The following is a 144,179-nucleotide window of genomic DNA, read 5'->3' as shown; positions in this document are numbered from 1 at the left end:
TATATTCTTTTCTCTCAGAATATTTGTTGAGCTGACATATTCTTTACTTCGCTTTCTTGTATGGTAAGACAGATCTGGAAACATCTTGATCTTATTAAAAGGATCTTGTAGGGTAGCAGTTCTATGTAATTGCATTATTTTTAACTTTACTGGAAAAGCAACAAACTATGATATCTCTCGGTACAGTCTCTGGGAGATATTAAGGTCTCATCCCTCTGTGGCATCTCTCCAGTATGGGAACTTGCGGCGTTGTCTTGAGGCCCAATTTCCCAAAAAATGAAATTACAAATTCTTCCAACTTATCATTTGTTATTTGTTCAGCTATATCTCAGAGTCTTAAATTATTTCTTTTAAATTGATCCTCTAAGTCAGCAAGCCTTAGTTCTATTTCCCCAATTTTCCTTTTTGTCTCATTATGATTTTCCTGTTGTTGGTTCAGTTGCACACATATTCTGAAGATCTTTTCTTAGATCCATCACACTTGTCTGAATCTCTGCTATAATTTTCTCCAATTGGGCTTCAAAACATGTATTTAAATATTCTTGCAGTGATGGTTCAAGTTCTTCCATATGTGAGATTTTGAAGGATTTTTCATTATTTTCTATTTCTGTTCTGGTGACACCTTTAGATATATCTGTCTCAGTCTCTCTATCTTGTTCTGTTCTTGAGATATGGGGAGGCATAAAAAAGAAAATATGTTTTTCTGCTTTGTTATCACCGTTCTTTTTGGGTATTGGGGTTTTTTTCTTGACTTTTTTTTTTTACGCCATATTCTTGGTTGAGCAGCCAGATCTTGTAGTTATAGTAACCCCCTGTCTTCGTAGCCGAAGAAATTTATGGGTGCTAGCAGACCCTCTTATTTGGTATTCGTACTATTAACAGTATCGTTCATGCTGTAACAGTCACTAAATATGAGTAATATTAAACAGTAGCCTACATACTTTATCCGCCATTCAGTTTAGACAGGAGAGCTATTAAGCAGTAAGGCTGTGAGAGCCAAGCAATACATACTGGAGTAATATTAAACAATAGCCTTCAGGCTATAACAGCCAAGCAGTTTAGGCAAGAATAATATTACGCAATAGCCTTCATGCTGTATATCATCCAAACAGTTTAGACAGGAGTAATGACTACTGACTCTGCAAAGGCTTTATACTTTATTTGGGTCATAACAGAAGATTGTCTTTGCTACAAAGAGTTACTTGCTTTGGACACTCTTGCAAACAGAACATGGGGATTAGATATCTACAACAACGTTTATTATAAATGTTGTGAAGTTGACAAAATGTTGTAAATTTAGTGAGTGTATGTACAGATGGTGCGCCTTCCATGACAGGAAAACCTGAAGGGTTTATTACCCAGTTAATAAAAGTATGAACAAATCCAGATGCTCTCATTTCTTTTCATTGTATCTTGCATCAACAACATGTCTGTACTAAAGCTATTATTTGAAGTAACAATGTGCACTTTATAAGTATTGTTAACTATATTCATGCAAACGTAACATGGAATTGTAACATGCTAAAATTGAACGGCGAGATAAACAGTGTGGATTTGCTGTATCATTCTAAAGTGCATTGGCTATCGAAGGGATAGGTGTAAGCTAAAAATGTATCTCTGTGAGAACAGATCGTTACATTTTATGGAGAACAGAATCAGCAATGTGACTTTTTGAAAGAAGATTTCTATAGAAATGCTGCATTTCTGTGTGATATCAAGTTAAATAAAAATGACTTCAATATTTTTTGCAAGGTAAAACTAAAATTATATATGATAAGTGGCAAAAAAATCCATGTATTTACAAAAACTATCCTTTCGGATGAACATGTTTCCCAGCCAGCAATGGTCATTGATGAGCAGGATGATATATGCAAATCATTTGAATACACAGCTGTTTTAAGGTTCACTGACTTTGAAAATCATGACATCACATGACATCAAATTAGCATTTCAGCCTCACATTTCCCTTTGATATCACCAAGGCACCTAAAGAACTACAGATGGACTTGACTGAGCTTTCAATAGATGACAAAGTCAAAGTCAGTGTTTGATGCTAAGAAAGATCCAATTGAAATATGTGTATTTTGTTTTTAGGACAGCTGAAAACATTACCATGACACCAGCCAATGTTCTAAGTGGTGTCCATCAGGGTTAAATTCTGGGACCGCTTCTATTTAACATATTTATAAATGACCTTGAAAAAAGCATTGAAAATCATGTTTCAGTGTTTGCAGAAGATACAAAACACTGTAAAGTAATACATTGTGTGCAATATATTACTTTGCTGAAGAGGGATTTAGATAAATTAGGGGACTGGACACTCAAATGGCAGATAAAATTTAATATAGAAAAATGCAAAGTTATGCACTTTGGGGTATAGAATGCACAAGCAACTTATACTCTAAATGGTAGTGAATAAGGGATACCAACACACGAGAAGGATTTGGGAATTGTTAAAGACAACAAACTAGGCAACAATGTGCAATGTCAATCAGCAGTGGCGGGTAAGGCCAGTAAGGTATTGTCAGGCATTAAAAAGGGCATTAATTCTTGGGATGAGAATATAATTTTTGCCTCTTTATAAAGCACTGGTAAGACATCTAATATTCTGTGCAATTTTGGGAACCTGTTTTAAATAAGGAATAGAACATTTTAGCTATGAAGAAAGGTTAACAAATTTAAACCTCTTTAGTTTAGAAAAACGTCGCCTCAGAGGGGATGTGATACCATTATACAAATATATCTGGGGGCCAATACAAACCATTGTGTGGAAATATATTCACAAACAGGACACAAGGTCATGCAGTTAGACTGGAAGAAAGAAGATTTAGTCTAAGGCAAAGGAACTTTTTTTTTGCCGTAAAAACAACAAGGAAGTGGTTTTATCAGTCTGCACAGATGTTTAAACAGCAGCTAGATGCATATTTGCAAAACCATGATATTCAATGATATAATTTTTCAACTGTATAGTAATAGCATCTTGATCCAAGGATATATCTGACTGCCATTCTGGGGGTCAAGAAATAATTATTTTTCCTAGTTTGTTGCAAAATTGAAACTGCTTCAAACTGTTTTTTTTGCCTTTTTTTGAATCAACAGCAAAAACAGATGTGAGGAAGGCTGAACTTGATGGGCACATGTCTATTATTATTATTATTATTATTATTATTTATAAAGCGCCAACAAGTTCCAGAGCGCTGTACAATGGGTGGACTAACAGACAAGTATTTGTTACCAGACAGGTTGGACACACAGGAACAGAGGGATTGAGGGCCCTGCTTAATGAGCTTACATGCTAGAGCGAGTGCGGTATAGTGACACAAAGGGTAAGGGTAGGGTAGAAAAGTGTTCAGAGAAAAGGCAGTGTTTACATTACTGCCTAGGAACAGCTCTAGTGGGAGGCACTGACGTTCAACATCTCCACGCTCTGCATGAAGACTTAAACTCTTTATTATGTGTCTAACTGGGGGTGTTTGCTAGTTCTTAGGAATTCTAGATAACAATTGAGTGGCAGTAATTCAATGCATATCTATGACGAGATGCTGATTAGTGCAGTGTGGCATTTAGCCACACATGTGCAATAGCCTCCCAATGCTTTCCTGTGGGAAAGCACTGAATTGGCTTAGATCAGGGCTTGACAAATTTGTTTGGAATCTAGGAGCCACCTAGAAAAGTTAGGAGCCAGTTATTTTCAACGAGCAAATTATTCCAAATACAATTCTTAAAGGGACACTATAGTCACCAAAACAACTACAGCTTGATGTAGTTGCTCTGGTGTCTATAGCTTGTCGCTGCAGGTTTTTCAATGTAAACACTGCATTTTCAGTGAAAAGGCAGTGTTTACATTGCTGCTTAGTAACACCTCTAGTGACAGTCACTCAGACGGCCACTTGAGAGTCCTGGGTCAGGACTGCGATTGCACGCAATCCTCCCAATGCTTTCCTAAGGGAAAGAATTGGGTTAACTGAGATCATAAAGATTGATATTCTCAGCCACGGTGGTGGGTGAAACTGACATGGCGTGGAAAAAAAGGTGATCGGAACGGACAGATACCTAAACGCACACACACACATTCTGAGAGGCATACACACACTCTGACAGGCTCACTCACACACACTCTGACAACAGACTTGCACACACACAGTCTGACAGGCTCACACACACACTCTGACAGGCTCGCACAACAGGTACACACACACTCACTCTCACAGGCTTACACACACACACACACACACACTCACTTTGACAGGCTCACACACACACACACACACACACACTCACTCTGACAGGCTCACAAACACACACACACATTTTTGTTTAACTGAAACCCACTCAGCCTCCCTACCTTTGGGATTGCTGAGTGGATCTTTCCCTAGGTTCCAGTGGGGCTGCTCTCTTCCTGCGTGCAGAGTGACGTTATTTTCCGGCTCCCAGCATCATTAAACAGTGCAAGGGAGCAAAGAGGAGCTGCAGTAAGATTACTGCTCCCTTGCGCGCCACCTACAATGCTCCCGTGGGTGGTCGGCTCCATGCTGCCTCAGCCGGCCGACTGCCTCCATGCTCCCCAAGGCGGGCGGCTCTAATATTCCCTGCGGTGACAGCCTTCATAGCTCCCTTGGTGGCCACATTAACTAAAGAAGTGGCAAATCTCAGGCGCCAGGGAGAAATTTCTAGTTGCCGTGGCGACCTGGGATTTGTTGAGCCCTGGCTTAGATCATCAAATTTGATGATCTCATTTAAGGAGACAAAGCTGGGTGGAGTCAGCTGCGATGAGACCAGCGCAGCACTGGAATAAAGATTAGTAAAAACACCTTTTACTCCAGGGGGGCTGGTCACCTAAACTATTCCTTCAAAACTATAGTATCAGAAATACACATTTGTAATCCTGGCACTATAGATTCTCTTAAAATTTTTAACCCCTCCCACTTATTATAATTTTTTTAAACTTAAAGAACCACTATAGGCACCCAGACCACTTCAACCAAAAAAGTTTGAGCGCACACACACACCAAACAGGAGTGATTACCTGGGGTATAGCAAATAGGTATCTCCTCCTTAGTACACAATGATAGGGTTTGACAAATGGAAAATCCCTATATAAAAAATATAAATACAGAGAAGGACATAGTGCAACCTGTATAATATATACACTTAAAAGTGAAAATTTGAGATGGAATCACTCACACTTTTTTGAGCCGTTTAGAAGTAGGCTCAGGACTTATACAGCTTTCATGTCACTTAAATGGGACATGCACATTTACTGGAATCCTCAGGCCAGTTCCCCTTAGGTCCCAATGATCATCAAGTTTGGAGTCAGGAGTCAGGAGCCAGAAGCCAGGAGCCAGGAGTATCAGGATAGTAATTTATTTTAACAGATAGTTAAAAGATAAGTAATAAAAAGCAATATTGCACACACAACGCGTTTCAACCAACTAGATGTGGTCTTCCTCAGGTGCTCTTCCAAGTTACAATAGATATACCACAGTTTATATAGGGGAATCATTACCTGCTTAATTAAACAAATTCACAACATTTGTGTATGTAATTACCCTTATATGGTCCGGACCGGATGTGATCTGCCACCTCCAATATGGCTACACATCCGGTTCGGAAGGGCATATAAACAGATTCAATATACCATATACAAAAAACAATCACTAGAAACAGGCAATACATCCTATCCCCATCACAGTCAGCTACCATGATATGATAAAATCATGTGTGACTGTGAAGATAGGTATATCTAGGGTTCTTTCGATGTTCCGTTTCGTCACTTCCGGTGACGTATCCAAAAATGGAGTCCGCCCGTCGCGTCACTTCCGGTGACGCATATATTAGCCGAGCCCATCAATCTTGCTTCTGGTATCATAATGGGGAGGCGGAAACACTCTCTTCGTTCTCCTAGGAGTATAGGAGTGTCCATTTTTGCTTTGAAGATAAGGTGGCCATCTTAAGAGTGGGCAAACAGTCCTCTTATGAATAATTTCGCACGCAAGGCACATATTGCGTATAAATAAAAGAAAAACACAAAATATACATGTATTAATACCAACATCCGCTATACACATATAAATGCAACCCATTTTATAACTCTTTAATGCAGATAATAAATGCACTGCATTATTAAGGGGTGCATCAATGTAACAATGTTAAATAAACCATATATAAAAGTTCCTGTACTAGGAAAACTAGAATATAAAAAATAGCTGTCTATTAATAACCTGATCTCAACCAACTAGACCAGAAATGATATGGAATAAAATAATTATAAATAATTAGATAAAACATCCTTAAAAAGGACCATATTAAAAATAGAAAAAATATAAATGCTATAAAAATTCTTCGTAAATGAGTTCTCAGATACCATCAATTATAGCAGCTTATTGATCTCAAAATCAATGTTGAGACCTTTTGGGGCCAGAGAGCGTAATTCGAAAATCCACTTGGATTCTTTTAAACTAAGGGCTTTCGATATATCTCCACCTCTCCAGTGTCCCACTACTTTTTCAATGGCATAAAAGCTCAGAAACTTAGGGTCCGAATTATGATGTTGTAAAAAGTGTCTCGATACACTATGGTTCGGAAACCCTTTTAAAATATTTCTTAGATGTTCACTAAGCCTAATTTTAAGTTGGCGGGACGTTTTCCCCACGTATTGGTATCCACAACTACATTGCAAAAGATAGATGACATAAGTGGAGTGACACGTAATTAAAGTTTTAATGTGATATTCTTTTTTAGTCACTGTGGAATGGAATTTCTCTACTTTCTTGTTATTCAATCTTAGGGTGTTGCAGCAGGCTCTGCACGCCCCACAGTAGAAAAAACCTTTTTGTTCTTGTGTCCAGTCACTTAAAAAGTTTCTTGGTACTTCAGTTTTAATAAAGCTGGAAGTTACCATTTGTTTGAGGTTTCTTGCACCCCTGAATATAAATTTTGGCTTTATGCCTACAAATTGTTTAATGTCCTCCTCATGTTGTAAAATGTGCCAGTTTTTGTTAATGATTTTCTTAATGGCACCTATATTGCTAGAAAAATTAAAAATAAAGGGGATCTGTTTTTGTTCACTTAAATCCTTTTTATTTTTATATTGTAACAGGGGAGATCTGTCCATGTCCCCGACTTGATCTATTTTTTCCTGTAAATCGTCACTCTCATACCCTTTTTGTATTAGTTGGTTTTTAAGGGACATAGCCTGACTAGTGTAGTCCTCTTTTTTGGTACAGTTCCTTCGTATCCGAAGGAACTGTCCTTTGGGTATGTTGTCTAGCCAAGGACGATGGTGGCAGCTATCCAATTCGATAAAACTGTTAACATCTACCTTTTTGAAAAAAGTTTTAGTCATTAAAACTTGGTCCTGAATAAAAACATTCAGATCCAAAAAATCAACATTGTTATTGCTCACATTTTGTGTGAGGGAGATTCCCCACTCGTTATCGTTGAGGTAAGTAAAAAATTCTAAAAGGGTCTTTTCCGGCCCCTTCCAAATAATAAAGATATCGTCAATATATCTTTTATAGAGGACCAAGTTTGCGCCAAAGCCATGTCCCCCAAAGACGAAAGTACGTTCCCAAAAGGACATGAATAAATTCGCATAACTTGGCGCAAACTTGGTCCCCATAGCTGTCCCTTTGATTTGCATAAAGAACTCCTCCTCAAACCAAAAATAGTTGTTCTGAAGGATCATGCGAATTCCCTCCAAAATAAACGACCTTTGGGGGTCTCCATATGCCTCAGTAGCCTCGAGATAAAATTTGACGGCTTTACATCCTATATCATGTTGGATGATTGTATAGAGGCTAGATACATCGCACGTTGCAAGTAGATAGTCCTCTTGCCAACTAAAATTTTTTAGAATATTCAGCAGACTCATAGAGTCTTGTAGGAATGCTGGAGTCTTTTTAACCAAAGGTTGTAGGTGGTAATCAATATACTGGGATAATGCAGATAAAACCGAGTCTATTCCAGAGACGATGGGACGTCCTGGGGGGTTTGTTACGTCCTTGTGCATTTTGGGCAATATATATATGACAGGAATTCTCGGATGTTCAGGGAGTAGGAAGGAGAATTCTTTCTTATCTAAAATATTGTCCTCCAAACCTTTTTCCAAGAATATTTTTAGATTATTTCTAATTCCTTCTAAGGGATTATTCTTAAGTTTTACATATGTAGTCGTGTCATTTAATTGTCTGTATATTTCCCGTATGTACCAACTTTTATCAAGGACGACTATTCCTCCCCCCTTGTCTGCTGGTTTAACAACTATAGATATATCCTTTTTAATTGAATCTATAGCTTTTCTCTCTTGAAAAGAGATATTTTGTTCAAACTTAGTAAGGGGCTTTATGTTATGTATGTCGGCCAAACAAGAATTTTCGAAAACCTTAATATTATCTGTTTTGAGAAAGGTGGGAAAAAAATCTGACTTTTTCTTTAAATCAGTATGGATAACTCCCAAATTCCCACTCGCTGGAGCTGAATTAACCAATGAATCTGATATGGTAGGATCTTGTTTATTAAAAAATTTCTTTAAACATAACTTCCTGGTATAGCGGTTGAGATCAAGAAAAACTTCAAATTTATTGGCTGGACAGCTAGGTACAAATTTAAAACTTTTCGATAGAATCCCCTCTTCTGTTTTGGAAAGGACTCTATTAGATAAATTAAAAATTCTTATCTCACTTCCCTCTGCCTCCTTTTTCCCGGCATAATCTCTCCCTCCTCTCCCTCCTCTCTTTCCTCTTCTGATTTTCTGGTCCTTTTCCTTGGAGTTTCTTTTATCGGGGTTTTTCTCCCCATTCTGTTCCCTAAAAAAACATCCTCCCTAGTTTCAGTTCTAAGAGCCTCAAACCGATTTTTAAGGGGTATATATGGAGAGTTGCTCCTAATAGGGCTTCTTCTCCTATTATAGGAGGTCTTTCTTTCTCTGAACCTGCTCCATCTCTGAGGAAGTGGCGCAGGTCCAGGGAAATCGGATCTCAATCTTTCCATTTGAGAGGTCTTCCTAGATTTCACAGGTGTATTCTCCCGAAAATAGGGTTTGTGATTATAAGGCCTATGGGTATCCTTAATTGGAGATTGAGGAACTCCTTTCCCAACTCTATAGTTATTATAAGACCTAGAGTACTGATGAGTATCGCTATTTCGATATTGAAAGGAGGGTTTCCCCTTAGCTACTGGGGTCCTCGGTCTCTCTTTATGTCTCTGATGGTTATTCTCTTTTCTAGGCTTAGGTAACACCCTAACCTCATTATTAGCATAGTCGTCGAGATCCCTATTAAATTTCTTTTTTTTGTTAAAGATGAGACTTTTCTCAATTTTGTTTATTTTAATTGTAATCCTTTCTGAGAGACTTTCAAAATCTTTTGTCCCTACAAAGGGTTCTAGTCTGACTTTAATTCCCTTAATTAGCTCGTCAATTTCTCGTAAATTATCCCTTCTTTCGGTGATAATGATATTAATCATGGTAATTGAAAATGATTCTAAAGCAGTAGTCCAGATTTTAATAAAGCTTTCTTTTTCCCTATTGAATGTGGGGAACTTAGTAAACCTCAGCCCCCTAGGGGTGATTTCTCTCTCAAGATATTTCTCCAAAGTAAATATCTCCCATTTAATTTTCAACTCACGAATAAGTAGTTTTTCCAATTGAAACATACTTTCGTCTAGGTTGTCACTCAGAGTAATTGTAGGTTCATCAATCAGAGTGTCAACACCAAACTTTTCATGTGCCAAATTGCACCAATTTTGTCTTAACTCAAATATAGACATTTACCTAAGCAGCCTTATCTATACAGTGGTAAATAATATACAAGTAACAGAAAATAGTATAGAAGTGGCGCTAAAGGGTCAAATCGGTGGATGGTGCAGCCAAAACCAAGTATATCACCACTAAATATACTTAAAGAAACATGTACAACCAAAAAAGTTTGAGCGCACACACACACCAAACAGGAGTGATTACCTGGGGTATAGCAAATAGGTATCTCCTCCTTAGTACACAATGATAGGGTTTGACAAATGGAAAATCCCTATATAAAAAATATAAATACAGAGAAGGACATAGTGCAACCTGTATAATATATACACTTAAAAGTGAAAATTTGAGATGGAATCACTCACACTTTTTTGAGCCGTTTAGAAGTAGGCTCAGGACTTATACAGCTTTCATGTCACTTAAATGGAACATGCACATTTACTGGAATCCTCAGGCCAGTTCCCCTTAGGTCCCAATGATCATCAAGTTTGGAGTCAGGAGTCAGGAGTCAGGAGTCAGGAGCCAGAAGCCAGGAGCCAGGAGTATCAGGATAGTAATTTATTTTAACAGATAGTTAAAAGATAAGTAATAAAAAGCAATATTGCACACACAACGCGTTTCAACCAACTAGATGTGGTCTTCCTCAGGTGCTCTTCCAAGTTACAATAGATATACCACAGTTTATATAGGGGAATCATTACCTGCTTAATTAAACAAATTCACAACATTTGTGTATGTAATTACCCTTATATGGTCCGGACCGGATGTGATCTGCCACCTCCAATATGGCTACACATCCGGTTCGGAAGGGCATATAAACAGATTCAATATACCATATACAAAAAACAATCACTAGAAACAGGCAATACATCCTATCCCCATCACAGTCAGCTACCATGATATGATAAAATCATGTGTGACTGTGAAGATAGGTATATCTAGGGTTCTTTCGATGTTCCGTTTCGTCACTTCCGGTGACGTATCCAAAAATGGAGTCCGCCCGTCGCGTCACTTCCGGTGACGCATATATTAGCCGAGCCCATCAATCTTGCTTCTGGTATCATAATGGGGAGGCGGAAACACTCTCTTCGTTCTCCTAGGAGTATAGGAGTGTCCATTTTTGCTTTGAAGATAAGGTGGCCATCTTAAGAGTGGGCAAACAGTCCTCTTATGAATAATTTCGCACGCAAGGCACATATTGCGTATAAATAAAAGAAAAACACAAAATATACATGTATTAATACCAACATCCGCTATACACATATAAATGCAACCCATTTTATAACTCTTTAATGCAGATAATAAATGCACTGCATTATTAAGGGGTGCATCAATGTAACAATGTTAAATAAACCATATATAAAAGTTCCTGTACTAGGAAAACTAGAATATAAAAAATAGCTGTCTATTAATAACCTGATCTCAACCAACTAGACCAGAAATGATATGGAATAAAATAATTATAAATAATTAGATAAAACATCCTTAAAAAGGACCATATTAAAAATAGAAAAAATATAAATGCTATAAAAATTCTTCGTAAATGAGTTCTCAGATACCATCAATTATAGCAGCTTATTGATCTCAAAATCAATGTTGAGACCTTTTGGGGCCAGAGAGCGTAATTCGAAAATCCACTTGGATTCTTTTAAACTAAGGGCTTTCGATATATCTCCACCTCTCCAGTGTCCCACTACTTTTTCAATGGCATAAAAGCTCAGAAACTTAGGGTCCGAATTATGATGTTGTAAAAAGTGTCTCGATACACTATGGTTCGGAAACCCTTTTAAAATATTTCTTAGATGTTCACTAAGCCTAATTTTAAGTTGGCGGGACGTTTTCCCCACGTATTGGTATCCACAACTACATTGCAAAAGATAGATGACATAAGTGGAGTGACACGTAATTAAAGTTTTAATGTGATATTCTTTTTTAGTCACTGTGGAATGGAATTTCTCTACTTTCTTGTTATTCAATCTTAGGGTGTTGCAGCAGGCTCTGCACGCCCCACAGTAGAAAAAACCTTTTTGTTCTTGTGTCCAGTCACTTAAAAAGTTTCTTGGTACTTCAGTTTTAATAAAGCTGGAAGTTACCATTTGTTTGAGGTTTCTTGCACCCCTGAATATAAATTTTGGCTTTATGCCTACAAATTGTTTAATGTCCTCCTCATGTTGTAAAATGTGCCAGTTTTTGTTAATGATTTTCTTAATGGCACCTATATTGCTAGAAAAATTAAAAATAAAGGGGATCTGTTTTTGTTCACTTAAATCCTTTTTATTTTTATATTGTAACAGGGGAGATCTGTCCATGTCCCCGACTTGATCTATTTTTTCCTGTAAATCGTCACTCTCATACCCTTTTTGTATTAGTTGGTTTTTAAGGGACATAGCCTGACTAGTGTAGTCCTCTTTTTTGGTACAGTTCCTTCGTATCCGAAGGAACTGTCCTTTGGGTATGTTGTCTAGCCAAGGACGATGGTGGCAGCTATCCAATTCGATAAAACTGTTAACATCTACCTTTTTGAAAAAAGTTTTAGTCATTAAAACTTGGTCCTGAATAAAAACATTCAGATCCAAAAAATCAACATTGTTATTGCTCACATTTTGTGTGAGGGAGATTCCCCACTCGTTATCGTTGAGGTAAGTAAAAAATTCTAAAAGGGTCTTTTCCGGCCCCTTCCAAATAATAAAGATATCGTCAATATATCTTTTATAGAGGACCAAGTTTGCGCCAAAGCCATGTCCCCCAAAGACGAAAGTACGTTCCCAAAAGGACATGAATAAATTCGCATAACTTGGCGCAAACTTGGTGTTGACACTCTGATTGATGAACCTACAATTACTCTGAGTGACAACCTAGACGAAAGTATGTTTCAATTGGAAAAACTACTTATTCGTGAGTTGAAAATTAAATGGGAGATATTTACTTTGGAGAAATATCTTGAGAGAGAAATCACCCCTAGGGGGCTGAGGTTTACTAAGTTCCCCACATTCAATAGGGAAAAAGAAAGCTTTATTAAAATCTGGACTACTGCTTTAGAATCATTTTCAATTACCATGATTAATATCATTATCACCGAAAGAAGGGATAATTTACGAGAAATTGACGAGCTAATTAAGGGAATTAAAGTCAGACTAGAACCCTTTGTAGGGACAAAAGATTTTGAAAGTCTCTCAGAAAGGATTACAATTAAAATAAACAAAATTGAGAAAAGTCTCATCTTTAACAAAAAAAAGAAATTTAATAGGGATCTCGACGACTATGCTAATAATGAGGTTAGGGTGTTACCTAAGCCTAGAAAAGAGAATAACCATCAGAGACATAAAGAGAGACCGAGGACCCCAGTAGCTAAGGGGAAACCCTCCTTTCAATATCGAAATAGCGATACTCATCAGTACTCTAGGTCTTATAATAACTATAGAGTTGGGAAAGGAGTTCCTCAATCTCCAATTAAGGATACCCATAGGCCTTATAATCACAAACCCTATTTTCGGGAGAATACACCTGTGAAATCTAGGAAGACCTCTCAAATGGAAAGATTGAGATCCGATTTCCCTGGACCTGCGCCACTTCCTCAGAGATGGAGCAGGTTCAGAGAAAGAAAGACCTCCTATAATAGGAGAAGAAGCCCTATTAGGAGCAACTCTCCATATATACCCCTTAAAAATCGGTTTGAGGCTCTTAGAACTGAAACTAGGGAGGATGTTTTTTTAGGGAACAGAATGGGGAGAAAAACCCCGATAAAAGAAACTCCAAGGAAAAGGACCAGAAAATCAGAAGAGGAAAGAGAGGAGGGAGAGGAGGGAGAGATTATGCCGGGAAAAAGGAGGCAGAGGGAAGTGAGATAAGAATTTTTAATTTATCTAATAGAGTCCTTTCCAAAACAGAAGAGGGGATTCTATCGAAAAGTTTTAAATTTGTACCTAGCTGTCCAGCCAATAAATTTGAAGTTTTTCTTGATCTCAACCGCTATACCAGGAAGTTATGTTTAAAGAAATTTTTTAATAAACAAGATCCTACCATATCAGATTCATTGGTTAATTCAGCTCCAGCGAGTGGGAATTTGGGAGTTATCCATACTGATTTAAAGAAAAAGTCAGATTTTTTTCCCACCTTTCTCAAAACAGATAATATTAAGGTTTTCGAAAATTCTTGTTTGGCCGACATACATAACATAAAGCCCCTTACTAAGTTTGAACAAAATATCTCTTTTCAAGAGAGAAAAGCTATAGATTCAATTAAAAAGGATATATCTATAGTTGTTAAACCAGCAGACAAGGGGGGAGGAATAGTCGTCCTTGATAAAAGTTGGTACATACGGGAAATATACAGACAATTAAATGACACGACTACATATGTAAAACTTAAGAATAATCCCTTAGAAGGAATTAGAAATAATCTAAAAATATTCTTGGAAAAAGGTTTGGAGGACAATATTTTAGATAAGAAAGAATTCTCCTTCCTACTCCCTGAACATCCGAGAATTCCTGTCATATATATATTGCCCAAAATGCACAAGGACGTAACAAACCCCCCAGGACGTCCCATCGTCTCTGGAATAGACTCGGTTTTATCTGCATTATCCCAGTATATTGATTACCACCTACAACCTTTGGTTAAAAAGACTCCAGCATTCCTACAAGACTCTATGAGTCTGCTGAATATTCTAAAAAATTTTAGTTGGCAAGAGGACTATCTACTTGCAACGTGCGATGTATCTAGCCTCTATACAATCATCCAACATGATATAGGATGTAAAGCCGTCGAATTTTATCTCGAGGCTACTGAGGCATATGGAGACCCCCAAAGGTCGTTTATTTTGGAGGGAATTCGCATGATCCTTCAGAACAACTATTTTTGGTTTGAGGAGGAGTTCTTTATGCAAATCAAAGGGACAGCTATGGGGACCAAGTTTGCGCCAAGTTATGCGAATTTATTCATGTCCTTTTGGGAACGTACTTTCGTCTTTGGGGGACATGGCTTTGGCGCAAACTTGGTCCTCTATAAAAGATATATTGACGATATCTTTATTATTTGGAAGGGGCCGGAAAAGACCCTTTTAGAATTTTTTACTTACCTCAACGATAACGAGTGGGGAATCTCCCTCACACAAAATGTGAGCAATAACAATGTTGATTTTTTGGATCTGAATGTTTTTATTCAGGACCAAGTTTTAATGACTAAAACTTTTTTCAAAAAGGTAGATGTTAACAGTTTTATCGAATTGGATAGCTGCCACCATCGTCCTTGGCTAGACAACATACCCAAAGGACAGTTCCTTCGGATACGAAGGAACTGTACCAAAAAAGAGGACTACACTAGTCAGGCTATGTCCCTTAAAAACCAACTAATACAAAAAGGGTATGAGAGTGACGATTTACAGGAAAAAATAGATCAAGTCGGGGACATGGACAGATCTCCCCTGTTACAATATAAAAATAAAAAGGATTTAAGTGAACAAAAACAGATCCCCTTTATTTTTAATTTTTCTAGCAATATAGGTGCCATTAAGAAAATCATTAACAAAAACTGGCACATTTTACAACATGAGGAGGACATTAAACAATTTGTAGGCATAAAGCCAAAATTTATATTCAGGGGTGCAAGAAACCTCAAACAAATGGTAACTTCCAGCTTTATTAAAACTGAAGTACCAAGAAACTTTTTAAGTGACTGGACACAAGAACAAAAAGGTTTTTTCTACTGTGGGGCGTGCAGAGCCTGCTGCAACACCCTAAGATTGAATAACAAGAAAGTGGAGAAATTCCATTCCACAGTGACTAAAAAAGAATATCACATTAAAACTTTAATTACGTGTCACTCCACTTATGTCATCTATCTTTTGCAATGTAGTTGTGGATACCAATACGTGGGGAAAACGTCCCGCCAACTTAAAATTAGGCTTAGTGAACATCTAAGAAATATTTTAAAAGGGTTTCCGAACCATAGTGTATCGAGACACTTTTTACAACATCATAATTCGGACCCTAAGTTTCTGAGCTTTTATGCCATTGAAAAAGTAGTGGGACACTGGAGAGGTGGAGATATATCGAAAGCCCTTAGTTTAAAAGAATCCAAGTGGATTTTCGAATTACGCTCTCTGGCCCCAAAAGGTCTCAACATTGATTTTGAGATCAATAAGCTGCTATAATTGATGGTATCTGAGAACTCATTTACGAAGAATTTTTATAGCATTTATATTTTTTCTATTTTTAATATGGTCCTTTTTAAGGATGTTTTATCTAATTATTTATAATTATTTTATTCCATATCATTTCTGGTCTAGTTGGTTGAGATCAGGTTATTAATAGACAGCTATTTTTTATATTCTAGTTTTCCTAGTACAGGAACTTTTATATATGGTTTATTTAACATTGTTACATTGATGCACCCCTTAATAATGCAGTGCATTTATTATCTGCATTAAAGAGTTATAAAATGGGTTGCATTTATATGTGTATAGCGGATGTTGGTATTAATACATGTATATTTTGTGTTTTTCTTTTATTTATACGCAATATGTGCCTTGCGTGCGAAATTATTCATAAGAGGACTGTTTGCCCACTCTTAAGATGGCCACCTTATCTTCAAAGCAAAAATGGACACTCCTATACTCCTAGGAGAACGAAGAGAGTGTTTCCGCCTCCCCATTATGATACCAGAAGCAAGATTGATGGGCTCGGCTAATATATGCGTCACCGGAAGTGACGCGACGGGCGGACTCCATTTTTGGATACGTCACCGGAAGTGACGAAACGGAACATCGAAAGAACCCTAGATATACCTATCTTCACAGTCACACATGATTTTATCATATCATGGTAGCTGACTGTGATGGGGATAGGATGTATTGCCTGTTTCTAGTGATTGTTTTTTGTATATGGTATATTGAATCTGTTTATATGCCCTTCCGAACCGGATGTGTAGCCATATTGGAGGTGGCAGATCACATCCGGTCCGGACCATATAAGGGTAATTACATACACAAATGTTGTGAATTTGTTTAATTAAGCAGGTAATGATTCCCCTATATAAACTGTGGTATATCAATTGTAACTTGGAAGAGCACCTGAGGAAGACCACATCTAGTTGGTTGAAACGCGTTGTGTGTGCAATATTGCTTTTTATTACTTATCTTTTAACTATCTGTTAAAATAAATTACTATCCTGATACTCCTGGCTCCTGGCTTCTGGCTCCTGACTCCTGACTCCAAACTTGATGATCATTGGGACCTAAGGGGAACTGGCCTGAGGATTCCAGTAAATGTGCATGTCCCATTTAAGTGACATGAAAGCTGTATAAGTCCTGAGCCTACTTCTAAACGGCTCAAAAAAGTGTGAGTGATTCCATCTCAAATTTTCACTTTTAAGTGTATATATTATACAGGTTGCACTATGTCCTTCTCTGTATTTATATTTTTTATATAGGGATTTTCCATTTGTCAAACCCTATCATTGTGTACTAAGGAGGAGATACCTATTTGCTATACCCCAGGTAATCACTCCTGTTTGGTGTGTGTGTGCGCTCAAACTTTTTTGGTTGTACATGTTTCTTTAAGTATATTTAGTGGTGATATACTTGGTTTTGGCTGCACCATCCACCGATTTGACCCTTTAGCGCCACTTCTATACTATTTTCTGTTACCCAGACCACTTCAGCTTATTGAAGTGGTCTGGGTGCCAGGTCCACATAGGGTTATCCTTGCCTGCTGTAAACATAGCAGTTTCAGAGAAACTGCTATGTTTACACTAGGGTTAATCCAGCCTCTAGTGGCTGTCTCATTGACAGCCGCAAGAGGCGCTTCCGCACTTCTCACTGTGATTTTCACAGTGAAAAGACGCCAGCATCCATAGGAAAGCATTGAGAAATGCTTTCCTATGGACTGACTGAATCCGCGCGTGGCTCTTGCCGTGCATGCGCATTCAGCGGATGACGTCGGAAGATGGAGGAGAGTCCCCAGCGCCGAGGGAGCCCGGTGCTGGAGAAAGGTAAGTATTTAACCCCTTCCCCCCCTAGAGCCCGGCGGGAGGGGAACCCAGAGTGTAGGGGGGAACCAAAGACCCAATAGAGCCAGGAAAACAAGTTTGTTTTCCTGGCACTATAGTGGTCCTTTAATCTTTATTACATTTTATACCATATAAAACATTCATGACACATTTACATATTCATAAGCATAGGGAATTCACTTACAAAGCAAAAGTAATATATAATTGGCTGTACATGGGCTGTGATCAGGCAAGCAATATCAGGTAATGACACCTTAGTTAAACTAATGATCAAAAAAAAATCCCCTATAAGTGTAAAAGATAAAAACACGCACATCATAAAAATTAGACAAAGATAAAAAATAAAAAGAGAACCAACTAAAAACACATCTACCCCACATCTCTATAAAATCCCTGTGTGCCTCTGCCCAGTCTCACCCCTTCAACTCACATATTTATCTGCCCTTTTCACCCCAAGCCTGCTTACCTGCTCCAGTCTGATTTTTCATCCTCCCTCCAGCTTGGGAGGGATCTGCTATGCCAGGCTCCTATTCTTACCCTCCATCCATGCTGTGAGTGTTCCGTGTGAGAGGGGAGAAGGGGGGGTGATGTCACTTCCTGCCCATTCCCATCCTCACACAGGGCACTGTCTATTGATTGCAAAGAGAGAGCGGAAACCTGGCAGTGAAAGCAGGTAAGCTGCCAGGTCTCACGCTGAATGGGGGAATGGTACTGCAAGGTGACAGGTCACTGGGGCCCCCTGTATTATCATGGGCCCTTGCAAACTTCCTTATGACAGTGGAGATCTCTGATCTCCACAGCAGAAGCATGCAGAAGTTTATGACCGATCTTCCCGAGTGGTCAGTCCACCCCTGTATCGAGGGATCACGTATTGAGGAACAGAGGAGGTGCAAATGAGCATAGGACGGCTGAGGGAGTGTGGTTAGGGGAAAGGTTGGTAGTGAATGGAGAGAGATGAGACATCTCTTCCCTGATTGTAGAAATCTTCTCAGTGAAGTGAGTTGCAAAGTTTGTGGCGGTCAAGTTGGTAGAAGTAGGGGCATGACAGGGTGCAGAAAAGAGTTAAAAGCATGAAACAGTTGTTTGGGCTCGCGGGAGAGTGTGGTTATGAGTGTATTGTTGCCAAACGGTTTAGACATTAATGGCTGTGTGTTGAGTTATTTTTAGGGGACAGCAAATTTACACTGTAATACATGCTGTACACTTACTACTTTACATTGTAGCAGAGTGTCATTTCTTCAGTGTCGTCACATGAAAATATTTAATAAAATATTTACAAAAATGTAAGGAGTGTATTCACTTTTGTGAGATACTGTATATACTAATTCTTGTTTCAAGTTAACTATTTGAATATTACTCCACTTCTGACATTCTGGGATTTGACTCACCTGAACTATATTGACATATTGTAATAGCGTGATTTAGGTTCAGCATATCTTTCAAAAGTTCCAAACTTGCGTTAGCCAATTAGCCACTTTTATTAGACTCTATTAGCTTTCTTAAGTTGTAAAGTTAATCATTCATAAAAGCTTACTGTCATCAAGAAAATATCTTAGATGTGGAAATTTAGGGTTGGGGCAGTATTATCATATCTACATTTAAGCATCTTGTAAGCATGAGTAAACCACTGAGAGTGTCCTGTATGTATCAGTAGAATATTAACAGAGACTATTAGTTGTCATGGAAAAATATTGCTGATAGAATGGGGGTTCTGCCAACGGTGTCAATATAAATGGCTAGATCACTGTGTATTCACAATTCACACCCAGAAGACAATCACTGGCTCTCCACCTGCATACGATTACCTTCTACAGGATTGTGACAAGACACACTGCTCACATTTCTCCATTTGGCGTGTTTTTTGTTTCTCTTGGAAAATGTGTTCTGGGGGATGTGCGAAATGCCTGGGCATTGTCCTAATTCCTCTAGCCATTTTGTGCACAGTGGCTAATATCATGTTGTTTTTCCCTGGAGGCTATATTCCTTCAGACAAAGTACAAATTACAGATGAAGTCTGGTATTTTGGTGGAATATTGGGGTCTGGAGTTCTGGTAAGTTCAGTAATGCTACTTATATTCTTAATAGCACAATATGATTTTAAATAACGTCTCTAATGTTTCTATGTTTCTTTATTTGCCTGTAAACACACAAGTAAGCATAACTGTGATATTGATATTCTTTCATATTAGATTTTTGTTTTACTTCTTGGGATCAAATCTTAATAAATAAAAAACAAAAAAATGTATAAATACTTTTATGACAATAATGACCATGAATGTGTAAGACAAAATAAAACCACAGAGATTTTAGTTTGTGCACTAATTTGAGAGACTTTAGGTTTGTCCAAAACCAGAAATAGTTTAGGCCATCCAGGGCCGGTGCAAGGATTCTTGGCGCCCTAGGCAAAAATCCATTTTGCCGCACCCTCTTGAATGCAACTACACTCTCTCAGAAGTTTATTCACTAAACTATGAATTCAGTGAATTGGAAATCGAATTGCATAGTTTAAGCAAAAACAGCTGAACTGTGACAGTTGCTGAGTTGGCGAATTCTTCTAAATGGTATAAATTTTGCCATTTGGTTTTTAATTAGGTCTGATCAGCTGTCCCTTTCCTCCATAGTGCCCAATCTCTCTCATTAGCGTTTATCCCCAGCTTTCTCCTTTGTGTCTGTTTCCAAAAGTTTGCAGTCTCTATGTTCATGATTTATCTGCTCACTCTATGCCACAGATTCTCTCCAGCCTGTTTCTCTTTATTCCAATAGGGTTATTCAATAAAGTGAGAATTGTTGGGAATTCAAATTGAACTTCTAATTTATGGTCAAAACACCTGTTAACATTCTCCAGATTTGGCTACTCTGCCCTTACACTTACAATTTTTACTCTAGTGAATAACCCGGTAATTATCTTCTGTCAATTTCTCTTCTTTTCTTTTCCATGTCTATTTATTAAACAGTGGGTTGAAATATAACTTGAAACATTTAGGCCAAAACAGAAGAGTTGTATAAAGTCATCTCAACTTTTTTCAAATCACTGTTTAGTGAATAGACTCCTAAGTGTCAAAGGGAAAGCAGAGAGACCAGTGATACATTTAGGGAAAGGGAACAGACCGGGAAGGCAATTAGGAAAGGGATAGAGAGATTGTTGAGGTTTGTAGGAAACCTATACAGACTAGGAGACATTTTAGAAGAGACACAGTGAGCAGACATTTAGGGGGGGAAAAAAGAAACTGTCCAATATGAACACACACATTCAGTACACACAGTAATACATACATCCACACAAACACACTGCCAATACATACATCCATACACACACACACAGACACACACACACACACACACAGACTGCCAATACATACAACCATACACGCACGCTGCCTAATATATACATTCAACCATACACACTCACTGCCCATTATATACATACTGCCTAATACATTCATCCATGCGCACATACTGCCCAACACATACATCCATGCACACATACTGCCCAACACATACATCCATGCACACATACTGCCCAACACATACATCCATACGCACATACTGCCTAATACACACATCCATACGCACATACTGCCTAATACATATATATACATTTTACATTGAATATATTTATGGTTGTTATAAAAAAATGTATTCAATTAATTTGGTGGGATTTAACTTATACTATTGTGCATTTAGTTTATGATAATGGTGGTATTTAATGTATGCTACAGGGAACTTGTCTGAAAGGCACACTGTAAGTAAAACTTTTTTAAATATAATATATATAATTATATTAATGTATTAGAAATATAACTGCTTACACACTCACTGGCACACACATGTCACTCACACCCTCTCACCAACACACACACTCTTACTGACAAATACACACATACACACAAACACAATGTCACTTACACATTCTCACTAACACACACACACACACACACACACACACACACACACACTCTCTCTCACTGAAATACACACACACAATGTCATTCACACCAGTTTACATATAGTCAGTTTATTATACACACACCCACAAACAAACTTAACACACCAATTTTTAAACATACAAACAATAATAACCATCTCCCCTTATGCCATACCTGTGCTAGTGATGTGACTGGAGGAGAAGGGGACCATCTTTCAGCCTGTAGGTATCTGTCCTTGTCCCTGGTGGAGCAGGAGAGCCGTGCACTGTGAGCACAGGCTGCTTCCTGCTCCCTCCAGAGTGCTTCCTGTGTTCACAGGCAGGGGGCAGCCAGGATACCAGGTTACCTCCCGGCTCTCCCTGCCTGCAGCAAGCAGAGTGCTCTGCTCGGGTGCTGGGGATTCAACAGATCCCCTCTCCCTGAACAGATGATCGGCACTGCAGCAACAGGGAGGCAGAGGGAGCACAGGATATGGCTGCGCTGGGGGGTGGCTAAACAGCCACTTACCCAGCGCTCCGACCCCAGGCAGGAGAAGCCCGCTGCCCACCCACAGGAGCAGCCCACCCAGAAACCTCCCGGTGGGTGCCCCCTGCAGGTCGGCGCCCCAGGTGAATGCCTAATTCGCCTTTATGGTAGCGCCGGCCCTGAGGCCATCCATAGTTTGGCCATATATCTGTTTGGTTCAGCAGAATTTTGGTACCACAAACCCAATTCAGGACCCAAAGTGGACAAACCAATCAATTTACTGCAAAATATAAATGTTTTATTATCGGTATTTATATAGGGCCAGCTTATTCCACAGCGCTTAACCCCTTAAGGACAGAGCTTCAGAAGCTTGTCTTTCACTTAATGACAACGGCATTTTTTGCATTTTTTGCTGTTTGCATTCAACTGCAATTAGCATTTTACTAATTTATTGCACCGACGCATATTATATACCGTTTTTTAAAGGACAGAAAGGGCTTTAATTTGATGTAACATATATATACATAAATGCTTATTTATTATAAAAAAATACAGAAAAATGCAAAAAAAAAAAGAAAACATTTGAGTTTTTTTTACAGTTTTTGCAATAATAATGTGTGCACAATTAGTGCAGGTTAAGGAAAGTAATTAAAAATAAATTCATTTAGTTGTTCTGATTTACAGAATATATAATGTGTCTGGGATTTTAAGTTTTTTTGGGTAGTTACAGGTCACAAAGCACAAGGAGTAAAATAAACTTTTAATGTGGAGCGATTTTCGAATTTGGTATGTTTGTCTTGTAAGCTTAATAGCCATAAAAGAAAACAAAATTGCCACACAAAAGTATATATTTATATAAAGTAGACACCACAGGATATTTACCTAAGGTTGTTTTGAAACTTTCTACGTAGCCATTTCACCATTTCACCACCAACCTCTGCTAAATATTGGAGTAAAATTGTATTTTTGGGGGGTTTGGCACACAAACTTATAACAAAGAACTTGTCATGTGTATTTTGTAAAGTTGGTGTGTGCTATTCCTGTACAAAGTTTTATTTTGTATTCAGTTACATCTGCTGAGTAAAATGACACCCCCATTGTATGTCGTTGGCACTATTTTGTGAAGCTACAGTGCCATATAGGAGACCTGTCCTTTTCAGTATTCACAGTCGAATTTTGAGAGACGGATTTAATGAGCCTATGTTTCAATTTGGGGTATTATAGTAGTATAACTGTTCAAAAAAACACCACAAAGGCCTACCATTTGTAAAAGTAGACACTCCAGGGTATCTCATAAGGTGCATATTGTGCCTTAACATACCCCCATTATTTCACCAATATATGACAAAGTATGTGGTAAAAAATAATTTTGTGCATTTTTTACATACGGATTGCATTTTTACTGGGCATTTTGTATATTTCATATGTGCCACTAAGTTCAAACCCCCCAAATTATGCTCAGCTAAGTCTTCTGAGTAAAAGGACACCACCATTGTATGTCTTTGGCACTATTTCGTGAAGCTACAGTGCCATACAGGAGACCTGCCCTTTTCAGTATTCACAGTAGAGTTTTGAGAGACGGATTTAATGAGCCTATGCTTCCATTTGGGGTATTATAACAGTTTGACTGTTCAAATAAAACCCTCAAAGGCCTACCATTTGTAAAAGTAGACACTCCAGGGTATCTCATAAGGTGCATATTGTGCCTTAGCATGCCCCCATTTTTCCACCAATATATGCCAAAGTATGTGGAAAAAAATTATTTGGGGCATTTTTTTACATACGGATTGCATTTTTGCTGGGCATTTTGTATATTTTATATGTGCCACTAAGTTCAAAACCCCCAAATTATGCCCCCAATGAATGTCTTTGGCACTATTTCGTGAAGCTACAGTGCCATATAGGAGACCAAGCCATATCAGTTTTTACCGAACTTTGAATTTTGACGCTGAGCCTATGTGCAATTTCCAAGCATCTTCGCAGGTTTTAAATTCAAACTACCCCACAAAGGCCTACCATTTCTTAAAGTAGACACCCCAGGGTATTTCAAAAGGCATATTTTGAACCTTAGCATGGGATCATTTTTCCGCTAGCGTGTACCAAGTGTAGTGGTAATAAGCGTTTTTTTCTGCCTTTTTGACACACAAAGTGAGTTTGCACAGTATATTTTGCAAACCTTATGCGTACTACCACTGTATAATACTTCATATGTTGCTCAGCTATGTCTGCTGAGTACAAAAATACCCCCGTATGTACCTTTGCCAGGTATATGTGGACATCGGAGGGGCACATTTGGGACACAGCCATTCAATTTTTTTTCAAACTTTCAATTTTTACGCTGTGCCCATGTCCCATTTTAGAGTATTTTAGCAGGCTATATAATCCAAATACCCCATAAAGCCATACCATTTCTTAAAGAAGACATCCCAGGGTATTTCAAAAGGCATATTTTGAACCTTAGCGTGGGATCATTTTTCCGCTAGCTTGTACCAGGTGTAGTGGTAATAAGCGTTTTTTCTGCCTTTTTGACACACAAAGTGAGTTTGCACAGTATATTTTGCAAACCTTATGTGTGCTATCACTGTGTAATACTTCATATGTTGCTCAGCTATGTGGTCTGAGTACAGAAATATCCCCGTATGTACCTTTGCCAGCTATATGTGGATGTTGAACGGGCCTCATTTGAGACGCAGCCATTCAGTTTTTTTTTCTAACTTTGAAGTTTTATGCTGAGTCCATGTTCCAATTTGGAGTAGTTTAGATGGTTGGTTATTGAAACTTCCCCACAAACACATACTATTTATTAAAGAGTACACCCTGGGGTAATTCAAAAGGCATATTTTGAACCTTGGCGTGGGATCATTTTTTTCTCTAGTTTGTTCCAGGTGTAGTGGTGATGAGCGTTTTTAAATGTATTTTTGAACTTTTTAAAACTTTTTTTACTTTTTAAAACTATTTTTTAAACTTTTGTTTTGCTTATTAATTTTTTTAAAGTTTCCTAAACTTTCGTAAAACTTTTTTTTTACAGATTTAACATTTTTCTAAGCTTTTTTTTTACCTTTAACCCCTAACTAGCAGTAAGCAGCACTAACAGTAAATTCCCCATTTTCCCATAACTCCCACCCACCCCAGCTAGCAAAATATTTAATTAAATTAGTTAATTAAATAAATTTAACCCCTGAGGGTTAAAAAATAAATAAAAGTTAATGGTCAGGGGTTAAAAAAAAAATTAGTTCACAGTATAATACTGTGATCTGTATTTTGATCACTGTAGGCAGTGATCGACTGGCAGGGAAGGGGTTAATTTTTATTTGGACTGGGTAAAGGGTTTATTTTTTTAAAAATTTTTACTTAAACGTTATTAAAACTTTTTTTAACTTAATTTTTTAACTTTTTAAAGCTTATTTTAAAACTTTTTTAACGTTAACCCCTAGTTAGCCTAACACTAAATCCCCCAATTCCCCACTAATTTCCACCCTCCCCAGCTAGCTAAATTTATAATTTAAAAATATTTAAATGTACTAATAAAATAAATTCAACCCCTGAGGGTTAAGAAAAAAAAATTAACCCTCAGGGTTTAAAAAAAAAAAATCAGATCATAGTAAAATGTAATCCCTGCCAATTGATCACTGTAGTCAGTGATCAATTGGCAGGGAAGGGGTTAATGTTTTATTAAAATGGGTAAAGGGGTTGGGATTTTAATTTAACTTTATTTATTTTTTTGACAGGGGGCAGGATCACTGATTATCCGTCTCCCTGCACTTCACAGTGAACCCGGAAGTGCAGGGAGGCGGAAGGTGAGTATACAGAGCACATGTGCTCGCTCTTACATGCTGTCAGAGCGGGCACATGTGCTGGGACAGCCCGATCCAGTGCTCCCGGTCTGCCTCTAATACAGAGGCAGACCGGAGCACCATTAACCCCGCGATCGCCGCGATTGGGGTTAATATACATTAAGGGGTTAATATACATAATAAAATTTGTATATAATTTGCAGAAAGCTGATAGGAGCACTTTTCCACCATTTGGTTTACAGATTAAGTATGAAATAGTCACCAATAGAGAGAAAAGCAGCAGGAACCGTGAAAGCAAGTCTATATTTATTGATGTATGCATTTTATATTTATTAAATATATAATATATAAATATATCATTTTTTAACAGCTCCTTTTCCTCTATTGATCACTACTCACTTGATCTGTGAATATAGTCAACATTTAAAGGGACCCTCCGGGCACCCAGACCACTTCTGCCCATTGGAGTGGTCTGGGTGCCAACTCCCACTACTCTTAACCCTGCAAGTGTAATTATTGCAGTTTTTTATAAACTGCAAAAATTACCTTGCAGGGTTAACTCCACCTCTAGTGGCTGTCTACCAGACAGCCACTAGAGGGAACTTCCTGACTCATAGCAAAGATTTTCTTTGCTAGAGCATCGCTGGACGTCCTCACGCTGTGTGAGGACCTCCAGCGTCACTTAATTCCCCATAGGAAAGCATTGGAAATCTTTTTCAATGCTTTCCTATGGGGAACGCTAATGCGCATTAGGTCTCCGCGGCCTGTGGGCGTGATCAGTCTCGCCCACCGGCCAATGGAGTCAGAAGGAGGAGCGGCGCGGAGGAGGAAGGTTTTCACCCCTTCAGCAACTGGGGATTTGGGGGTGGGAGGGAGAAGGAACCTGCAGTGCCAGGAAAACGGATTGTTTTCCTGGCACTGGAGTTTTCCTTTAAAGACTGTCCCCAAGCCATCAATCATGTTTTTTTTTCCATTAATCAAAACAAAAAAGTTTTCCATTTCTCCTCTTCTCTGTATGCTCTCTCTATGCTGACTGCCAGGTGTAAAGGACAGAGTTTATAACAATAATTATCAAGGAGCTAGGTTGGAGATAACCAGTTGCAAGATAAAGTGTGGATTTCTTCATTTAATTTTGTTTTGCACACTTCTCAAATACATATTTGTTAAATATAGGAATAAGTAAACATCTTTTTATTCACGGAAAGTTACAGTTCACGTTTAAATTGTCACTCCTGCGTTTTGCTGATGTCCTGATTAACCCCTCATAGCCTGTAATAAATGGTGCTGTCAAGTTTATCTCATTTTTCTACCACTCTCCTCACTTTTTGCTTCTTTGTCGGCCTTTTAATTTTCGTAGCACTAATTGATATTTTTTATAAATCAATAGTCGTCATTTATGTGTGTGCAATGCAAGGAAAATTCAACAGCCAAGATAAAAGTAAAGCTGGAAGACAAACAAGAATCAATAAATGTTATTTATTAATAAAAAAATGCTGCTTTACACATGTAAGAATCTACACCTTTAAGTCTCACATCCAGTATGTTGCCAAATCGTGTAGATTCGACCTTAAAAACATAGCCCGCATCCGCCCCTTCCTTACGCAAGATGCTACAAAGGAGCTTGTCCATGCTCTAGTAATTTCCCGCATGGATTATTGTAAACCTCTCCTGATTGGTCTTCCCAAAAGCCACATTGCCCCACTACAGTCTGTAATGACTGCTGCCGCCAGACTTTCCTCTCTAGTCGGTTCTCTCACACCCATGGGCGTAGGAACCCAAAAAAATCTGGGGGGGATAGCATTTTTACTCGCCGGGTATATTCTTATTCCGTAAACTAGGAGTTGTTTATCCCATTGTACAGCGCTACGGAATTTGCAGTCGCTATATAAATGATTAAATAATAACATTAAAGGGTCACTACAAGGAAGGGGTTTTACTTACCCGGATACAGCGCCGGGATCCTCCTGATTAGAACCACCCCTACCCTTCCCATGAATATTAGAACCACCCCTACCCCTTCCATGCACAAAAGAACTCCACCTACCCCTTCCACGCACATTAACCCCCTACCCCTTCCATGCATATTAGTACCCCCCTAACCCCTTCCATGCATATTAGAACCCACCCTACCTCTTCCATTCATATTAGTACTCCCCTAACCCCTTCCAATAATTTTTCTACCTACCCCCTCCTCCCATCCATATTAGTAGCCCCCCTAAACCCTTCCAATTATTTTTCTACCTACCCCTCTCCCCTATCCTTATTAGTAGCCCCCCTAACCCTTTCCAATTATTTTTCTGCCATGTTAACTAACGCCAGTGCTGGAGTGCCTACATTAAAAGGCCTGCAGGGACAGGCTATAGACACCAGAACCACTACATTAAGCTGCAGTGGTTCTGGGGACTATAGTGTTTCTTTAATGTGAGGTAAATTAGAGATTAGTGCAACGAATAATATGCTAGATTGCCTACCTACAACCAGATGAGGATGATGATGGGCTCTAGCTGCAGTCTGGCTCCACTGGTCTGGTGTAGAACAGGCTCTCTGGAGGCTGTTTGTAACTGTGGTCACAAAAATCAATGTTCTGTGAGAACGGGAAGCAGCTCCATTTTTTGGGGGCCCTTTACACAGCTCAAGGTCTGGATCCCAGGGTCCACCTTCATGTTCCACCAATGAGTTTGTTCACAGGGGGTGGAGTGTGTAGGGGATGTCCTGATATGTGTGTAAGGAATGCATTGTGTGAATCTGTGTTTGTATGTGTAAGGGCTGCAAGGTGTGATTCTGTGTATGTACGGGATGCAGTGTGTGCGTCTGTAAGGGGTGCATTGAGTGTATGTACGGGGTGCATTGAGTGTGTAAGGTTGCATGATTGTGTGAGTGTGTGTGTGTGTGTGTGTGCACGGGGTGCATTGAGTGTGTGTAAGGATGAATTGTGTGTTTCTGTGTGTGTAAGGGTGGTATGATTGTGTGATTGTGTGTGTGTGTGTGGTGGATGTCAATCTCTCTCCCTCCCTTGTCACTCTTTCTCCCCCCCCCTCCCTCCCTGCTTCTTTCTCCCCCCCCCTCCCTCCCTGCTTCTTTCTCCCCCCCCTCCCTCCCTGCTTCTTTCTCCCCCCCCCTCCCTCCCTGCTTCTTTCTCCCCCCCCTCCCTCCCTGCTTCTTTCTCCCCCCCCCCTCCCTGCTTCTTTCTCCCCCCCCTCCCTCCCTGCTTCTTTCTCCCCCCCCTCCCTCCCTGCTTCTTTCTCCCCCCCTCCCTCCCTGCTTCTTTCTCCCCCCCCTCCCTCCCTGCTTCTTTCTCCCCCCCTCCCTCCTTCTTTCTCCCCCCCCTCCCTCCCTGCTTCTTTCTCCCCCCTCCCTCCCTGCTTCTTTCTCCCCCCTCCCTCCCTGCTTCTTTCTCCCCCCCCTCCCTCCCTGCTTCTTTCTCCCCCCCCTCCCTCCCTGCTTCTTTCTCCCCCCCTCCCTCCCTGCTTCTTTCTCCCCCCCCTCCCTCCCTGCTTCTTTCTCCCCCCCTCCCTGCTTCTTTCTCCCCCCCTCCCTCCCTGCTTCTTTCTCCCCCCCTCCCTCCCTGCTTCTTTCTCCCCCCCCTCCCTGCTTCTTTCTTCCCCCCTCCCTGCTTCTTTCCCCCCCCTCCCTGCTTCTTTCTCCCCCCCCTCCCTGCTTCTTTCCCCCCCCCTGCTTCTTTCCCCCCCCTCCCTGTTTCTTTATTTCCCCACCCTCCCTCCCTGTTTCTTTATTTCCCCTCCCTCCCTGTTTCTTTATTCCCCCCCCTTCCCCCCTGTTTCTTTATTTCCCCTTCCTCCCTCCCTCCCTGTTTCTTTATTTCCCCTCCCTCCCTCCCAGTTTCTTTATTCCCCCCCTCCCCCCTCCCTCCCTGTTTCTTTATTCCCCCCTCCCTGTTTCTTTATTTCCCCCCCCCCTCCCCTCTCTGTTTCTTTATTTCCCCTTCCTCCCTCCCTCCCTGTTTCTTTATTTCCCCTCCCTCCCTGTTTCTTTATTCCCCCCCCCTCCTCTTCCCCCCTTCCTCTTCCCCCCTTCCTGTTTCTTTCTCTCCCTCCCTCCCCGACCTATGATGTAGCGTGGCCGAGCGCTGTATAGTCCGCCGGTACAGGGAGCTTTTGTTTCCTGTACCCGGCGGACTAACAGGAAGTGCACACTCAGTGTGCACTTCCTGTTAGTCCGGCCGGGTACAGGAGACAGATGCTCCCTGTACCGGCGGACTATACAGCGCTCGGCTACGCTACAGTGAGGGAGTGACAGGAGGGAGCGCTGAGCGCTTCCCTCCTGTCAGCTCCTCTCTTCATACTGCGCCCGGGCGGTGCGCTCTCATGGACGCACCAGCCCGGGCAAAGCTGCAGCCGCCTGAGGCTCTCTGCAGAGCGCTCGGGCGGCTGCAGCATCAGGGGGGGCCGGCGGAGCTGGGGGGGATTTCCCCATACCTGTCCCCCCCGCATGATTTGCTGGGGGGGATGCGTCCCCCCCATCCCCCCCGGTTCCTACGCCCATGCTCACACCTCACCCCTCTGTCAGTCCTTACATTGGCTTTCCTGTATCCTAAAGGAGTCAATTCAAGGTATTAATTTACACCTATAAAGCACTGAACAATTCTCAACCCTTTTATATCTCCTCACATATTCATAGGTATGTCCCTTCTCGGTCTCTCCGCTCGGCCCATGACCTTCTCCTGTCCGTTGTTCGCACCCGTACGGCCAACTCACGCTTGCAGGTCTTCTAGCGGCCAGCCCCTTCCTATGGAATAGCCTGCCTACCGCCATCAGACTCTCCCCTAGTCTTCAATCGTTTAAGAAGTGCCTTAAAACCCATCTCTTTAGTAAAGCTTATGGCCTCCCAGAGTCACCTCTACCTAACATACCTGTCTCTTGCTCTCTCCTAAAGGGCAGCACTCTACTCTCCCCTCCATCTCTGCTTCAGTCCCACCTTATTTGATCGCTATTTCCTGTCCTATTGTGTTTTACACCCCACGTCCTATAGAATGTAAGAAAGATCTGCATTCTAAAGATCTAAAAGAAAGCATGAGTCATCAGACCAGGAAACCTTCTTCTATTACTCCATGGTCCAGGTCTGACACTCATGTCCTCATTATGGACGCTTTTGACAGTAGACAGGGGTCATCATGGGCACTCTGATCAGTCTACGGCTACGCTGCTAAGCAAACTGTGATGTACTGTGTATTCAGAACCTTTTTATCCTGGCCAGCATTAAGTTTTTCAGCAATTTGAGCTACAGTAGCTCTTCTGTGTGATCAGACCAGATGGCCTAAGCTTTGCTCCCCACTGCATCAATGAGCCTTGGGTGCCCATGATCCTGATGCCGGTTTACCGGTTTTCCATCCCTGCACCACTTTTGATAAGTATTACCCACTGGATACTGGGAACACCCCTTACGTACTGTTTTGGAGATGCTCTGACCCAGTCATCTAGGCATCACTATTTGGCCCTTGTCAAACATAACAATCTAATAGTGCTCAAAAATATCTTTATACTCACTTCCAATAGTGTACTCTTTTGTGTAAGAGAAAATAGTTTATAAATAAAATTCCACAAATTCAAAGGTTTAATGCCCAAGGACATTAAAGTTGTTTAATACTACTTCTATTCTGTGAGTGCTATTTGTGGCGAAAAGGACAAACATGCTAATACATTTGTATGCTGTTAAGAAGCTTACACTATGTGCTTTATTTTTATTTTTTGAATGCCAATGCTCACACTTTCATTAAAGATGAAGATTTTATATTTACAAAAGTGTTCAACATTATTACATACTATTATGAATGGGTATCAATATTTGTCAGATTTCCTCTTTGCACTATTAAATATGAAAGGTTATGTCACTGACCAAGAAATGGCGGAATTTCTTCAATCTGCTGAAATAATTGAGGTATATAATAATTAAGAGAAATATTATAAACATTACAACATAACAACATTATATTTGAAGTCTATACAATCATTTACTATAAATCATATATGTATAAAATTTAGCAAATAAATATTAGACAATTGTCATGGTATTTCTTTTCATATGTTTTACAGATGATTTTTCCAGCACTTGTATTTCTTGGTCTAAAAAATAATGACTGCTGTGGCTGCTGTGGCAATGAGAGTTGTGGGAAGAGATTTGCAGTAAGTATTAGATGTAATATGGAATAATCTAAAATGATTTCTTTCAGTATTGGTTAACATGTATCAGTGTATGGCAGCCCGCAAAACGTATAATAAAGATAACATATGTTATAGGGACACTATAGGCACCCAGGCCACTTAAAGGACCACTATAGTGCCAGGAAAACATACTAATTTTCCTGGCACTATAGTGCCCTGAGGGTGTCCCCACCCTCAGGGCCCCCCTCCTGCCATGCTATAGGGGGTGAAAGGGGTTAAACTTACCTCTTTCTCCAGCGTCGGGTGGGTGGCTCTCCTCCTCCTCTCCTCCTCCTCGGCTGAATGCGCATGCGCGGCACGAGCCGCGCGCGCATTCAGCCAGTCCATAGGAAAGCATTCACAATGCTTTCCTATGGACGCTGGCGTCTTCTCACTGTGAAAATCACAGTGAGAAGCGCGGAAGTGCCTCTAGTGGCTGTCAATGAGAGAGCCACTAGAGGCTGGATTAACCCTAATAAAAACATAGCAGTTTCTCTGAAACTGCTATGTTTATAGAAAAAAGGGTTAAACCTAGCTGGACCTGGCACCCAGACCACTTCATTAAGCTGAAGTGGTCTGGGTGCCTATAGTGGTCCTTTAATCTCATTGAGGTAGCCTGGGTGGAGTGAATCTGATCCCTTAACCCTCAACATAAAACATTGCCGTTTTTGAGTGTTAAGACTGCCTCCAGTGGCTGTCTTACTAGAACTACTAGATACCTTGTGTTCAGCTATTTCAATTGTAGAGGAGTTATGCAAGTAAATCCAATATTAAATAGTCATTTTTGCACTATTTTGAACAATTAAAGACATTTCGTGAAAAAAATTATATATATATTCTGTTGCCCTTTCTCTTCCTGCGAATGGGCTGCCTCTTTGAGCAGAATTGCTTGCTTTGTAAAATAGTGATTCAGGTAGAGTGCAGTAGCTAAGATAGTTTTAATCGGTCAGGGCTGTTCATTAACGTAAGCAATGAAATTCAAAGACAATTCATAATGAATTTCAAATGGTAGCTGAACTACAAGCATGGACATTTTTTCCACTTTAACTATTTTGACCTTAAATTTGAAATTCACACTGTATTCACTTTGATTTTCCAACAATTCTCACTCTAGTGAATAAACATGATAGTCTCATGGGAATCACAAACTCGGGAATCGTACAGTAGCTCGTGGGGGCACTATGTCCTCCCACGTTATTTAACAGGTCTTATCCCTGTCGGATGAGGCCTTTCTAGTGACAATGCTCCATTCAGTACATGACAATTCAGATTTTAGTGCATAACCCCATTAGACCCAACTCAAAGATGTTTCTACATACATGTTACCCAGCACTTATTCTATATTAGGGATAACATAATATAGTGCTTAATATAATCTAATGTATTTATGTTTTCTTTTCAGATGTTTTCATCTATTCTATTTGCCGCCATTGGATTTGCAGGAGCTGGTTACTGCTTTGTTATTTCAGCAGTTGCTATACATAAGGGACCTAAGTGTCCCACATTTCTAGGATGGGATTATATATTTCAGGATGGGTAAGTGGCTGTTATTTTTATAGGGGTGAAGACAATTCCTTTTAAATTAATCTCCCTCTCGAAGCTGCCATTGTGCCTAGATTGCCTCACACTCCAATTCTGCAGAGATATAACTGTATAAGAGCAATATTAGAATATAGAGAAACAATGTATGATATTTGTGTCTAATTCCACATGCTTGACTTGACTGGCAAGTCAATCATTTACGTAATTTCCCAGAATCCATAGAGGTAGAGCGATATGTGGCAATAATGGGGACATCTAAATATACAGACATGTAGAGTCAAGCATTTATACCGATTTTATTTTTCCAAAAGATCTTACCTGGAGAACCACAACCTATGGAATTTATGCCAACCTACTTCTATTGTCCCATGGCACCTGACCCTCTTCTGCTTGCTCCTGATAATGAGTGGAGTTCAAGCTGTGCTCTGTGCTATCCAGGCCATTAATGGGCTCATCGGAACAATCTGTGGAGACTGCAAGTGCTGTGGGTGTTGTGGGGTAAGTTACAATGGTAGTAAAGGATCTAAACAATAGCCACTGAACATCAATTAAGGCATAATAAAGCTTCCTTTTTACAATAGACATATAACATTCACTACTGACTATCATTAAAAGCAGACTCCAAGCACCAAAGCTGTTAATAACTGTATCAAAGTTATTGATATCAGCTCCCACATTTGTTTATAACTGTATCCATTAGTAAAATACTTTGCACGTATTAGACAGCCACCTCATCGACTGATGTCACAAAGAAAGACTATAATGAGAACATACCTTGTTTGTTAAAGTACTTATCTATGCTGTTTGAATGTATTATTTTCACATTCATTAAAATAGGTGTCAGTTGTGTCATGGAATTTTCACTTATAATATTGAAACAAATGTAATGTTATTAGGATCTAAAATGTATTTGTTCATATCATCAGTACACATTCAATAACTGCCCGTTTATGCACACAGGGTAATGGAACTGTTTAACCCTAGCCTGAGAAGAAAGAAGATCCTACTAGAATCATTTGTTCATGTCTGGACTAGAGTATCTTTAACAACCATGAAATGAATTTGTGGAGGAAACTCAAAGATGAAGAACATTTCTGAACAGTTTCTGATAAGACCTTTTATAGAGCACCCCAAATACAATTACATCTTCCAGTCTTCGGTTTGAGTTGATTAAACAAAATTGTAAAATAATTATGAATACACACAGACTTCATAACTATAACATGATAAAAATATAATATTTTTCAGCAATGCTGCTTTGGGAATGGAACATTATATTTATTTTTTTGTGTTTTTAAAGTCATGGAAAATGATGGTTGTTTACACACTAAATGACAAGCTATGTGGATTTGAGGACTTCCAGTTTGCGAAAGGTAGAAAAAAATAAGCTAGCTGAAAAACATCTAAAATTAAAATTCTATTTCAGTCTAAATTTTGCGAATCAGGAATTATTTTATAACTACACCCCAAAGGTGCAACTACTGTTCACTTGGTGTCTAGCCACACTGTGCATCCTAGAGCTTTAATTGCACAACTTTTGTAATTCCTGCTTGCTAAGTACAAAAAAAATCAAGAAAAAAAGCGCTGTAAAATTAATACTATTAAAAAACGAATTAGCCCCTATTAAATATCACAAAAAGCAAGCAAGCACTAATAAACGTGAAAATAGCTCAACAAACACTAGATACAATATAAAAGAAAAAAGTGTGCTATGCCTTTAAGTGCTATATATACAATAGTGCACTTCCTATGGGTGTATACATACACAGTAGAAACAAAATTGCAGTGAAAAAGTACAATGCAATACAATGATTTAAGTGCTGTAATAATGCAGATTTTTATAGCATGTTTGTACACACTGTATGTGAATTTTGTGCACTTTGTGAAAATAATATTATAAAAAGAGCACTTACTTCTCAATGAGTAGAATAGAGAATTTTAGGTAATATGTATTTTCTGCTATAGTATATACCGCTCCAAACATAGATAGGGGAAAAAAAAGGAGAAACGAAAAGAGAAAAAAATATATAGTGTAACTCTGTGCGGTGATTATAATAAATAGAATATAAAATGACAACTCACAATGGTAGAGCAGTATAAAGTCTGTTCCAACTTTAGGTGCTTTTGTGTCCTGTATGGAGGACTCTAACGGAACAGCAGAGTGATGTGCTTGGATATAGCAAGCAGGATGGCAACTTTGTTAAAATAGATCTTTATTGATACAAAGTTAAATAAACATTCTCCCTGGAACGCTGATCTGTACTCTTTCCTCCTTCTGACTCGTGGCTAGCACTTGCAGTCTTTAGATGGTTGGGCGCTTCCGGGAATAGAATATACTTGTGGCACTACTAACGTTGTGCGTCTGGTTGCGTGATGGCGCATTTCGCCTGGGCGGCTTCCTCAGATCACGTCTAGTTGTTGCCGTCCATCTGAATATATACCCGTCTCCATAGGCGTGGTAACTTGACAAATCCCTGATAATTAGTCCTGACACAAGCTTGTAAGAAAGTCAATGGGCTGAGAAGCGTATCGCCTAAATGTCTCTTTTATGAAAAATTGCCTACTTGATTAACCTTTTGTGACCATTGTATTTAAAAGTTCTTATGCATATATTAAAAACAAAATGAGAAACACATTGTACAAATCAGTTGGTGATTAACCTCAATATAAACATATTTTAAACCTCTGTATACACATCTGCAATGCATAGATTAATGAGAGGAGCTAGACAAAGTAAAAAAATATTACCCTACTATGTGGGAAAAAGAAAAAGAAAAACATAAAAAATTTCATCTATCATATTATACCAAATAAATCTGAAATATATCATAAAATGCACACAAAACCTTTTGTATTGCCTGTTGCAGCATGATAATGCATGGCCCCATGTTGCAATTCCTGGAAGCTGAAAACATCACAGTTCATGCATGGCCAGTATACTCACTGGTCATGTCATCCGTTGAGCATGTTTGGGATGCTCTGGATCGGCATATATGACAGCGTGTTCCAGGTCCTACCAATATTCATCAACTTCGCACAGCCATTGAAGAGGAGTGGACCAACATTCCACAGGCCATAATCAACAACCTGATCAACTCTATACGAAGGAGATTTGTTGAACTGCGTGAGGCAAATGGTGGTCACACCAGATACTGACTGGTTTCTCCCCCCCCCTCCCCCCCCCCGCAAAACTGCACTTTTTAGAGTGGCCTTTTATTGTGGCCAGCCTAGGACGTACATGTGCAATAATCATGCTGTCTAATCAGCATCTTGATATGCCACACCTGTGAGGTGGATGGATTATCTCGACAAAGGAGAAGTGCTCACTAACACAGATTTAAACAGATATGTGAACAATATTTGAGAGAAATAGGCCTTTTGTGTACATAGAAAAAATATTTGAGTTCAGTTCATGAAAATGGGGGCAAAAGCAAAAGTGTTGCGTTTATAATTTTGTTCAGTGTTTATTTATATCAAAATACATTTAGAATAAAATTATACTTATATTGATAAAATAACAAAATTATGTAAACATAATAAATGAAATACAATTTTTTAAAAAATATGAACAATAACTTTGGCAAGGATTTGTGACTAAGTGGCTAGTAAAAACGAATTCACATACCTTATTTTGAATACTCTGCAAATGGTATGCCATGATGGAGGTCATTTTCATTCCTTGGCTGCCATGCGGTCTCAAAGGTACCATAGGCCCAGCAAACCAATCTTGCAATTTAAATGTGCAAAAACAATGAGAGCCCTATATTTGATCCTGTAACTTCCCAAAACTCCATAAAACCTGGACATGGGGGTGCTGGTGTACTCATGAGAGATTTCTGAACACAAATGTGTATTTTACTGTACTTAAAGCTACCAGTATTATGACATTTACAGTTAAAATGTCATGTAGAACTTGGAAAATAACATTTCTTTTTTTTTTTTGAGACAATGCTTATTTATTTAAAGAGTTTTCAGGATTAACCCCTTGCCGACTAAGGGCGTATCAGGCACGTCCAACAAATAAGGGTCCTTAAGGACTGAGGACGTACCTGATACGTCCGTGGGGAATTAGAGCTCTGGAAGCGATCATGATTGTTTCCAGCAACTCTAATGGTATTGCAGTGATGCCTCGATGTTGAGGCATCACTGAAATACCCCCCGTCACTACCGGTGGCCGCCAGAGAACACTGGGTGATCACTCACCCCGGAGCGATCACATCCGGGTTGCTCCACGTGGAGCCTGGCAGTGAGGCAGAGCATCAGAAGTCATCAGGCAGGCTTCCAATGCTCTGCCTGTACTGAGTACCTCGAGGGGTCGAGGCACTCAGTAAATATAACAAAAAAATAAAATAGAAAAATAATTAAATAAATACACTTTAAAAAAATTTAACTCATACCCTTCATCCCTCCCCATGTACTTGCTGATCCCCGCCGTTCCCTCGACGGCGATCTGTCTTCTTAGCGAGGACTGTCTGGGCTCAGCAATGTGCTGATTAGCTCAGCCTAGACAGTCCCCTTTCTCTCTAAAATAGTGGTTCCATGGCCGCAATAGGTGTCCACAGTGATAGGCAGTGAAAAAAGTGAAAAAAGTTTAAAAAATAAAAATAAAAAATAATAATAAATTCAAAAATATATGTATATATTAGATAGCTTGGAGGAAAGATGAGACAGGGGGGATATGATAGAAAAATGTAAATACATAAAGGGAATCAATACAGTAAAGGAGGAGACTATATTTAAAATAAGGAGAACTACCACAACAAGAGGACATAGTCTTAAATTAGAGGGGCAAAGGTTTAAAAATAATTTCAGGAAGTATTACTTTACTGAGAGGGTAGTGGATGCATGGAATAGCCTTCCAGCTGAAGTGGTAGAGGTTAACACAGTGAGAGAGTTTAAGCATGCGTGGGATAGGCATAAGGCTATACTAGACTTAAGATAAGGCCAGGGACTAATTAAAAGTATTTTGAAATATTGGGCAGACTAGATGGGCTGAATGGTTCTAATCTGCCGTCACATTCTATGTTTCTATGTTTCTATATCTATATATAATATGTATATATATCTTATATATAACAACATGCTAAGTGTATTTTTTTAATATATACATATATTCATATAAAAATACACATTGAGTAAAATTACACACGTATATATATATATATAACTATGAAAGAAGACACAACATCCAGTGGAAGAAAATAAATTAATACAATCTTGCACTAGAGTTGGCGAGGTTGCAGGGTATAAGGGCATAACCCAATGAGTATAATATTGAAGCGAAGAGACTGAGAAAGGGATGACAGAAAGGTCCTCCCTACCATCAGTCCCTATACCCCAGGATAGAAGTGTTCATAATCATGGCTTCAAAAATTGCCAGTATAGAACATAAATGAAATATGTAAAATAATAATTTTTTATTAACCCCTTCTAGGGAAGATAGTGAACAAACAAAATAAATAATAAAAGTGTATATACATTGAAGAAGTGTAAAAAATAGAAATCGTCTGTAGCACGACACACCTTATTATCACAGTAAATTGTGACACTATCTCAGAGGCTGAAATAGCTATCGGTGTGTATATTGTGAGATCGTAACAATCTCCCTGATTTGTATCACAAAAGTAGCAAGTGTAAAGAATAGAGATCGTCTGTAGCACCACACACCTTATAATTACAGAAATTTGTAACAAAATCTCAACGGCTAAAATAGCTATCGGTGTGTATACTGTGAGAGCGTAACGATCACCCTGATTTGTATCACTAAAGTAGCAAAATAGTTAAGAGGGGGAAACTCCTAATGTAGCTGTTCATACACAACTGTCACAACTCTCATCCAAGATACTGATTTGAGGTCTAGGTGGTTGCTAGATTGGAAATATAGCAGACCTAACCTTAGACCTAATTGCTGCAGGAAAAGAGCAAAAAAGCACACACACAACTCGTGTACCAGTTACTATCTCTGTGCTGGTAAGGAGTCTGATTGCTAAAGTTGCTACTTCTGCAGGAAAAGAGCAAAAAAGCACACCCACAATACATATACCAGTTTCTATCTCGGTGCTAGTAGGGAGTCTGATTGCTAAAATAGCTGAAGACCCCGATGCAGACATTAGAAGATAGTAGTGTGTAGAGGAGAAAATCCTTTCCTAATGAGCGTATAACATATAGATACCTAGTCTACTTTACAGACAGATTTCTAGTCTAATCTGATTCTGGACCAAGTGGTCCCTGTAATCACACAGACTTCTAGTCTATTCTGATTCTGATTCTTTTTCTTTTTCAGACAGATTCCTAGTCTAATCTGATTCTGGACCAAGTGGTCCCTGTAATAACTCAGACTTCTAGTCTATCCAGATTCTGAACCTAGTGGTCCCGGTAATAGCATAATAACTCAGACCGAAGTGGTCCCGGTACTAACTCAACGCGCGTTTCGGCGCTGGCGTGGCGCCTTTGTCAAGTAGCTACTTTAGCAATCAGACTCCTTACCAGCACAGAGATAGTAACTGGTACACGAGTTGTGTGTGTGCTTTTTTGCTCTTTTCCTGCAGCAATTAGGTCTAAGGTTAGGTCTGCTATATTTCCAATCTAGCAACCACCTAGACCTCAAATCAGTATCTTGGATGAGAGTTGTGACAGTTGTGTATGAACAGCTACATTAGGAGTTTCCCCCTCTTAACTATTTTGCTACTTTAGTGATACAAATCAGGGTGATCGTTACGCTCTCACAGTATACACACCGATAGCTATTTTAGCCGTTGAGATTTTGTTACAAATTTCTGTAATTATAAGGTGTGTGGTGCTACAGACGATCTCTATTCTTTACACTTGCTACTTTTGTGATACAAATCAGGGAGATTGTTACGATCTCACAATATACACACCGATAGCTATTTCAGCCTCTGAGATAGTGTCACAATTTACTGTGATAATAAGGTGTGTCGTGCTACAGACGATTTCTATTTTTTACACTTCTTCAATGTATATACACTTTTATTATTTATTTTGTTTGTTCACTATCTTCCCTAGAAGGGTTTAATAAAAATTTTTTATTTTACATATTTCATTTATGTTCTATACTGGCAATTTTTGAAGCCATGATTATGAACACTTCTATCCTGGGGTATAGGGACTGATGGTAGGGAGGACCTTTCTGTCATCCCTTTCTCAGTCTCTTCGCTTCTATATATATAACTATATATATATTGTGTGTATATATATATATTATAAAAAATAAAGAATAATTAGAAATAAATTTATAAACTGTAAAAATAATTTTAAAAAAATTATATATATATATGTAATTTTATACTAACTGTATTTTGATATTAATATATATATATATCAAAATACACTTAGAATGAAATTATATATATATCTATGTATATCCCCTTAACGACCGTGGACATATTATGTATGTCTGCCAAAAAAAAACAGCCATTAAGGACCCTGGACTTGCCTGGACCGGCGATCCGCGGCCATCACGGTCGGGGGGGACTGCCGGATGCCTATTATTTTTTTATATGTATCAAAAAAAAGTAACCTTGGCACTCACCCTTATCCAGAAAATAGAAATAATTCTTGCCTAGGTGCAACCTCAGCGTTTGCATATAAATCCACAATAGGTGCACTTACAGGTCTTGTTCCAACAATTTTCCAATGACATTGGAACAAGACCTGTGAGTGCACCTATTACCTTTTTGGATAACGCATTATATATATATATATATATATTACATATACAATGAATATATATGATTTCATTATAAGTGTACTTTGAGTCTTAAAATACACTTATAATAAAATCATATATATGCATTATATATGTATAATATATTAAAACAATGCTTTAATTATCATATATTATACATATATAAGAAAGTGTGTGTGTGTGTATACACACACACACACACACACGTATTATACACACACGTATTATTTGTATATGTGTAAGTTTGCAAAGCTTGGCAGTAATACATAACAGGAGTTGAGAATCTATGCCTAAAGTACAATGTGTGTGAAAAATAACCCCAAAAAAGGACTACCAAAAGGTTGACAAAGACTGGTGGTAGGATTAGTGCATGGAAAGTGTTAAAATACCACCATTTGAAATACCCTAGGGGGTCTACTTTTCAAAAATATATGGTTTGGTGGTGGTAAATTACATTGTCTGGCTTCAAAAATTCCAAGTTGGAAAACTGGAATGCGCACCCTCCAAATAAGGTATTTTAGCCCCCAGAGAACCCGACACACCTATATATGAGGGTTATCACTGTACTCAGGAGATGTTGCGGAACACATTCTGGGGTGTTCATTGGCAGTGACCCTTAAAGCTATCTCCGTACATGCATTCTTAAATTGCTGTGTGTGTCAGAAAAATCACCAATTATTATTATTTTTGTTATAATTTGGCATAGATTGGTAGTAAAATGGTTGCATGAAAAGAGTCAAAATACCCCACGTTTAATACCTTAGGTTGTCTGCTTTTAAAAATATATATACATGTGAAGGGTTATTCAGGGATCCTGACAGATATCAGCGTTACAATGTAACACTAATTTAAACATTTTGAGAAAAAATGGTTTGGAAATAGCAAAGTGCTACTTGCACTTATAGCCCTATAACTTTCCAGAAAAAAGCTAATACATGTTAACATTGGGTTTTTCTAAACTCAGGACAAAATTTAGAAACTATTTAGCATGGGTGTTTTTTGGCAGTTGTAGATGAGTAACAGATTTTGGGGGTCAAAGTTAGAAAAAGTGTGTTTTTTAAAAAAAAATGTCATCATATTTTATAAATTTTTATAGTAAATTATATGGCATGATGAAAATAATGGTATCTTTAGAAAGACCATTTAATGGCGAGAAAGACGGTATATAATATGTGTGGGTACAGTAAATGAGTAAGAGGAAAATTACAGCTAAACATAAACACCGCAGAAATGTAAAAACAGCCCTGGTCCCAAACGGTGAGAAAATTGAAAAGCAGTCAATCACTGTCTCTCCACCTGGATGCGATTACTTCCTACAGGATTGGGATAAGACACACAGCACTGCTCACATTTCTCCATTTGGCCTGTTTATTGATTCTCTTGCAAAATGTGTTCTGGGGATGTGCGAAATGCCTGGGCATTGTCCTAATTCCTCTAGCAATTCTGTGCACAGTGGCTAATATCATGTTATTTTTCCCCGGAGGCTATATTCCTTCAGACAAAGTACAAATTACAGATGAAGTCTGGTATTTTGGTGGAATATTGGGGTCTGGAGTTCTGGTAAGTGCAGTAATTGCTACTTAGGTTCCCAATAGCACAATATGATTTTAAATAACGTCTCTAATGTTTCTATGTTTCTTTATTTGCCTGTAAATGCACAAGCAAGCCTAACTGTGATATTGATATTTTTTCATAATTCATTTTTGTTTTACTTATTTAGATCAATCCTTAAATAAAATAAAAAAATATATCTAAATAGGTTTGTAATAATAATGACTATGAATGTGTAAGACAAAATAAAACCACACAAATTTTAGATTTGTGCACGGTGGAAAAATATGGCTCATCCAAACCATTTTTCCCCAAAACAGAAAAAGTTTTAGGCCACCCGTAGTTCATCCTTATGTTGGTTTGGTTCAGCAGAATTTCAGTAGCAAAAACCCTATTCGGTAACCAAATCAGACAAAAGTGTGAAAAATGGGTTAATCAATGTAATTTAGCAGTAAGCCATTTGGATCAGGTGTAAAAAAGCAACCAATAGCAGAAAAAAGCAGCAGGAACAGTAAAAGCCAATCTATATTTATTTATGCATGCATTATATATATATTGCTCTCTTCTCACTTGATATGCAAAAAAAAAATCAACATTAATTGACTGTCCCCTAGCCATAACTATTTTTTTGCCACATAAATCATCTCTTTTTTTTTTTGGCACAACAGGCATAATTCAGATTCACGAACTGAAATGAACATGCTCAGCCATTACACAGTCCAGTTGGTTCATGATTTGGGTACATATTTGCTTAAAGTTTAGGAGTCCGACCAATAACTTGATTGGCCCAAATTCGGATCAATTACAATTCGGAACAAGAGATTCTGGACTTTCGACCTGGGTTGTCAGGCCGGTCCCCTAAATTGCAATCAATAAAATTACTGAATTATGTAAAAAATATAACATAAATATACACATAGAATGTAAATATATATACATATTTATATAGTTTAAGTCTATGTGTATATTTATGAAATTATTTATGTAATTATGTATTTGGACATATGTATATTTCGTATTATTTTTATCTATTTATTTATATATACATAGATATATATAATGTCATTCTAAGTGTATTTTGATATAAATATATATATATATTTTTCACTTTTTTCTTTTCTTTTTAATTATTATTTATTTTTTAAATTAATATATATATATATATATATACAATATATAGTTATTATATATTATATATATATATATATATATATATATATATACACACACGTGTGTAATTTTACTCTAAGTGTATTTTTATATTAATATATGTATATATTAATATAAAAACACACTTAGTATGATGTTATATATAAGATATACATATACATATTATATATAGATATAACATATCTCATATATACATATATATAGAATTTTTTTAAATGTATTTATTTATTTTGTTTACTTCTTTCACCAGCAGTGGGACTGTCTGTCAGTTCAGGCAGTCCCCCCTGCTGGCAGCACTGTGGACTAATTTGCAGAGGAGGGACTGTCTGGGCTGTCAGACAGTCCCCCCAGTGTAGCAGAAGACTGAATGCCGGCGTGGGAACGGCAGCGATCGGGTAAGTACATGAGAGAGGGAGGGAGGGGAAAGGGTTATTTTTTTATCTTTAATATTTTTATAATTTATTTATTTCTTCACTGAGTGCCTCGACCCCTCGATTCACTTAGCACAGGCATAGCATCGGAAGCCTGCCTGATGGCTTCCGATGCTCTGCACTACACTGCCGGGCGTTACATGGGGCATCCGGGGGAGCGATCACCCAGTGTTCTCCGGCAGCCTGGCAGTGAGAGGGGGTATTGCACGATGCCTCAACATCGTGGCATCGCCGCAATAACGTTAGAGTGTCTGGAAGCGATCATGATAGCTTCCAGCGCTCTAATTCCCCGCGGACACCTAACCCAACACTATCCAACATAACATCATTGTAAAAATGTGATAAGTGTCAGCATTTTTTTCCCTTTTAACATACCTGCTATAGTCCTTAACTGACTAAATACTGAGTTTGGGTAAAATAATGTATTTTTAGGAATTATATAATAAGTGCATGGGTGAGAAAAAATTTTTCTAGAATCAGAAAAAAAATATTCCATGATGTTTAAATGAATTCATAACTACAAAACAGAGTTTAGCTTTCATGTAATTTGCAAAAGTTTCACAGAGTGTTTTTTTAAGAAAACAAATATATACTTTTTATTTGCTAAATAAGCAAAGCACAGAGGTGAAAATTAATAAAGATGTTAAGTGATAAAGTAAACAGAGTCTCACAGCATACCTTACTGTACAGGAACTTCTCTGCCTTTTACTGTACAGGAGGGCTGTCTCTATGGTGTTGCTATGGATACTTCACGCCAGCTGGCTTTACTAAGATAAGAGGGTATCAAATACACCGTGTTGCTATGGATACTTCACGCCAGCTGGCTTTACTAAGATAAGAGGGTATCAAATACACCGTGCCCCCCATGTGAATCAATGCCTTCTTGACAGACAGAGTTGCTCCAGTCTCCTCCCTGATAGAACACCGGCAGCCTCCATGCTGTCCGTACTGCAGCTGCCTCTAGCTTCCTCCTCCCTCCCGCGTGGCACTCTGTGAAGCTGGCCGATATCACAGGGCCTGGGCAGGCTATTAAAGGGTCATGGCACCTGATCGGGCCCCTGTTTAACGATAGACAAATAATACCCCTCGGGTGGCTGCAAATTATATATAATGTCCCAAAAATCACACACAATCTGATGTACATTGTGTGATTTCTGGGATATTGTATATAGTATGGAGGTGTCAGGGAACTTCTATGAAAAATGAGGAGTCTCCCGGAACTACCGGGAGACTTGGGATTTGTGTAATATTGTAATATGTATACATATATATATAGTATGGTAATGGTAAACCTTTTTATATATCTTACAGATGATTTTTCCAGCAATTGTATTTCTTGGTCTGAAAAATAATGACTGCTGTGGATGCTGTGGCAATGAGAGTTGTGGGAGAAGATTTGCTGTAAGTATTAAATACAATATGGAATAATCTAAAATAATTTCTCTCAATATTGGTTAACATTTATCAGTGTATGGCAGCCCTCACGGTATACATCTCATTGAAGTGGTCTGGGTTCAGTGTACCTGATCCTTTAACCCTGCAATCTAAAACTTTGCAGTTTTTAGTGTTCAGACTGTCTCTAGTGGCTGTCTACTAAACAGGCACTTCTTGCAGTTTCATTGAGTTTGATTCCATGAAATGACGCTGGACTCTCTAGGAATTTCCTATGGGGAAGTGGGTAGGGCCTAATGCCTGGGGGGGGGGGGGGGGGGGAGGGTAAGTGTAAACAGTGTTTTATTTTCCTAACACTAAAGTTTTTCATTAACATTAGATGTAAAGACAAAAATAATAAAATTAATGGATTATTAGAATAAAATGTCTTCTGACCACCTTCAGCTTAATGCAGCAAGTTACGTAACACCATTAATATATGTTAGACCTTAATATTAAACGGACACTATAGTCAACAAAACAACTGTTTGGGTGTGTAGATCACGTCCCTGCAGTCTGACTGCTCAATTCTCTACCATCTAGGAGTTAAATTACGTTTGTTTCTGTTTATGCAACCCCAACCATGCCTGTAAAAAATGCACAAAATTATTTTTTACCACATACTTTGGCATGTAATGGTAAAAAAATGGGAGCATGTTAAGGCACAATATGCACCTTATGAGATACCCTGGAGTGTCTACTTTTACAAATGGTAGGCCTTTGTGGTTTTTTTTTTGAACAGTCAAACTGTTATAATACCCCAAATGGAAGCATAGGCTCATTAAATCCGTCTCTCAAAATTCGACTGTGAATACTGAAAAGGACAGGTCTCCTATATGGCACTGTAGCTTCACAAAATAGTGCCAAAGACATACAATGGGGTTATCGTTGTACTCAGCAGAAGTAACTGAACACATAATAAAACTTTGTACAGGAATAGCACACACCAACTTTACAAAATACACATGAGAAGTTCTTTGTTATAAGTTTGTGTTCGAAAACCCCCCAAAAACACAATTTTACTCCAATATTTAGCAGAGGTTGGCGGTAAAATGGCTACGTAGAAAGTGTCAAAACAACCTTAGGTAAATAGCCTGTGGTGTCTACTTTATATAAATATATACTTTTGTGTGGCAATTTTGTTTTCTTTTATGGCTATTAAGCTTACAAGACAAACATACCAAATTCGAAAATCGCTCCACATTAAAAGTTTATTTTACTCCTTGTGCTTTGTGACCTGTAACTACCCAAAAAAACTGAAAATCCCAGACACATTATATATTCTGTAAATCAGAACAACTAAATGAATTTATTTTTAATTACTTTCCTTAACCTGCACTAATTGTGCACACGTTATTATTGCAAAAACTGAAAAAAATCAAAATGTTTTATTTTTTTTGCATTTTTCTGTATTTTTTAATAACAAATAAGCATTTATGTAAATATATGTTACATCAAATTAAAGCCCTTTCTGTACTTTAAAAAACGGTATATAATATGCGTTGGTGTAATAAATTAGTAAAATGCAAATTGCAGTTGAACGCAAACAGCAAGAAATGCAAAAAATGCTTGTGTCATTAAGTGAAAGACAAGCTTCTGAAGCTCTGTCCTTAAGGGGTTAATTAAGCTAAAGTTGTTTTGGTAAATATAGTGTCCCTTTAATATTCAGGATTCTTATCCACAAAGACTCATTTCCCTAAAATTTGTTGTTCAAAGGTAATTTATGATTCACCAATAAATATCACAACAGTAAATATCACCAATAATTGTCATTTTATTGTGAGATGAAATTGATGATCATGCGTGATATCAATGCAATGCAAACATAATGGAAAATGGCAATACAGCAAACTAATTAATAATTGTGATAGAACACCCTATTTATCTTGCCTCAGCTATACCTTAAGTAACTAAAACTCAACAAGATATTAATACTTGTATGTCTGTAAGGTAAACAACAGGTATTATAAAATTTTGTTATGGAACTCATCATTATAATTGTGGAAAAAGGTTTGCCTGATTTACCACATATTTTATTTGGCTGCAAAACAAAAACTAAATAGTATCAAAATTTAACTCTAAAGTATTACAGTTTACTTAAAGGGACACTACAGTCACCAAAACAACTTTAGCTTAATGAAACAGTTTTGGTGTATACATCATACCCCTGCAGTCTCACTGCTCAATTCTCTGCCACTTAGGAGTTAAATCACTTTGTTTATGAACCCTAGTCACACCTCCCTGCATGTGACTTGCCCAGCTTTTATAAACACTTCCTGTAAAGAGACATCTAATGTTTATCCTTCTGTTATTGCAAGTTCTGTTTAATTTAGATTTTCCTATCACCTGCTATGTTAATAGCTTGCTAGACCCTGCAAGAGCCTCTTGTATGTGATTAAAGTTCAATCTACAGACCAAGAGATACAATTGTTTAAGGTAAATTACATCTTACTGAAAGTGAAACCATTTTTTTTTAAGTACATATAACTTGTTTAATTGAATTTCATTCTCACACCATTTGTGTTTGCAATTGAATTTTCATCAGAAATATGAGAGAGAAAAAAAATGTTGGTTTTAAACATCTCTTTGTGAACTGAGAAGATGGCCATAGGTATCACAATTGACCGGCCATTTTAGGCAATATGTCTGACATTACTCTTACCCCTCATGCCCAAAAGATTTAAAAGAACACTGTAGCATTAGGAACACATATGTCAACAGTCTTGATATGCTTACTTTGTTTCAGTGCCCCCCCAGTGTTATAAATAAAGAGGAAATTAAACAAAATTAAATAAATTTAAAAAAATTACTCATCTTCTCTCCAAGCTGCCATGACCTCCTCCTTATCTGATGTCATCCTGGAGGCAGGGTCAGTGCAAGGATTTTTGCCGCCCTAGGCAAAAGAAAATGTTGCTGCCCACCCACCCCCATGTGACATCACAATGCCCCACCCATATGATCTGCCATATGAACTAACACCAGTGCTGCACACAGTGTGTGTTTACATTAAAAGGCCTGCAGGGACCGGCTATAGACACCAGAACCACTTCATTAAGCTGCAGTGGTTCTGGGGACTATAGTGTCCCTTTAATGTGAAGTAAATTAGAGATTAGTGTCACTAATAATATACTAGATTGCCTACTTACAACCAGATGAGCATAGTGATGGGCTCTGGCTGCAGTTTGGCTCCACTGGTTTGGTGTAGAGCTAGATCTCTGGAGGCTGTTTGTAACTGTGGTCACAAAATTGGTCACAATGTGGTCACAATGTTCTGGGAGAACGGGAAGCAGCTTCATTTTTTGGGGCCCGTTACACAGCTCAAGGTCTGGGTCCCAGGGCCTGATGGTGAGTATGCCCATAAGGCCCAGCCATAAGTTCACCTATATGTTCCACCCATGAGTTCGCTCACAGGGAGTGGAGTGTATAGGGGATGTGTTATGTGTTATTGTAGAGGGTCTAATGTGTGTGCTTATGGAATGTAGTGTATAGGGATACCAGCTTGTGTAGGTGATGCAGTGTGTTTGTGTGTAGTGGAAGCAGTGTGTGTTTGTTTATAAGGGATGTATTGTGTGTTTCTGGTTGTGTGTAAGGGATGCATTGTGTGAATCTGTGTTTGTATGCATAAGGGATGCAAGGTGTGTGTCTGTAAGTGTGTGCATTGAGTGTGTGTAAGAAATGCATTGTGTTTCTGTGTGTATGTAAGAGAAGCAGTGTGTGTTTCTGTGTATGTGTGCAAAGGATGCATTGTCTTTGTGTGTAAGGGTTAAATTGTGCGTGTGTGTGTGTAATGGATGCATTGTGTGTTTCTCTGTGTGTAAGGGAAGCATGTTGTGTTTCTGTGTGTGTAGGGATGCATTGTGTGTTTCTGTGTATGTATAGGGATGCATTGTGTGTGTGTGCGAATAGTGTGAAAGAACTCCCTGTCCTGCCCCCTGTCCTATAGAGCTCTCCCTTCTGTCCCTTAGAGCTCTGTCCTGCCCCTTAGTGGTCTCTCCTCACCCCCACCCTCCCCTAGCGGTCTCTTCTCACACCCAGCCACCCTCCCTGTGTTCTCCTCACCTCCCCTTCTCCTCACCCCCTCTCCCTTGTTCTTCTCACCCACACCCTACCTGTGTTCTTGTCACCCCCCCCCGTGTTCTCCTCACCTCCCCCCTCCCTGTGTCTTCCTCACCTCCCCCCTCCCTGTGTCTTCCTCACCTCCCCCTCCCTGTGTCTTCCTCACCTCCCCCTCCCTGTGTCTTCCTCACCTCCCCCTCCCTGTGTCTTCCTCACCTCCCCCTCCCTGTGTCATCCTCACCTCCCCCTCCCTGTGTCATCCTCACCTTCCCCTCCCTGTGTCATCCTCACCTTCCCCTCCCTGTGTCATCCTCACCTTCCCTTCTCCTCACTCCCTCTCCCTGTGTTCTTCTCACTCCCCCCTCCCTGTGTTCTCCTCATCTCATCTTCTCGTCACCCCCCTCCCTGTGTACTTCTTACTCCCCCACCCTCCTCCCTGTCTTCTTCTTACTCCCCCCGTGTTCTTCTTACTCTCCCTCCCCCTTCTACTTACACCCCTTCTTCTTCGTATTCCCCCCTCTTCTTCTTACTCCCCCTCCCCCCCTGTTTTCTTCTTACTCCCCCATCCCCTCTTCTTCTTACTCACTCTTCTTCTTACTCCACCCCTCCCCCAGTTCTTCTTACCCCCTCCCCCGTGTTCTCCTCACCTCCTGTAATGATATTGATGTTACAAAGTTTTGGAGTCCAGTAGCCAGATCAGCAATATTTTCTGCCAGAGGTAGCCACTCGTTACCCAGGTGGTTGAGCCCCTGAGCCTTGAGTGGCGTAGTGGTAAGGAAGAGGTTTAGCAGCATGTAAACCAGGGTTCGAAACCCAGCAGAGTCAGTTCCTCACATTACTCCCACCTCTACAGGCGCAGCCTCTGGATGCCCTATTTCCTGGTTTAGCAGGGTACTGTGCATGGAAAGACTGAAGAAGATCCATAGGCGTGCGCACGGGGTGTGCCGGGTGTGCCTGGGCACACCCTAATCCCCGCGGCACGCCTATGCATTGAGACCGGCAGGGGAGATCTCAGGATCTCCCCTGTCAGTCCATGCAGAGCTGGCGCTATCCGAGCGCCGGCTCTGCTCTCAGCCTCCCTCCCCACCGACCCACAGGCAGTGAGGGAGGCAGGAGAGGACCGGCGGAGCTCTTGCCAGCAGCTCTTGCCAGCAGCTCCGCCGGGTTCCTCTCGCGAGATCTGAGCGTTGCAGCGGCAACGCTCAGATCTCGCGTGAGTGAACTCTAGCCCTGCGGGGCTAGAGTTCACTCTCCACTGGACCACGATGGATGGCAGCAGGATCCCCCCTCCCAGGCATACGGTAAGAAGGGAGGGGGGATAACTGATCTGCCCCCACCTCCACTGGACCACCAGGGAAAGCAGCAAGGAAAGATCCCCCCTCCCTACATAAAGTAAGAAGGGAGGGGGGATATTGAGTAATGTACCCCCACCTCCACCCCCCCACACATACACAGCACCCATAGACATACACAGCACCCGCACCCACACACATACACAGCACCCACACACACAGCACCCTCACAAACACACATTACACAAACAGCACTCTCACACTCACACAGCACACTAACAGTACCCTCACAAACACAAACAGGACCCTAAAAAACGCACACTACCAGTACCCTCACACACAAACATCACCCTCACACACAGTACATTTACAGCACCCTCACAAGCACGCACACACAAACACCCTCACCCACATAGTACACTACCAGCACCCTCACACATCACACTAACAGCACCCTCACACAGCACACACAGCTTTGTGTGTGTATATGTGTATATATATATATATATATATATACGCCGCGTGTGCTTGTGCTTTAGGGTGCACACCCTAATACAATAGGCTGCGCACGCCTATGAGAAGATCAGGAGCATGAATATTGTCCACTGGTTCCCATGATCTATCCTCTTCACCATAGCCTTTCCAAAGAACCAAATATTGAAGCTTGTTGCGGAATATCCTGGAGTCAAGAATTTTTTCCACCTCGTATTCATCTTCACCATCCACGAGGACAGGGGTGGGGCAGGCAGGGCTCGACCAGGGAAAGTATTTTCATGAAAAGGTTTAAGCAGTGCAACGTGAAACACTGGATGTATTTTCATGGAATCTGGAAGTTGCAGACGGAAGGTGACAGCATTGATCTGAGCGATGATCTCAAAAGGTCCCATGAACTTTTGACCCAATTTATGAGAAGGAATCCTAAGTTTAAGATTCTTTGTTGACAGCCAAACCTTGTCACCAACATGATAAACTGGGGCCTCCTTTCTATGCCTATCAGCAGCTCTTTTGTAACATTCCTGAGCCTCCGAAAGAGTCTTCTTCAACAGTTCTTGGGAATCTCGTAAGGCGGTTAGCCGGTCAGTGACTGCAGGAATGGAAGTAGTAATTGGGAGACTCACTAGAAAGGTTGGATGGTAACCATAATTAGCAAAAAAAATGGGCTCAGAGAAGTGGAGCAGTGTTGGGCATTGTTATAGGCAAATTCCGCCGTGGGTAGAAAATCCAGCCAGTCATCCTGCAGGTAACTAATATAGCACCGCAAATATTGTTCTAACGTCTGGTTGGTTCGCTCAGTCTGTCCATTACTTTGTGGATGAAAAGCTGACGACAGATTTACATTAATACCTAGAATAGAACAAAAATATTTCCAAAAATGAGATGTAAATTGCACTCAGAAATTACATCATCAGGCACTCCATGCAAGCGAAATATTTCCCGAATAACTAGGTCAGCAGTCTGTTTAGCTGAAGGGAGACCACGAGCTGGTATGAAATGACTCATCTTAGTTAACCGGTCTACAACAACAAGAATGGTAGTGTGTTCCTTAGAGGGAGGTAGTTCCACAATAAAGTCCATGGAAATAGATCCCCAGGGACGATGAGGAATAGGAAGAGGCTGAAGCATGCCAACAGGGGATGAGCGAGGAGTCTTATGTCTGGCACATACATCACAAGAGGACACATACTTCTTAACATCCTCATAATATTTAGGCCACCAAAAGGATCGGGTAAGTAGTTCTTGTGTCTTTCGGATTCCTGGATGACCTGCTGGTTTTGAGTCATGGTAGAGACGCAAAACGTCCAGTCGCACTGATTCTGGAACAAACAGACGTTGTTGAAAAATCCAAAACCCATTAAGCATGGTCATATGAAGATCACGAGGAGGATCACGAAAAACGGGATCATCAGCGTAGCCCTTTTTAATGCGAGACATTAGATCAGAAGGAAAGGTAACTCCTAAAAATCTACTCTCAGGCAAGATGGTGGCTTTGGTTACTGTAGTATGGAGGGGGTCAGCTATCCTAGACAAGGCATCTGCCTTGCCATTTCTGGAACCAGGGCGGTATGAAATCAAAAAATTAAACCTTGAGAAAAATAGGGACCAGCGTGCTTGTCTGGCTGACAGTCTCTTAGCTGATTGAATACATTCAAGATTTTTGTGATCTGTGAGGACAGTAATTGGGTGGCTCCCTCCAAGAGATGTCTCCATTCGGCAAAGGCAGCTTTTATAGCCAAAAGTTCTTTATTCCCTATGTCATAATTTCTTTCTGCTGGTAACATCTGGCGGGAATAGAAGGCACATGGATGTAACAACATCTTAGGTCCAGTCCTTTGAGACAGTATAGCCCCAACAGCTGAATCAGAAGCATCTACCTCTACAGTAAATGGCAATTCTGTCTGAGGATGTACCAGGATAGGAGCAGATGTAAACAGAGTTTTTAATCTGGAAAATGCAGTGTCAGCCTTATTGGACCACTGAAAAGAAGTCCCTTTACGTGTAAGTTCAGTGATCGGTGTAATAACGGCAGAGAAATTCTTAATGAAACGCCTGTAAAAATTGGCAAACCCCACAAATCTCTGAATATCTTTTTCATTCTTGGGGATGGGCCAGTCCAGCACAGCTTTAATTTTACTTGCGTCCATACTTAAACCTTTAGGAGTTATTACATATCCCAGGAATTGAATTTCTGTTTGTTCAAACTCACATTTTTCCAGTTTAATGTATAGGTGATGGGTACGAAGGCGCTCAAGAACAATGCAGACCTGTTTTCTGTGATTTTCAAGATTATCAGAAAATATCAGGATATCATCCAAATATGCCACAACAAACTGATCCAGGAGATCCCGTAGTACATCATTGATTAGATGCAGAAAAGTTGCAGGGGCATTACAAAGCCCAAATGGCATTACTAGATATTCGTAATGTCCGTACCTGGTTCTGAAAGCTGTTTTCCATTCATCATTTGGTCTTATGCGAACCAGATTATATGCCCCCCGTAGATCAAGCTTCGTAAATATTTTAGCTGAACGAAGTCTCTCCAGAAGTTCAGGAATGAGAGGCAAGGAATAGCGTTTTTTAACAGTGATTTTATTAATATCCCTGTAATCGACACATGGCCGTAGACGGCCATCTTTCTTTTCTACAAAGAATATAGGAGCTCCTGCTGGAGAAGTAGATGGTCGAATAAAGCCTTTGGCAAGATTTTCTTGTATGTATTCATGAAGTGCTTTCAATTCAGGCTCAGATAGGGAGTATATACGGCCAAATGGGATAGCAGCTCCAGGTAGCAGCTCTATGGGGCAATCATAAGGCCTGTGAGGTGGAAGCTGATCAGCATTCTTCTTATCACAGACATCTGCAAAATCCCGATATTGTAGAGGAAGCTTAGTTAAGTTTGTATCAACCATTTCATTAATTGTTGTGGCAACAGTTGTTGCCTTAGAGGGTTGACAATTTATTAAGCAGTGTTCTGAAGGAAAGGACAAAGTTCTAGTCTTCCAATCAATCTGTGGGTTATGCAGAGCAAGCCAGGTGTCAGGATCGGGACAGGGATCCAACACGCAGAGTACAAACAGTAGCCAGATACGTATACCGGACCTTAGAATGGCCGGACTAACGTAAGTAGTACAGTATAGAATGGTCAAAGACAAGCCGAGGTCGAGGGTAACAGAAGACAGGTAAGCGAGAGACAAGCCGAATCAAGGGTAACAGAGATAAGCAGAGTAAGGTAAACAAGCCGGGTCAAAACCAAAAGGGATAATAGAATACACAAGCACTGAGTGACTAGAACAAGCTAGAACCACGACAGGGCAATGAGCTAATGAAAGAAGCTCTGTTAAATACCCTGTTCAGAGCAGTAACCACGCCTCCAAGGCGTCCTGATTGGTCCTGCAGCCATTGACTGACAGGTTGTTCGAGGAGTGTCCTGATGACTACTTCCTGCCTAGATGCTGTAAAAGGCAGTCACTCCCTCGCGGCCGGCCTAGCATGACCGGATAGACCGCGGGGAAGGGAGCCATCAGACCGTCTGGATGGAGGAACAGCTAAGTCTCTACCTCTTTCGGAGGTAGAGACCACAGGTACCCTGACAGTACCCCCCCTCTCAGATACGCCCACCGGGCGGAATGAACCGGGACGAGATGGGAAGCGAGAATGATACGCCCTGCGGAGACGGGGAGCATGAACATCCTCCTGAGGTACCCAACTCCTCTCCTCAGGACCATATCCCCTCCAATCAACCAGATATTGTACTCTCCCCCGGGAGATTCGAGAATCAATAATAGAGTTTACCTCATACTCCTCCTGACCCTCCACCTGAACGGGGCGAGGAGGGGCTATTGTGGAGGAAAATTTGTTACATATGAGTGGTTTCAGCAATGAAACGTGAAACGAGTTCGGGATGCGTAAGGTATTAGGAAGAGCTAAACGATACGCAACTGGATTGATACGGGTCAGCACCCTGTAGGGTCCAATATAACGAGGAGCGAACTTCATGGAGGGCACTTTTAAACGGATGTTCCTCGTGCTCAGCCATACCCTATCACCTGGAACAAAGACCGGAGCCGCCCTTCTACGTTTATCAGCGTGTTTCTTGACCAACATAGAGTTGTGCACAAGGATTTGTCGAGTTTGATCCCACAACTTCCTCAAATTGGCAACATGAACATCAACCGACGGCACCCCCTGGGAAGGGGAATCCGAAGGAAGAATAGACGGATGAAAACCATAATTCATGAAGAAGGGGCTTGAATGAGTAGAATCGCAAACAAGATTGTTGTGTGCAAACTCCGCCCAAGGAATCAAACCGACCCAATCATCCTGGTGTTCAGAAACAAAGCATCGTAAATATTGCTCGATTTTCTGGTTGGTACGTTCAGCAGCTCCGTTAGACTGAGGATGATAGGCAGAAGAAAAGTTTAATTTAATACCAAGTTGAGAGCAGAAGGACCTCCAAAAGCGGGAAACAAATTGGGAGCCTCTGTCCGATACAATTTGAGAGGGTATCCCATGTAGGCGAAAAATCTCCTTAGCGAATATCTCTGCCAATTCGGGAGAAGACGGGAGTTTAGGCAGGGGAATGAAGTGTGCCATCTTAGTAAACCTGTCAACCACGGTGAGGATAACAGTCTGTCTTTTAGAGATAGGTAGATCGACAATAAAGTCCATGGCCAAACAGGACCATGGTTTTTCTGGAACCTCCAAGGGGTGCAGGAATCCACATGGAAGCGTATGGGGTTGTTTGGTTTTAGTACAAACTTCACATGCAGCGATGAACTCCTCAATATCCCTCCGTAAAGCAGGCCACCAGAAGTCCTTAGAGATCAACGCGTAAGTTTTGCGAATACCAGGATGTCCCGCCATCTTGCTATTATGTAAACACTGTAAAAGTTCCAGTTGAAGAGCAGGAGGAACGAAATGACGGCCCGCAGGAGTCTGTTTAGGTGCTAGATGTTGCAACTTAATGATCTCGGCCAGTAATGGAGAATGAATCCTGAGATTCGTATTAGCAATGATATTGCATTTCGGAACTATAGAAGAAAGAACTGGTTCAGGTACAGTAGAAGGTTCATATTGGCGAGATAATGCATCGGCTTTAGAGTTTTTAGAACCAGGTCTGTAAGTCAGTACATAATTGAAGTGAGTCAGGAATAAGGACCAACGAGCTTGTCTAGAGGATAAGCGCTTAGCCTCCCCAATATAGGACAAGTTTTTGTGGTCCGTCAAAATCGTAATAGGGTGTAGGGTCCCCTCCAACAAATGTCTCCACTCCTTTAAGGCTTTAATGACTGCTAACAGTTCCCTTTCCCCGATGTCATATCTGCTCTCAGGCCCAGAAAATTTCTTAGAGAAAAAACCACAAGGGTGTAACGGTTTATCCACCCCTAACCTTTGAGACAGAACAGCCCCAACTGCTGTCTCAGAGGCATCGACCTCGAGCAAGAAAGGCAGAGTCGTATCAGGATGGACTAGAATGGGAGCCGAGGCAAAAAGTTCCTTGAGAGTCTTGAAAGCACCAAGAGCTTCCTTAGACCAGAACTTAGTATCAGCCCCTTGTTTGGTCATATTGGTAATAGGCGCAATGATAGAGGAGTATCCTTTAATGAAGCGCCTATAGTAGTTGGAAAAACCAATAAACCTTTGGATAGCCTTGAGTCCTTTGGGCAAGGGCCAGTCTAAAATAGATTGAAGTTTTACAGGATCCATTTTAAAACCCTCCCCAGAAATCACGTATCCAAGAAAGTCTACCTGAGACTGATCAAAACTGCACTTTTCCAATTTGCAATATAGACCATGTTGCAGCAGCTTGTGTAATACCTTTCTGACCTGTCTATGGTGAGTCTCAATCTCCTTAGAGTGTATTAGTATGTCGTCCAGGTAAACAATAACACAATCATGCTGAAACTCCCTAAGTACCTCATTAATCAAATCTTGAAATACTGCAGGAGCATTGCATAGTCCAAATGGCATAACAGTGTATTCGTAATGGCCGTAACGGGTATTGAATGCCGTCATCCACTCGTGACCTTGCTGGATTCTCACCAAATTGTAAGCCCCTCTGAGATCTAACTTGGTGAAGATTTTGGAGCCCTTAAGACGATCAAATAACTCGGTAATCAGTGGGATAGGATAGGCATTTCTGACAGTTATTTTATTCAAGCCTCGGTAATCGATACAAGGTCTCAGCGTGCCATCCTTCTTCTTAATGAAAAAGAACCCAGCCCCGGCCGGAGAAGAAGACCTCCTGATGAATCCCTTTTCTAAATTCTCCCGAATATACTCCTCTAGAACCGAGTTTTCCTGAACAGACAAAGGATATACATGGCCCCTCGGAGGCATAGTGCCGGGTAGCAGCTTAATCTTACAGTCAAATGACCTGTGTGGAGGCAAAGAATCGGCATTCTTCTTGTCAAACACTGCCCTTAAGTCTAGGTAAAGGTCTGGTATTTGTCTTTCTGTGGACTGAGTAGGATTCTCCGGTATGTTAATATTAGCTAATGGAGAAACCTTGCACAAACACCGATCCTGGCAGCCCTGGCCCCACGAGAGTATCTCTCCTAACTCCCAATCGATAATAGGGTTATGTTTTTTCAACCATGGGTACCCCAGAACTATGGGAACGGAAGGAGACGAAATGAGCAGAAGAGATAAATTCTCCACGTGTAGGATACCAACATTTAAATCAATGGGTACGGTCTCACGAAAGATAACAGGGTCTAGTAGTGGTCTACCATCTATGGCCTCAAAGGCCAAAGGTGTCTCCCTTAGCTGGGATGGAAAATTGTTCTTACTAGCAAAGGCTTGGTCGATAAAATTCTCAGCAGCACCGGAATCTATCAATGCCATAGCCCTTACTACTTCCTTCCCCCAAGTTAAGGAAACTGGTAGCAGAAGCCTGTGATCCTTATAATTAGGAGTAGAGGACAAAATAGAAACACCCAAGGCCTGTCCTCTAGAGGGACTTAGGTGCGAGCGTTTCCCGGGCGGTTAGAACAGTTCGAGAGTAAATGACCCTTGGCTCCACAATACATACACAAACCCTCTCTTCTCCTGTGCTGTCTTTCCTCCTCAGAGAGGCGGGTATACCCTATCTGCATAGGTTCAGTAAGCAAAGATATCGTGGAGTCAGGACTTGGAAAAGCAGGAGCTAACCTAAAAGAAGGTCTCTGGTTCCTCTCTCGAGTGTTCTGTCTCTCTCTTAGACGTTCATCTATACGAGAGATGAACAAAATTAAATCCTCTAAATTCTCAGGGAGTTCTCTGGTAGCAACCTCATCAAGGATTACATCAGATAGGCCATTCAAAAATACATCCATATACGCCTGCTCATTCCACTTGATTTCTGCCGCCAGAGACCTGAACTCTAGTGCATAATCCACCAGTGTTCGGTTCTCCTGTCTCAGGCGCAACAGTAATCTGGCTGCATTAACTTTTCTACCTGGAGGGTCAAATGTTCTTCTAAAAGCAGCTACAAATGCGTTATAGTTATAAACTAATGGGTTATCGTTCTCCCATAGTGGGTTGGCCCATCTCAGAGCTTTCTCAATGAGTAGGGTGATAATAAATCCTACTTTTGCCCTATCTGTAGGATAAGAGCGAGGTTGCAATTCAAAGTGGATACTAATTTGGTTTAAAAAACCACGACACTTCTCAGGAGCCCCACCATAGCGTACTGGGGGGGTAATGCGAGAGGAAGCACCCACTGTGGTTACCTCTAGACCTGAACAGACAGGAGAAACAGGGGTATTACGTATCTCCTCTGGTGGGTTATTGGCACAAACTAATAGAGCCTGTAGCGCAAGCGCCATCTGATCCATTCTGTGATCCATGGCTTCAAACCTAGGATCAGGAGCAGCCAGCTGACTGTTTGTACTTGCAGGATCCATTGGCCCTGTCGTAATGTCAGGATCGGGACAGGGATCCAACACGCAGAGTACAAACAGTAGCCAGATACGTATACCGGACCTTAGAATGGCCGGACTAACGTAAGTAGTACAGTATAGAATGGTCAAAGACAAGCCGAGGTCGAGGGTAACAGAAGACAGGTAAGCGAGAGACAAGCCGAATCAAGGGTAACAGAGATAAGCAGAGTAAGGTAAACAAGCCGGGTCAAAACCAAAAGGGATAATAGAATACACAAGCACTGAGTGACTAGAACAAGCTAGAACCACGACAGGGCAATGAGCTAATGAAAGAAGCTCTGTTAAATACCCTGTTCAGAGCAGTAACCACGCCTCCAAGGCGTCCTGATTGGTCCTGCAGCCATTGACTGACAGGTTGTTCGAGGAGTGTCCTGATGACTACTTCCTGCCTAGATGCTGTAAAAGGCAGTCACTCCCTCGCGGCCGGCCTAGCATGACCGGATAGACCGCGGGGAAGGGAGCCATCAGACCGTCTGGATGGAGGAACAGCTAAGTCTCTACCTCTTTCGGAGGTAGAGACCACAGGTACCCTGACACCAGGGTATACCCAAAATCACTGGAAACTGTGTTGAGGAAACTAGGTGGAAAGATATAGACTCATGGTGATTCACTTCCAGCATCAATTTTAAGGGCACAGTCTCATGTGTAACCGGGCCTGACGTGAGTGGAGAACCGTCTACTGTTTCCATTAACACAGGTGAAGATTTAGGGATAGACTGAATTTTATTTCCTGCTGCAAATTTGATATCCATAAAGCTTCCGCCTGCTCCAGAATCTATCATAGCTGTAGTTGAAATTTTATTATCACCATATTGCAAAGTGATAGGCACCACCAAATGAGGATGTTGAGTCATCATACCCTCTTCACCCTGAGCCAGAGAAAAAAAGGGTTGTGTGACAGAATCCAGTTGGTCTGAAATCTGGGATTGGTGTTGAATCTGTGCACCCTCAGCAGTCATAGCTATTGTTCTTTTAGACTTGCTAGGGCAATTGATGGCATAATGCCCTGCACTACCACAATACAGGCATAAATTGTGAGTGTGTCGCCACTGTTTTTATTCATTGGATAATGACCCTCTTATTAGATCTACCTGCATAGCCTCAGGTTCAGATTCTGTAGGTGTTTGTGGGGTCGGAGTAGAAATTCTTGAATAGAAAGTAGGAGTAGCACTTGGTTTAAAAGAGCCCTGTCTTTCCAATCTTCTTTCTGAAAGTCTCCGATCAATACGGATAGCCAACCGCACAAATGCATCAAACTCAACAGGAAGATCAACACGAGCTAACTCATCTTTTATAGCTTCTGAGAGACCCCTTCTGAAGTGGAACCTCTGGGTTGATTGGTTCCAAGTAGTATCAGCAACCCACTGTCTGAATTCAGCAGCATATTCAGCCACAGAGCGCCTCCCTTGATGTAAATGAAGGAGAGTGGCTTCTGCTGTAGCACAGCGATTGGGGTCATCAAAAACTAGGCACATGGCCTCAAGAAAGTCTTTTAAATTTCCCAAGACTGGACTGTCCTGTTCCAGAAAAGGGGAGCCCCAAGCCAGGGCTTCATCTTTGAATAGGGAGAAAATAAATCCCACCTTCTCTCTTTCAGATGGAAAACGGTTAGGTAACATCATAAGATGCAAACGGCATTGATTTAGGAAACCCCTAAATTTTTTGCGGTCTCATCCAAATTTTTCTGGTAGAGGCAAGCGGGCATCTTGTGCAGGTGTAACAGTAGTAGCAGCAGCAGCCGCAACTTCATGTGCCCTGTAGCTGGTAAGCTCACCATGCATTGATCGAACTTCATTTTGCAGTTCAGCTACCTGATCCTGCAGCACTTGAATGGTCTGTGCATTAAAAGCAACCTGCTGGGCCAATGCAGAATCTGATCCGACGGTCTCCATGAATGGGCCAGATTATTCTGTAATGATATTGATGTTACAAAGTTTTGGAGTCCAGTAGCCAGATCAGCAATGTTTTCTGCCAGAGGTAGCCACTCGTTACCCAGGTGGTTGAGCCCCTGAGCCTTGAGTGGCCTTCTGGTCTTAAGCAGAGATGGGAGACTGGAACAGAGAGATGATAATCGTAGTGAGGCAAGCCGAGGTCAGTGGGAAGGAGAAGCAGCAATGTCAAAACGGTCCAAAATCAGCAACAGGTAGGAGAAACAGGAACAAGCTTGATTAGAGAGTACAGGAACCACAATAATCTGGCAAAGGTACAGAGTCAGGAAGTGGCTTTTATAGGCCAAGAACCAGACACATGACCAGACACAGCTGAAGAGACTTGTCACTGATACCAATGCTTATAGAGTCAAGGTTACCAGATCTCAGGTACATTTGCAAAAGGCAGGGTGGTGTAGTGGTAAGGAAGAGGTTTAGCAGCATGTAAACCAGGGTTCGAAACCCAGCAGAGTCAGTTCCTCACACCTCCCCTTCCCTGTAGCGGGCTGAACTTCTCTCTGGTCCGCGGTACAGGAGTTTCTGTTTCCTGTACCTGGCCGAACTGACAGGAAGTGTACACTGAGCTGCAGCATTTATACCCTCCTATATGGCGCCCTATGTGGCTGCCTAGTTCGCCTTATAGGAAGTGCCGGCCCTGCCTAGAGGAGCATTGGGGACCATAGGTGGCCATGCCTATGATTCTACCATAGTGAATCATGGAATACAATGATTCTCTATTGCACACTGTGATGTTGTGTGTTTCTCTGTGTGTAAGGGGAGCATGTTGTGTTTCTGTGTGTAGGGAATCTGCATTGTGTGTTTTTGTGTGTGTGTGGGCGTAGTGTGAAAGAGCTCCCTGTCTTGCCCGCTGTCCTATAGAGCTGTCCCTTAGTGGTCTCTTCTCACACCAAGCCACCCTCCCTATGTTCTTCTCACAACCTCCCTATCTTCTTCTCAACCCCCCACCCTCCATGTGTTCTCCTCACCTCCCCTTCTCCTCATCCCCTCTCCAGTGTTCTTCTCACCCCCCACTCTACCTGTGTTCTTGTCACTCCCCCCTTACCTGTGTTCTTCCCCCCTCCCAGTGTCTTCCTCACTTCCCCCTCCCTGATTCTCACTTTAATGAATAACCATGATGGTCTCATGGGAATCATATACTCGGGAAGACTGCAGTAGCCCATGGGGGCCTATTTCGTCCCACATTATTTAACAAACCCTATTGGATGAGTATTTTCTAGCGACAGTGCCCAATTTAGTACAGGGCAATCCAGTTAGTAACCCCCATTAGACCCAACTCAAAGATGTTTCCGCCTACATGTTACCTAGCACGTATTCTATATTGAACTTATGTGACAAGTTTTGACTACAGTGATCAATTGGCAGGGACTACATATAAATGTTATCTGATTTTTTTAACCCCTGAGGGTTAACTTTTATTTTTTGTAACCCTCAGGTTAGCTAGCTGGGGTGGGTGCAAGTTAGTGGGGAATTGGGGAATTTGGTGTTAGGCTAGCTAGAGGTTAACGTTAAAAAAAAAGTTTTAAAAAAGTTTTTAAAAGTTAAAAAATATGTTTTAATAACATTTTTTTAAAAGTTTTAAAAACCCAACCCTCCTTTACCCAGTCCTAATAAAAATGAACCCCTTCCCTGCCTGTTGATCACTACCTACAGTGATCAAAATACAGATCACAGTGATCCGATTTTTTTTTTAACCCCGTAGGGTTAACTTATTTTTTTTTAACCCTCAGGGGTTCAATTTATTTAATTCATTAATTTAATTATTTTAAAATGAAATATTTTGCTAGCTGTGGTGGGTGTTATGGGAAATGGGGAATTTACGGTTAGTGCTGCTTACTGCTAGTTAGGGGTTAACGGTAAAAATAAAAGCTTATAAAAATTTTAAATCTGTAAAAAAGGTTTAAAAAAAGTAAAAAAATACATTTAAAAATGCTCGTTACCACTACACCTGGAACAAACTAGAGAAAAAATGATCCCACACTAAGGTTCAAAATACGCCTTTTGTATTCTTTAGTAAATAGTATGTGTTTGTGGGGAAGTTTCAATAACCAACCATCTCAACTACTCCAAAATGGAACATCGACACAACGTAAAACAAAAAAAAAAACTGAATGGCTGCGTCTCAAATGTGCCCCTTCAACATCCACATATACCTGGCAAAGGTACACACGGGGGTATTGCTGTACTCATAGCTAAGCAACATATGTAGTATTATACAGTCTTAGCACACATAAGGTTTGCAAAATATATTGTGCAAACTCACTTTGTGTGTCAAAAAGGCAGAAAAAAATTACCACTACACTTGGTAAAAGCTAGCGGAAAAATGATCCCACCCCAAGGTTCAAAATATGCCTTTTGAAATACCCTGGGATGTCTTTTTTAAGAAATGGAATGGCTTTATGGGGTATTTGGATTATATAGCCTGGTAAAATACTCTAAAATGGGACATGGGCACTGTAAAAATGTAAAGTTTGACAAAAAAATGGAATGACTGTGTCTCAAATGTGCCCCTTCTATGTCCACATATACCTGGCAAAGGTACTTACGGGGTATTGCTGTACTCAGACGACTTCGCTGAGAAACATATGAAGTATTATACAGTCGTAGCACGCATAAGGTTTGCAAAATATACTGTGCAAACTCACTTTGTGTGTCAATTAGGCAAAAAAATTGCTTATTACCCCTACACTTGGTACAAGCTAGCAGAAAAATGATCCCACGCTAAGGTTTAAAATATACCTTTTGAAATACCCTGGGATGTCTTCTTTAAGAAATGGTATGCCTTTATGGTGTAGTTGTAATATGTAGCCTGCTCAAGTGCTCCAAAGTGGGACATGGACGCTTTAAAAACCTTCATGAAAATTCACACTTAAAAACCTGAACTTGTCACGTCTCTTTTACAGCACTGTAACTTCACAAAATAGTGTCTAGGTCATACATTGGGCATATTGTTTTACTTATAAGGTGTAAATGAGTATAATTTGGGGATCTTTATGACACCATATAAGATACCCTGTGGTGTCTGCTTTATCAAATGAAAGCTCCTTGTGGGGTTATTTGAACAGTCACCCTGCTATAATACCCTAAAATGAGACATAGGCCCATCAAATCCATCTACAAAAATTCTAACTATAGAAATTGAAATAGCCTTGTCTCTTATATGCCACTGTAGCTTTACAGAAAAGTGCCAAAGGCATACAATGGGGGTATCGTTATACTCAGCAGATTTAGCTGATATATAGCACACACCAGCTTTACGAAATACACATTACAAAAACCTTGTTTTATGTGTATATGCCAAAATAAAGAAAAAAAACACAATTTTACTCCAATATTTAGCAGAGGTTGGCTACGTAAAAAGTGTCAAGCTAAACTTAGGTAAATAGCCTTTGATGTCTACTTTATATAAATATATACTTTTGTGTGGCAATTTTGTTTTCTGTGACGGCTACTAAACCTACAAGACAAACATACCAAATTCTAAAATTGTTTCAAATTAAAATTTTATTTTAGTCCTTGTATTTTGTGACCTGTAGCTTTCAAAATAAGCTGAAATCCTATATATATATATATAATTATATATATATATATATATATATATATATATGTGTGTGTGTGTGTGTGTGTGTGTGTGTGTGTGTGTGTGTGTAATGTACTCTATAAATCAAGACACATAAATTAAATTATTTTGAATAACTTTTTCTAAGCTGGACATATTATGTACACGCTATTATTGCCAACACCGTGATTTTTTTTTCTCCAATTTTTTTGCATTTTTATATAATTAATGAGAATGTATCTATATATATGTGACATCAAATTAAAGCCCTGTTTGCCCTCTAAAAAACGATGTATAATATGTGTTGGTGCAATAAATGACAGAGATGCAAATTGTGTTAATGAATACAAACAGCAAAAAAATGCAAAAATGGCTTTTGTCCTTAAGCGTAAGACAAGCTTCTGAAGCTGTGTCCTTAAGGGGTTAATATAATGTAATGTATTTATGTTTTCTTTTCAGATGTTTTCATCTATTCTATTTGCTGCCATTGGATTTGCAGGAGCTGGTTACTGCTTTGTTATTTCAGCAGTTGCTATACATAAGGGACCTAAGTGCCACACGTTTCTGGGATGGGTTTATCCGTTTCAGGATGGGTAAGTTGCTGTTATTTTTATAGGGGTGAAGGCAATTCCTTTTAAATTAATCTCCCTCTGTAAGGTGCCATTGGGCCTATATTGCCTCACACACCAGTCGTGCAGAGAAATAACCATATAAGGGTAATATCAGGATGTACAGAAACTATTTATAATATTTCTGACTTAATCCCACATGTTTGACTGGCAAGACAATCATTTACCTAATTTCCCAGAATGCATAGAGGTAGAGCGATATGTGGCAATAATGAAGACATCTAAATATACAGACATGTAGAGTCAAGCTATTACACCGATTTTATTTTTCCAAAAGATCTTACCTGGAGAACCACAACCTATGGAATTTATGCCAACCTAGTCCAATTGTCCCATGGCACCTGACTCTCTTCTGCTTGCTCCAGATAATGAGTGGAGTTCAAGCTGTGCTCTGTGCTATCCAGGCAATTAATGGGCTCATCAGAACAATCTGTGGAGACTGCAAGTGCTGTGGGTGTTGTGGGGTAAGTCACAATGATAGTAAAGGATCTAAACACTAGCCACTGAACATCAATTAAGGCATATTAAAGCTTCCTTTTTACAATGAAAATATAAACTTCACTACTGACTTCCCTTCAAAGCAGACTTCAAGCACCAAAGCTGCGTATTACTGTATCACAGTTATTTATAACTGTTCACACATGTTTATAATGTATGCATTTGTAAAATAATCTGCATGTATTAGACAGCCACCTCAATAACTGTTGTCACAGGGTAAAAATTATGGCGAGAACATACCTTGTTTTTTAAAGTACCGATCGATGCTATTTGAATATATTATCTTTGAAATTCATGGAATTTTCCCTTATAACATTGAAACAAATGTAATGTTATTATGATCTAAAATGTATGTGTCCATATTATTAGCACATTCAATAATTGCTAATTTATGCATACAGGGTAATGGAGCTGTTTAACCCTGGCCTGAGAAGAAAGAAGATCCTACGAGAATCGATTGTTCATGTCTGGAATAGAGTACTTTTAGCAACCATGAAATTAATTTGAGGAGAAAGCTCAAAGATGAAGATCATTTCCTGCTAATTTTTGAGAAGACCTTTTATAAAGCACCACAAATACAATTCAATTTTCAAATCTTGAGTTGAGTAAACGCAATTGTAAATGTTTAACTCATACTTAATAGTAATGTTAATGATTTAATGACATAACTAAGCATGCTGATGTTTTAGTGCCACAAACGACTAAGCCTGTTTTACACTGAGAACATACTATTAATGTTGAAGCTTTTTCTTGTTTAAAATTGTACCTCATCTTGTGACACAACCTTTCCAGTTTTAGCCTGATACTATTATAAAATGTGCTGTCAAATCGCATGCCATGTCTAACCAAATGTCTCTAACTTGCCAATGCTATCGTGGCATCGCAAGGGAAATGTTAACTGTCTATACATGCACAAGAAAAAGAAAGAATTTAAAAAAAGAAAAACTAAGTTGTCAAATGCTTTCTTCATGGAAATTGAATAAGGGCAAAATAAAATTAAAAATAGTTCCCCTTGACCTCCCTCAGCCACAAGTGAGAACATGGCCAATATGCTATTTTTACTTCATCGAAATGAACAAAATTATAAGATTTCATTGTGCTGAAAAGTAACCAAAATAAAAAGTGTTTATTTTGTTACTTACCTTATGTGTACATATGCTGCTGAAGATGAAGTGTGATTTTGTGTGAAAGTGTTCCTATGTCATGGATTTTTGTGATTTCCAAAAATAATATTTTGCAAGTAAAACAAAGTATTTAAATCACACAATCAATACCTATAGAACGGAAAACACTGCACTACGTGGTACAGCTGTATCACCATGTTATCCAATGCATCTCAATCTTTACCCCAAAACCCATGTGCCCCATGTCTTCAAGACTATAACAGCTCTGCCTTCTCATCCCACAGGGTTGTTTACTAAAGTGTATTGTCGGGAATTCAAAGTTAATTCAAACCCTGAAAATATACTAGATTTTCTTTCAATTTGGCTGTTTTGATCTAAAATTTTAAATTCGGTTCTCGCTTTCAACTCACCTCAGTTTTTTCAACTCTCTAGTGTAGGATGGCTATTGCAACACAGGAAACCATAACAAAAGAAAATATATCAATACTGTTTCCAAAAAGAGCTGTGTTGAGCCACTACTGACTTCTCCCCAAAACACACAAAACCAAATTCAAATACGTAGACTAAAGCACAGAGTACAATATATTACTTCAGCTTTGTTTGATGACAGTCAATAAAGTGGATTCACGAATATATATCAATTGAATTTCATGTACTTTAAACTCATAAACTCAAAGAAATCTATGGTGGAAAAAAATACATTTCCTAACCCTGGTCCCCAATCCCCTAACTTTGCATTTATTGGTAGATGACTGTTAATTTGTAAATGACTTGGTTGTAAGTAAATAAAACCATCTTCCTCTTTAAAAACATTTGGCCAATAAGTCCTTGCCCCAGGTATGTTGTTCATAATTTATATAGTCCACACTATCTGCATTACCCATGATATGTAAATATGCTATAGCTATAAACTATCAATAAACTATCAATAAACAAATCATTATAATTAGATTCCTGCAAAATAAATGCAATACTCATAGTGTTCATTCAAATTTAAACATGCAAACAAGCTGATGGGAGATGCAGTTATATGTCCCATTGGTCCCAGGTTTTGGGACTGGGTAGCCAGGGATTCATCGTGCTTTATAAATGTCAAACTAAATCCACAGTGACATCTAACAGTGGCTATCCTCTAGTATGGGTGGTGGACAAAGGAGTAGTGGGCATTCCTATGTTCCTAGCAAATTCTTATTATCCTACACCACTCTATGTGTGAGGTAGATGAACAAGGGATAATTGCTAAGTCTAACTTGGTTAATTCTGGTAAAGTCTTTCTTTGGGTCCTCTTTGCTAGTAGGAGTTTATGGGTTAGTATGGGTCCTCTAAAGAACACCTATTTTTGTTATTAATATTATTATTATTATTCTGACATGTTTGCTTGTGGTAGGAAGGATTTGGCTATATATAGGTGAGGATATCAGCAGACAATACCTGTTTCAATTAGTTTTTAATTTCATGCGGGTTCTGCCATGTTCTATTCATCCTAATTAGTCTTTCTAGTGGGCAAAAACAAAAAAATACTTTGCTTGATACAAATGTTACATTTGTTCTCCTGACTTCTAGTCATTCTTCTGGGAGCAGTGGTAAAGAATGACAAAATATAAAACAAATCTGAAATTAGAGGTACCTGATGATGGTGGATAGTAAATCGACAACCCTCCCAAGCATTAATAGTCTTTGAAAACTGGCGTGAGAAACAATGCTCAACACTCTGTGAAATCATGGACAGTATGTGATCTGATGGTATATGTCCTGCAAGAGTATCAATTAAACACCAACAATGCTGGGTTAAAAGAACAGAGAGACGGAAAAAAAATCTCTCAGAAGAAAATGTGCATACAAATTTGGAGAATAGCGAAAAAGTCCAGTAAAAATATTACAATGATCTGAAAAGTAAAATGAATATTTCACAATCTCTTACTCCAAAATGTGGGTCTTGAATCTCTGCCATCTGAAGACAAAACTAGACAAAACACCACTTTCCCTCTTTTTATTACACATCTTTATGACAATTAATTACATTTTTATAAAGGCTACTCACTAATTAAATCTAAAACCACAATACAAGTGAAACAATTAACATTTTCCTTTCCCATTGTAAAGTTAATCATTTATAACGCATCCAAGCCAAGCTGTCATAAATATTGAAAATTAGGGTTGGGTAGACATGACCATATATTCTTCTTGTAAGCAAGGGGACAATGAAAGTGTCCTGTCTGTTTAAGTAGAATATTAACAGGTGCAATTAGTCGTCATGACAATATATTGCTGAACACATTATCTGATAGAAATAGGGGTTCTTCTAGCAGAGGTTATTTAAATTACTAGACTGTGCATCCACAACCTGAGGATCATTGCCACCTATCCAGTTACTTTCTTATCTATATAGAATTATCATATACATCCATATATCACTGTGAAAAGGATTATTGGAGATTAACTAGACTTTTTTTTGCACCTGGACGGTATATATTTCTTCTTAAACCATGTGTTTTGGAAATTGTGCAAAATGCTTGGGCATTACTTTAATTCCACTAGCCATCCTGAGTATAGTAGCCAATATCTTACTCTTTTTCCCTGGTGGCCAGAAGGTTTCGAATAATGGACATATTTCAGATGAAGTTTGGTTCTTTGGGGGAATCCTGGGTTCTGGGTTTCTGGTAAGTTCTGCTTTTCTTAGACATAATAATAAAATTACCAAACTTTTCTTAAATGATTTTAAGCTACCTGTAAAAATGTTGTGAACTAAATGTTTGATGCACATCACTCACCAAAGGTTTACATGCAACATTTTCTTACATGGCTGGTTAGAACTTTGTCAGACTGATTATTGGTATGTGGACAGGAATTACATTATTTGTTTGAGGGAGAGTAAAAGTGAGGCATAGAGTGAAGAATGGCTGCATGAGGATGTGGATGTACAGATGGACTGATGGACCATTGTGGAGAAGATCTTGGGAGAGGAACAAAGATTAGAAAAAAGAAAAAGTAGGGTAGATGGTTATCAATAAAGCGGAGAAAGACTTAAAAATGTGACAAACACAAAATTCTTACATTTACTGTTAACTCTATAATTAATGAAAAAACTCACAATACTAGTCTCACTGTACGCAACACTATTTTATTCTTGCTGGTAACACTATTACCAATATTACTGCTGGCAGTGTTTCTATTAATGTGTGAATAATCTTTATCTGAATTACTGTTGCTGTTACCATTATTTACGCTATTGCCAATGTTACTGTTAGCAGAACTATTACGCTTGTTTCTAGTGATATTATTCGTTTGCTACTAGTGTTGAGTAGAAACAACATTTTCAAACATTTTGAGCATGTCTGATTGACTGCGCAGTAAGCAAACCTCTAGCAAGTATATATAAACATATAATAAGAACTATCAATGTTTATCACACAATTCAACACTGATTTATATATTACTTCCTTCATGAACCAAGTGATGTCATCAATGGGTATAGAAAGTAAATACAAATAGGAAGTAGGGATGCACAACAAGAGAAAAGCACTTCTAAGGTGTAAATATAAAAATATATATGTATACAACCTTGTTATAACGAAGTGGGCGATATCTATGTAAAAATATATAAATCGCACATAGTGTATTACATAACAATAATATGAGACACGCAGGATGATTATATGGAACTCACAGGATAACAGTGAAAAACAGGCCCATCATCCTCAGTCAGAGAGAGAATCTTCAGGAGATATGGAACACGGACTCTTCTTATGAAAACAGGATCCAAATAAAACAGCATAAAAACCACTCTAGGGTGGTATCAACAGCATCAAAATATAAGTCCCCAAAGTGATGTCCCCATCACTTTGGGAACTTATATTTTGATGCTGTTTATATTTTGATGCTGTTGATACCACCCTAGAGTGGTTTTTATGCTGTTTTATTTGGATCCTGTTTTCATAAGAAGAGTCCGTGTTCCATATCTCCTGAAGATTCTCTCTCTGACTGAGGATGATGGGCCTGTTTTTCACTGTTATCCTGTGAGTTCCATATAATCATCCTGCGTGTCTCATATTATTGTTATGTAATACACTATGTGCGATTTATATATTTTTACATAGATATTGCCCACTTCGTTATAACAAGGTTGTATACATATATATTTTTATATTTACACCTTAGAAGTGCTTTTCTCTTGTTGTGCATCCCTACTTCCTATTTGTATTTATGTCATTGTTTTGGTGTCTATAGAGGGCGCACTGTTTAGTAGGTTTGCCGTTGGCTGTATTCTAGTGGTTGGGAACTCCCCCCTTTTTTGCCTTAATGGGTATAGAAAGATCAGCAAATGCGGCAATGAGTCACATCATGCATTGTTTTGTTTTGTTTTGTTTGTTTCTTTTCATTGAAATATTTAAATAACCCAATAACAGCTCATATTAATAAGATAATGTGACCAGACTTATTTAATGTGGCTCCTAAACTAAGTTTGTCTGTTTCAGAATTGCTCTAATGCAAATTATAATGTGTGAATACTGGCCTAGATCAGATATTCAGCAAATAAATGGTATTTTAACCTCCGTAGTGATTATAAAGATCTATATTTTTATTACAATACAATTCCAGAATTAAAATTAGTCTAAACTAGTCAAATACTTAACCATTATGAGTGACCAATTCATTTAAGAATTTATGCTACAGTTATTTTTATCTCTTAAAGGAGATAAAGGAGAGAAATTGTAGAAATAAGGTCTTATTATTGTTACATCAGCCATTCTTCTATCTGTTTGTGTATCTGGTGTTGTCCTGTGCTGCCTGCCCCTATAAAGCAGCAAAAGGGGGAGAGAGTAAGGGCTAAGTAACAAAAGGGGGGCAGCAACCCAAAAAAAGGGAATCCCTCAAGACCCTTAATAAAACAGGATGAATGGTAAAAAAGAGGTAAGCGCTGCGCCAAAGTTTAGTAACAATAAGAATAAGTTAGAAACAGACCAAAATGTCTAAGTGATAGTAAAACAGTCTAGTAACAATAAGAATTAGAAACAGACCAAAATGTCTAAGTGATAGTAAAACAGTCTAGTAACAATAAGAATTAGAAACAGACCAAAATGTCTAAGTGATAGTAAAACAGTCTAGTAACAATAAGAATTAGAAACAGACCAAAATGTCTAGGTGATGGTAGAACAACAGGAAAGGCTGTGCCAATAAAATAAATAGTTGAAAATAAAGTCTCACTAAAATAGCAGGATAAAATAGGGGTGTAATCCTCAGGAGTTGATCCGTCCGGATAGTAAAATATGCGTACAAAGTCTCACTAATATAGCAGGATAAAATAGGGGTACAATCCTCAGGAGTTGATCCGTCTAGATGGTTTGGATACTCAGACTGTATTGACGGACGCACCTCTCCATTATAACCTGTAAGCGGGGATCACACCGCTACACGCCCTTCACTCCAGAGCTGGTTATAGCTCTTGTAAATGTGCATTTAATACTTTCTTTATCATCCATTTTATCCTTGGATCTTGGCTGTTTTTGTATCTCTCCTTTGTCTCTCCACATATACGGATGTTTTAAACCATCTAGACGGATCAACTCCTGAGGATTGTACCCCTATTTTATCCTGCTATATTAGTGAGACTTTGTACGCATATTTTACTATCCGGACAGATCAACTCCTGAGGATTATCCCCCTATTTTATCCTGCTATTTTATAGGGACTTATTTTTCAAATATTCATTTTATTGGCACAGCCTTACCTGTTGTTGTACTATCACCTAGACATTTTGGTCTGTTTCTAACTTATTCTTATTGTTATTAGACTTTGGCGCAGCCCTTACCTCTTTTTTACCATTCATCCTGCCCCTACAAAAGCCAGCAAAACCATAAGGCAAGAGAGTTCTTTCCCTTATCACCTATCTCATTGTTAAGCTCTCTATTCACTGTATTCTTTATAGACAGTCAAACAGACAACATTTTAAATATCTGTTAATTGGATGATTTATTTAGATGATATTCCCCATACTTCTATTTCTTGGTCTAAGAGACGATGACTGCTGTGGATGTTTTGGTAACAAGGACTGCGGGAAGAGGTTTGCAGTAAGTAAGTTTGTCTGTATATTGTCTGTATATTTAAAAACTCTAAAAAGTTCTAAATTACTTATTTATTAACACAAAACAAGAACTGTTCCGGGGTGAAATGTTAAATGTCTCGTTAACAGAATGCATGTTTCATCTATGTGGATAGAAAGCATAGTATTCCTAGCTGTAACACATTCAAGGTTATTTATGAAAGTATGACATATTGAGAAATAAAAGTGAATTGAAATTAATTGAAATTAATCTCTGTGTCCCCTTCTCCATAATCAGACTTTCTTTACTTGCAATCTCTTACTCCTTCCCACTCTATATGATCGATGTAAAAATTGTATTATTCCACATCTCCTGCGAAGGGAACTTGAAAACGTATACAATAATGGATAAATATTATTTACTAGTCTCCTGCACCCTTATCATTTGATATACCCTCCACTTTTTCCACCCATTGTTTTTAGTAAAGTTGGCCAAGTGTAATGTAATGTGGGTTGCTGATTATTATTATTATTATTATTATTATTGCCATATATATCGCGCCAATAGATTCCGTAGCGCTTTACAATATTATCAGAGGTAGGGATTTAACTATAAATAGGACAATTACAAATAAACTTACAGGAACAATAGGTTGAAGAAGATCCTGCTCAAACAAGCTTACATTCTATAGGATGATATGGGATTGCACTGAAACTAGTGATGGAACTGGTCACTTGCAAAACAACAACATGTAGAACTGTGGCTCAAGGTTACAAAACCAGTTTGCTTTTTGTTTTTTTCCAGATGCTTTCATCTATATTATTTGCTGCTGTTGGATTTATGGGAGCAGGTTACTGCTTTATCGTTTCAATAATTGCTATAACTAATGGTCCAAAATGTTTAACAACTGAAGGGTGGACCTATCCTTTCCAAAATGGGTACGTGGAAATTATGTATCTTTTGCAATGGGTAAGATTACATGAATGTTGTCTAAATGTAACTTTATAATATGTATAATTTCAGTCTTGATAAATGTATTCTTCTCATGGATTCTATTCTTTAATTACTTATTAAAACATTTTTTAATTCTTTTTGGTTAACTAAAAAGGGATTTGCAAAAAAAAAATGACTACCAGAATTTGGAGGTTGTGGAAAGTGATGTGTAAATTAATTTTTTATGAAAACATAAATATTATATGTTTGCTGATTCTTTTTATGGGAATGCAAAAAATAGAATTCAGTTACAGAAAATCAGAAAATAACATTAAATGAATCACATTTTGACATGTAGCCTTTGTAATTTTTCCTGTTCTCTGTGCGCATACTACAGTCATCTCCATTTGGCACATCTTTCCCACATATACCGTAAAACTCTCACATATGCTATGATTACCAAGTCAGTTATAAATAATATTTTTTTGTATATTATAATGCAACATTTCCCATAACATTATGTTACCACATTCCTCCAAATATAGCCCCTTCTGTGTTGCTATATTATCTTCCACACTGCCCCATATGTTGTCATATTACCTATACATAGCTAGGCTGAACACCTGACTGTCTGTCTGACTCTTCCATTCACTCCTTCTCTCTCTGACAATCGATCAAATTATTTATTTAAAAGTAGTCTTGGGCAAAAGGCAAACATGGGCCACTTATTGTACCTATAACTTCCCAAAACTATAATCCGGTGATTACTTAATTTCTTACCAAAGTAGTCAAGCATTCAAATAAAAACAGATAATTATTTAATATGGGCATTACTAGCATTGTATTGATTGTCAAATACTATATAATAGCCAAACATAAAAAATAATAAACTATTCGTTGTATTCACAATGCAACTTTTAATGCTGAACGTAATTACATGGCAGGAAATTAATGTTGACTTTTTTCTTCTGCTAGTGAATGATTAAGTTATTTTTCCTTGTACTGCTTTGTTATCTTTCTATCTAGTAGCCACGTTTGTATATAAAAATAAGAACAATGCAGTGAATATTAAAAAAAAAACAAGGTTGCAGTAATTTGGGTATTTACATTGAATTTACGTTTTTTAATTTAGAGATCATCTATGGGATTCGGGTCTTTGGGAAAGGTGTATAGGTCCAGCTGATATTGTCCAATGGCATTTGACCCTCTTCTCCTTGCTCCTGATAATAAGTGGAGTTCAAGCTGTGCTCTGTGCTATTCAGGCTATTAATGGACTCATCGGGTCAATATGCGCAGATGGCAAGTGCTGTAGCTGTGTCGGGGTAAGGTGACTAAAAGCTACTTTTTACCTGTGAGCAGGGTTTCCCAAAAATAAAATGTACATGTCAAGTCAATACAAAGTAGCTGATGCTATATTTCAAGCTATGCACGTGCTTAATACGTTGATAAGTCTAATACATCTTAATAAATATTGATTAATGTCAAGTATTGGTTTACTCATGCATTGAAATAAATATTCCTAACCTTAACAGGTCACTACACATATAAGGTCAGAATCCCCACAATTTCAAGGCTTTCTTGGAAGATCTCATAATGTATCACAAGTTTCCCTGACCCACATTCTCCACAGATGAATGAAGAAGAGGACACTAATTAGTATTCAAATGGCTTGAATAATTGAGAATTGGAGAACTATACTGGAGTAACGTTAGGCCAAATTTTCAGAATTGGATACCTATCTAATGAGTTTTCCAGTTGTATGATATTGGCCTTAATTGTCAATTATGCCATTTAAGTGAGTGAACGCACAAGATTCATGATCCCTAGTTCCATGGCTGGTAATGAAATTAATTTAGTAGTTTCTGCAGTTTCACATTACAATCCTTGGACTTAAGTCATCAAGAGAGATTTTTTATTTTTTTGGATAATTCTTTATTTAATTTATTGTCAGGAAATTACAGAAGAGAATACAGATGGTTAATGGAAACATTATCATAAGACAGGAGGCAGAATCATATTTTCCCCATTATAGCATTTGGTCTTCGGTTCTAGCCTGCAGTACCTCTTGTTTGGAGGTTCTACAGTACATCAAGAGCAAACTGCCAGGAGTGGAACTTTTGGAGTTAGCTATCAAAGAAAAAACAAAGAAAATAAAGAAATGTATTTTTTCTGATTTCATTTGTTTTAGTGGGTTTATTTTGAAATTCATTTTGCAGTTTATTTCGCATAAGCATTATATTTTTTATGTATATGTTATGTTTCATTAAAAAAAATCTACATATTTAATTAACAGTATTCAAATAATGTTACCTTCCGAACATTAAGGCTTTTCTTTCAGTTCAATAAGTTAAAACATTGTCTATTTTTGTAGACATACTACAATTTATATTGATATTTCAGTACCATTATTTAATACTAAATAACTTCCCTTTTGTACACGCAGAGTCATTTGTCCGTTTAATGAAATAATGAGGAAGGAGAGTGGTGACGGAGGCTGAAGAATAAGGAGTTTGAAGAATTTTTCTTTCTAATTTCTGAAAATCGAATGCAACATATAGAGTGTGACATTTCTCCGTCATTACATAACCTATCATTAATGATAAATACACCCAAGCAGCATAGTATATCTTCCATAAAGATTTCGTTTGATAAATGTTTTTTTTTAAGATTGTAATGTATATTTCATTGTAGATATATAAAAAGTGTTTGTCTCTCTAATTTTAACTTTTAAAATCATACACACAATGCACGACACCTTTTAGTACCTCTAATATACGAGCCTCTCTTCCAGATAATTAGGTTACAATATATATTTAAATAATAAATTAAATTATAATTATTTCTATTCCCACAGATACACAATTTATAGCATTGTAAATTAGTCACCCATGTGTCTTTCTAGCTGCTGTAGAAGATTTGTGCATGAGTAGATAAACATGTTACCATTGCTCACGTTCTAAAGTTAAATTTAGAATAGTCTCTGAGTACTTGGTTAAATAAGGAATCTGTAAGAGCAGTAATCAAAAGAGCAGGATTAACCATAAGGCAACCCTACGTGGCAGCCAAAGGCCCACGGGCTAGGCAGAGGTCCACGAACTATGAATTTGCACGGCCCTATTAACCATCACTACGTGAAGAATAAATGGAGGGTACTAAACTGATAAACTGCCTAGTGCCCCATGGGATCGTAACATTTCTGATAATCAGAATGCAGTCTCAAGATTATTTTAATATCTTATATATAACTCTGCTGCAGAAAGTCTGTTTTCACTCTACCCAACAATCTCTTCTAACTCTTTCACCTTTTTCCCTACTTTCTTGTTGGCACGTTTCCCTCTCTATCACTATCATGGCTTATTTTTCTTTAATCGCTTTCCTTTTAGCCCAACTGCCTGATCGCTTCATCTCGAAACATGTTGTTTTTTTCTCTCCCTTTTCTATCTTTGCAACATCACATAGACTCTGAACTATTTTTACCTCTACGAGAAGCTACTTTGTGGTATATATTAAATAGTGAATTGGAGAATGTGGGTATTACTTCTTCCTCTTGTCCAGATAAAGAAATACATAAAATAAAAATAGAAATGACAATACATAAGAAAATATATATATTTTTTTGTCACAAGATATTTAACTACTAATTGCACATCACTTTGTCACTAATTGTGCCTTATTTTTCACAAATATTTCATACATATATTTCTCACAAATAATTTATCATTTATTTTAACACTAGGGTGATGATTGTAAGGAAAAATATCATTTAAGCGTATCACATCTTTGAACTATTTGAGACATGTCTTTGCCAGACCCAGAAGGCCCACAAGCTTACTTGCCTTTAACGTAACACTTCTTACACCCCATAGAGGGTCAGAAGAAGACCAGTCCTCCGGCCTAGGTATAATGTATAGACTTTTGCATTTGTTTTTGCTAAATGTGTTCATCTCTGACAATTATGAGTAAAATAAATGCATTTATAACAAATTAAACAAAAAAACGAATTGCTTGTTGGACAAAGAATAAATACTGCAAAGGTGGAAAATAGGATTACAAAACAAGCAATTCCACATTTACTAAAACTTAACAAAAAGTAACAAAAACACTTAACACATGGAGCACTGGGAGAGGCAATGTAAAAATAAACAATTGCAAACAAAATTTAGTTAAACAGTATAGAAACACAGGAAATCCACTCTTTAATCTATACTGAATAAAGCTAAGAAATTAAGTAATTGTCTTTAAGTAATTGTTGACATGAGAAATGTATTACGTATTACTTCTGAGGGGTCATATATTTTTTACATAACGGTATACATTTAACAGCAATATACTCTGTATTTATTTTCACAAACATTTAAATGATGAAGTCATATTCAGGTAAATAACCAAATTCATGTGTACATTTTCTTTGAGTTAATTTCCAATAAATATGTAAATAATGAATCATTCCTAACTAATATACCAGTAGTCACAGACCTGTTTATATTTGCAATATGCTCACGGGATATTTAACCCTATCTAGATATTGCAGGCATCGGCACAGCTGGTGTCATTTGAATCAGAGGGAGAAGAAGGTTTAGTGTACTTTTATAGATGACTGTATTGTTGCCTGGATTCATTATGACTACAGTGCAGGCTAAAGCAAGATGATGTGTAAAGTGTTAAGCAATAAGCACGCAATATATACTTTGTGAAAAAAACTTTTAGCAGCAACCCAATAGAACTTTGTGACTACAAAAGTATAACATAAAATACATAAAAAAAGGTGTGCAGTAAATTTTCAAACAGTAAATATGTGTAAAAAAATGCAATGGAATAAACTTAAAAATGCAAGTAAAGAAAACAGTGTCTCATCTCTGATCAAGGAAGTTCTTTGGGACTCAACCTGTTCCTAGGATTTGGTCTTTACTATGCCTGATAGTGTGAAGTGGCATGTATCAACTCTTTTCTTGTGTTTCATTTATATATAAACATTTCAATGTGTTTATTTTACTGATCTGCACTATAAGTTTTATATATAATCTTTTGTTTTAGGTTAAAATAACCAATTTTGCTGCGTTAGTACTGGCAATCATGTTTAGTGCTGTTTAGTGAATAACACTTTTTTTCTTGCACTAATTGTTGGCAGCCTGGGCGAAGGTTGTATATGTGATGGAGCTGGTCTGTACTCCTTCACTCTGCAATACATCAAGTAGCCGTACCTTCACACTGCAGTACATCAGGAAGCCTTACTGAGGGAGGGAAGGAGGGAAGAAGGAGGAAATTACATTTTAAGCACCTCCAATCCCTCAGTAAGGCTTCATCATACAGCATGGGAGCTGCTCTCTTCTAGACAAGGTGATACAGCTCCCAGTTATCAGTAGCATTGGACCACCAGGGTAAGCGGGCTAGCAATGAAATGTGCTGGGGGGGGGGAGGGAGATGGAGCTTGGTCAGAGAGAGTGAGGAGGATGAAGGTAGGAGTGTGAGTTTCAGCAAGGGGGAGAGAGATGAATCTGGGGGAGAAAGAGAGATGGATCTAGAGAGAGAAAATTACGTGAAACTGGGAATGAGAGAGGAAGATGGAGCTGAGAGGGAGATTGGTGAGAGAGGTAACTGGAACTGGGGTGACAGAGGGAGATGGAGGTGGGGGGATAGGGAGATTTTAAGAGAGGGAGATGGAGCACGGGGAGAGAGGGAGATGAAGCTCGGTAGAAGATAGAGAGAGATGGAACTGAGGGGCTTGAGGGAGATGGAGCTGGGTGGGAAAGACGGGTGTGGAGCTGAGGGTAGAGAGGGGATGGAGAAGAGAGAATGAGATGGAACTGGGGAGAGATGGTGATGGGAGATGGAGCTGAGGAATGTAAGGAGGGAGAGAGTAGAAGTAGCTAGAAAGAGAGATATGGATCTGGGGAGACGGAGATTGAACTGGGAGGTAGAGAGGAAGCTGGAGTTGAGGGTGAGAGAATGATGATGGTAACAGTAAGAGATGGAACTTTGGGAAACATGGAGATGGAGCAGGGGGAGAGAGGTAGATGGAGGAGAGAGGAAGATATAACTGGGTGAGGGAGAAAGAGATGGAGTTGAGGGTTGAGAGGGAGATCGGTGTGTATCCATGTGCCTGGAAGCATGTGTGTAATATGTGTGGGTTGGTGGGGGCTTACCAACTATGTTTGTAAGTGGCCATAAGTGTTATGATGGAAGTCCTGCAGGGTGGACTGAGAGTCGAGGCAGTGGGTGTGGAGTGATGTGCCTGCAACCACTGGCTGAAAATTGTGCCCCATGCAGAGGAGAAACAGGAAGGACCCCCCACTACACACCAGGGATATTAATTTTATAAGATTGCATTTTTTCCATTATGAGTGTCAGTGGAGGACACATGTTGAAGTTTCGCCTAATACCTCAGTGTAGAGCCAACTGCTGAGAGGACAACTGGATCATACTTAACATCACGGATTTGTTTCTCACTCCTATCGCATGTTGTCACATTAACAATTGTTGATAAATAACTGTTTGCCATGAAATTTGCAACACAAGAGATGAAAGCAACACAAGAGCTGTTTCATTCATTAGGATGATGGACAAATCACGGATCCTCAAACCAACATATGACTGCCCTTGATGGAGTGTCAGCACAGATATAATAGCTTATGAATTAATGCAGTCTTGTACCCTGGCTAGTGGGTCCAGTTTTGTTTGAGCGCATACCAGTTTGTATGTGACATGATGTTTAATGTAGAAAGTGAACCTCACCTAAATGGACATCAGAGCTTCTTAAGAAATTACATAATTAAATGTACTCAGATAGTAAATCATAACAATAACAAGCAAAAACACAAATAAAAGTAAAACAAAACATTCAGAAAGACAGGGGGGAAGGTGTATCTTATATGTCACCCTGAAGCAGAAGGCACTGACACAAAGGTGGATACTTTCATATGCAGAGTATGAGTGGGAATAAGAATGAGTGAAGTTTGTTTTCTAAAATGTGTTTGTACATTAAGCACATATGTCTTTACTCTGATCAGCCCAGACACTGCTAAACATATGGCTTGAATTTCCAAAACAAATGTTCTAAAGTATGCTAGTTAAATGCTACTAGGCTCCTTCTTTTGCCAAACTGAATTTTTCCTTAGCATTAGTAGAATATGTGTCCCTGTGCATAAGAAAGAATACCTATGTAGAGTCACCTTTCTTGGTGCTTACACCTGGAGCAGGGGTCAAGTCCTGGGTAAAAAAGTGCAGGAACTCACCCAAGATCCACTCCCCGCCCCCTCCCCCCAACCCCAAAAAATGATACGCTTGTATGCAGGGGCTGAGTAAGGGCACGGGGCTGAGGAAGAGAAACAGGAGCTTAGGAGGGGAGGGGGGGGGGCATGGGCTGAGGAAGGGGACAAGGGCTGAGGTAAGGGATAGGAACTGAGGTAAGAGATAGGAACTGAGGTAAGGGATAGGAACTGAGGAAAGGGATAGGAACTGAGAAAAGGGATAGGAACTGAGGAAAGGGATAGGAACTGAGGAAAGGGATAGGAACTGAGGAAAGGGACAGGAACTGAGGAAAGGGACAGGAACTGAGGAAAGGGACAGGAACTGAGGAAAGGGACAGGAACTGAGGGGCTGAGGAGGGGGACAGGGGCTGACTAAGGGGGCAGGGGCTGAGGAGGGGGCATGGGCTGAGGAGAGGGGACAGGGGCTGAGGAAGGGGGACAGGGGCTGAGGAAGGGGGACAGGGGCTGAGGAAGGGAGACAGGGGCTGAGGAAGGGGGGCAGGGGCTGAGGAAGGGGGACAGGCGCTGAGGAAGAGGGACAGGCGCTGAGGAAGAGGGGTAGGGGCTGAGGAAGAGGGGTAGGGGCTGAGGAAGAGGGACAGGGGCTGAGGAAGAGGGGCAGGGACTGAGGAGGGGGACAGGGGCTGATGCTCATATGCAGGGGCTGAGTAAGAGCACTGGGCTGAGTAAGGTGGACAGGGGCTGAGTAAGGTGGACAGGGGCTGAGTAAGGTGGACAGGGGCTGAGTAGGGGGACAGGGGCTGAGTAGGGGGACAGGGGCTAAGTAAGGTGACAGTGCTGTGGAAAAGGGACAGGAGCTTAGGAGGAGGGGGGGGACATGGGTTGAGGAAGGGGCCATGGGCTGAGTACGGTGGCAGGGCTGAGGAAGAGGGACAGGAGCTTAGGATGAGGGGGGGCATGGGCTGAGGAAGGGGCCATGGGCTGAGGAAAGGGACAGGGGCTGATGAAGGGAGCAGGGGCTGAGGAGGGGACAGGGCCTGAGTAAAAAGACAGGGCCTGAGGAGGGAGACAGGGACTGAGGAGGGAGACAGGGACTGAGGAGGGAGACAGGGACTGAGTAAGGGAGACAGGAACTGAGTAAGGGAGACAGGGCTTGAGGAGGGGGACAGAGACTGAGGAAAGGGACAGGGACTGAGGAGGGGGGCAAGGACTGAGGAGGGAGACAGGGCTTGAGGAGGGGGGCAGGGACTGAGGAGGGAGACAGGGACTGAGCAAGGGGACAGGGCTTGAGGAGGGGGGCAGGGACTGAGGAGGGAGACAGGGACTGAGTAAGGGGACAGGGCTGAAGGAGGGGGCAGGGACTGTGGAGGGAGACAGGCACTGAGTAAGGGGACAGGACTTGAGGAGGGGGGGCAGGGACTGAGGAAAGGGACAGGGACTGAGGAGGGAGACAGGGACTGAGGAGGGAGACAGGGACTGAGGAGGGAGACAGGGCCTTAAATAAGGGGACTGGGCCTTAAATAGGGGGACAGGGACTGAGGAGGGGGACAGGGACAGGCCTGAGGAAGGGGGACAGGGCCTGAGGAAAGGGACAGGCCTGAGGAAAGGGACAGGCCTGAGGAAAGGGACAGGACTGAGGAGGGGGACAGGGACTGAGGAGGGGGACACGGACTGTGGAGGGGGACAGGGACTGAGGAGGGGGACAGGGACTGAGTAAGGGGATAGGGCTTGAGGAGGGGGACAGGGCTTGAGGAGGGGGACAGGGACTGGGGAAAGGGACTAAGGAGGGGGGCAGGAACTGAGGAGGGGGGCAGGGCCTTGAGGAGGGGAACAGGGCCTGAGGAGGGAGACAGGGACTGAGCAAGGGGACAGGGCTTGAGGAGGGGGGCAGGGACTGAGGAGGGAGACAGGGACTGAGTAAGGGGACAGGGCTGAAGGAGGGGGCAGGGACTGTGGAGGGAGACAGGCACTGAGTAAGGGGACAGGACTTGAGGAGGGGGGGCAGGGACTGAGGAAAGGGACGGGACTGAGGAGGGAGACAGGGACTGAGGAGGGAGACAGGGACTGAGGAGGGAGACAGGGCCTTAAATAAGGGGACTGGGCCTTAAATAGGGGGACAGGGACTGAGGAGGGGGACAGGGACAGGCCTGAGGAAGGGGGACAGGGCCTGAGGAAAGGGACAGGCCTGAGGAAAGGGACAGGACTGAGGAGGGGGACAGGGACTGAGGAGGGGGACACAGACTGTGGAGGGGGACAGGGACTGAGGAGGGGGACAGGGACTGAGTAAGGGGATAGGGCTTGAGGAGGGGGACAGGGCTTGAGGAGGGGGACAGGGACTGGGGAAAGGGACTAAGGAGGGGGGCAGGAACTGAGGAGGGGGGCAGGGCCTTGAGGAGGGGAACAGGGACAGGCCTGAGGAAGGGGAACAGGGCCTTAAATATGGGGACAGGGACTCAGGAAAGGGACAGGCCTTAGCAGGGGGACAGGGGATGAGGAGGGGGACAGGGACTGAGGAGGGGGACAGGGACTGAGGAGGGGGACAGGGACTGGGGAAAGGGACTAAGGAGGGGGGCAGGAACTGAGGAGGGGGGACAGGGCCTTAAATAGGGGGACAGGGACTGAGAAGGGGGACAGGGCCTTAAATAGGGGGACAGGGACTCAGGAAAGGGACAGGCCTGAGGAGGGGGACAGGGACTGAGGAAGGGGATAGTGCTTGAGGAGGGGGGCAGGGACTGGGGAAAGGGACTGAGGAGGGGGGCAGGAACTGAGGAGGGGGGACAGGGCCTTAAAAAGTGGGACAGGGACTAAGGAGGGGGACAGGGACAGGCCTGAGGAAGGGGGACAGGGCCTTAAATAGGGGAACAGGGACAGGCCTGAGGAAGTCGACAGGGCCTTAAATAGGGGGACAGGGACTCAGGAAAGGGACAGGACCTTAAAAAGGGGGACAGGGACTAAGGAGGGGGACAGGGACAGGCCTGAGGAAGGGGGACAGGGCCTTAAATAGGGGAACAGGGACAGGCCTGAGGAGGGGGACAGGGCCTTAAATAGGGGGACAGGGACTCAGGAAAGGGACAGGCCTGAGGAGGGGGACAGGGACTGAGGAGGGGGATAGTGCTTGAGGAGGGGGACAGGGACTGGGGAAAGGGACTAAGGAGGGGGCAGGAACTGAGGAGGGGGGACAGGGCCTTAAAAAGGGGGACAGGTACTGAAGAGGGGGACAGGGACAGGCCTGAGGAAGGGGGACAGGGCCTTAAATAGGGGTCAGGGACTCAGGAAAGGGACAGGCCTGAGGATGGGGGCAGGGACTGGGGAGGGGGACAGGTACTGAGGAAAGGGACAGGCCTGAGGAGGGGGACAGGGACTGAGGAGGGGGATAGGGCTTGAGGAGGGGGACAAGGACTGGGGAAAGGGACTAAGGAGGGGGCAGGAACTGAGGAGGGGGGACAGGGCCTTAAATAGGGGGACAGGGACTGAGGAAAGGGATAAAAAAAATAAAAAAAATAAAGTGCCTTCCTCCCTCCCTGAGGCTTACCTTGGGCCAGGAGGGGTGGGACAGGATCTGGAACCTGCAGCCTGCAGTCAGTGGAGTCGTCCGGCCTCTCCTGATGATGTCAGGAGGAGGGGGCGTGACTTCCTCTGCTCCCCAGCGGTCCTGTGAGAAGAGCAGAGAAAGTCACGCCCCCTCCTACTGACATCATCAGGAGGGCCGGACGACTCCACTGACTGCAGGGGGAGAGGTGAGTTTAAAAATCCGAGTCCCCAGTCAGAGACAGGGGATTCGGATGTGTGCTCCCCCTGCTCTGGCAGCCGCTTGTACCAGCCCTGGGTCCTGCAGGACTAGTAATGGGAACGGCGTTCCTGCTGTGGAAAAAGTGCAGGAACGCCGTTCCCACGCGTTCCTGCAGGACTCGAGCCCTGCACCTGGAGTTTTGCAAAGTTTTCACTTTTCTCTAGAATTGAGATAACTGTCTTGTATACAGACTACATGAAGTTCAGCAGTGGCTCAGAGGCAGGAAAGCAGGCGTAGGATACTTAATGGCCCAAGATTTAATCCCCTGTAAGACACCTGTGGGGTGGCCATTCTTAGCCGTCTGGATGCCACGGGGAGAACCGTGACAGTACCCCCCCTCAAAATCGCCCTCTGGGCATGAACTGGCTCTCCCGTATCATAGTATTCCTCCTCATGCATATCACCCTTAGAGGGAAGGTCCCTAAAAATTAGAATCAACTGATAGGAATCCTCTAACATGATGGGACTCCTTCGTACCAGCTGCTGGAATTGCAGGGTGGTGACTGGCATTTGATATTGATACTTTAGAAAGAGTTCAGAGAATGGCTACTAAATTGGTTCATGGATTGCAGGATAAAACTTACCAGGAAAGGTTAAAAGAGCTTAATATGTATAACGTGGAGGAAAGACGAGACAGGGGGGATATGATAGAAACATTTAAATACATAAAGGGAATCAACACAGTAAAGGAGGAGACTATATTTAAAAAAAGAAAAACTACCACAACAAGAGGACATAGTCTTAAATTAGAGGGGCAAAGGTTTAAAAATAATATCAGGAAGTATTATTTTACTGAGTGGATAGTGGATGCATGGAATAGCCTTCCAGCTGAAGTGGTAGAGGTTAACACAGTGAAGGAGTTTAAGCATGCGTGGGATAGGCATAAGGCTATCCTAACTATAAGATAAGGCCAGGGACTGATGAAAGTATTTAGAAAATTGAGCAGACTAGATGGGCCGAATGGTTCTTATCTGCCGTCACATTCTATGTTTCTATGTTTCTAAATCACAAGTAGTCGTTTTTTAAAAGTTCACAAAAACCTCTGTTAAAAGTTCACAAAAACCTCTGGCATTTTGTGCTGCAAATACTGACACCAACAAACAAATCCATTAAAGGCAAGCAATGTAAAATTCAGGCCATCTGAGTGTTTAGGTAATATTCCATCACATAAGATAAAGTGGTTGAAATTCTAAATTACACCGTGTAAATGTCTGTAACATACAGTCGTGCCTGATACCCAGCCTTTGCAAGATACTTAATTAAAGTACTACCAACAATAACTACTCAGGGCATTTTTTTTTTTTTATTTCAAGTCACGATGAAAAGGGAACCAGTTATAAAAAAAAACAAAACAAAAAAAAATAGATGACGTTTTTAGAGTTGGTTTCTGTGTAACTTCGTAAAAAGTAACACAAGCATGCAATAAACCTTTTTTAAATGCATCAAAAGAACCTTAACATTGAACTGAACTAGAATTAAGCTGAGTACGTCTACATATTCAGAAGGTAATTATTAATAAAAGGACACAGAAAGGTTGCAACTGCCAAAACTTTGGGAGGTTTTATCATATCTGCTTCCAAGAGACCAAGAGGGAGATCAATGAGAGTGTCATGTCTGTTTCAGTAGAATATTAACAGGGGTTATTAGTCGCCATGACAAACTGTTGCTCTGTACGTAATCAGGTAGAATAGGGGTTCCTATGCCTGTGGGCATATAAATTGCAAGTTCATTGTGTAACTACAGTCTGGAGACAATTATTCTCCATCTGCAGAGGATTATTCGATACTAGGACTATATCAGTATTGAAAGTCGATATTTTTGGAGTTCATTATTTCTCTTTTAAATCAAAAGTATGTGTTCTGGGAATTGTGCAAAATGCCTGGGCATTGCCCTAATTCCACTAGCCATTCTGTGTATCCTGGCCAATACCTTGCTTTTTTTTCCTGGCGGCAAAGTTGCATCAGACAATGGACATATTTCAGATGAAGTCTGGTACTTTGGTGGGATTTTGGGGTCTGGAGTTCTGGTAAGTGTAAAATATAAAATATATAAAATGTGCAACATATTGTATTATAAAAGAAAATTGTATCAATAGCATACATCACAGGCAACAGAGCAGCACACTGCTTAGAAAATCAATGTTTCCGTTGCTGATTTTAAGGAACTGAACATCTAGAACTCATGACACATCTATCATATCTATTATTTGATTATGCATATTTTTACTGTAACTCAAATATACCACTTGTTATGCATTTAATTAACAACATGACGGATAGCAATTTTTAACCCTTTAAGTAACTGAAGTGACTGTAACATCATATCATCCCCTACCCTCATGAGAAAAGAAATTGCTGTGTGTCTTTATCTTCATTCTCTCTGCATTCCCACATGCAACAGACTATTTCCCTACCCTGAGCAACATACTACATACATTTTACATCCACCCACCTATCCTGTCCTTATTTTAATTTATAAACCATATGTCTTAATCTGTGTGATGTCATCCGATTACCGAATATCCATTTCACCATCACTATAATTGACAACATCTAAAAAGCATTTTCTTTGCTACACTTCATATTTTGTTTCTCCCCAGCTACGTTTAGTTCCTTTAGATTGTAAGCTTGTGGGCAAGTCCTACATACACTATGTATAAAAGTGCTACAAAAGTTAGATTAAAGTCCACAAACAGTTGTGCCTAATTATAGCTAACTTTATTTAATATTCAAAGAATCATGGGCTTGGCTCCTTCAAATTCAAAATTTTCCTGAATAGCTATGTTCAGGATCAATTCAGAGTTTAATAAATGCTGGATTTTCTGTACATTGCATATAATTCAGACATATAAGTGTTATTTTTGTCATGAAGTGGGTTAGCATATTTAGGCTAATGATAAAATGTGCCTCTAATTTGCTTTTAGTGATCAAGACATTTTTTTTTAAGTATTAACGGTGAAGTTCAGGAATGTTTTTCCTTGAATTTTATGGTTTTAGAGTCACATTTGGGCCTTAGAGAATTATGCCATGAGAGTCAGACAAATCTTGTAAGGCAATTAGTAAGCTGTTTACCAAAGAGCCATCCAAGGTGTATGCACAGCTGCAGTGTAACAATATATCCACCCGAGACCCACACAGAGCTGAGATTAAATGGTACTAGAAGAACATCTAGGATAAAGAAGACTCACTTAGCACATAGCCCAAGTGGCTACCTGCTAAAACCAGATCACTGGATGTTTCCAGAACAAGTACCAGTCACCATTATTGTAGGAGATAGGATCTGAAATAATCCACACCTACCGGATAAAGAAACAAACACTGCATGAACACCTAGCAGGCAAATGAACAAGCTACTAACAATAGGCTTAAACCCTGCCATGCTAACATAAGACAGAACAATACTGGTCATGAAAGACCCTTGCAAAGAACAACATCATCTATTTACCAAACAATCAGCGGCCTTCCCACAATATATAACCTCCATGATCAATGGGCATACAAGTCAATACATAAGCAATACTCAAAAGGGTATTGGAAACAACACCAGATGATCAGAACACCAGAGGCTGGTAGACCAAGCAGTCACACTGGATTTCAAAATCAGACAGATCTATCTGGATTGACTACAAGAAAGCCTATGGCAATGCCACACACATGGATGCCACACACATATACTGGAATATTTGGCTCTAAAAAGGTCAACAAGTCAATAAGAACCTTCATCAAGAACTTGATGGGTAACTGGAGAAAAACTCTAGAAGCCAAATCCAGTATAATTACACATTGAAACATCAAACGTGACAAGTACAAAGTCAATGCTGTATCCCCTATGCTTTTCTCCATAGGCCTCAACCTTCACAGCCAGATCATCATGAAGAGTGGATACGGATACAGTTTCAAGAATGGAGCTACCATCAGCTACCTCTTCTACATGGATGACATCAAGTTATATATCAAGAGTGAGCGTGACAACGACTCACTGATCTGCCAAAGTTGGATAAAAAGCAGGGACAGTGGAATTGCATTCAGACTAGATTTTTGTAGGTGGATGATAGCAAAAAGAGGAAAAATAACTAAAAATAAAGGAGTTGAAGTATCAGATGGCAAAATTTGAGATGTAGAAAAATGGTACAAGTACCTGAGAATACCACAAACATATGGTAACCATGAGGAGGAGGCAAGGAGGACAGCAACAGAGGTTCTAGTCTGTCTTTCTGATTACCTAACTTTTCTACCTTATTACTTGAGATGACTGATTCAAAATTTGAAAAGTAGGCTCCTATTCTTATGCACAATAGATCCTTGAGTGTAAAAGCATATCCTACTTTAGGATTCGGGTTACTCGTGTTATTAGCCACATTAACCTCTCATTTCTACCTGTAGGGATTAGTGATGTACCGATCTGTTCGCTGGCGAATAGTTCCTGGCGAACATAGTGTGTTCGCGTTCGCCACGGCGGGCGAACACATGCGCGGTTCGATCCGCCCCCTATTCGTCATCATTGAGTAAACTTTGACCCTGTGCCTCACGGTCAGCAGACACATTCCAGCAAATTAGCAGCAGACCCTCCCTTCCAGACCCTCCCACCTCCTGTACAGCATCCATTTTAGATTAATTCTGAAGCTGCATTCTTAGATAGAGGAGGGAAAGTGTAGCTGCTGCTCATTTGATAGGGTAATTGATAGCTAGGCTAAGGTATTCAGTGTCCACTACAGTCCTGAAGGACTCATCTGATCTCTGCTGTGAGGACAGCACCCCAAAAAGCACTTTTTAGGGCTAGAACATCAGTCTGCTTTTTTTTTCTGTGTAATGTAATTGCAGTTCTGCTTCTGTGTCAGGTTTTTCACTGTAAGCTAATAGCAGTCAGTGTCCTTAAAGCGGGTGTCAGGACTTCAGCGTGTGCTCTGCCAACTCTGCAAGTGCACTTTGCCACTCATATCTGGTGTCACTATAGCGTGCCTTTAAAAAGAAAAAAAGTTTTTCACTGTAAGCTAATAGCAGTCAGTGTCCTTAAAGCGGATGTCAGGCCTTCAGCGTGTGCTCTGCCAACCTCTGCAAGTGCACTTTGCCACTCATATCTGGTGTCACTATAGCGTGCCTTTAAAAAGAAAAAAAGTTTTTCACTGTAAGCTAATAGCAGTCAGTGTCCTTAAAGCGGATGTCAGGCCTTCAGCGTGTGCTCTGCCAACTCTGCAAGTGCACTTTGCCACTTATATCTGGTGTCACTATAGCGTGCCTTTAAAAAGAAAAAAAGTTTTTCACTGTAAGCTAATAGCAGTCAGTATCCTTAAAGCGGGTGTCAGGCCTTCAGCGTGTGCTCTGCCAACCTCTGCAAGTGCACTTTGCCACTCATATCTGGTGTCACTATAGCGTGCCTTTAAAAAGAAAAAACGTTTTTCACTGTAAGCTAATAGCAGTCAGTGTCCTTAAAGCGGGTGTCAGGCCTTCAGCGTGTGCTCTGCCAACTCTGCAAGTGCACTTTGCCACTCATATCTGGTGTCACTATAGCGTGCCTTTAAAAAGAAAAAAAGTTTTTCACTGTAAGTTAATAGCAGTCAGTGTCCTTAAAGCAGGTGTCAGGCCTTCAGCGTGTGCTCTGCCAACCTCTGCAAGTGCACTTTGCCACTCATATCTGGTGTCACTATAGCGTGCCTTTAAAAAGAAAAAAATGTTTTTCACTGTTATAGATTGAATAGCAGTTAGTTGTCTTCAAGCGGGTGTGTCAGGCCTACAGCGTGTACTTTGCCAACCTCTGCCACTGCACAGTGCCACTCATATCTGGTCGCACAGTAGCTTGCACGCATAGTACCACTAATCCAAAAAAAATGACAGGCAGAGGCAGGTCACCCCGCAGGGGCCATCGTGGTTGTGGTGCTGTGATTCCCTTTTGCCCTAGAATAATGCCCAGTTTTCAGAGGCCACGTACCCTGAACTTGAAAAGTTCTGAGGACATAGTTGACTGGCTAACACAGGACACCCAATCTTCTACAGCTTCCGCTCGGAACCTTGACGCACCATCCTCCTCCAGCTTAGCTTCGGGCACCTCTCAAGATACCACTCACCCGCCTGCCGCCACCACCAACACTAGCACCACAGCCGCTTTACTTGGTATGTCAGAGGAGTTATTTACACATCCGTTTGAAGAAATGAGTGATGCGCAACCATTATTGCCAGAGGATGTAGATAACAGGGATATATCTCAGGCAGGCCGCATTACACACATGGATGTACGGTGTGATGATGATGATGTTGTACCCACTGCTGCTTCCTTTGCTGAGTTGTCAGATACAAGTGAAGCGGTTGATGATGACAATGCGTCCATTGATGTCACGTGGGTGCCCGCTTGACAAGAAGAAGAACAGGGCGAAAGTTCAGATGGGGAGACAGAGAGGAGGAGACGAGTTGGAAGCAGGGGAGGGTCGTCGCAAGGAGCTAGTGGCACAGTCAGACAGCATGCATCGGCACCCGGGGTCAGCCCGACAGCACGCCAATCAACGCATGCTGTGTCCACGCAGAGCTCAGCAGTGTGGCTTTTTTTGTGTGTCTGCCTCTGACAACAGCGATGCCATTTGCAACCTGTGCCAAAAGAAACTGAGTCGTGGGAAGTCCAACACCCACCTAGGTACAACTGCTTTGCATAGGCACATGATCGCACATCAAAAATGCCTATGGGATCAACACATGAGTACAAGCAGCACACAAACTCAAAACCGCCATCCTCCTCATGGTCCAGCATCTTCAGCCACGTCAACCACTGCTGTCCTCCTTGCCCCCTCTCAACCATCCGCCTGTCAAGGACATGTTTGAGCGTAAGAAGCCAATGTCAGAAAGTCACCCCCTTGCCCAGCGTCTGACAGCTGGCTTGTCTGAACTATTAGCCCGCCAGCTTTTACCATACAAGCTGGTGGTGTCTGAGGCGTTCAAAACATTTGTAGCTATTGGGACACCGCAGTGGAAGGTACCCGGACGGAATTTCTTTTCACAAAAGGCAATCCCCAACCTGTAAATGATTGTGCAAAAGGAAGTAATGGCATGTCTGGCACACAATGCTGGGGCAAGGGTCCATCTGACCACTGATACCTGGTCTGCAAAGCATGGTCAGGGCAGGTATATCACCTACACTGCGCATTGGGTAAACCTGCTGACGGCTGCCAAGCATGGAATGCGTGGCTCTGCAGAGGAGTTGGTGACACCGCCACGACTTGCAGGCAGGCCTGCTGCCACCTCCTCTACTCCTCCTACTCCATCCTCTTCCATAACCTCCTCGGCTGAGTCCTCTTCTGCTGCTGCATCTTGCTCCACATCAACGGCACCCCCCAGCTCCCCAGGTACTATTCCACATCCTGGATACAGCAGTGTTACGCCGTCTTGGGTTTGACTTGCTTGAAAGCAGAGAGTCACACTGGACAAGCACTCCTGTCCGCCCTGAACGCACAGGTGGAAAAGTGGCTGACTCCGCAGCAACTGGATATCGGCAAAGTGGTTTGTGACAACGGAACAAATTTGTTGGCGGCATTGAAGTTGGGCAAGTTGACATACGTCCTGTGCATGGCACATGTGTGTAATCTGATCGTACAACGCTTTGTGCATAAGTACACAGGCTTACAGGACGTCCTGAAGCAGGCCAGGAAGGTGTGTGGCCATTTCAGGCGTTCCTACACGGCCATGGCGCACTTTGCAGATATCCAGCGGCGAAACAACATGCCAGTGAGGCGCTTGATTTGCGACAGCCCGACACGTTGGAATTCAACACTCCTAATGTTCGACCGCCTGCTCCAACAAGAAAAATACGTTAATGAATATTTGTATGACCGGGGTGCTAGGACAGCCTCTGGGGAGCTGGGAATTTTTTTGCCACGTTATTGGACGCTCATGCACAATGCCTGTAGGCTCATGCGTCCTTTTGAGGAGGTGACAAACCTAGTCAGTCGAACCGAAGGCACCATCAGCGACATCATACCATTTGTTTTCTTCCTGGAGCGTGCCCTGCAAAGAGTGCTGGATCAGGCCGTAGATGAGCGTGAAGAGGAAGAGGAAGAGTTGTGGTCACCATCACCACCAGAAACAGCCTTATCAGCATCGCTTGCTGGACCTGCGGCAACGCTGGAAGAGGATTGTGAGGAAGAGGAGTCAGAGGAGGAATGTGGCTTTGAGGAGGAGGAGGAAGACCAACCACAACAGGCATCCCAGGGTGCTCGTTGTCACCTATCTGGTACCCGTGGTGTTGTACGTGGCTGGGGGGAAGAACATACCTTCATTGAGATCACTGAGGAGGAGGAACGGGAAATGAGTAGCTCGGCATCCAACCTTGTGCAAATGGGGTCTTTCATGCTGTCGTGCCTGTTGAGGGACCCTCGTATAAAAAGGCTGAAGGAGAACGACTTGTACCGGGTGTCCACGCTACTAGACCCCCGGTATAAGCAGAAAGTGGCGGAAATGTTATCAAATTACAACAAGTCGGAAAGGATGCAGCATTTGCAAAATAAATTAAAAAGTATGCTTTACACAGCGTATAAGGGTGATGTCACAGCCCCATGGGAATCTAACAGGGGAAGAGGTGAAAGTCATCCTCCTCCTCCCACGACCACGCCGGAAGGACATGACGCTTTAAAGACGTGTTGTTGATGGAGGACATGCAGAGCTTTTTAAGTCCTACGCATCGCCACAGCCCTTCGGGATCAACCCTCAGAGAACGACTCGACCGACAGGTAGCAGACTACCTTGCCTTAACTGCAGATATCGACACTCTGAGGAGCGATGAACCCCTTAACTACTGGGTGTGCAGGCTTGACCTGTGGCCTGAGCTATCCCAATTTGCAATAGAACTTCTGGCCTGCCCCGCTTCAAGTGTCCTGTCAGAAAGGACCTTCAGAGGTATTGTCACTGAGAAGAGAAGTCGCCTAGGTCAAAAAAGTCTAGATTACCTCACCTTTATTAAGATGAATGAGGGATGGATCCCGAAGGGACTGACACTGGGCGATACATTCGACTAAAAAAGGCCTGATGAGATGAGCTGCCTTGGGCTAAAAATGGTCCACACGCTGCTGTATTTTAGCTCTGAATGCCGGTTGACTTGCGTGACTTATCCACCACCAACTAGGGTTCAAGCCGCAATGTTTTAGGGCACTTTCTGCCTGGGAAACAAACATCAATTTTTATGGCTGCAACAATACCTAATTTTTTAAGGCTGCAACAATACCTAATTTTTCAGGCATGTGTACATGCCTAATTTTTCGGCCCTCTGGTGCTGCACTGTGGCTTCAAAAACCAAACCAAAAAAAGGGCACATAACAGGGATTAAACTGATAGGAATAGTACTACTTAACACACCACTCCTATCTGGTGGCACTTTAGATTGCACGCGCAGTGCCCCAAATTTGAAGTAGGTGGACCGACCAAGCATCCTTTTCCATCTCCCGGTTCCTAAAATCGATGCCATATACACGTCCCCTGATAGGGCGCAAGCTCGCTATTCTCTTGGGCGCCAGCTCGTTATTCTCTTTTTCACTTCACTAGGGACACTTTACTGCACTATGGGCACTTAGACCCACTCTTTGTCTTGCACACTGTTATTCCTAGCCAGCATCTGTGATGGGAAATCAGGCAGTCATCTAAACGTTTAGATTGAGCTTTAGCTTAGAACACCCTTGAAGGTGTTTAAGGAGATTAGGGCTAGTTTAGAGGATTCTCCTTAGACCTCTCTGAGTCTTTATAGCCCTTCTACCTATCCAGCATTTCTGGAAACTAGCTAAGAGAAAGGGTGGCTGTGTGTCTGTGATACATTTAACTTTATATCACCTTATTGACACTTATCACTCCGGTCTCAATACTCTCTGCCTATACCCATCTATATTCCTTGCCCCTGCCAATATTATATAATAGGTAATAGTATTACCATTATTACACAATTAGGTCTCTGACGACAGGTGTCAATCCATATCTGCCAAGTGACCCTATGTAGGGTGAACAGTCCCTATTCTGGTCTGTGTCAGTGTGTATCAGGGGCTCTGAGGACAGGTGTCAATCCATATCTGCCAAGTGACCCTATGTAGGGGGAACAGTCTCTATTCTGCTCTGTGTCAGTGTGTATCATGGTCTCTGAGGACAGGTGTCAATCCATATCTGCCAAGTGACCCTATGTAGGGGGAACAGTCTCTATTCTGCTCTGTGTCAGTGTGTATCAGGGGCTCTGAGGACAGGTGTCAATCCATATCTGCCAAGTGACCCTATGTAGGGGGAACAGTCTCTATTCTGCTCTGTGTCAGTGTGTATCATGGTCTCTGAGGACAGGTGTCAACCCATACCTGCCAAGTGACCCTATGTAGGGTGAAGGGTCCCTATTCTGCTCTGTGTCAGTGTGTATCAGGGTCTCTGAGGACAGGTGTCAATCCATATGTCAAGGTGTCAATATGTCATATGTCAGGTGTCAATCCATATCCATTGTAATTTAGGAATGTTAGGTGATTTCTGCCCTTTATGGATGAAAACCAGACTCTGCATCAACTGTGTAATTTTCCATGGGAGTTTTGCCATGGATCCCCCTCCGGCATGCCACAGTCCAGGTGTTAGTCCCCTTGAAACAACTTTTCCATCACTTTTGTGGCCAGAAAGAGTCCCTGTTGGTTTTAAAATTCGCCTGCCCATTGAAGTCAATGGCGGTTCGACCGGTTCGCCGGTTCGCGAACGTTTGCGGAAGTTCCCGTTCGCAAACTGAAAATTTCGTGTTCGCGACATCACTACTGCCAAGTGACCCTATGTAGGGGGAACAGTCTCTATTCTGCTCTGTGTCATTGTCTATCATGATCTCTGAGGACAGGTGTCAATCCATATCTGCCAAGTGACCCTATGTAGGAGGAACAGTCTCTATTCTGCTCTGTGTCAGTGTGTATCATGGTCTCTGAGGACAGGTGTCAATCCATATCTGCCAAGTGACCCTATGTAGGGGGGACAGTCTTTTTTCTGCTCTGTGTCAGTGTGTATCATGGTCTCTAAAGACAGGTGTCAATCCATATCTGCCAAGTGACCCTATGTAGGGGGAACAGTCTCTATTCTGCTCTGTGTCAGTGTGTATCATGGTCTCTGAGGACAGGTGTCAATCCATATCTTCCAAGTGACCCTATGTAGGGGGAACAGTCCCTATTCTGCTCTGTGTCAGTGTGTATCAGGGATCCTTAGGATAGGTGTCAATCCATACCTGCCAAGTGACCCTATGTAGGGTGAACAGTCCCTATTCTGCTCTGTGTCAGTGTGTATCAGGGTCTCTGAGGACAGGTGTCAATCCATATGTCAAGGTGTCAATATGTCATATGTCAGGTGTCAATCCATATCCATTGTGATTTAGGAATGTTAGGTGATTTCTGCCCTTTATGGATTAAAAGCAGGCTCTGCATCAACTGTGTAATTTTCCATGGGAGTTTTGCCATGGATCCCCCTCCGGCATGCCACAGTCCAGGTGTTAGTCCCCTTGAAACAACTTTCCCATCACTTTTGTGGCCAGAAAGAGTCCCTGTGGGTTTTAAAATTTACCTACCCATTGAAATCTATGGCGGTTCGCCCGGTTTGCTGGTTCGCGAACGTTTGCGGCAGTTCGCGTTTGCCGTTCGCGAACCGAAAATGTTGTGTTCGCGACATCACTAGTAGGGATTAGATGACTACGATTAGCCAGAAAACATTATATTCCAAAACAAATTTTCTGTTTATTGCAGTATTTCTTCTCACATTTGGAGTGCATTAGAAATGTTATTAAGGAGTCAATATATTTCTTTATACCATTCATTTTATTGATCAACTTTACACTATTTGCTCTTTAGCTCATAAGGGTGAATTTAGAGGTTAATTGTATTTGGTTTGAAAACTCACTCTGTTGACTAAGAGTTTGGTGTTCAATTAGAATAATTCACCTCTGTGAGATTTTCTCTGTGGCCTATATTTTTTAATAAAACCATTTCTGAAAAGTTCCATATCAAGATTATTAGTTGCAGCTCTCTGAGCTGTTGAAACAGGAACATTTTGTTACTGTACAAATATGAATGTGGGAATTATGTTCATTTTTTGTTTCATAATAATTTCAGTACCAATATGTAGATTACTTTCACTAGTCTTGATTGTACTTCGAATGCTCAAAGCTCCAGTATATTCATACTCATCTGCCCCTTGCCTGCTCAGTCCCCCAATTTATGTAGATAATTTTCAAGGAAAGTTATATCACGTTCAGACTATATTACTTTACGTAGTTATCTGTAATCTGCAAACATTACTTTCTATGTCCACTTCGAAATTATTTATAATCAGATTAAAGAGAGTTAGTTCTAGTCTTAATGTTAGGGGTAGTGTAGGGGTTAATGGCTAGTGTTAGGGTTCTGTAGGGGTGAATTGTTTGTGTAATGTAGGGATAAAGCAAACCTTTAGGTACCATAACCACATCAATGGATTGAAGTTACTATAGGGCCTGGATGTTGCTGATGCCAGGTACTGCATCTCTACTACACAGTTTACTCACGGCCACTAGCAGTCTGAACCATGAACTCCAATGAAGATATGGTAGAGGTGGAACTAAACAATCCACCTTGCACCCTGCCAATTCATACCTGGGGTTGGGGCAGGGATTGTTTCAAAGAAATTCTACTTAATTGTGAGTACACGTTTAGTAATGATGTGGGACCCAGTACACATGGACTCCAGGCACGATGATCACTACAATCCATTAAAGAAGTTATTCTACCCACAGTGTTCCTTTAATATTTAGTGTTAGCATAGTGTATGGGATAATGTTTAGTTATAGTGTAGGGGTTAAAGTTTGATGATAGTATTATTATTATATAGGTTTTTTCTTTTTGTAGCTTTTTCTTTCCCTGAACTAAAAGCTAGGAATCTGCCATTTTGGTTACATTTTGTATTATATAAAGTTAATTTTTGTTATTGATTTTTTAACATGCGAAATACATTTTGGAAAGGCTTCCAGGAAATAATCCTTAATCCGTGTGTATGCAATTTATGGCGCTTAACATGTAAAATACAGAACTAGTTTTTGATGACCTTTTGATGAGTTAACTCTGGACACATTTTAGAAGCCATGATTAGAAAATATATTTAGTGGACATGGTTATTGCGAATGGGCAGAGGGCATAGTTAGGGGGGATGGATAGATCACATGCTTAGAGAATATGGAGGGCACTTTTAGAGGTGATGGTTAAGGGATGTTTAGAGGGAACGGTTAGAGGTTGGAGGAATGTTTATAAGGTATAGTTAGAGGGCATCTTTAGGGTAAATGGTTAGAGAGCATGGTTAGAGGATATTGTTAGAGGGAATAGTGAGTGGGCATAGAGGTAATGTTTTTGTAGAATAGTTAGAGGTCATGGTTAGTGAGGATGGTTCGATGGCATGGTTAGAGGAATTGGTTAGGGGCCATGGTTAGAGAAACTGCTACAGGAACGGTAAGAAGGCTTAGTTAGAGGATATGTTTTGGGGGAGAGAGGGCATGGTTAGAGTGTATGGTAAGATGGCTAGATGGCATAGTTTTGGGGATGATTAAAGTGCATGGCTTTGGGGAATTGTAAGAGAAATTACTTCTCTCACTTCTTCATTATTTTTTTTTTTATGGCTCTCCTTTTTCATTGGTTTCTCTTTTTCACCCAGTATCTTGATGGATCTACTGTCAGCAATGTACAGAGTCCGAAAATGCAAATCTTTGACTGCAAAGGAAAAAAATAATGTATTACCGGTCCTTAGAGGTGGCTGGGTTTAACGTATAAGACAGATATAGAATAGTCAATAAACTAATCAAAGGACTACAGAGTAGCAACAAGACATAAGAACAAGCCGAGTTTAAGACAAGAAAGTCAAAATACAAGCCAAGGTCAAAACCAGATAAATCAGAAACACACAGGAAAGCACTTAAAGAAGTATCACTGCATTATTTTGTACACCAGTGTAATGCATGGCTTGGATTCAGAGAAGAACTTTAGGTGTGTGTAGTTTTATTATCTTGTTGCTGATAAGGGAATCCTGTGTCTATCTTGGCATGTGAATTGCCCATGGTGTTGGTGGAATGTCACTGGATAGGGATCCTGCGTCAATATTGATACAGAAATGGTGCACAGTACTGTTCACCAACAACACCATCTAGAGGTGGGAACCCTAACCTCTATCTCTTATTTTTATATTAATCTCCTATCTTTCTGCATCATTAAAATATCTTGAATACTCTTTATATTTTCCCACTGCTTTCCTTACCTCTCTTCTCTCTTTCATTCCTCTCCACACCACTGTTTGATGATCTGTTTATCTCTATTCATTGATCTACCTGGCTTTTTCCTCTCTTCTTTCCTTGCTCTACTCTCTCTTTTACCGTCTCTTTAGTCCTCCCCCTAGTCTTTACATTCTCTCATTATCTCTTTTTTTTCCTTTGAATTCCCTATATCTTTTCAATAAAAGCCTACAGAGACGAGCTATGAATAGTGTGTATTTCTACGTTTACATTTTTAGGTTATCATTATTATGAAGCCTGTGCCAGGTTATTGAATCTTTTTTTTTTTTTTTTTTAAATCATGTAATTCCAAATCAGCATTTGTTTATTTTTAAAATAATCTAAATAAAAGCAGGGCTTATAATGTAGAGTCTTATATTACTAGCCAGGCTTTACGCTGCTCACCACTGCAAACCTGGAGGGGCTATGGAGCTTAGAATTTTCACTAACCAATGGCTAGAAGGTTCACTCCATCATGAGCCTACATTACAGGGATTCTCTGTTCTGGGGCAGAACTACTCCTTTTGCACTTTGCTAGGAAAGGACTGGGAATGTCAAATACATATCAAATTAGGAACTAATAATCGATGCTGACAAATCCACCTCTTATGCAAAAACTAAACTATCTGTTATAATAAGATAATAAGAGTTCCTGGATATAGACTCTACTGATGAGGTAAAAAGTTACACAAAATGTGTAAAAATACTCATTCTACTGATAAGGAAATTGTATGCAAACCATGTATAACAGGAGGTCATATATGCTCCTCAGTTGCTTGGGTGGTATACTGCTGGCGAGGGGTTTACATGCGCCTATATACTGAAAACCCTAACACAACATCTGCATAAATAGTACACTTACAGCAGTTCTATTTAACTCTATTTAATATGTATTCATTCTTTAAACCATCGTTTAAGTGGTTCTTTTCTTACTTGATTTACTTCACTTTATTTACTTATATCACTTAGAGAATGTGAAAAAATATGCTTGTCCTTTCTTATGCTCATGTGATTGTGCCTCACTTCACAGATGATCTTTCCAGCTCTGGTGTTTCTTGGTCTGAAAAATAATGACTGCTGTGGATGTTGTGGCAATGAAAACTGTGGGAAGAGATTTGCTGTAAGTAAAATATATTGCCAAGTATTGCATATGATAATTACATTTCACATTTTTGGGGGATGTCTGATTATATTTTAGTGATGGTTCTGCTACACTCTGTTTAGTGTGTGCTAGAACCATCATCTTCAAATATGCAACCAGTATGCAATAGGTTTTACCAGACAATTGACACCTTAAATAGTTTAATGATCAGACACAACATTAAAACTACTGCCAGATGGAGTGTATAACATTAATTATATCATAACAATGGCATCTGTCAAGGAGTGACCTTGACAAGGACAAAATAATGATGGCTAAATGAATGGATCCGAGCATCTCCAAAACAGCAAGTCTTATGGGGTGTTCCTGATATGCATTGGTTAGTACCTACAAAAAGTGTTGCAAGAAAGAATTATCAGTGAACCGGTATCAGGGTCATGTGCATCCAAGGGCCATTGATGCACGTGAAGAGCAAAGGCTAGCCTGTCTGGTACCATCACAAAGAAGACCTACTGTAGCTCAAATTAATGAAAAACTGAATGCTGGTCATGATAGAAAGGGTCAGAACACAAAGTGCATCGCAGTTTGCCTTCAGAGTGCCCATGATGACTCCTGTCCACCGCCAAAAAGTCCTTCAATGGGGACTTAAGCATCATAACTGGACTATGGAGCAACGAAGAAGATTGTCCGGTCTGATGAATCACGTTTTCATTTTAGATCGGGTGGATGGCCAGGTGAGTGTGTGCCGTTTACCCGTGGAAGAGATGCAGCATGATGCACAATGGGAGAAAGACAGGTTGGTGAAGGCAGTCTTATGCTCTGGGAAGTGTTCTGCTGGGAAACCTTGGGTCCTGGCATTAATGTGGATTTTACTCTGACATTTACCACCTACCTGTAGATTGCTGCAGACTATGTACACCGCTTCAGGGCGATGGTGTTCACTGATGGTAGTGGCTTCTTTCAGCAGGATAATGCACCCTACCACACTGCAAAAAATGTTCAGGAATGGTTTGAAAAACATGACAAAGAGTTAAAAGTGTCCCTTGGACCTCTAAATCTCCCAGATCTCAGATCCAATTCAGCATCTGTGGGATGAGCTGGAAGAACAAATCCGATCCATGGAGACTCTATCTCGCTACTTGCGGGACTTAAACATATTCTACATGCATAAAGCACTTTAGGTGTTTGGAGAGTTCCTTTAGCAGAGTTTACTCAAAGGTGGGCTTCAAATGTGGATGTCTAAAACATAGTTGCATGGACTTCAGTTGCATGGACTTAAATCTTATCCAGCAGCTCACTAATTCTGTGATGCAGTAAACAGAAGTGTCAGATAACCATGTGCCTCCAGCAGTGGTGGGTTGCAACACCCATCATGTTCAGTTAGCTAAGGCAATCTACGTTTGTATACTAGTATAGCCACACTAACTCTAAATTATTTTTTATCCCTTTTTGAGTTAAAAGATACTTTAAAGTGTTCTGTGCTCTCTCTCTTCTTCTTGCAGATGTTTTCTTCTTTATTATTTGCAGCCATTGGATTTGTTGGTGCTGGCTACAGCTTTATAATTGCAGTAGTTGGAATTCATAAAGGTCCAAAATGTGACACTGGATATGGAAACTGGACATATGCTTTCAATGACGGGTATGTGATTTGATGTTTTTTTATAGCTTAACCTGTCTTTAGGAATCACTATCCTATAAAAAAAGACCGATTTGTGGCTCCTTAGTTGAACTACAACAAGGTTATTGTGAAAAATATTTAAATTACTTTATATTTTTATTATTAATATATTGATTTATTTCTGTATATATGATATATGCTTAAATGCTCTAATATATTGAGAAAGTAATTTCAAGCGCTTATCCAAAAATGAGAGCAAAGAGATCAGGTATGCCTAATGCAACACACAGGAATGGGGGAGTTAGACTCTTGGGTGGTCGCTCAAAACTGGATATTGATAGGGTTTCACCTAAAAACCTATCCAAAGATAAAATGAAGGGTAACACCCTAAGTGCAGTGTACATGATCCAGGAGCTGACTTGCAAAAAATGGCTAATAGTAAAAATATATAAATATAAATATAAATAAGTAAATGAATGAATTAAAAATAGTGGTAGTGGTATAATAGTAATCTAGAAATTTTTTGCTTATCCAAAAATGTTAAATCATTTGGAAAGCTTATGCCACAATATCAAACTTACATCAAAGTTTTATCTGTACAGATTAATATATTTTTAGATAATTTGCAAAGCATGTAAAGTAACATTTAAGAAGATCATCCATAAATAGCATTTGGTTTTATCCAAATGGCAATTTTTACAAATTTGGGACAATCGGATATTTGGACAAAATCTCTATCTCCAAAGTTCCTTGCAGAAGTACAGCCGAAAAAACGATGGACGAGCATGTTAGGTTGCTTGAGGATTTGGAGTTAGTTTGACAACACAAAGTTGCCCGATGATGTGGTCTACATCTCCTGTCTAATCAAGAAGTCGAAAAATAGATCACTGATGGTTAGGGGGCAGCCACTTAATGTTGATTTTATTTACAGATCAAGTTAGAAGTGACAAATAGAGGGGGGGGAGGGAGGAAAGGACAGACTATTTATTACACTTGCTGTGCTTGTGTGGGAGCGGGAGATAGACTTATCATTTATCCTGATTGGATTTAGGTTACTGCTGTACTTACCTAGCTACTGCAAGTTTATATTACAACAACTTTGAGTGAGAGATAGCCTGGGTCATTGATCCTAGTGTGAGACTGGTTAGGTTTAGATTACTGTTGTTCCAATCTATCTACTGATAGTTTCACGTTTGATAACTTTTAGTAGAAGAAAGCCTGGGTCACTGATCTTACTGTGAGTCTGGCTAAGCTACTGCTGTGACTAGCAAGTGCCAGATGCACAGTGCAATTGACGCATACTTCAAGTTTATTAACACTGTAATTATTCCTATTGTGAGACTGGTGGTTAGGTTACTGTTGTAACTAGCCACTGCTACTTACACCAAGATTAATTCACTGATTTTGAGTTTGGCAGTTATTTTTTTCTTAACTGATTGTAGAAAGAATTATTTTTGTTTGTGTGTTTAGTCCAGTGTATGCTGTGCAAGTGTGTGAGCACTGTGCAGTGCATGGTTTGCTGTGTATTATGTAGTGTTTCTTTTAAAAAAAATTAATTTTGCACTCAAACTCCCACTTTACTCCTGAGCAACAGTAATGGCCTAAGTATTCATCAGTCCAATATACTTAAAACAAAAACAGAGGTAACTTATTTTTTTTAATGTCACAATACTAGTAAATCCAACAAGCAGCAACTAATTTTTTAATACAAACATCAACACTGCAGCCACTACCACCACTACCACCACTGCCACCACCAGTATTAGTAGCATTCAGCCTTAGGCTAGTGGGAATAACATAACAATAAGTAAAAAAAAAAAAAAAAAAAGTTAAAAATTAAGAAAAAAAATGCTCCAATCACCTAGTATAGGTCACCAAACCACACAAAATACAGTACTTAAAAGTGAATAAAAAGTTGGTGAGAGCTCACTAAAAATGCATGAAATACCACACACATACAATTTACCATCAAATAGGATAAAACCTAAAGAAACAAGAAACAACAAATCATAGTGAAATATATATACAATACTTTAAAACAGATTAAAACAAATTGTCCCACTCACGTGGTACTGAGCCATTTGTAGTGGGCTCAGACTTTAAGCATCTTGGGATATATATAGTTGGTTGCTGAGATCAAGTACTGGAATCGGGTACTGGCATATTCCACTGGATACTAAAATCTGCAAGGAAACAAGCAAAGGAAAGAGACCACTGCTAGCAAGGAATGCTCTGAAACAAAAAAGGATAAATGGCAAAGGAACCGTTCCTGTGCAAAATGTATCCTTTTTTGTTTCAGACCGACATATCTAACCAGATTAAACATTTATTGACTGATGGGTAAATTGTGCCCTTATTCCAGTTTTCTATTATCCTATCCATGGCATTTAACAGTCAGAGGATTGATGAGTCCACCTCTTTTGAAGTTGACAGTTGCCATCCCCCCCCCATCCTTCCCGTGTACCCCTGCCATTGACAGCAAGGACAGTGTACTTATTGTCGTCTCTAGCCAGAATTACTGATACTGGGCTAGCATTATCAATATTTGCATATCTGGTAACGATGGAAAAGATGAAAGTCCATCAGATTCAACCTTTGATAATTGACTGAAAGAAAAGCAAACAAAAAGCTATTTAAAATCCTTCCCAATGTTGACTGTAGGAAAATCCGACTCCTGTCTACCTGCATTAAAATTAGTCTTAATTGGATAATTCCATTGCTATTCATTGATATATTAGATTTGTATTTTGATGCTGTGCATGCTAATTATGCAGATTAGTCCAGCAGGGAACCTGGGGTCAGTATTTTTATAACAAAACACAAAATGCAGACAGTTTTTAATTATGATGTTTTTAACACAAAAATAGTCTTGACATGTAAAGTCACGCTTTTTTGGTTTGCCTTGAATTAATTCAGTTACAAAGATTTTTTCTTAAATAGTTTTTACTTTTTTTCTCTAATCTCAGGTATCTTCTATTATTAAATTATGTTTCCTTCCGTCCAAATTTTGACACACTTCCTTTAAGACTAAAAAAATTGTGTTTGTTTTTTCTGTTTGCATTTATTATTTAGGAACAATTCTATTAATGTTTGTTGTACTTGTTCACCAACAATAAATGCTATGAACACACAATACTATACACTACTGAACAGAAAATAGGAAGCATACTGTTTCTGCAGTAAAATTATTTCATACCAGTCCATGTATGACAGTACATCCTCTGTCCCATTATTGATTAATGCTTGGCACAGGATTTACAAATAGACAAGTTGAAAACATAGCTGAAAACATAGCTGATTCTTTTTTTTATCATTGAGCGATTTTGGCCTAAATGAATTCCTGACAATTCACAATTTAGTATTTGAACCTGTGATTTTTAAGGCTTTGTTATGTACAGGTGATACTCGAAAAATTAGAATATCGTGCAAAAGTTAATTTATTTCAGTAATGCAACGTAAAAGGGGAAACTAATATATGAGATAGACGCATTACATGCAAAGCAAGATAGTTCAAGCCGTGATTTGTCATAAGAGCGATGATTATGGCTTACAGCTCATGAAAACTCCACATCCACAATCTCAGTAAATTAGAATATTACATGCAATCAATAAAGCAAGGAGTGTACATAGAACAATATCGGACCTCTGAAAAGTATAAGCATGCATATGGACTCAGTACTTGGTTTGGGCCCCTTTTTCAGCAATTACTGCCTCAATGCGGCGTGGCATGGAAGCTATCAGTCTGTGGCACTGCTGAGGTGTTATGGAAAACCAGGATGCTTCAATAGCGGCCTTCAGCTCTTCTGCATTGTTTGGTCTCATGTCTCTCATCTTTCTCTTGGCAATGCCCCATAGATTCTCTATGGGGTTCAGGTCAGGCGAGTTTGCTGGCCAATCAAGCACAGTAATCCCATGGTCATTGAACCAGGCTTTGGTGCTATTGGCAGTGTGGGCAGGTGCCAAGTCCTGCTGGAAAATGAAGTCAGCATCCCCATAAAGCTTGTCTGCGGAAGGAAGCATGAAGTTCTCCAAAATCTCCAGGTAGATGGCTGCGTTGACCCTGGACTTCATGAAGCATCTTGCAGTGTGTGCCTCTCCATTCTTCCTCCAGACTCTGGGTCCTTCGTTTCCAAATGAGATGCAAAAGTTGCTCTCATCAGAAAAGAGGACTTTGGATCACTGAGCAACAGACCAGGTCTGTTTTTCTTTAGCCCAGGTAAGACGCGTTGTTTGTTGTTCAGGAGCGGCTTGACAAGAGGAATACGACATCTGAAGCCCATGTCCAGGATCCGTCTGTTTGTGGTGGCTCTTGATGCACTGACTCCAGCCTCAGTCCACTCCTTGTGAAAGTCCCCAACACTTTTGAATGGCCTTTTCCTGACAATCCTCTCCAGGCTGCGGTCATCCCTGCTGCTTGTGCACCTTTTTCTTCCACACTTTTCCCTTCCACATAACTTTCTATTAATGTGCTTTGATACAGCACTTTGGAAACATCCAACTTCCTCCGCAATTTCCTTTTGAGGCTTTCCCTCCTTATGGAGGGTGTCAATTATGGTTTTCTGCACAACTGTCAGGTCAGCAGTCTTCCCCATGATTGTGATTCCTTCTGAACCAGACTGAGAGACCATTTAAAGGCTCAGGAACCCTTTGCAGGTGTTATGGCTTACTTAGCTGATTAGAGTGGGACACTGTTAGCCTAGAATATTGCACCTTTTCACAATATTCTAATTTACTGAGATGAGCTTTGCATGTAATGCATCTATCTCATATATTAGTTTCCCCATTTATGTTGCATTGCTAAAATAAATGAACTTTTGCATGATATTCAAATGTTTTGAGTATCACCTGTATATGCTTATGTCAGTGTTAATGTATTGAACTTAAAGAGTATGTCTCTATGAAATGCAGCCCATACAGAAAGCTCAGACTTTAAGCATCTTGGGATATATATAGTTGGTTGCTGAGATCAAGTACTGGAATCGGGTACTGGAATATTCCACTGGATACTAAAATACTAGCTGCTGTGTCTGGTGAAGTAGGATGTCGGTGGGTGGGGTAAAAGGGTGGGCCACTGATGTAAATCATGTAACAAGAACAGCCCAAAGGGACAAACATGCCCAAAAAGGCGGCATGTCTGCATGAATTAGATGGTCAGCCTGGTGTGAATGCACATCAGGCTGCCTACCAATCATGCAGGATGACAAACCAAGGGCATACTGTGTAGACAGCACCCTGAACTTGACATAAATGCATCTAATGATGCGCTAGCTCTACGCTTTCTAAGGACTGTCCCCTAGCACTCGCTGGTCCACTCCTCTCCTTACCTTCTTACTAGCAAGCAGAAGCTCCTGTTATATGACCTGGAACAGAGGAAATGTGTATGTAGTGAGTGTAGAAGAAAGGGGACATGCCACAGTGTTACAGAGACTGAAGCAGCAAGAGCAGCATGGTGCGCAACTTTTAACTAATTTCATTGTCAGCCAGTCCACACCAGTTTTGTTCATCTACATCCTTTTTAAGTTTCCATACTTAAACTAGAGCATGTGAAGAGTAGTAAAACAAATTACAAAAAATAAATATATATATGTATGTATATATATATATATATATATATATATATATATATATTATTTTTTCTTTTTAAATCAATGGGCCTATCGCGAGGCATGCGTCTGGACCTTCAGCTCCATCAGCCCCTATGTTAATCCGGCCCTGAGTTTCATGCTTTATTATTTTTTTTTTTTTACAATTTAGGGGGGTCGAACATCTCACAAAGGATTGCTCCAACAAATGCCAGGGTTTTACAAAAACAGTTTTATTAGAGTATCCGTTTAGGTCTGTTGACTGACTTGGGCCATGTATACTGCTGGCGTGAATATATAACTTTTAAATATTATTGCAGATCCACTTACTTTTCTATGAGTCTCCATTATGCTAATGATTTGTTAACATATGTGGTTTGCTTAGGGCTTTGTTTAAGATTAGTTCTCATCGCATTATAAATGTTTTTGTACAAATGTAATTATGGTGACAAATTTAATAATAAAAAAAGTTGGAAAAAAAATGTTTAAATACATGATTAGATGTTTTAATCAAATGTATGACTTGGTCTTCACTCACTGTGAATAGCTTTTATAGTTTTATATCATGAAGACTGCAAAGCCACAGTAACCAAAGATTATTGGGCTAACGATAAACAGTGTATTAGTAGAGATTGCAATTTCTAAACTTCTTAAATCTTGGCATACGTCAATCAAATTTTTTAATTGAGTGATACAGATACATTACAAGCAAAAGAAAGCAGTGTACAATAACCTCCAAGCAAATATATAAACAAGAATGTAGAAGTTAATGTACTGCTCATTTGAAACTCATTTTTTTTTAAATAAAAGGAGAAGGTAAAATAACAGACATGCAAAGTGCACGGGCTCAGGCATTAAATCCATAGACTATGTTCCTCAGTATGCACTGTGAGAGAATATATAGGCAATAGGTTATAAACAAAGCAACTATACTCTACTAAACTAAGTCAATATCTAGGTAAACATTAAGAGAGTGGTGGACTGCAAAAAAATATGATATATACGATGTATATAACCACTGGGTTGCTCGATTACAGTAAAGCATATAAGAACAAACAGAAATAAAATTAATAGGAACATGCTTCAGGCCCATAGAATTATAACACATTACATAGTGAATAATAAAACAGAGATCATCAGTTGCAGTGAATCTGCACTTTGTTCACAGCACTGCACAGCCAATGCCTGTGGATGGGAGGCTACAGGCACAACACTGCTTGAGTCCACCCAGTCATGGATGGGCACACCACCAACTCCAGATGCCGATATGATCCTGCTTTGTGCCTCTGTGAAGTCAGCAATGACCAGTTTTTCTTGAACAGGCATTCAGCCTCGCCGAGCGGGACCCTGTGACTAAGCGGATTGCGTGTACAGATTAGGCCCCCTCCAGGGCGCCATTGGGGAACGGTATAACCCCTGCCAGTCCAAAGCGTGGGGGAGAGGCTAGGTACCAATCTAGGGCAGGAAATTGGCCACATTCTCTGCCCCAGATGTCACCATAGGCCTCAAGAAAGCCTGATAAGTTCAGAAGCTGTCAGTACAAGTAAGGCTCAGTCTATTCACTCGGCAGAGTAGTCCTCTTTTAATATAGTGCTTTTTAAGGCGAAGAAACGATTTGCAGATTAATCAGCAATATTTCAAGCTAAAACTGAGATGCTTCAGCCATGTGCAACCTACTCGATTGGCTGTCAGGCCCTGCCCCCTAAATCTAGGTATATGTATAACTTTTAGAAAATATATAAAACCTCTGATATTTATCCTGACAGTACAATATAATTTGCTTTGATAAAACGTTCCAAAAGAGCCAATACCTCACAATATAACACACTGTCACTTTATATAACATCACCTAAACATCACCTAATGTTCCTCATTTAAATGTAAATAATTAATATAGGCAGGCAAATCTGTTTCAGAATAAGAAATTCTGCATGGCAAAGGGTTACTTCACTGCCTAAGTAAAAAGTAAACTGTTCAATAGATATACCCCAAATGAAAACACTTTAATTAAGTGTAAAACAATTTAATTCATTTAATTATGTATTTTTTTATTGTGGAATATCTCAAAACAGCTTGCAAAAGCTCCAGATCTCTTCTCTGCAGCCTTTGAAAACCCTCCACTTCTTCACCAGTCTAGACTTTCTGTGGCTGTCCAATCACAGACTTTTTAATGCAGTTTAATGAGAAGTCTCTGCGAGGCAGGTGCTCTGAGCAATTCCTCCCTCTTGAGCTTAGCTCCATTGAGCTAAACAAACCAGGAAGTAACAGTACCAGATATCTGCTTGAAAGCCTGGGGGTGTAGCAAGGTTAAAGGACCATTATAGGCACCCAGACCACTTCAGCTCAATGAAGTGGTCTGGGTGCCAGGTCCATCTAGGGTTAACCCTGCAGCTATCAGATAAACTGATATGTTTACATTAGGGTTAATCCAGCCTCTAGTGGCTGTCTCACTGACAGCCACTAGAGGCGCTTCCACGCTTCTCACTTTGTTTTTCACAGTGAGAAGGCACTGCCGTCCATAGGAAAGCATTGAGAAATGCTTTCCTATGGACTGCTGGAATGCGCGCGTCTCTTGCTGCGCATGCGCATTCGGTGTATGACGACGGAAGAGGGAGGAGAGTCCCCAGCGCCGAGGGAGCCCGGCGCTGGAGAAAGGTAAGTGTTTAACCCCTCTTGAGCCCGGCGGGACGGGGGCCATAAGAGTGGGGGGGGGGGACTTATAACACTATAGTTTGTTTTCCTGGCACTATAGTGGTCCTTTAATTTATAAAACTGTCAATTTCTTTTGAAATCTACGCTTTTTTGTAATATGATAAAAAGAGGACACACTCTTCACACACAAAGTACTTCAGCAAGATAAAGTGCTTTAGGGGACTGCAGTGCCCCTTTAATATATCTAATTGCAATTTCTAGTTCTAAGTTTGTACTTATTTACAGTGAAGCCAAATTTAGTGAATATCCCCAGCTAGTACGTCTTACATCTGAGAAATATAGAGATATAGATAGAATGTTCCAATTCTAATTATTGCTTGACTGCTATATAATGCAACTTGTGCTAACTGGTATATACGAAGCTTGGCTGCAATATAGCTAAACACAAACATATCCAGTGATAAGTATTCAACATTTTGGATTATAATTTTTTAATTGGCCAGCTTCATATTGCTTCAAGCATGTTCTGCAGAAAAGATCATTTCAGGCACTCCCTTAGTCGGTAATTTAGTCTTTCTGTACAATCAATGCCTGTCTTGCCTCCATCTGCTCTCAACTTGTGATTAGATTGGGACAGTTTTTCTGCCATGGTTAATACCTACGACAGCTGTGTAAAACTCAATCATTATTACGTCTTCAATTAAACCACAGCTTTCTTTTACTTTTAAACTACAGTTAGGCTGCCCATTTATTCCTGTGACTAGGAGGTCTCCCGATATCATGATGTTATTATTTACAATTTCCGTTGTTAAAATATATCCCCTTCTAGTTTTGGTTCAATTAATTATTACCTTTAATGGCATAATTGAGTTATCATATCTAGTGCAAACATTACTCAGTGGATATTCAGTCATTCTCTCCAAACAACATCTTTGTCATGTGATTAGTGCACTGCCTTATATTATCACATGTGTTCAGTTTAAATCACATCATGTTTTTAGGAAAATAGCCACATTTTGTAGTGATACTTTTTATATGAAAATAGTCCTTCTCTTTTCTCTGTTTCTAAGCATTTTCTTAAAGTTTTGTATTCCTTAGAACATCTATGTATCATGTATTATATAATGATTTTAACAGTTATCTTATCTGCTAAAAAGGTAATTTTAGTGTCTACTACAGAATGGAAATACAAACATAGGTAAAGCAAGGACATGTCCATTCCCAGATGGTTTTATATAATTACACAATGGTGCCATAAACTCAATTCTCCTGTTTTATTATTCATTGATGTAATTACAGCTTTTATTTGATCAAAGGGATCAAATAATATCCAAAGCTGGCCAGAGCACAGTATATAGATTTAATAACATACTTTACCAACATCACTCATGTCCCATTTATCACTCTGTATTGTGCACAGTAAATAATAGGGTTATTCACTAAAGAGTGATCTTATGTTGTAAACCTTGCTTCAGAGGAGACCCAGCATCTGTCAGGACCATGTAAGAGGAAAAATAATTGTAAAACGGCTGGTTCCATTACTGGGGAACAACACCAGGCTCAGAACATCATGACCACTACAGTAGGCTATTATAATTATAATAATTATGATGACTGGAATAACACTTTAGTCCCGACAGGTCAATGTCCTGATTTAGACCTTATTTCAAAGTATTTAAGTTGTAAATCCATTGAGCCTCCTTTCTATTAAGTTCAGTTTGCCTATCTCCCCCCTCCAATGTCTTTCTGCCAAATCAATTCCAATCGCCAAAAAAAAAAGTCCAAAGTAAAAGGGGGACAGGTATTACAGTGTTTCGGAACACTTAGTTCCATCTTGTTATTTCTTATGTTGTAAAAGTGCTCTGCCAGTCTAATGTACTGGGACTATATACTGGGCTCCACATTTACATTGTAACAGGTATACAACAAAAGTACTGGAGCATTGTATACATTTTCTTATGCTATATTCTTTTTTAGTTATGTATTTATATGTTTTTCTCCTCTGATGTTTACATGTGGAGCATCTTCCACAGCTAAAAAAAACCGTGCAAGTCGAATAATCTAGGAATTTTTTTAGTATCTTTTTTCAAAAGGCTGGGAGCAACTTGGTTTTTTAAATTGTCCGGCTTTTTATAGATAACTGTTGGTCAATCTGGAATGACTTGGCCTAATACTTCATCCTTTTTTAGTATATGCAAATGTCTCTTTAGGATATTTTCTATTTTTCTGGCTTGGGAATTGTATTTAGTTACAAAGGCATATGCAAATTTCTTTACATTTCTATTTCTTAAATTGGTTTTGTTGCCGGTGAGTAAGGTTTTTCTATCTAATGAATTTACATCTTCTTCCTCCCTTTTCATTTTTTCTGGATCATAACCTTTCTCTAGGTACCGCTCCTTTATAATTGAAACTTGTTCGTTAAATGTTATTTCATCCGAACAGTTCCTCCTCAAACGTGTAATTTGGCCACTAGGTATGTTTGTGAGCCAGGGTGGATGGTGTAGACTGTTTTGGTCTATAGTCGTATTGCAGTCTGTGCTTTTAAAAAACTTTTTACTTTTTAGTTGATCCTCTTTTAAATAAAGGGTTAGGTCTAGAAAATTGATTTGTGTTTTATTTATGACAGATGTAAAATTCAAGTTATATTAATTGTTATTTATATTTTCAATAATAGAAATGAGGCTTTCTGCATATCCTTCCCATATGATCAAAACATCATCAATGTAACGTCGCCATAGGACATGACTGCCCCCACAAACCTCGCCCAAATGTATATGTAAATGTTCTGAATGGGATACATACAGATTGGGGAAGCTGGGGGCACATCTTGTTCCCATGGCAATGCCACACAGCTCTAAGAAGAATGTAGAATTGAACCAAAAATAATTTATGGTCAATACAACATGTATACATTCAACGAGAAACTCAATCTGGTTAATATTTAGTAGACCGCTGTTAACCAAAATTTATTTAATTACGTCTAGTATCATTAATCATTATTTTTTTAGATTGCTGGTTATATTTTAACTTTGGTCATTGTAAGGTGGTATATATTCCCCACGGTTAGGTGATATTATCCACTTTTTTGCTCACCTCACTTATAAGTTTTGATTTTATTAACTTTTTTTGATGTTTAGAGGGCACACTATTTAAGTGGGTGGAGTACACTGTATATATAGTGGATTTACATATATATATATATATATATATATATATATATATATATATTTTTTTTTTTTTTTGTGGTTTATATTTGTTTTTGTCCACCATCTTCTATATCTCAAAGTTCATATACCCTTTCCAAGAAAACCCAGTAAAAATGTGAGCATTGTATTTAATAATTAAGACATGAAAAGCAAAATTATTTGCTCACTTAAATTGAAAATAAAAAGGTATCACTGAGACGAGTATTTTATACCGATATTGTTGTTTTCAGAGAACACCTGGGGAAACCAGGCATATGGAACAGATGTGAAGAACCTAAAGATATTGTGCCATGGAACCTAACTCTATTCTCATTGCTCCTGATAATGAGTGCAGTCCAAGCTCTGCTCTGTGCAATTCAGGCCATCAATGGACTGATTGGGATGTTCTGTGTTGGCTGTAAATCTGGATGTTGTGGGGTAAGTTCATAGCTGGTACATATTATGTCATCAATGTATATTTCACCCCTTTCCACATGGTTTAAAGCACTAATTAGTCTCATAGGGAATTCAGTATGTATGGGATGTATTGTGGCATAGGGAGAGAGTGCGTGTGAGAGGGTGAGATAGGGCTTTAATTTGTAGGGGCATTTAATTTCATTTTCATTATAATAAAATAAATATATTATGTTTTTGTCATTGAAACAAAAATAAAAGTTTCATCCATCCCTTCCCCTTGTCATCCAGAGTGGAGAGCCTATGGTCTGCACCCTCACTCAGGGGCAGATCTGATTTAATGATTCTTGCAAGCTCCAGACTCATAGTATCAGAGTGTTGCCAATGTAAACCAGAGCTTAAGGGAGCTTTGCACTCATTTGTACCCAGAAGAGGGTGCAATCCAGAAGATCTTTAAACCCCCTACAGTGGGTGCAACGGGCCAGTGTGGCCCACTGGCCCATAAATACACTGCTCTGCTTAGGCTGGTCGAGGAGTATTCTGCCCAATCTCCTCAACCACCAGGGTCCTTAAAGTAGCAGACTTAATGTAATGTCGGTGCTAATAGCACACTAAATAAGGGTAAAGAAATACTTAGCTTCCAGGAACCTAATGCTGCACAACTTAGAGAAGCTGACTGCAACATTAGGAAGACCTCTCCGTAACCAGGAAGAGACTGTGGAGACTGTGTACATATTAGTGACAGCAAGATGTTGCACCTGGACTGGGCAGTAATTGTGGCCACATAATTAAACAGTTATGATGAACAGTAAAGGGATTTTTTTTTTCATTTATGTATTATCAAATAATTAACCTCATAATAAAACTAATTAATGATTGTCACGACATGCAACGTTAAAAAACAACAACTCTGTTCTATTCAAATATTGAAATAAATGAAATCCACAATCATGATTTGTTTATTGAAATGTATTATTCATTTTGCTTATTAAATAATAATCTTCCTTAATTTCACACACAGGGTGATGGACCAGTTTAACCACAGCAGACATTAACTACATCAGTCTCTCCCGTGTCCATGAAAACTAATTCTGTACAGAAATCCCGGGTCCCTAATACATATATTCCCTAAACTAGAGAAAGAAGTACTAGAATGAAGAGGTTGTTTTAATAAGCTCTGACTAAATCTTCTACCAGTTTTCAAGAAATAAAGTAGCTCTGTTTTCCTGCCCATTTATATTCAATGTTTGAATACAGTGAGTTTTAGAATAAGGTTACATCTATGACCCATATCAAAACCTGAGTATTTCAATTGATAGGTATGGATTACCATATCTAATACTAATATATGCTTATATATTGTGATCCATTGATGCATATTTTAATCCATATTACCTATTAATAGTTCATATTTCTAACATAGAAACGGGTGTTTAAAAGGACACTATAGGCACAAAGCAACGTTAGCTAAATTAAGCAGTTTTGGTGTATAGGTCATGCCTCTGCAGTGTCACTGCTCACTTCTTTGCAATTTAGGAGTTAAATCACTTTGTTTATGCAGCTCTATTAACCCCTTAAGGACCAAACTTCTGGAATAAAAGGGAATCATGACATGTCACACATGTCATCTGTCCTTAAGGGGTTAAAACCTCCCTGCGTGCGACTTACACCACCTTCCTAAAAACTTTGTTAAAAATAACCTAGATATTTTAGGTTCCTCTATTGCACAATTTGATTCAATTTCTTATCTGCAGCTTTGTTACCTTATAGATGATGCAGGCAGTGGTGTATTCTGGTTTTGTGCTGCCCTGACAAATCTGACAAACCTGACAAAGGCATGACAAATCTCGGGCACCCTCCACCCCTCCAAATATCTCTTCCTGACAGACACACGCCCTCACTGATAGATGCAGTGACATACACTCACTTACAGATACGCAGTCATTGTCACACACACTGTTTAACCAACACACACTTTCACTGAAACATACACATTCACAGAAATACACACACACATTCACCGACAGACACCAATATACACTTACTGACAGACATGCATTCACCAACAGACACATACACACTCACTGACAGAAATGCATACACACTCACTCAGTGTCAGACACACACACTCTGGGACACACTCACTGACAGATACACACTGATTAACACTTATACAACACTCACTGACAGACATATATGCACTCAGTGTCAGACACACACATTGACTGACAGACACACATACACTAGCTGACAGACACACACTGCCAGACATACACATTCACTGACACACACTCTCAGTGACAGACACACACACACACACTGAAAGACACAGATACACACACTGACACACGCTGAAATATGCATACATACACTGACAGACAGACTCAGTGACAGATACACACACTGACAGACACACATACACACTCAATGACAAACACATGTACACTCTCACTGACAAACATGTATACACTCTTACTGACAAACACATATACACACTCACTGACAAACACATATACACTCTCCTTGACAGACACACTCTCACTAACAGAAACACACTAACACACACACTAACACACTCACTAACAGACACACACACACTAACACTCACTAACAGACACAATAGCACTCACTAAGACACACACACTCACTGATACACATACACACACACATTTACTAGCACACACACATACTAACACTCACTAACAGACACACACACTAACACACACTTCTTTCGTTCCCCCCCTGAAAATGCCGCCAAGGCAAATGCCTTGTCAGCATCGCGGTAAATGCAGGAGCCTCCTGTGTGTGATTAAAGTTCAATTTACAGAGAAGGAGATAAAAACTTCTAAATTAAGTTAAGGTCTGAAAATTCAACATTTTTCAATGTAAGAAACAAAAGTGATTTGACTATTAATTATTAGAGAATTTAGCAATGAGACTAAAAGGGCATAATCTGTACATCAAAACTGCTTAATTGAGCTAAAGATGTTTATGATGCCTATGGTATTCATTTAATAACTGCATTGCATCATTTTGCTTATACTGTAACATACATATTGTTAGGTTGATGAATGCATATAAAGTAGGATATGACACAATGGATATATAGTGATAAGTGAATAATATCTCTCTTGGTTTTTTGTAAATTTTCTAAATGTGTGTTTTCTTATAAGCATCTACCTATCTACCTCACCTGTTGTGTGTTTTCCTGGCTCAAGCAGGCTACATGATATAAATAAGTTATATATAACACATCTATAAAATGTAATATGGAACCCATGAATGGTATAATGCTCTGAACTGACAAAATACAATGTAGCACCTGAGATAGTTAGGAGACCAAAACAGTGAAAATTCAGTGTGTTCTATGTGCTAATATTGGGTTTGTAAGACTGTGAGGAGAAATCTGATGTGGTGGTGCTAAAACTAAAGTAGTGTACAAAATGCATGCCATTGATGTTCCAAGGGTGACAACCTGTAAACTGTGTTTGATTGTTTAGTAAGACCTTGCCAGATTGAAATACAACATTACATAGTCGTAAAAACAAGATTAAATAAAAAATGTAATAAATTTGAAAAAGATCTAGTAAAATAAAGTTTTCCTGCACAACCCCGAGAGATCATTCAATTTAAAAATAGTAAATTAGTGAAAAAGTAAATTGATGTGTTCAAAGTATCACATGATGTAGATGGCATCCATTGATGGTGGAATCCTATAGGTCTGGATACACCATGTTGTAATCCTGCATTATCAGAGGAACTGGCACCTGCTAACCACTGTGACCAAGGAATATGCTTTGTACTTCAACTATCATCAGTATCAGTCAATCCTACATACACAATCTCAATGGTGACCTTATTTATAGTAACAAAGATTAGTATTATAAGGTTGCTGTAAAGAATGCAATAATGCATTATCGTTAAAAATTGCTTGATATTTGAAACTTGATATTTTGATAGTGCTATTTTTTTCAATAAATATAATGATCATAATGTAACTACACACTGTGACATCTGTGTTGAAGTAAAAAAAAAAAAAACATTTTATTTTTTAACGTGCAAGCATTTTCCCCATCCCCATCATTTTTGCAAACAGGGGTAATGAGGTTTTACTGTGTTACAGTGATAAGTGGTTTACTTATGTAATGGCGTCACCATCACACTTGTTATTTAATGTACTGAACCATATTTAGACATGCTACTGAAAACTTGATTTATTTTTACTTTAAGCATTTTTATCTATTCATGAAAAGATAAAAATGATGATATGGGGCAGGAATTGCTAAATACCGTTTAATGCATGGATTGTCATATCTTTAATAAAGTATTGTTTTTCATCTGTTCTAATTTATTTTGTGGGGGTTTTAAGTTTTGAAAACCTACAAATTGTGGTCTTGTTCATATTCACATAAGGACATGAAGGAGAAAAGACAGAATTAGTGGTGGTGCTTGCCAGTAAAAAGGGGCCCTTGAGCAGTCAAGAAAAAAATCAGTGAAATGAGTTGGAACACGATATGCTGACATCTGCCATTTAAAAGTCCCTACACTAGGTAGAAGGAACAGAATGATCTGAGTTGGTGGAGGGAAATACCAAAGATGAGAGAGGGCAGAAAGATTGGAAATAATGTAGGATAAAATTAATAAAATGAGGAAGAAATAAACAGCTGGAAAGAAAATAGAAAATTAAAAATATAGGGAAACACGTTGGAACAAAAATGGAAAAATCAATAGAAGGTACAAATATCTTGTCATAAAGCAGGGTCCCTTACTATATTTATCAATCCCAGGGATTTATGTTAGCATCATTGTTGGATGACAAAACATGCAACAAGCAATTTATTTGCAGTTTACCACCCACTAATACACATTATTCAGAGTAAATAAACTGGTTGACCTATAGAAAATACTTAGACAATACAAAAACCCATAGCATTAGTCAATACCTGTCTAAAATCATCTATGACTCATTATGAGCAAATTACGTAAATGTGAGCAAAAATAAATCAGTTATGGAGTTTTTCATGGACCTAAAACCGCCATGCAAACGAGCTCTACAAAAATTAAGCAGTTTGAGGTAATGAACACCTTTTTAAGAAGGGCTTCAATTTTTGTGATTGGGTGGAGGGGAAAAATAACTTTGCATGACTCATCAAAAACCTGTTACCCCATGCCTGAGCATCATGAGGGAAGTTAAATAGTTTTAAAAAAACAAAACCTTAATATTCACTAAACAAAATTCTAAACGCAACACTTTTGTTTTTGCCCTTATTTTTCATGAGCTGAACTCAAAGATCTAAGACCTTTTCTATGTACACAAAAGGCCTATTTCTCTCAAATATTGTTCACAAAGCTGTCTAAATCTGTGAGCACTTCTCATTTGCTGAGATAATCCATCCACCTCACAGGTGTGGCATATCAAGATGTTGATTAGACAGCATGATGTTTGCAAAGGTGTGCCTTAGGCTGGCCACAAGGAAAGACGACTCTAAAATGTGCAGTTTTATCACATTTTAGAGTTGTCTTTCCTTGTGGCCAGCCTAAGGCACACCTTTGCAAACATCATGATGTCGCAAGTTTTGAGGGAGCGTGCAATTGGCATGCTGACTGCAGGAATGTTCACCAGTGCTGTTGACTTTAAATTGAATGTTCATTTCTCTACCATAAGCCATCTCCAAAGGCGTTTCAGAGAATTTGGCACTACATCCAACTAGCCTCACAACCACAGACCATGTGTTACCACACCAGTCCAGGACCTCCACATCCAGCATCTTGACCTCCAAGATCATCTGAAACCAGCTACAAGGACATGTGCTGCAACAATTGGTATGCATAACCAAAGAATTTCTGCACAAACTGTCAGAAACCGTCTCAGGGAAGCTCATCTGCATGCTCGTCATCATCATCGGGGTCTCAACCTGACTGCAGTTCGCAGGCAAATGCTCACATTCGATGGCGTCTGGCACTTTGGAGAGGTGTTCACGGATGAATCCAGGTTTTCACTGTACAGGGCAGATGGCAGACAGCATGTATGGCATCGTGTGGGTGAGCGGTTTGCTGATGTCAATGTTGTGGATCGAGTGGTCCATGGTGGCGGTGGGGTTATGGTATCGGCAGGAGTATGTTATGGACAACAAACAGGTGCATTTTACTGATGGCATTTGGAATGCACAGAGATACCGTGACGAGATTCTGAGGCCCATTGATGTGCCATTCATCCGCGACCAACACCTCATGTTGCAGCATGATAATGCAAGGCCCCATGTTGCAAGGATCTGTACACAATTCCTGGAAGCTGAAAACATCCCAGTTCTTGCATGGCCAGCCTATTCACTGGACATGTCACCCATTGAGCATGTTTCGGATGCTCTGGATCGGCGTATACGACAGCGTGTTCCAGGTCCTACCAATATCTAGCAACCTTGCACAGCCATTGAAAAGGAGAGGACCAACATTCCACAGGCCCCAATCAACAACCTGATCAACTCTAAGGAGGAGATGTGTTTCAATGCGTGAGGTAAATGGTGGTCACACCAGATACTGACTGGTTTTTCGGACCCCCACCACCACCCCCCAATACAGTAAAACTGCACATTTTAGAGTGGCCTTTTACTGTGGCCAGCCTAAGGCACACCTTAGCAATAATCATGCTGTCTAATCAGCATCTTGATAAACCACACCTGTGAGGTGGATGGGTTATTTTGGCAAAGGAGAAGTGCTCACTGACACAGATTTAGACAGATTTGTGAACAATATTTGAGAGAAATAGGCCTTTTGTGTACATAGAAAAAGTCTTAGATCTTTGAGTTCAGCTCATGAAAAATGGGGGCAAAAACAAAAGTGTTGCGTTTATAATTTTGTCCAGTGTATGTTTGGAGGGTTGTTAGAGGGGTAGAGGGTGGCCTCTAATATCACTTTTTGAGTTCACTGGGAGTCAGCATAAGACAATTATTTTATTTTATTTTTCCTTATTAGTATCATTCTCTCATTCTTCATTAGAAATACAAAGTTAATCTAATTTTTAACATAAAAAAAATTAAACTATTCTGTAAACAGTGGCAATAAACAAGCTTAACATGATTAAGGAATACCAAATTATCTGTTTAACTCATAAAAGTCTTTAGGGCGAACATAGTTTACATATTTTTGTCAACTCTTTCCTATGTTGATAGAACGCTTTCCCTCTGAAACACCTAGAGCAGTATTTCAAAACATGCATAAGCATACGTTTTTGCTGACCTCTACTGACAGTTTAGGGAACAGCCATTCAAAAAAACTTACAGCGTGCCTGTCACAATCTTAAAACCTTCCCATAGAGGATGAGTGTTGTGTGTTTGTGTATAGTGTCTGCACTTGTGTGTTTGCCCTCCTGCTGCTTATCTTTTTCTGGTGGTCCAGTGGGGGAGTATTGTGGTCTGCACCAATACTGCAATTTGCTGTAAGAGCTCACTCACAGCAAATTGCCCAGTCAATGACTCAGAATGCTGGCTATGGTGCTTTGAGTCATTAAGAAGTGGCAGAGGACGACAGGGGAGTTCTTAATGTGGTCTGCACCTATATTGTGTGCCTCCTCTTTTCATTATTGGGTTTCTCCTCCTTCAAGCAGATGTTGGGGCTTAGGCCTGAGCCAGGAGATCTTTATTATTATATCTGAGTTGTTCCTAAGCAAGTTAACTCCATTATGTATCGACTCAAGTGTCACAATCTATGGCAAGAGCAATAAAGGAAAGTAATTTAATTTACTGCTTAAACTATTGTGTCCTTCAACTATTTCACAATATTACACTATCACTACTAGGAATCGTGACATGCTGTGTAGATATATGTCTCACACATAATTCCTACCAAAGATATTCAGACACAAACAGGTTCTCACTCCATACACTCTTGTGTGATACACACACAACCACCAATACTCCTTGCTAGACACACACATTGCACTAATACACACTGCCAAGCAGTCACTCCAAAGCACACTGTCAGGTACACACACAGTTACATAGTGCCACACACAATGCTACATACATACAGGGCCGCCATCAGGGGGTGACAAGCATAACGGTTGTCATGGGCCCGGCGGCCCTGGGGGGCCCGGCCACCCAAGCCCCACATGTGGGGCCTATCGGGTGGTCACTTCCTCCCAGCTCACTCCGCGCGGGAGGAGCGCACGCGCCAGTGAAGAGGGAGAGCCAGGCAGTGAAGAGGGAGCCGCACCGACTCCCATCATTCCCAGCCACCCTCTTGCAAAGAAAAGGTAAGAGACAGGAGGGTGGCTGGAAAATGAGCTGTGTGTGTGTGTGTCTGCCTGCATGCATGTCTGTCTGTATGTCTGTATGCATGTATGTCTGTATGCATGTATGTCTGTCTGTCTGTGTGCATGTCTGTATGTATGTATGTATGACTATATATGTATGTCTGTCTGTATGGATGCATGTCTGTGTGTATGTCTGTATGTATGTATGTCTGTGTGTATGTCTATGTATGTCTGTCTGTCTGACTGTATGCATGTATGTATGTATGTATGTATGTATGTGTATGTCTGTATGCATGCATGTATGTCTGTATGCATGTATGTCTGTCTGTATATATGTATGTCTGTATGTCCGTATGAATGTATGTCTGCATATCATTATGAATGTATGTCTGTGTGTATGTGTGTATGGATGTCTGTATGCATGTATGTCTGTATATATGCATGTATGTCAGTCTGAATGTATGTATGTATGTCTGTATGCCATTATGAATGTATGTCTGTGTATGTCTGTATGCCATTATGAATGTATGTGTGTATGGATGTCAGTGTCTGTATGTGTGTGTGTGTGTGTGTGTGTGTGTGTGTGTATGTATGTATGTCGGTGTCTGTATGTATGTATGTGTCTTTATGTCCTCATTCATCTGTGTCTGTATGTATGTTAGTATGTGTCTGTCTGTCACTATGTATGCCTGTGTGTATGTCTCAGTATGTGTGTGTCAGTATGTATGCCTGTATGCGTGTATGTCTGTTTCACTATGTGTGTCTGTTAGTATGTATCTGTGTCCTTTTGTATCAGTGTGTGTGTGTTTGTGTCTGTGTGTGTATTCCTGTGGGCGGTATTTGGAGGCGAACCCAGTGGGCAGTATTTGGAGGCGGGGCCCAGACCCCGAGCTGAGTTAGGGGCCCAAAAATTTCTGGTGGCGGCCCTGCATACATACACAATGCTACATATGCACAGACAGAAAATCACAATGCTACACACACAAACACAGTGCTAGACACACATAGTGCTATGCACACACATTCAAATAATGTTATTTTGGCCACTCTCCTTTTTGCTTACCATTTAGTAGCAGGATTGTGGTTCCCTGGAGTCCAGTGGTGACCAGACAGGCCAGGTGAAGTGTTGTTGCTGGTGGTTGTTTTGTTTTCATGTGGATTCCTTGGAGGAAGTGTTCTTTTCAAACTTTTTTTATTGTACAGTATTTTGAAAAACATTTCACATTTTGGTATATAATGAAATCAACATTTAATAAAGAGAGGGGACAGGTACTATCCAAATATATAATAATAAAATAGTGGATTTGTTCCTGTCAAAATATAATACAAAGTGTAATGTAACCAATTGTATGTCTAAATATATTGTATATCAATGTGTAGCAGGGTGTATGGAATTGTCTATAGGATACATTTTTTACTTAAATCCCTTTCTTAAGCGTCCCAATGAAACGGAAAATTCACCTTTTGAGGTGAGGGTTGCCACAACGCCACTTCATACCTTTTGTTATCGATCACTCAAATCAGTGCTTCCTTAATTGATAGTAAAGTAGTAAACTTCCAATAACAAGGTATGATCGACGTGGCCGCAATAAGAATGTGGCCTACCATGAGTCTTTCTAATTTACTTGATGTCTTAGGGAGATTTTTGAATAAACCCACCTATGGATAGAATGTTATAATTAATGGATCTATCTTTTTAATCTGTGAATGTATTCCCTGCCAGAACGGCTGCAATTTTGCACATTGACACAATATATGTGAAAGCATACCGAGGCCTCCACAACCCCTCCAACACCTATCTGAATATTTTGTGTACATTTTATGAAGTATTGAAGGGGCCGGGTGCAAACTGTATATCCTTTTGTAGTGATTTTCTATTTGGTTAGGACACTGTGTGATCCCTTTGAGAGATGATGTGACTGTCTGCAAGTCATTCCTCCAGGTCCCATTGCAGACCCAAATCTTTTTCCCAGGCTAGAATATAGTCTGGATATAGACAAAAAATGGGATACAGCTGAATAACTAGAAAAAAAAGAATATATAGCACATAGTGAAGTACATTAACAATAATTGGATTTAACCCACAAAGATTGCACTCACGAGATGGTGTAGGGTAATGCGCCTTTAAGCCCACAATGGGCTGAAATGGTATTTGCCTTCCACGGATAGGTTGCTCTGTCTTTCACAGGAAATGGAAGAATGCCAGTTGAAATGTAAAAAATTTTTTTCTTTATTCAAAAGGCAATAAATAGACTTGAAAAATTCAATCAAAATTCAAAATAACTGCAATCTAACGCGTTTCGTCCAAACAACTTGGACTTCATCAGAGAAAATTCTGCAGTTTAAACAATCACATAAAATACAAAGCATGCATAATCCCACCCCCAACAGAGTCCCTTAAATACAACCAGTCCGTGTGTTGATTGGAGAATTCTCTCCTGGAACCACTTCTCCCATCAGGGTATATTGCCTCCAGATGGCTCTCATTCTGTAATTTTGCGGCAAAAAGACATAGCCGTTTTTCGTCCGTCTAGTTCATCTAGATTTGCGTTCCAATTGTCCGTTTCAGGTTGCGTTTCATGCGCATACTTCCGGTTGCGGACGGCGACGTACGTCGTGACGTCAACGTTGCGTTCCAAATGCGGCATATGCGTTCCAAGCATGGAACAGCCACTCGAGTAGTTACATGACTGGAAATAATCTCAAAATAATCGCAATCAGTCATCAGACTTTCAAATTAAAAATAAACACTTATAAATAACAAAGAGATACATCATCATCCAATAGAGCTATAGGACTTTCATCTTCTGCCAATTGCTATAGTATAAATATATACATAGACTACAAAAAATATATATAATAAGAAAAATTATATGTATACAATTAAATAAATAAATAATTAAATAAATTAAAAAAAAATAGAATAAAATAAAAAATAATTAAAAATAAATAAAAATAAGAATAAAAATAAAAGAAAAAGTATAAACAAAATTATATAATAAAAAATAATAATAGTAATAATAAAAAATAATAAACAGTTAAATAAAATAAAGTAAAAATAAATATAAATAAAATTAAAATTTAAATTAAAAATAAGAACAAAAAACAATAATAAAAAATATATATTAATAAAAAAATTTATTAATAAAAAAATTAATTTAATTAAAAATAAAAAATAAAAAATAAAATGTCAATCTAGAGAAAAAAAAAAAACTATGTGGCAGAAGATGGAAATCCCCCCTTAGATCCAAGAACATCTTTAGAAAAAAATACCCTTATACCATGAAACTGGCCAAATCAACATCTATATTTAAACCTTTGGGTATTAAGGTATCCAATTGGTATATCCAATAGGTCTCCCGTTGTGCTAATTTCAACCTAGGCTTAACTCTTCAATTTACAAGTTATATTTCTGGAATTTCTTTCCCAGTGAAGTCCAGTATTGGATGCCACACGGATTTTGTGATTTATTTATTGCAGTGTCCGTGTGGCAAACAGTACGTGGGAAAAACAAAAAGACCTCTAAAAATACGCCTCATGGAACATATTAATAATATAAGGAAAGGCATAACAACTCATTCAGTGCCAGTACACTGCAATACATGCCAGGCCTTTAATTGGAGAGATTTTAAGGGTTGTGGTATAGAACATGTGCCCGCCCACTGGAGAGGAGGAAATAGGGAATTGAAATTAGCACAACGGGAGACCTATTGGATATACCAATTGGATACCTTAATACCCAAAGGTTTAAATATAGATGTTGATTTGGCCAGTTTCATGGTATAAGGGTATTTTTTTCTAAAGATGTTCTTGGATCTAAGGGGGGATTTCCATCTTCTGCCACATAGTTTTTTTTTTCTCTAGATTGACATTTTATTTTTTATTTTTTATTTTTTATTTAATTAATTTTTTTATTAATAAATTTTTTTATTAATATATATTTTTTTATTATTGTTTTTTGTTCTTATTTTTAATTTTAATTTTAATTTTATTTATATTTATTTTTACTTTATTTTATTTAACTGTTTATTATTTTTTATTATTACTATTATTATTTTTTATTATATAATTTTGTTTATACTTTTTCTTTTATTTTTATTCTTATTTTTATTTATTTTTAATTATTTTTTATTTTATTCTATTTTTATTTTTATTTTTATTTTTTTATTTATTTATTTATTTATTTATTTTTTTTAATTTATTTAATTATTTATTTATTTAATTGTATACATATAATTTTTCTTATTATATATATTTTTTGTAGTCAATGTATATATTTATACTATAGCAATTGGCAGAAGATGAAAGTCCTATAGCTCTATTGGATGATGATGTATCTCTTTGTTATTTATAAGTGTTCATTTTTAATTTGAAAGTCTGATGACTGATTGCGATTATTTTGAGATTATTTCCAGTCATGTAACTACTCGAGTGGCTGTTCCATGCTTGGAACGCATATGCCGCATTTGGAACGCAACGTTGACGTCACGACGTACGTCGAGGTCCGCAACCGGAAGTATGCGCATGGAACGCAACCGGAAACGGACATTTGGAACGCAAATCTAGATGAACTAGACGGACGAAAAACGGCTATGTCTTTTTGCCGCGAAATTACAGAATGAGAGCCATCTGGAGGCAATATACCCTGATGGGAGAAGTGGTTCCAGGAGAGAATTCTCCAATCAACACACGGACTGGTTGTATTTAAGGGACTCTGTTGGGGGTGGGATTATGCATGCTTTGTATTTTATGTGATTGTTTAAACTGCAGAATTTTCTCTGATGAAGTCCAAGTTGTTTGGACGAAACGCGTTAGATTGCAGTTATTTTTAAAATTTTACTGATTGAATTTTTCAAGGCTATTTATTGCCTTTTGAATAAAGAAAAACATTTTTTACATTTCAACTGGCATTCTTCCACTTCCTGTGAAAGACAGAGCAACCTATCCGTGGAAGGCAAATACCATTTCAGCCCATTGTGGGCTTAAAGGCGCATTACCCTACACCATCTCGTGAGTGCAATCTTTGTGGGCTAAATCCAATTATTGTTAATGTACTTCACTATGTGCTATATATTCTTTTTTTTTCTAGTTATTCAGCTGTATCCCATTTTTTGTCTATATCCATATCTATATTTGAGGTTCGTTTGGGGGAAACCTCTTGGGAAGCTGTATCCATCTTATACGCAGTTAAGTACCTCTGCATATTCCTACCATTGAGTTGGTTAGGTGTACTTGTGTATATATATTTTTTGTGCATTTTTTCTTTTTCATACTTATACTGTTTCCCCCAGTATTGTGAGCTTGGTCTCTGCTCCCTTTGTCTATATATTGATTTTTGTGCCTCCTAATATAAGATATTGTGTGATTATATGGCTACTGCTGGGAATTTTCTGTCTAGGATACAGAGAGCTAGATCACAAAAATTTGAGGCTTTATTTAACGAATGGGAAAAACCTGAGCCAATTAGGAAATTAGAGGACTATTTCAAAACTAAAGAAAGATTGTTAATTAATGAAAATAAAAAATGGTGGGAAATAGCTTTCTTAGAAAATTACATCAAAGAAGGCCTCATACCAAGAGGCCTGAGGGTGGAAAAAATACCAGCTTTTGGTATGGAAAATGATGCTTTCATGAACAAATGGGATGAAATTTTAAATAATTGTTCTTTCCAGCTCATGGAACTTATTATCCAATTCTCTAAAGAAATGAAAAGTAACCTAGAGACACAGCTACAAGAATTGGATAATAAACAATCATTTGACTTAGATAGTTCTGAACTTGTAAAACATGAGGAGGAACTAAATAATAAATTGAAGGCATTAGATGAAAGAATAGCGGAGACAAAAAGTAAAAAATATAGGAGAGACAAAGAAGATAAACACAACAATGTTTTTTCTACAATTAACAAATTGTCCCGTAGGAGACGGTCCACAAAAACAATTCCGTATAATAGATTTGAAACCCAGAAAACAGCAAATAGAAACTCCACCAGTATTAACCAATATAAATGGAGACCAAAGGTTGATGATAGGGAGATGTATAGAACACAGAGAGTATCACAAACAAACAGAGTGGGGCCAAACGAAAGTAATTCATATTCCTATAAGTCCCCTATAAATAGGAGAATGAATGGCGAGAAAAGGTCACCTAAAAGAAATGAGGAAAAGAGGGAGTCCTTTGATAGGAGGTCATATGCAGATGTAACAAGGGAAAAAATTGACTATAGAGGTAGGAGGTCATATGTAGACGTTACAAGGGAAAAAGTTGATCACAGAGAGAATACCCCTCCCAGTAACAGTAATTTTTTAGAGAGAAGCCATATACAAAAAGATCAGCGGATAACGGATTATTTTTTACCACGCAAAACCACTTGGGCACATCCAAATCGTTACTCCCCCCTCCAAACACAAACTCCCCTCAAAAGGATGAGAATGGAGGAAGAACCCCTAAATCAGTACAGAAAGGAGAGATCTTCCCACTAAAAGAACGAAATGTAGGTATATTTAATTTATCATCAATACCACTAACTGAATTGGAAATACGTGTATTAGAACGGGGCCTAAAGTTTGCTCCTGCACGTACAGTGGATGAATTCGCCTTATTTATAGATTTAAAGAAATTTATAAGAACATTAACAGTTAAACGACACTTTGAAAAAAGTACCATTCCATCACCAATGATTAATACTTCCATTAATCTTAGAACTAACCATAATGCTGTTTCATCATTAACATCCAATCCACCCACTAGTTTAAAATCTAATTCAAGTACAGATAATAGTTTTTCGAAATTTAAGCCAAAATCCAAATTTTATCCTGTCCAAAGCAAGGGTTCCCATCTTGAAACCTTTGAGAATATGGTCTGCCAGGATTTCAAAAAGATAAATAGCAACCAACAAAAGAATTTTAATATGACAAAGGAAGAGAATATTTGTTTAAAAAATTTAACTAAAAGGGAGGATATAGTTATAAGGGAGGCTGACAAAGGGGGGGGGATCGTCATCTTGTCTGCAGAGTATTACCATCAAGAATCCCTAAATATCTTAGGTCAAACAGAAACCTATGTAGAACTCCATAGAGATCCGACAGGAACATTTAACTCTCTACTAAAAAGTTTGCTATTAAGAGCCTTAGAAAATAATGTAATATCTCAAAAGAATTTTCAATTTTTGTTTAACAATTTTCCCGTTATCCCCATTTTCTACTTTTTGCCAAAGTTACATAAAAATTTGTTTTCTCCCCCTGGACGCCCAATTATCAGTGGCATCAACTCTATCACAGCAAATCTGTCAGCCTTTATTGACTCAAAGCTCCAAAAATATGCCCAGGGTGCCCCTTCATATATCAAAGATACTACAGCCATTTTACATGAGTTTGAAGATATAAATTGGAAGGAGGAATACAGCTGGGCAACATTGGATGTGACATCATTATATACGGTCATCCATCACCAGCTAGGTATTGAGGCAGTTCATTTTTTCATAGAAAATGATCCCGAGGTGGATGATGCACTTCAAAATTTTATTTTGATGGCAATTAAATTTATATTGGAACATAATTATTTTTTTCATGAGGGTAAATTTTACCTACAGTTGACAGGGAACGCCATGGGAACCAGGTTCGCCCCCAGTTATGCCAACATCTATATGCGCAGATGGGAGGACCTATTTGTTTGGTGCGGGCATGACTGGCGGGTGAGCCTGGTCCTATGGCGGAGATTTATTGATGACGTGATTGTCATCTGGAAGGGTACTCAAGAAGATTTTTTATTGTTTGTACAGTATTTAAATTCTAATTCCTTTAATTTGAAATTTACACCGGAGTGGCACAAAGACACTATACATTTTTTGGACTTAAGTCTATATTGGGAGGGAGATAAAATTAGGTCCAGATGTTTCTTTAAGAAAACTGATGGGAACAGTTATGTCCATAAGTCAAGTTGCCACCATCAACCTTGGCTGAGAGGCATTGCCAAAAGTCAACTTACAAGGGTACGTAGAAATTGCTCCAATACTCAAGATTTTGAAACTCAGGCGAAACATATAAAAAATAAATTGGTGAATAAAGGTTATGATAAAAATACGATTGAAAAAGAAATTAGAATATTAAGGAAGAAAGATAGAAGTGATTTACTGATTAAACGTCCCAAAAATAATCCAAATGAACATTTTAGACACTCATTCATAACGAAATACAATACAGACCATTGGAAAATTAATAGGTGCCTTAAAAAACATTGGCCCATATTACTCCAGGATCCAGTTCTTGGAAGTATCCTTCCAGACCGGCCATCTATTATCTATAAGAAGGGTCAAAACCTTAAAGATCTAGTTGCTCCCAGTTTTCCTAGAAAGGATATCCCTAAAAAGAAAGTCATTTCACATACAAAGGGATCTAAGGGATGCCAAATGTGTCGGGCTTGCTCAAGAATGAACCTAGGCTTAACTCTTCAATTTACAAGTTATATTTCTGGAATTTCTTTCCCAGTGAAGTCCAGTATTGGATGCCACACGGATTTTGTGATTTATTTATTGCAGTGTCCGTGTGGCAAACAGTACGTGGGAAAAACAAAAAGACCTCTAAAAATACGCCTCATGGAACATATTAATAATATAAGGAAAGGCATAACAACTCATTCAGTGCCAGTACACTGCAATACATGCCAGGCCTTTAATTGGAGAGATTTTAAGGGTTGTGGTATAGAACATGTGCCCGCCCACTGGAGAGGAGGAAATAGGGAATTGAAATTAGCACAACGGGAGACCTATTGGATATACCAATTGGATACCTTAATACCCAAAGGTTTAAATATAGATGTTGATTTGGCCAGTTTCATGGTATAAGGGTATTTTTTTCTAAAGATGTTCTTGGATCTAAGGGGGGATTTCCATCTTCTGCCACATAGTTTTTTTTTTCTCTAGATTGACATTTTATTTTTTATTTTTAATTTAATTAATTTTTTTATTAATACATTTTTTTATTAATACATATTTTTTTATTATTGTTTTTTGTTCTTATTTTTAATTTTAATTTTAATTTTATTTATATTTATTTTTACTTTATTTTATTTAACTGTTTATTATTTTTTATTATTACTATTATTATTTTTTATTATATAATTTTGTTTATACTTTTTCTTTTATTTTTATTCTTATTTTTATTTATTTTTAATTATTTTTTATTTTATTCTATTTTTATTTTATTCTATTTTTATTTTTATTTTATTTATTTATTTTATTATTTTTTTTTTATTTAATTATTTATTTATTTAATTGTATACATATAATTTTTCTTATTATATATATTTTTTGTAGTCTATGTATATATTTATACTATAGCAATTGGCAGAAGATGAAAGTCCTATAGCTCTATTGGATGATGATGTATCTCTTTGTTATTTATAAGTGTTTATTTTTAATTTGAAAGTCTGATGACTGATTGCGATTATTTTGAGATTATTTCCAGTCATGTAACTACTCGAGTGGCTGTTCCATGCTTGGAACGCATATGCCGCATTTGGAACGCAACGTTGACGTCACGACGTACGTCGCCGTCCGCAACCGGAAGTATGCGCATGGAACGCAACCGGAAACGGACATTTGGAACGCAAATCTAGATGAACTAGACGGACGAAAAACGGCTATGTCTTTTTGCCGCGAAATTACAGAATGAGAGCCATCTGGAGGCAATATACCCTGATGGGAGAAGTGGTTCCAGGAGAGAATTCTCCAATCAACACACAGACTGGTTGTATTTAAGGGACTCTGTTGGGGGTGGGATTATGCATGCTTTGTATTTTATGTGATTGTTTAAACTGCAGAATTTTCTCTGATGAAGTCCAAGTTGTTTGGACGAAACGCGTTAGATTGCAGTTATTTTTAAAATTTTACTGATTGAATTTTTCAAGGCTATTTATTGCCTTTTGAATAAAGAAAAACATTTTTTACATTTCAACTGGCATTCTTCCATTTCCTGTGAAAGACAGAGCAACCTATCCGTGGAAGGCAAATACCATTTCAGCCCATTGTGGGCTTAAAGGCGCATTACCCTACACCATCTCGTGAGTGCAATCTTTGTGGGTTAAATCCAATTATTGTTAATGTACTTCACTATGTGCTATATATTCTTTTTTTTCTAGTTATTCAGCTGTATCCCATTTTTTGTCTATATCCATATCTATATTTGAGGTTCGTTTGGGGGAAACCTCTTGGGAAGCTGTATCCATCTTATACGCAGTTAAGTACCTCTGCATATTCCTACCATTGAGTTGGTTAGGTGTACTTGTGTATAGATATTTTTTTGTGCATTTTTTCTTTTTCATACATAGAATATAGTCTGGTTTTGGATCTTGAACTGAATAAAAATAACAATAACATATGGAGATCATATATTTTTGATTTGGGTGGAATAAATAAATTTGTTCAAGGTTCAAATTTTGTAATTTTTCAAATTTGTGGTCAGGATTGGGGATTTGAAATTGTTCTTGTAGGATCTCAGTGATTGCAGAGTACGGGGCACCCAACTATCATCCAAATCATATTTAATTTAAACATTTTCAAATGGCATTAGCGAATCATTGTTGAAAAAAACAATTACTATTGTTTATAAATTTGGAGCGCCAATCTATCTGTGGATAATAATGATTTAAGATAAAAAGCGACATAGCTCTTGACCAAGACAAGTTGAGCTTTAAAATTTTAAACAATACATTCCAAGCTTTTAATTAGATTTTCATTGGTGGAAACATCATAGATAATTTAGGTCTTTTAGAAAAATGGAGCCAAATTAATTCTTTAATAGAGTATAGGTGTAATTTATCTGTTTCCATCTCTAACTATCTTGGTTTACGTGAACCTAAATTAAATTTAATAGCATCTACCGCATTGGCTGCATTTCAGAATATTTGGAATCAGGCATCCCCAGGCTTCCCAAACCCTTCAAGTTCTGTAGAACCATTAATTTAACTCTGCACATTCTGTTCCTCCAGATAAATCCAAGAAAATCTGAATATATCTTTTTTTTTTTTTTTTTTTTTTTTAAAAAGGCAAGGGAACAGTTCTGGGTCTCCGACAGATAAAATCACATCATCAGCGAATAGACCCACCTTATGAACACCATCACCTATTTTAAATCCCTTCATTTTAGCCGTCGTGTACATGGTCATAGCCAGGGGTTCCATAGCTAAAATGAACAATAATGGTGACAATGGAAACCCCTGTCTGGTACCATTAGACAACAGGAATGTATCAGAAACAAAGCTTGATGCATACACGTCTGCGAATGGTCTGCAGTACAGTGTGAAAACCACATCAATAAAAGAGGAAGGCAAGTTCATCCTGACCATCACCTCTCTCAGATAGCATCAGAGTATTCGATCAAATGCCTTCTCAGCATCCAAAGAAAGGAGGAGAGAAGGTGTCCGCTCAATTTTAATTTGGTGACTCATATTAATGAATCCTCTGGTGCCATCTGGGGCTTGTCTGCCCATAACAAATCCCATCTGGTGACTATTCTGGCTTTTAAGGCCTCTTCTGGTAGACCTCCCACATGCCAATAATAGCCAAATAGTTTTGTCAAATGGGGAAAAAGTATATAAAAAATGTTCTTACTTAACTTCCTCCCAGCATTGCCTCTCTGATCACCATAGCCAGGCTGTTTGGGTTTGGTAAACTGCATGACTTGCAAATGCACCTCACGTGCCATGCATGGCACACCAGCCATATGTGCCTAGAAGGATATCAGCTACACCTCATTGATGAGACCAAAAAGAAGGCAAAACAATTGTCTGGGGTTGATGTGTCTCTCGTGCAGAGGGAACTTGCTGGCATTTCGGATCTGGACTGCCCGTACAGGTGGGACCAGTCTGATATGCTTCAGATATGTTGTCTCTGTAATGGCACAAGTGAGTAAAAACTATTTAGAGACCTGAGCGGGTATGTACCGAAGGGCAAGCTATTGAGCTTACTTTAAGCTTTTGTCTGTTCTCAGAATTCGTATTCTTTCTTTTTTCACACCTGCGATATGTTTGCAAATGCTGGTCTATAATGTTACACTTTTTGCTGTGTTCCACCAAGAATAAAAATTCACTCATACATGATTCTAGACTAATGTAAAAATTAAAAGTATAGAGTAAACATTATAGTCATATTTTTTTCCCACTTATTGTTAAGACTTTTTTTCTGTTTGCTTAAAGGTAAGAGCTATAATTATACCTCTAAGCCTCTACGTACAGTGCCGGTGTGTCCTATAGGCAGCTTAGGCAGTCGCCTAGGGCACACAGGCACAGCGCTCCCTCCTGCCAGTCACTCAGTGTAGCGTGGCCGGGCGGCGTGGACTGCGCGGACTGCGGTACAGGAGTTTCCTGTACCCGGCCGGACTGGAAGGAAGTCCTCTCTCAGTGAGGGACAGGATGGAAAGGGACAACAATAAGGGACAGGAGGGTAGGGGATAACACTAAGGGACAGGAGGGGAGAGTTCTAAGGGACAGGATGGGAGACCTCTAAGGGACATGGGGGGAAATGGAGTTGAGAACCCCAAGGGACGGGGGAAGTGGAAAAGATCATTAAGGGACTGGGGAGTGTAAGACACACAGAAAGGCTGAGGAAGGGGTGAAAGAGAAGCACAGAAGGGCTGGTAGGGGAGACACAGTGGGGCTCAGGAGAGAGACACACAGAGTTGCTTGTGAGGGAGACACACAAAGAGGCCTGGGGGGGAAGAGACACACAAAGGAGCTGGGAAGAATAAGACACAAAGGTACTTGGGAGAGTAAGACACGCAAAGGGAGTGTGTAGAAGAGGATGTATGAGACATACAAAGGAGGATGGGTGGATGTAGGAGACATACAAAGGGGGGGGGATAAGAGACACACAAGGGGTTTGTAAGAGATACACTAAACAGGAGTGTAAGACACAAACTTAAAGAAAAAATATACCAAAAAAATATATTAACAAAATAAATATTATAATAAAAATAAAGATCCCCCTATCAGCCCCTCTCCTACCCCACAAACCCTCTCTTTCACACTACATACATTACATACATTACATTACATTACATACATTACATACATACACAATACATCCTTACACCTACACAGAAACACACATGCACATAATGGATCCCTACTCACACACACACTGAAACATACAATGCATCCTACACTCACACAGAAACACACCATTCTTCCCTTACACTCACACAGAAACACACAATGCATCCATTAAACACACACAATGCATCCCTTAGACACACACAATGCATACCTCAAAACACACACACACAATGCAGCCTTGCACACATACACAAAAGCACACACTGCATCCCTCACACACACACACACACACTACTTCTCTTAATGCATCTCTTACACACACTCAATGCACCCCTTACAGGCACACACACTGCATTACATTAAATACACAGAAACGCACCTTGCATCCCTTACACATACAAACACAGATTCACACAATGCATCTCTTACACACTACCAGAAACATATAATGCTTTATTTATACACAAACACACACTGCATCCCCCATACACACCTATTACATCCCTTACACAAACTGCTATCCTTATACATTACATTCCATTAGAATACACACATATTACATCCTCTACAATAACAAAAAATGATCCCACGCCAAGGTTCAAAATATGCCTTTTGAAATACCCTGGGATGTCTTCTTTAAGAAATGGTATGCCTTTATGGGGTAGTTGGATTATATAGCCTGCTAAAATACTCTAAAATGGAACACGGACACAGTGTAAAAATTCAAAGTTTGAAAAAAACTGGAATGACTGTGTTTCAAGTGTGCCCCTTCCATGTCCACATATATACATGCCAGATGGTCAGTGCAGCCAGAACCTTTTTTTTCATTAGAAAATAATAACTTTCACAATAAAAAAATATATATATATTTCAAAAGAGGCAGTCTAGCCGTAACCACTAAATGCCCGGCCACCAGCTCAGTTACTGTAAATGCAAAATAGTTTTCCACATTAGCAATCTCAATTAAATCTTCATGTTAAAGTCACATTTAAGTTGATTGACACTTGTTGGAATATACAAGCACAAACACTGGCACATGCTTGGATAGATTCACACATGCATGGCAACACATTCATACACAGAGAGAGAAACTGTACCATTGTGTGTAAGACCAAAAAACAGAGGGAATGGATCCAAAAACAAAAAAGTCAGGATCCATGTTTTCGGATATATCAGATTTAACTGTTAAAAATCTAAAGTTTATTGACACATCATAGACACTAACAAAAAATAATAATAAATAAACCCAAATAACAAAGATGGGGATAGGATATAGAAGCTTGATTAGTAAGGATGGGAGAGCCAAAATGCATATGGGGATAAGGAGACAGGAGGGAGAGAAATATGACTCCTACAATATCAGGGTCAAATAGGAAGCCTATATTTGCTAGGAGTAGTCCTCCCTAAATTATACTTGATAAAAAAAATAATATCTAAGCCTAAATGATATAGGGGGATAAGTATAAAAGTCTGAAGACCCAATATAAACACAGCTAGAGGATAGGCAGGGGAGTTATTAATACGTACTAATAGTCAGGGGTGTATTTGCCGCGAGGCAAACAAGGCATTTGCCTTGGGCGGCATTTTTCAGGGGGCGGCAAAAAAAGCCGCCCCCAAATGCCCAGGGCAAATGCCTTGTTAGCCTTGCGGCTAACAAGGCATGCTGGGCGGCCGGCGGGCTGCTGGGAAGTGCGGGTAGGTGGGCGGCCGGCGAGGGAGCACTTCCTCTGAGCGGTCTGCTCAGCTCCCTCGCGCGCCGCAGAGTGAGGCTGGGAGCCGGAATATGACGTCATATTCCGGCTCCGCCTCCCAGCATCACTCTGCGGCGCGCGAGGGAGCTGAGCAGACCGCTCAGAGGAAGTGCTCCCTCGCCGGCCGCCCGCCTACCCGCACTTCCCAGCAGCCACTGGACCACCAGGGAGACAGATATCCCCCCCCCCCAGCTTTCCCAAAGGTAAGGAGGCTGGGGGGGTTAAATTAAAAAAAAAAATGTATTAAATATGTGAGTGATTGAGTGTGTTTGTATGTCTGTGTATGTCTGTTAGTGTGTGTGTGTATGTCTGTTAGTGTGTGTGTGTGTGTGTATGTCTGTAAGTGTATGTCTGTAAGTGTGTGTATGTCTGTTAGTGGGTCTGTGTGTGTGTCTGTTAGTTTGTGTGTGTGTTTGTGTGTGTGTATGTCTGTTAGTGTGTGTATGTCTGTTAGTGTGTGTATGTCTGTTAGTGTGTCTGCGTGTGTGTCTGTTAGTGTGTGTGTGTATGTCTGTTAGTGTGTGTATGTATGTATGTGTGTGTGTGTGTGTATGTCTGTATGTGTGTATGTCTGTATGTGTGTGGGTCTGTGTGTGTGTGTGTGTGTTAGTGTGTGTGTATGTCAGTGTGTGTGTCTGTAAGTGTGTGTCTGTTAGACTGTGTGTGTGTCTGTTAGACTGTGTGTGTGTCTGTTAGACTGTGTGTGTGTCTGTTAGACTGTGTGTGTGTCTGCTAGTGAGTGTGTTTCTGTTACCTAGTGTATGCGTATTTGTCAGTGAATGTGTGTGTGTGTGTATTTAGAAGGCGGGACGGGGGAAGGGTTCGGTGGGGGTGGCGCGGGTGGGGGGGGGAGGGTTGGGTGAGGGTGGCGTGGGTGGGAGGGGGGCGCCTGAGTTTTGTCCTGCCTAGGGCAGCACAAAACCAGGATACACCACTGCTAATAGTAAACTGTCAGGAAACAAATCCCTATACTGCTATTGTTTCCAACCACTGCTAATCCTCTATATAGCTAGTATATGTATAGAGTCTGTAGACCCAATTAGACACAGCTGGAGGATAGGCAGGTTTAGTAGTAATAGGTACTAGTAGTCAGCTGTCAGGAAGTAAGTCCTTATATTGCTGTTATATCCAAGAAGTACTAAATCTAACCACTGCTAATCCTCTATATAGCTAGTATATATATATAGAGTATGTGGACCCAATTAGACACAGCTAGAGGATAGGCAGGTTTAGCAGTAATAGGTTTAGCTAAAGCTAAAACTAGAAAGCAAATCCCTATATTGCTGTCATATCCAAGAAGTACTAAATCTAACCACTGCTAAGGCTTGTTATTATGATTTCTTAAATCACTTCACCATTTATTTTAGCACTTAGGGTGTTTTGTATGTTTTCTTTTCAAAATGGGGATCTCTAGCTTATTTTCTTTTATCATTTAGCAAGGGATGTTACCTGCTCTACTACTATTCTAGCTATATAGAGGATTAGCAGTGGTTAGATTTAGTACTTTTTGGATATAACAGCAATATAGGGACTTGCTTTCTGACAGCCGACTACTAGTACCTATTACTACTAAACCTGCCTATCCTCTAGCTGTGTCTAATTGGGTCTACAGACTCTATACATATACTAGCTATATAGAGGATTAGCAGTGGTTAGATTTAGATATTTTTTGTTAGTGTCTATGATGTATCAATAAACTTTTGATTTTTAACAGTTAACTCTGATATATCCAAAACCGTGGATCCTGACTTTTTGTTTTTGGATCCATTCCCTCTGTTTTTTGTTTAAACTATATATAGGGTTACCCCCTTTCATTGGATATTTTTTGGACACACTATCTCAGTCCCTGCCTCTCAGGGATAGTTTTTTCTTTTGTGTGTAAAACCTCCGCATGTGCTCAAGAATAGAGATGTCGCGAACATAACATTTTCCGTTCGCGAACGGCGCACTTCCGCAAATGTTCGCGAACGGGCGAACCGGGCGAACCGCCATAGACTTCAATATGCAGGCGAATTTTAAAACCCACAGGGACTCTTTCTGACCACAATAGTGATGAAAAAGTTGTTTCAAGGGGACTAACACCTGGACTGTGGCATGCCGGAGGGGGATCCATGGCAAAACTCCCATGGAAAATTACATAGTTGATGCAGAGTCTGGTTTTAATCCATAAAGGGCATAAATCACCTAACATTCCTAAATTGTTTGGAATAACGTGCTTTAAAACATCAGGTATGATGTTGTATCGATCAGGTAGTGTAAGAGTTACGCCCGCTTCACAGTGACAGACCAAACTCCCCGTTTAACGCACCGCAAACAACCGCAAACAGTCCATTTGCACAACCGCAAACTCCCCAAGGTTGGATACCAAGCTAGCCATGTCCTGTTCCTTGTCCTCACTGATGTCATTGAAGGTATCTTCCTCCACCCAGCCATGTACAACACCAAGGGTCCCCTAAAGGTGACAACAAGCCCCCTGTATTTTTTTTTTTAAATGTACACTATTGTTACATCAGATATGAGTTGCACTGGTGTGACACTGTGCCCTGGCAGGCCCTGAAACGCACACGTGTGAAGGAAACTGACTGCTATTATTTCACAGTCAAATTTCTCTTTTTTTTTTTTGTACACTACTGTTACACCAGATATGAGTTGCACTGGTGTGACACTGTGCCCTGGCAGGCCCTGAAACACACACGTGTGAAGGAAACTGACTGCTATTATATTACAGTCAAAAAAGTTTTTTTTTTTGTTTTTTTTTAAATGCAAGCTATTGTGACACCAGATATGAGTGGTGGCACTGGGCAAGTGGGCACAGTATACGCTGTGAGCCTGACACACACGCTGGCAGGCAGGCAACTGCAATTAGGTTACACAAAAAAAAAAGCAGACTGATGTTCTAGCCCTAAAAAGGGCTTTTTGGGGTGCTGTCCTTACAGCAGAGATCAGATGAGTCCTTCAGGACTGTAGTGGACACTGAATACACTAGCCTAGCTATCAATTTCCCTTTTAAATCAGCAGCAGCTACACTGTCCCTCCTCTCACTCCTCTGTCCAGGAGGTGGGAAGGTCTGGGAGGGAGGATCTCCTGCTGATTGGCTGGAATGTGTCTGCTGACTGTGAGGTACAGGGTCAAAGTTTACTCAATGATGACGAATAGGGGGCGGACTGAACATCGCATATGTTCGCCGTCCGTGGCGAACGCGAACAAGCTATGTTCGCCAGGAACTATTCGCCAGCGAACCTTTCGGGACATCTCTACTCGAGAACAATAGACACAAGAAAAAGCACATTCACTTAAATATCTGTTCATTATAATCCAGCAACAGATCCTGACTGCAGTTCACTTTTTCAACTTCTTCTGGAGGAGCAGTGGCTCCCTCTGCTGCCCATGTGTAGTATATACATAGTTTTTATGAATTACCATTATGGGAAGGCTACAATAAGATATCTCTTGTTTTCAAGTACCGGTATATTCTGAAGAGTGCATACAAATACACTTCACATACTACAGGAGACACATGCACTATAATTAATTATATATATGTATTGTTTATATCTCATATATGGGTTACATTATATGATGTAATATATATATATATATATAAATATATATATATATATATATAAATGAATGAAAAAGAGATGCACTCACAGGTCTTGATAAATAAAAAAATAGGTATTTTATTCTCCAAACAGGGTACACATTGTCCGATCGACGTTTCGACCCCTTAGGGTCTTCCTCAGGATCCTGAGGAAGACCCTAAGGGCTCGAAACGTCGATCGGACAATGTGTACCCTGTTTGGAGAATAAAATATTTTTATTTATCAAGACCTGTGAGTGCATCTCTTTTTCATTCATTTATATACTACAACGTGGGATAGCACCTAGGCATCTATATTAATCCAATTTTTTGTTTTGGAAAGGGTGAGTGCCAAGATACATACTTTTTATATATATATATATATATATATATATATATATTTGAGATATATACAATGCAAAAAAAATGGACATTAAACGCAGTTGTCTTTTTTTTTCAGTGGGGTTGTACGTAGGTTCATTTTGGTTTCAACATTTTAATAAGGTATCATTATATCTTTGGGAATCACCCTGTATTTAAAACCACCCATGAACTATTAGAATTTTTACTGCCCTCTAGTGACAGTTTCAGGAATAGCCATTCCAAAAATTTAATTGGAATTGGAAAGAGTGTGCCGAACACCTTTACAAAACCTAATGTACAGGGGGAATGAGTTACATTATTATTATTGGTATTTAATAGACAATTACACAGTGACACAGGAACAATAGGTAGATGAGGACCCTGCTCAAACAAGCTTACAGTCTAGATGAGGTGGGGTACAAATACACAACCGGCCAGCAAGGGTTACAGCCACCAAACAAGGTGGAAAAGTAGTATAACTGGAGGAGAGAGTGGAGTATGGCTCTTTAGGAGAGCAAAAGACAGACTTGGGTAAGTATAGATAAGTTACTCTGGGAGTCCATTTCTGAACAGATGTGTTTTGAGGGACTTCATAAACGGTTGACGGAGGTAAACAGGCTGTTTCAAAAGAAGGGAACCGCCCGCGAGACGTCCTGCAAGTGCAAGTTAGCAGTAAGGGTGCGAGCAGCGGACAGGAGAAGGTCACCAGCAGAGCGGAGAAACCAAGAAGGGGCATATCTATGAATCAGGTGAGAAATGTAAGAGAGGATAGAGTTGGTTAGAGCTTTACAGGTAAGGCTTAGTATTTTGAATTGACACCTATATGATACAGGGAGCCAGTGAAAGGACCGACAGAGGGGCGAGGTATGGGAGGAACGACAGGTGAGAAAGATCAGCCTGGCGGCAGCATTCATTACCAATTGTAGCGGGACAGTTCAGAGAGACCAATTTTGGGGAGACCAATTAAGAGGGAATTACAGTAATCCATGTGAGAGAATACCAGAGCATGAACAAGCTCCTTGGCAGCATCTTGCGTGAGAAAGGAGCGGAGGCGGGCGATATTTTTAAGGTGGAATCGACAGGTTTTAGCAACATACTAGAAATTTGGGGCAAAGATAACACCAAGACAATGAGCTAGCAAGGATGGACTGATAAAAGCACCATCAACTTGCAGGGAAAGCGAAGGAGGATGATCAGCATTATGAGGGGGAAAATGAGAAGCTCAGTTTTAGAGAGATTGAGTGTCAGAAAGCGGGAGGACATCCAATCAGAAATAGAAGAAAGGCAAGCAGTGACACGTTGCAGGACCACGGAGGAGAGATCAGGGGATGAGAGATATATCTGGGTGTCATCCTAACCTTCTTAAATGCCTGAGGGTGACTTCCATGGAGTCCAGTAAGAGCTGCAGGATAAGTGAGAAGAATGTCTAGAGGGAGTCAAAGTCGTCAGGCTTTTCCCTCCTTTCTATATCTCTTCTGCATCCCCACACGACTCTCTGCAATTTGAAAGGAAATTATCAATATCTATTTGTAGCAGTATTACAGGATTCCATATAATGTAAATTTATTCCATGTGGGTTATCTTGCCACCATTTATACTACATATTTGGTCGCCTTGTCCCCATGTATTGCTCCATATAGTTACTCATATTGTCACCATATATATTGCTGGATATATAATGTCATATATGCTTACATTGTCCATATATATATATATATATATATATATATATATATATATATATATATATATATATATATATATATATATATAGTTCCATATATGTTCACATTGCCATTCAGGGGCATACATCACACATTGCCATTCAGCAGCATACATCCAGGAGAGTGGGATTGCACTGTGCATAAACCAGGAGGTTTTTACCTCTAGCACTATGTAAATAAAATAAGGTAAAAAAAAGAAAGTAAAGCAGCCAAACAGAATCTGTAAATAGTTAGTTGGGAGGAAGGATGGAGGAAAAAGGAAAAGAAAAAGAAAAAAGGAAAAAAAGGGGGAAAGGAGGAGAAAGGAAAAAAAATAAGGTAAAAAAAAAAAAGGAGGTAAAAAGGAAAAAATTATCACAGGAAAAATCCTGACTTTACCAAGATATATTTACACAATTGGTTGTTCCCTAAGCTTTGGGACAAATTGACTAAGGAACCGCTGGTTAGAGGAAATTGAGATAAGTGGTAAATTCAAAATTAATAATGGCAACAAATGATCAGAAGGAACTAAAACTTCAACAAAAAAAGATAAAAAAGAACAAAACCAATATAAAAGTCTCACAACGTATTTCTCACCACAAAACTAAAGAGAAAAGTCCAATAGATCCACAGAAACATAGAATGTGATGGCAGATCAGAACCATTCGGCCCATCTAGTCTGCCCAATTTTTAAAATACTTTCATTAGTCCCTGGCCTTATCTTATAGTTAAGATAGCCTTAGTCCTATCTCACGCATGCTTAAACTCCTTTACTGTGTTAACCTCTACCACTTCAGCTGGAAGGCTATTCAAGCATCCACTACCCTCTCAGTAAAGTAATACTTCCCGATTCCATTGCAAATTCTGAGACCTCAGTCCTGGACATGAGAAAGTAAAAAGACTCTTACGGCAGATCTACTAAATGCAAGTTTACAAAATATTCTGGAGGAAATTAAGAAAGAAATCTCTACAAACTCTTTAGAAATTAAACAAGGAATCAAAAATGAAATAAATCAGCTAACAATTAAGATTCAAAATATGGAAGATTAATACACAGATATATATTTTCAAGTCAATCAATTGAAATAATCTCTGTATCGCCTCCAATCTGTCCAATATTCATTTTCCTCTATCTGACCACCATCTGCTGACTTTTGACATCAGCATACCTAAAACCCAATTGACACCACCGTCTGAACATCAATCTCACAGAAACCTCCCATATCTTGACCTAGAGCATTTCTCCACTAA

At 39.7% G+C, this 144,179-nt stretch overlaps 2 protein-coding genes and 1 pseudogene across 2 annotated transcripts; all 3 read left to right on the top strand.

Moving 5' to 3' along the window:
* Nucleotides 1-19,540: 19,540 nt before the first annotated feature.
* LOC134586716 (transmembrane 4 L6 family member 4-like) lies at nucleotides 19,541-35,078 on the top strand. The gene is made up of 5 exons (XM_063442472.1): nucleotides 19,541-19,812; nucleotides 31,997-32,086; nucleotides 33,507-33,640; nucleotides 33,958-34,144; nucleotides 34,607-35,078. Exons 1-5 carry the CDS (start codon nucleotides 19,639-19,641, stop codon nucleotides 34,622-34,624), a joined length of 603 nt encoding a protein of 200 aa, XP_063298542.1. The 5' UTR covers nucleotides 19,541-19,638; the 3' UTR covers nucleotides 34,625-35,078.
* Nucleotides 35,079-42,741: 7,663 nt separating this feature from the next.
* On the top strand, nucleotides 42,742-66,885 carry LOC134586718 (transmembrane 4 L6 family member 4-like; annotated as a pseudogene).
* A 3,059-nt stretch (nucleotides 66,886-69,944) lies between these two features.
* Nucleotides 69,945-115,799, top strand: LOC134586177 (transmembrane 4 L6 family member 4-like). Its single transcript, XM_063441679.1, has 9 exons — nucleotides 69,945-70,121; nucleotides 73,440-73,529; nucleotides 74,307-74,440; nucleotides 75,568-75,757; nucleotides 87,283-87,459; nucleotides 100,708-100,797; nucleotides 102,282-102,418; nucleotides 114,068-114,254; nucleotides 115,252-115,799. Exons 1-9 carry the CDS (start codon nucleotides 69,948-69,950, stop codon nucleotides 115,267-115,269), a joined length of 1,197 nt encoding a protein of 398 aa, XP_063297749.1. The 5' UTR covers nucleotides 69,945-69,947; the 3' UTR covers nucleotides 115,270-115,799.
* The last annotated feature ends 28,380 nt before the right edge of the window (nucleotides 115,800-144,179 follow it).

The sequence above is a fragment of the Pelobates fuscus genome, chromosome 2 (assembly GCF_036172605.1).
Source record: "Pelobates fuscus isolate aPelFus1 chromosome 2, aPelFus1.pri, whole genome shotgun sequence".
NCBI lineage: Eukaryota > Metazoa > Chordata > Amphibia > Anura > Pelobatidae > Pelobates > Pelobates fuscus.
The sequence above is the reverse complement of the archived record's forward strand: the minus strand, read 5'-3'. Positions and strand labels throughout refer to the sequence as shown.

Excerpts from the sequence above, each read along its gene's own strand:
- LOC134586716 (XM_063442472.1), top strand. The coding sequence starts at position 19,639 with ATGTGTTCTGGGGGATGTGCGAAATGCCTGGGCATTGTCCTAATTCCT. Across the intron at positions 32,087-33,506 it reads GTTGTGGGAAGAGATTTGCA|ATGTTTTCATCTATTCTATT; the intron begins GTAAGTATTAGA and ends TTTTCTTTTCAG. Across the intron at positions 33,641-33,957 it reads GATTATATATTTCAGGATGG|ATCTTACCTGGAGAACCACA; the intron begins GTAAGTGGCTGT and ends TTTTTCCAAAAG.
- LOC134586177 (XM_063441679.1), top strand. The coding sequence starts at position 69,948 with ATGTGTTTTGGAAATTGTGCAAAATGCTTGGGCATTACTTTAATTCCA. Across the intron at positions 87,460-100,707 it reads TTTTGGGGTCTGGAGTTCTG|ATGATCTTTCCAGCTCTGGT; the intron begins GTAAGTGTAAAA and ends CTCACTTCACAG. Across the intron at positions 100,798-102,281 it reads ACTGTGGGAAGAGATTTGCT|ATGTTTTCTTCTTTATTATT; the intron begins GTAAGTAAAATA and ends TTCTTCTTGCAG.